We start from the raw sequence: 143772 nt of genomic DNA on the forward strand, positions 1-143772 counted from the left end.
GCCAAACTCCTTCTATGAGGCTACAATCACTTTGATACCCAAGCCACACAAAGATAAGAATAAGAAAGAGAACTACAGACCAATATCTCTCATGAACATTGATGCTAAAATACTCAATAAAATATTGGCTAATCGAATCCAAGAACATATCAGAAAAATCATCCACCATGATCAAGTGGGCTTCATCCCAGGGATGCAAGGATGGTTCAATATACGAAAAACCATCAATGTAATCCACCATATAAACAAACTGAAAAAGAAAAACCACATGATCATCTCACTAGATGCTGAAAAGGCCTTTGACAAAATCCAACATCCCTTCATGACAAAGATCTTGGAGAGAACAGGAATAACAGGAACATATCTAAACATGATAAATGCGATATACACCAAACCAATAGCCAACATCAAACTAAATGGAGAGAAACTCAAAGCATTTCCTCTAAAATCAGGAACAAGACAAGGATGTCCACTCTCTCCATATCTCTTCAATATTGTTCTTGAAGTTCTAGCTAGAGCAATAAGACAAGAAAAGGGGATCAAAGGGATACAAATTGGAAAGGACGAAGTCAAACTTTCACTATTTGCAGATGACATGATAGTCTACATAAGTGACCCGAAAAACTCTACCAGGAAACTCCTACAGCTGATAAACACCTTCAGCAAGGTAGCAGGATACAAAATTAACTTAAATAAATCTGTAGCCCTACTGTATACAGATGATAAACTCAATGAGAAAGAAATCATGGAAACATCACCTTTCACAATATCCACAAGCAACATTAAATATCTGGGGGTAACACTAACCAAAAAAGTGAAAGACCTGTACAATAAGAACTTTGAGACTTTAAAGAAAGAAATTAAAGAAGATACCAGAAAGTGGAAAGATCTCCCGTGCTCTTGGATAGGCAGAATTAACATAGTAAAAATGGCAATTCTACCAAAAGCAATCTACAGATTTAATGCAATCCCCATCAAAATCCCAACACAGTTTTTCACAGACATTGAAAGAACAATACTCAACTTTATATGGAAAAATAAAAAACCTAGGATAGCCAAAACAACTCTTTACAATAAAAGATCCTCTGGAGGCATCACCATCCCTGACTTCAAGGTCTACTATAGAGCCATAGTTCTGAAAACAGCTTGGTATTGGCACAAGAATAGACAGATAGACCAATGGAATCGAATTGAAGACCCAGATATTAACCCACGCACCTACGAACACCTTATTTTTGACAAAGGTGCTAAATCCATACAATGGAAAAAAGATAGCATCTTCAACAAATGGTGCTGGCACAATTGGATTCGAACATGCAGAAAATTGCAGATAGATCCATACTTGTCACCATGCACGAAACTTAAGTGCAAATGGATCAAAGATCTCTCCATAAACCCAGCCACACTGAATCTTTTAGAAGAGAAAGTGGGAACAACCCTTGAACAAATTGGCACAGGAGAACGATTCCTGAACATCACGCCAGAAGCACAGACACTGAGGTCTGCAATTAATAAATGGGACCTCTTGAAACTGAGAAGCTTCTGTAAGGCAAAGGACACAGTCAGTAAGACAAAACGACCACCCACAGAATGGGAAAAAATCTTCACCAGCCCCACATCTGACAGAGGACTGATTTCCAAAATATACAAGGAGCTCAAGAAGCTAGCCACCAAAACACCATACAATGAAATTAAAAAGTGGGGTGCAGAACTAAACAGAGATTTTTCAACAGAGGAATCTGAAATGGCTGAAAGACACTTAAGAAAGTGCTCAAAATCCTTGGCCATCAGAGAAATGCAACTCAAAACAACTCTGAGATACCACCTCACACCTGTCAGAATGGCTAAAATCAAAAATACCAATGACAACCTATGCTGGAGAGGTTGTGGAGAAGAAGGAACACTCCTCCATTGCTGGTGGGAGTGTGAACTTGTAAGACCACTTTGGAAATCAGTATGGCGGTTGCTCAGAAAAATGGGAATCAATCTACCTCAAGATCCAGCCATTCCTCTCTTGGGTATATACCCAAATACTGCTTGTCCATACAACAAGGACATATGTTCAACCATGTTCATAGCAGCATTGTTTGTAATAGCCAGAACCTGGAAACAACCTAGATGCCCCTCAACTGAAGAATGGAAAGAGAAAATGTGGTACATTTATACAATGGAGTACTACTCAGCAGAAAAAAGCAATGGAATCTTGAAATTCGCAGGCAAATGGATGGAACTAGAAGAAACCATCCTGAGTGAGGTAACCCAATCACAAAAAGACAAACATGGTATGTACTCACTCATATATGATTTTTAGACATAGAGCAAAGGTTTACCAGCCTATAATCCTCTTCCCCAAGGAAACTAGAAATCATGAATGACTCTAAGGGATAAATGGACCCCAGGAATGGGAAATGGCATGAACTCCCGAGCTAATTGCGAGCATGAGGGTAGAGAAGTGGGTGTTGCCACAATAAGAGCACAAGATGAAGAGTAGAGGAGAAGAAATGGAGGAGCAGATATATTGAGTTGGGGGAAGAATAGAGGAGAGAGAGCAGGATGAGAGATACCATATCAGAGGGAGTCACTATAGGTCCGAGAAGAGATCTGGAACTAGGAAGATCTCCAGAGACCTATAAGGATGACACGATCTGACAGTCTGGGCAGTGGAGGAGAAGTTGGCCTAGAAACCCTTCCCCTAGAATGAGATTGATGAATACTCTCTATGCTATTCTAGAGTCCTCATCCAGTGGCTGATGAGAGCAGAGACAGACATCCACAGAAATACACTGAGCTGAAATCTGGAACTCAGTTGAAGAGAGGGAGGAATGAAGAACGAAGGGGTCTGTACCTGGTTGGAGAAACCCACAGAAACAGTTGGCCTGAAAAAGGGAAAGCATATCGACCCCAGATGCTCTTTGGGAGGACAGTACAGGACTAATCCAGCCCCCTGATCATGGATGCCAATGGGGAGGCCCCTGCACTCCTGGGAGCCTCTGGAGGTGGACTGGCGTTTTGCCCTGGTGGGTGGGAGGGACTTCGAGAGCCCATCCCACTTGAAGGGATTCACTCTGTCTCTGAACACATGGGGAGGGCCTAGGCCCAGCACAGGAAGATTTGGTGGAATTGGTGGAGCCCTGGTTGGGGGCCCTACCCTGCCTGGGGAGTGGCGGGTGGATGGGGTGGGGGGTAGGTTGGAGGTGGGGGAGAAGGAATGGGGGTGGGGGGAGGGAGAGGGAGAGGGAAAGTACATGTGAAAATATTAATAATCTAATAAAAAAAGATGGCTAATAAAGAAATGACTCTATTTCTACAGCATGGAACTGAGAGCTCTCTAAAAATGAAAAAAAAAAAATTCAGTTTGCACCCTACATCTACTGGTCTATTTTCCTAATGTATTTCTTCATCTAAAAACAAGTATTATTTGAAAATACCTCATTTTTAATGGATGGTAGTGTCTTACTTTATTACAATACTTTGTTTAAAAACACTGTGTTACATGGGGGGAGAGTCTAGGCCCTATCCCAAAAGATATGACAGACTCTGAAGTCCCCTTATGGAAGGCCTGACCCTCCCTGGGGAGCAGAAAGGATATGGGATAGGTAGGGTATTAGATGGGAGGGGAAGCATAGGAGGAGGGGAGGGAGAGGGAACGGGGGTTGACATGTTAAACAATCTTGTTTCTAATTTAAATAAAAAATGGAGGAAAAATAAAAATACTGTGTTAGTTACTTTTGTATTGCTGTGAAGAGATCATAGCTAGGGCTATGAAGAGAATTTGACTGAGGTCTTGAAGTTTCAAAGGTGCATCCATGATCATAATGACAGGAAGAATGGCTACAGGCAGACCTAGTGCTGAAACAGAGTTGAGAGCTAACATTTTGATTTGCAAGTGGGAGGCAGCAAGAGCTAACTGTAAATCTCATAAATTTTTGAAACCTCAGTGCTCACTTAGTGACACATACCTCCTTCAACAAGGCTAACTTTCTAATTCTTTCCAAAGAATTCCAACTGGGGACCAAGCATTCAAAAATAGGAGCCTATAGGAGCCATTCTCATTCAAATCATTCTAACTTGTGGTGTTAGCTTTTCATTTCACAGATAATGTTTTATGGTTTTAGTATTGAAGTATTTATGCATTTTTAGGATTGCTTCCTTACATGAATCCCTAAAGTTACAGATTCTGAGACCAAGACTAATGATATAATGACTAAAGTCATAATTTTTGTAGTTTTGTCCTTTTTTGATTTTACATAGTAATCTTTGTTAGCAGAATAATTAAGCCATCATGTCCATTCAAAATGTGGTTTTTTTATCATTTAGGATCGATAGCATGAACAATAAGTTATCCTTTTGTTATTATTCGTTTGTTTCATTCTAGATCCAGCCCAGAGTCTTGTACTTGTTGGTTAAGCATTCTGCTCCAGCTCTTCAAAGTAGTTATCTGGTTGTTAAACAGATTGTTACATACGTGTTAAACAGCCTTGGGACACTGTAGACTCACATTGTGGGTTTATGCTTTCATCTAGTTATGTTTACCATCCATATTTCCATCATCTCCTTTTCATATATTTACTTTTCTCACTTTTACTTATTTTCTTTTGCATTAGAAATTGATCCAGGATTGGTATGTAAAAGATTGTTTTCAATTTAGATTTTAAAAAAGAAATAAAAAATTGATCCCACAGCCTTTAACAAGCTAAAAAAAAAAAAAGAAAAAAAAAAAGAAAAATAAGTCCATAACTCAATAATTTTAAAAAGTGCTCCCATTATGAAACTGTACTTGCAAAAAGGATAGAACTCATCTCTATAAGCCAGCAAAGTGAATAAGTGAGTAACATTAACAAAGAGGGGACAACATAAAGACATGACCATGAGAAATCAATTATTCTACACTGGCCCACAGGCAATCATGCTCGTGACAAGTGTTCCTGAAATTTCATACATTGAGTAAATTAAATAGGAATCATCATATCATCATGAAGAGAATTTTCCCCATTTTCTGGTTATTGAAATTGATTTTGTTCATGAAATATATTCTGATTATGGGTTTCCTTCTTCAAGTCCCGGTGAATCCTCCCCATCTTGCTTCTTAAGTAAATATAACTCCTTTCTCTCTCTTCTTAAAAGTACTGATAGGAGAAAGATCTGAGTGAATGTCCTCCCTGTCTATAGGCCCAAGGCACCAAATGACATCCTATGACTTTTCCCCACCAACGACAACCAAACTAACCAATCATCAGGTAAAACACCTGGAACCAGGCCATTTGAAAACCCCCTACCATTGGGCCATGTGATCTAAAACACCCACTCCCGACCACAAACTCACACAATACATCATCTCCCCAACCGCTATCAACAACTCCCCCGTGGCATAAGAAGTCTCCAGATGCAAAAGCATTACCTGAACCAAATAGAGGAAAAAATCAAAACCTGTATCTATAATACCCAGAAACCCAGATGGGTAGAAGGCAGTATAAGAATACATTAAAAAGCACAAAGAGCAATGTGGCAACAATGGATCCAATGGGGGTCTGCCACAGCCAGACCTGAACATCCCAATGCAGATGAATCAGAAGAAAATAACCTTAAAAATAACTTCATGAAGAAACAAGTGAGGGAAACACAAACAAAAATTGGAAGAATTCAATAAAAACCTTAAAGAAAGCCAAGAAACAAAATAATCAAACTGGTGAAGGAAAAAATTCAAAACTTCAAAGCTGCAACAGAGGCAATAAAGAAAACACGAGGAGGAGGACTGCTGGAAATGAAAAATCTGGGTATACAAAGAGGAACTACAGATGAAAGCATAACCAAGAGAGTGCAAGAGATGGAAGAGAGGATCTCAGACATTGAAGATACAAGAGAAAAAATAGATTCATTGGTAAAAGAAAACATTGAAGTCAACAAAGTCATAACACAAAATGTCCAGGAAATCTGGGACACTGTGAACAGAACAAACCTAAGAATAACAGGAATAGAAGAAAGAGAAAAATACCAGCTCAAACTCACACAAAATATATTCAACAAAATCATAGAAGAAAACATTTACAGCCTAAAGAAGGACATTCCTATGAAGGTACAAGCAACTTTCAGAACACCAAGTAGAGCCCCCCAAAAAACTTCACTTACCACATAATAATCAAAACATTAAAATACAGAATAAAGAAAGATTATAAACGCGATAAAGGAAAAAGTCCAAGAAACACACAAAGGGAGACCCATCAGAATAGCACTGGACTTCTCAACGAAGCCTGAAAGACAAAAGGTCTTGGACAGATGACATGCAAATACTAAAATCCCAGAGTTACCAGCCCATATTACTATACCCAGCAAAACATTCAACCAACATAAATGACTAAAACAAGATACTACATGACAAAACAAGATTATCAATACCTGTCCACAAATCCATTCCTACAGAATTTACTAGAAGGACAACTACAAATCAAAGAAGGTAGCTGCACTAACAAAAACACAGACAATAGATAAAGGAACTAGAAGAGGTCTCCTGGGTAAACTGGGGCTGGAGACAGGAATGGAGGGACAAGAACCTGAGGGAGTGGGTTTCATGCTATAGGCAGGTTAGAGGTAGGAGGTGGGAAAGATGATGATATTAAAGAGACATCTTTATATGGTGGATATTTTATGGAGAGGGGAAACATGGCACCAGCAAAACACCCAAGAATCCACATGGATAACACCAATTAAGTCTCCTAGCCATATTGGAAATGGTGCCTGAAGTGGCCATCTACTGTAATCAGATTGGTGACTACCCTAATTGTCATCAGAGATTTTCTATCCAATGCAGAGATCCACAGCCAAGCACTGCATTGAGCTCCATGAGTCCTACTGGAAAAAAAAAAAAGGAAGAAGGGATTATACAAGCCAGTGGTGGGGGTCATAAAAGAGAACCCAGGGACATGTGGGAGCTCATGGACTCTGGATCAACAGTTATGGAGTCTCCATAGGATTGATCTAGGCCCTCTGCATATGGGCAACAGTTATAGAGCTTGGTCTGTTTGTAAGGCTCCTGGCAGTGAAATCAGAACCTAATCCTGGTACTTTGCTGTCTTTTGGGATCCTGTTCTTCATGTTGGATTGCCTTACCCAGCCTTGAAGCAAGGAGAGGAGCTCTGCCCTAATTCAATGTGATATGTCATGCCTTGTTCAAACCATTGTGTGGCCTCAATTTTATAAATGGAGGAGGAGAAGGAGTGGAAGGGAAAGGAAGTAGATGGGAAGCAAAGGGGAGCAGGGGGGACTGGGAGGAAAGAGGGAGGGGAAACTGTGGTCACTAAGTAAATGAAAAAAATGCTATGTATGAAAAAATGCTATGTATGTAAAATCAACAACAACAAAAAGAAAGTTGAAAATATGATTAGGGCTAGAGCTGATGGAATATGACAGGAAAGCAGTGTTTTCTGAACAAAAATGTCTAGTCAAAATTTTTACACATATAAAGTTACATTTAAATTGCTATGGAATCTAAAGGCAAATATAAAATTAGGAATCTTCATAAATGAGGAGACTCATAAAATTTCTATTTCCTGCTTTCATTCAATATAACATAGCCATGATAACCATGGAATATGGTATGAAAGCATAAAAAAGGCAAGAAATGATAAAGAGAACTCGTCTATCACACACAGTGAAAATATTACTTCAAGGTAAGTTTGCAATTCAAGATAATTAAGTTGAGTGCTCAATAACATTCAAGGACATGTCAGTGAATCATCTCCCATCCTCTCTATGACATATTTTAAGGACATTATTAAAAGCTTATTTTGAGATAATTTCAAGTGAAGAGGATCTTTGCAAACCCCTCTGCAGGCCTAGACACCAAATTTTCTTCAGCCTTCTTCCTATTTCAATGCTTTATTCGGCCTTACCTTGTTCTTTGTCTTCTGTCTCTCCCATGTTCACATTCCAGGGTTCTTCGCTGTCTTCAAGAGAGTTGAGCAGCTCTGGCTTTGACAGTGTAAGACCTGTGTATTAGAAGAGACATATGACACTTTCTGGACATAATAAAGAAGCACATTAGTTTTGTTTTTTGTTTTGGGTTTGTTTTTGTTTTTTGTTTTTTGTTTTTTGTTTTGGTTTTTCCAGACAGGGTTTCTCTGTGGCTTTTGAGGCTGTCTTGGAACTAGCTCTGGTAGACCTGGCTGGTCTCAAACTCACAGAGATCTGCCTGCCTCTGCCTCCCGAGTGCTGGGATTAAAGGCGTGAGCCACCACTGCCCAGCTGCACATTAGTTTCTAATACACCATGGTACAGATTAAATAAGAAAGCGTTTAAATTTTGAAATTTCCTAATTGTCATCTCCCAATATTTTAAAATATTCAAAAACACTTTTGTTAATATTATATACCTTGTGTTTCTTTTCAAAATACTACTAAATTTACATTCAACTATGATGTGAAACATTAATATGCAAATAAAAATATAATCTATGAAGTGTCTGAAAGGTAAATGTACTATAAATAATTTGAGGACACTTGTCAGCATCAGGAATGTCAATATAATGTCAAGATAAAGTTAATAAATGTTGTATTCTACATGACAAATTCTACATATTGCTTTATTAAATTTGCATGTGGATATAAAGAAAGCAGTGCAGACTCAGCTGTAAACAATACCTGAATGGAGATAATAATAATAAACAAAGAAACATGAAAGAAAAATACCCTCACCCACAGGAACCAGGTTGCTGTAGTTCTCCAACATTACATCACTGTACAAAGCCCTCTGTGCAGAGTCCAGGCATTCCCATTCCTCCTGAGAGAAATCTAAGGCCACATCCTTGAATGTCAATATTCCCTGTCATGAATTACAACATTTTTATTATGTACCTAGGTACAACTATCTTCACTTCAACTAAGGACACATGAGTAAAGAAATTGATGCTTTTATGAAAGCATTATTTTAAAGATATATTCTAAATTACAGTCTATACAATCAAAACTGTAACCTGGAAATATGAAAGGTCAAGTGATGAGACCAAGACAGGTGTTAGATACACTGACTGTATGGAATGTGTGGATGGGAGGCAAATTAACTAATGTGTTTTTCTAGCTAAAATAGGTAGATTATTAAATCTCCTTAAACCAAAAAGGAAACTAATAGTTTTAAATATTTTATATTTACATGGATTTTTATATATTGATACAAATTTATGATTATTGTTTTAATATACTGTATATATGTTTCTAATCTTGTTCAAAGTATTGTACCTATTAAACATATTTAACAATATAATGCAAATTTTTAGCTCTTGAATTTTTTATTACCAACTATTTAAGATAATAAGGAAATGCAGATGAGCTTTTAGTCACCTATTACAATTGAACATGTAATCATAATAGGTATGTTTCAAGGTCAAAGAGATATACTTTAGATACACAGGTCATCTTCAAATATTTCATAGAGCTATAGAATACATTATTTAAGATGTTTTAATAATACAGGCTCTTTCTTTTATGACAATGAGACATTTCTGCTCCTGGCAGCACCAATCTTCTTCAGAGAAGATGATGGCCTATGAAGAAATGTCATACGGAGCTACTTTTTGTGGCAAAAGTCAGCCATGGGCAAGAAAGTGCTCTTGCCTCAACTACTTGAAAAATGCTGTTCATATTGGACAAGCAGGACACAAAAGAGTGACTGCTGAACTTTGCCAAGTTAGGACTGTCCTTCAGAATAACCCTGATTCACAGAAACGTCTGTCAGATATGCTAGGCCTGCAGGCCAAAGGTGGATGCCCCAATGTTGCAGAAAGATCTTGAATGACTATAAAGGCAGCCAGCTGGTTCTGCAGGTAGAACACTGTATACATAATAAACACATCTTTTTTGAGAAAAAAAGTGAATTAGGTACAACCTTTTGAACTCACCAAGATAGAAGTGATATGGAGTATTTTTACCTGAATTTGTCAACTGTTAATGGACTGGACATTCTTGATGTATTTAGTGTCTAGTGTCTGTGTACGTGGTTTATAGTTATTGTACTTACTTTGTATAGTTTTTCTTATATTAATTATAACTATCATTTTTATTTTAGACAAAAAGGGGAAATGTAGTAATATCTTGTTTGTACTCTAACAAATAAAGCTTGCCTGAAGACCAGTGGGTTGAACTATCCACTAGCTAACCATAGAGGTCTGGAAGTCTGTACAGCAAGACAGGAAGTAATGTAGCTGAGCAGAGAGAGGAATATAATGCTGGAGGAAACAAGATCTCAGCTTCTTTTCGGCTGGGAAGTTGTTAAGGTAAAAGAGGTGGCTATGGCTTGCTCCTTTGTCTCTCTAGACTTTCAACATTTACATGATATCTGACTCTGAGATTTTATTATGACCTTATAGAATTTGCATAACAAAAACACAACAATCAAACCTCTTGAATACATTGAAAGTTCTCTTATATTGGAAATGTATAGCACTCAGGGCATACATTAAAACACCAAAAAGAACACGGATATATGACTTAGGGTTGTAACTCAAAAGTTTCAAGAAACAAGTGCAAAAGAAATTTAACTCCAGTTGATAGAGAGAAGTCATGAAAATCAAAGCAAACAATGAAATACATACTAGTAAACAATAAAAAGAGTGAATGAACCTTAGAATAGTTCTTGCAGGCTTGCAGTGTTGACAGAACCTTCCCCCAACTAAATGATAAAATGGAGAGGACTAAAACTGATAGATATCCTGCAAAAAAGAGGGACATAAATAGGTGAAGGCACAAAGGAATTCTACCAGACATCAAAATATAACTATAGGCCATCCTTCCTAAAATATTCAAAATCCTAGAAACAGAAGGAACACTTCCAAACACCTTTTATAAAAACAGTACAACTCTAAAACTAAAAACAGGCACAGACACAGCATCCATGATGAATATAACCTCAACAGTCCTCTATAAAAAACCTGCAAACAAATTAACAAACATACATCAACGATTTATATCTCATAACCAACTGGGCATTATTCCTAAAACACAGAAATGGATCAACATATGCAAGTCAATACATGTAATAAACCACACAGATGGACACAAACACTAAACCAAAAGCAACTGGCAATTTCTTACTAATAAAACTCACAAAGAATATAGGGCAAGAGAGTACTTATTTCAACACTGTAAGTACTATATGTGCACTATCATGTATGTTTCAGCTTTCAGGGAAAACAGTCGTCTTTTCTGTATTAATTTTAAATACTGAGTACAGACGAACATGAGTTGGTGTTATAGGAATACACTCCTTCAAAATGAGGGTTGTGGTAGCTATTCCTCACAGAGCTACTAGGAAAGACTTTGATAACATCATTATATGTGTAAGGCTTTTTACACCTAGAAACACTATAATCTTTTCAGTCTACTTGATTGAGAAAAAACTGCTCATGTGAATCTAACTTGAATAACTAATCCCAATATTGAATTAAATGCTGAGGAAACTCTAATGAATGTATGGAATATTATGTGTCATTCTGATTACACACTGAATGATTTCCTTTACATGTAAATCTCTTTTTCTCAAAAAGGTTATAAAATGCAGGTTAATCCCACTACACCTAAAAAGTACTATGAAACACTGCATATATTGTAGTGTATGTCAGTTTGCAGATATTTCACTTTTATGTGTAAAATAAACCATGATTTAAAACTTCCTGTGAAGGCTTTCTTAGTGAAGCATCTGTTTCTGAAAATGTAAGTGAACTAATGTAAGATTTTTCAAGAGAAGATAGAGGTTTTCATGGGACTATCCATGATGGCTGCTGAATACAATTTACTTACACCTTATTATAATCCATGCTCTTTGTACTCATCCCCACATTTTGGCAACACTCTTAAATGAAAGGTGCCCAGGTCAATACTTACCAATACTCCTGGTAACAATTTCTTGATAGGTTCTGATATGTCTTCCTGTGAAAATGGGTCTTGTGCTTGATGGGAACCTAGAACTGGAAAAAGGGAAAATATATAATTACCTGAATTAGTTCACTTAAGTGAAAATTTTTCAGAAATTTAAGACACACAATTTGATAAATATGTAGTCCCATATGCAAGCTACCATATTAAAAGACTACAGATAATGTAGTCTTTAAAATATCCTTAAGGTAAGTAGACTATATTTCATAACATACATTGAGAATTATAAAAATGGAAAGAATGGCATTATGTGACTTTAGACACTTCAAACAAAACTTTCAGAAGAAAAAGTAAGACTATCAAGTTTGAATGATATGTCTCCATATATTTAGACTTATGAATACTTTATCTTAAGTTGGTAGTCTTTCATGGATAGGATGAAGAGCTATAAAAACTTACTGGAAGAACTATGTCACTATAGACTGGCTTTGAGATTTGAAGTCTCCTACTATCCTCAGTGAGCTCTCTTTGATCATGTTGTGGTTGTAGATGTGAGCTTTCAATGCTTCCCCAGCCCCTAGGCAACTACTACATTTGATTCATCACAATGAATCATTTTTGGTAAGTTGCCTTTAATTTACCAAAGTGTTTTATAACAGCAATGGAAAAGTAATGAATGTTGAGACACTAACCCAATTATTTAAAAAATGCAGACATTATGACACTGCAATACCAAAACAGATATAAGTCATCTCTACAAATCTGTGAAGTGAATAAATTGGTAATTAAGAAAGAATATGCATGGTACCCAGGAGAAGGAAAATGTTACAGGATCTCCTGAGCAAATTGGGAGCATGGGGGCGGAGGGAGGGGGATGGGAGTGAGAGAGGGGGAGAAAGGGAGGGGAGAGGAGGACATGGGGATCAGGAAGGTTGAGTCAGGGGAAGGATAGAGGAAAACAAGATAAGAGATATCATAATAGAGGGAGCCACTATAGGTTTAAAGAGAAATCTGGCATTAGGGAGATTTCCAGAGATCTACGAGGATGACACCAACTGGCAATCTAAGCAATAGTGGAGAGGCTACCTTAAATACCCTTCCTCGATAATGAGATTGATGACTACCTTATATGCCATCCTAGAGCCTTCATCCAGTGGTTGATGGAAGCAGAGGCAGACACCCACAGCTAAACACTGAACTCCTAGAATCCAGTTGGAGAGAGGAACCAGTGATGAGCAAAGGGGTCAAGACCAGGCTGGAGAAACCCACAGAAACAGCTGACCTGAACACTGGGAAGCACAGGGACCCAAGACTGCTGCCTGAGAGGCCAGCATAGGACTGATACAGACCCCTTGAACATGGGTGTCTGTGAGGCGGCCTCGACAATCTATGGGGCCTCTAGTAGTAGACCAGTATTTATCCCTGGCTTAAGAAAGGACTTTGGGCCTGGAGGGTCAGCGTGTGAAGGTGGCAGTAGGAACGGGTCTTCCCACTGTTGCTGTGGGAACCACGGCCGAGCGCTCGAGGTCTGAGGTGGTGGTGGGAAGCCCACCGCACTTTGCTGCGACATCATGGAGGGTGGCGGGGAAAGTGGCAACAAAACCTCCAGAGGGTTAGCTGGCTGCTTCGGAGCAGGAGCGGGCTACTTACATGCTGATTTGGCCAGTGTTCTGCGATACTGATGAGTTCATTTTGCCAACTGGAGCTAACAAGACCCAAGGCCGATTTGAGCTAGGTTTTTTGTTTGTTTGTTTGTTTGTTTGTTTGTTTTACCATTGGAGGATGTTGCATGACAGGGGCTGCATTTGGGGCAATGAATGGTCTTCAGCTAGCATTGAAGGAAACCCAGAGCATGGCCTGGTCCAAACCAAGAAATGTACAGATTTTGAATATGGCGACTAGGCAAGGGGTACTTTGGGCTAATACTCTAGGTTCCTTGGCTTTGCTCTATAGTGCATTTGGTGTTATCATTGAGAAAACACGGGGTGCAAAAGATGACCTCAACACAGTAGCAGCTGGAATCATGACAGGAATGTTGTACAAATGTCCAGGTGGTCTTCGAGGAAGAGCACACGGTGGCCTGGCAGGACTGACACTAACCAGTCTCTATGCACTGTATAGCAACTGGGAGCACTTGAAAGCTTCCCTGCTCCAACAGTCACTCTGAAGACCTTTCCACCTCAGGAATGGGGGACATTTCACAGTCATCCAGACCAATTAATAAGTCAGTCTGGAGTTGCTTTCTCTCTTGTACCTACAATTACTTTGAACAATTGGAGACTCTGATTTGCTGTGATGAAGATGAAGGATGGTTAGCCTGGACTGCAATGCTTGCCCTTAGTGAGTGGAGGCCAAACCCTTTGGTGACTCACTGAGTATGTGTTCTCTTCTCCTTTGGAGATGGTCTTGCACCTGTTTTCCCTCCTGCCTCCAAACTGGAAAACCACTTACTCTCCAAAATCAGGTCATACTTTCAACGCTTTTATCACCATGTTAATCAAAACTAATGTTGCTCTGTATTCCAAATAAAGGGTGAAAATAGAACCAAAAAAAAAAAAGAAAGAAAGGACGTTGGGAGCCCATTCCACATGGAGCAATGGTCTCTCACTCTGGACACATGGGGGAGGGCCTAGGCCCTGCCTGGGATAATATGACAGACTTTGGAGATCCCCCATGGAGGGCCTCACCTTCCCTGGGGAGCAGAGTGAGGATAGGGTGAATGCTTGGGGTGGGGTAGTTGTGCAGTGGGGGGGAGCATGGTAGGGAGAGAGAGCTGGGATTGACATGTGAAGCAAGTTTGTTACTAATTTTTAAAAAAATAAAAAAGAATAAAAGAAAGAAAGAAAGCAATTAATGAAGAAAGAAGGACACCTGAACAACAAGAACCAATTATGACTAACTGGCTCTCACAGAATCAGGTAAACAAATAGAAAGGAGTCTCCAAATTTTCAAAAGTAATGTAAATTCTCTGGGACTCATAATATCATGAGAAATATATTTTCCTCTATTTTCTTATAAAAATAGATTTTTATACAATATACTCTAATTGAGGACTTTATCCATCAACTCCTTCCAGAATCTCCTACTAGATAGTTCCTCCTATCTAAATCCATCCAACTTCTGTCTCTTCTTTGGAAACAAATACATATCTAACTAATAACAATAATAATAATAATAATATAATCAAAGGCAAAGAAATCAGGTAGAAAAGAATAAAAGGAGAAAAGACAAAGAAAAGGAAAATAAGCATATGTAGAAATAAGAAACATACACACATACAAGCATGCTTGCACACACATTTACATACACAGGATTGCAAAAGAATAAATCCATATGTACCCAAATGAATAAATTCTCAAACTAAACATTATTAGACCAAGAATGCACATATAAGCCATTCAGTTGTATTAGTGTTATCCATCAACTGCTGGGCATAGGGGCTGCCTCTAGGAGTAAATTTTATTGCCACTGAAAATTTGTTGGAGAAAAATAATTTTTCAATTTGAATGATAATCAGTTAGAGATAGCATAGGAATGGTTAGGGTAAAAGGCTTTGTTTTGGTTCAGTGTGTACTTCTAGGTTTTTTAGCAAAAATAAGGTGTCATGTGTCATAGGTAAATGGGCTTGTATCAGTCTCTACAATTTGATTTCATTAACCAACATGTCTGATTTTTAGCAATACCATTATTGTACAAAACTTGATTAATATTAAAACTGTACTGTAATTTAAGTTTGTGGATGCTAGTACCTCTAGTAGTTGTTTTATTCTTCAGGATTGTTTAAGCTATAATGAGGCTTTTTATGTTTCCACATGATGCTGAAGACTATCCTTTCAGGATTTGTAAAGAGTTGTGTTAAAATTTTGCTGGATGAGGGCTATTGGGTGGCATACAAGACAGCCATCAATCTCATTATCCGGGGAGGGCATTTAAGGTAGCCTCTCCTCTGTTGCTTAGATTGTTAGCTGGTGTCATCTTTGTAGCTCTCCAGACATTTGCCTAGTGCCTGATTTCTCTGTAAACCTAAAATGTCTCCCTCTATTATGGTATCTCAATTCTTGTTTATCTTCTATTCTTCCCCGACTCAACCTTGATGGAGATTTCTCTGAATCCATACATTGCTTTTGATAGGATGACAATTTTGACTACACCAACTGACCAATCCCTGAGCACTGGGGCTTTTTCCATCTTCTGATACTATTTTAATTCCTTAAAGTTTTCTTTCACTTCTTAAGTTTGAGTTATCCCAAGATACTTTCTGGGGCTATTGGAAAACACATCAATTCCCTAGTTTCTATCAAAGTTCTTTTATCATTTGCATATAAGAGGACTACTCATTTTTGTGAGTTAATTTTGTATCCCACTAACTTTGAAGGAAGGTTTTTTCAGTTGTGGCAGTATTTGAATAGAGTTCTTGGAATTAGCTATGTATAAAATCATAGCATCTTCAGATAGTTTATTCAAATGTATCCTTTCCTATGTCACCACTTGATCTCCTGCACTTGTATTATTGCTGTACTTAAGAGCTCAGGATAGAGGAGAGAGAGCAAGATGAGAGATACCATATCAGAGGGAGCCACTATAAGGTCTGAGAAGAGATCTGGAACCAGGGAGATCTCCAGAGACCTACAAGGATGACACGATCTGACAATCCAGGCAGTGGTGGAGAGGATAACCAAAAAGCCCTTCCCCTAAAATGAGATTGATGACTTCTCTTTATGACATCCTAGAGCCCTCATCAAGTGGCTGATTGAAGCAGAGACAGACATCCACAGATATACACTGAGCTGAAATCTGGAATTTAATTGAAAACAGGGAGGAATGAAGAGCGAAGGGGTCTGTACCAGGTAGAAGAAACCCACAGGAACAGTTGGCCTGAACAAGGGAGAGCACATCGACCCCAGATGCTACCTGGGAGGCCAGTACAAGACTGATCCAAACCCCTGAACATGGATGTCAATAAGGAGGCCTCTGCACTCCAGGGAGCCTCTGGTGGTGGATTAGTATTTTTCCCTGGTGCAAGAAGAGACTTTGAGAGCCCATCCCACGTGAAGGGTTACAGTCTGGCCCTGGACACATGGGGAAGGGCCCAGGACCAGCACAGGAAGATTTTGTGAACTTTGCAGAGCCCCCATTGAGGGCCCTACCCAGCCTGGGGAGTGTTGGGTGGATGGGGTGGGGGGTAAGTTGGGGGTGGGGGAGGAGGAATGGGGGTGAGGGGAGAGAGAGGGAGAGGGGACTTACATGTGAAACAAGCTTGTTCCCTAACTTGAACTAATAAATAATTTTTTTAAAAAAAAGAGCTCAGGAACTGAACAAGGGGGAGCTCATGGACCCCAGACTGATAGCTAGAAAACTAGCATAGTACCAACCTAGACCACCTGATCGTGGGTATCAGTTAGGAGGCCTGGGCAATCTATGGTGCCTCTGGCAGTGGAGAGTATCACTCTATGTGGAGCCCACTCCACATAGAGTGATACTCTCTCAGCTTAATCACATGTGGGAGGACCTAGGCCATGCTCCAAATGTTATGAGGGACTTTGAAGATCCCCCATGGAGGACCTCACCCTCCCTGGGTGATAGGGGATTGGTGAGGGGCAGGAGAGGAGTGGAGAGGGAACTTGGATAGACATGTAAAACAAGCTTGTTTCTAATTTAAATTTTGAAAAGGACAAAAGAGTTGAATACACATGGAGAGATGAAATATCCTTTTATTGGTCCTTATTCTAGTGGAAAGGCTTTGAGTTTCTCTCCATTTTGTTTGATGTGTTCCATGGGCTTGCAGTAAAATGCAACGTTTATTTTGAGGTATGTTCCTTGAATCTCTGGTCTCTTAAGAACATTTGTATCATGAAGGGGTGATGGTTTTTTTTCCAAGGAATTTCTTCATCTACTGAGATGATATCAAGAGGTACAATTTGTGTTTCAGTTTCCATATTAAGTGGATTACATGTATTGATTTGCATTTTGTGAAACATCCTTTCATTTCTTGGGATAAATCTTATGCTAGATGATCTTTTTTTATATATCCTTGGATTCAACTTATAATTATTTTATTAGTGATTTCTGCATCTATGTTCCTAAGTATGTTGGTATATCATTCAGTTTCTTTGGCAGCCTTCATGTGGTTTAGGCATCAAGGGAAATGTCCTCATGAAAAGAATTTGATTATGTTCCTTCTGCTACTATTTTGTAGGATAATTTATGCAGTATTCAAGTTAATTCTAGATCAATTATTAAAAACTAGCAAGTACCACCTCTTGCCATTATTCTGCTAAATGCATAAGGCTTTAAATTTATTCCTCAATTCTTATTGCTTTGCCCACTGATTACTGCACATCTAAGTGTCCATCACAGGACTTGTTTCAGAACTTGACAGCTAGAAGAGAGACCCACAAGTGATCATGCTGCAGACACTAAGAAAATATAGAGTTACACAACAAATCTAACAACCAGGAGTAATTGGGCAGAACTGATTTAACTCACAGGGTGTAAAAAAAGACAGAGAAAATATGGGGAGGAAGGTGAGGAATGTGGGAGGAGCAAGGCAAATGGATAAAATGACCATGTAAGACATTCCAGAAGTATTAATACAAATATTAAAAATAAAATATTATCTGAACACAATTTAGTTTCCAAATGAACTCAAATATACACAAATTTCTCAAAAGTAAACAAGAGGATTCACAACCTTTATGTGGAAATTAACATATTTGAAATTTGATATTCCAGGTTTTGATAGATTTTATTAAAATAATCTAATATCATGTATGACTCTAAATGATTCTTACCCAATTAATAATGAAAATTTTTACAGATGTTGGTAAAAATCACCTTGAAAATTCTGTGGAATCTACGGCAAAGGAAGAAATGTGCAATCTTCCAAATGAGCTGACTTATAAAACTTGTATTTCCTGATCTCATATAATACTACTAAACCATTAGAACCATGTGATACAGACAAGAGAGCAAACAGATATAATGTGGTACAGAAAAATAATCTGAGATACACAAAGAAAGTTTTACATAAATGCTGTTTTTGATATCAATATTGTTGAATGCCTGCTAAATTGAAGGATGCAGCAATGAACCTGTTTCCTTCTACTATATAACATACTTAAGTTCATTATTCAGAATTAATTCTTCAACCATTTCAACTAAAGAGCTTCACAAACATCACTAAATGCATGAATTACCCCTTGGCTTGGGTTCCATCCAATGCCAAAGATTCAGAATTGCTTACCTCGTTCTTTGCCTTCTGATTCTCCTGTGTTCCCATTCCAGAACTCTTTGCTTTGTTCAAGAGAGTTGATCAGCTCTGGTTTTGACACAGACAGACCTATGAATTAGAAGGGAAATATGACCACTTTGTGTATAATAGTGAAAGTATATGTGTTTCTAATGCACCACTGTACTGATGGGGTAGAAGGAAATATAAGATTCCTAATATAATTTAATTGGAATCTCAAATTTGTCAAAAGATTCAAAGGCATTTTTAAATATTATATACCTTGTGTTCCTTTTGAAGTTACTACTGCATCTAATTTAAAGGATGCAATGAGACATTAATAGGCAGATCATAATAGAAGCTATGAAGTGTCTGAAAACTAAAACATTATAAAAGAATGAAGGCTACATGTCATATGCAGGACATATGAATACATTATCTTAAATAAAACAATGTGTTCTGCAGGATGAATCTCTAAAGGTATTTTTATTAAATTAATATGAGAAAGACAAGCAGACCATTCAGACACATCTGTAATACATACGTGAAGGGAACAACTCTGGGAAATAAGGAATCATGAAAGTGAAATACTCTCACCCACAAAAACCAGGTTTCTGTAGTTCTCCAACATGACATCTCTGTACAAAGCCCTCTGTACAGAGGTCAGGCATTCCCACTCCTCCTGAGAGAAGTCTATGGCCACATCCTTGAATGACACAGTGTCCTGTCATGAAAGACAACCATTTTCTCATGTGTCCACATACAAAGTTCTTTATTTGAAATATGGAGACATGAGTTCATCATAAAACATCTTCTGTTTTATGTAAGCATATTCTAAAAATTATAATATACATTCCACTGTGTACTAACAAAAAATGCTCTGAAAATAGGACAGGTCCAGCAATGTAGGACCAACATAGTCTGTAATGGGATTTGTGAGTGAGAGGCAGATTATCTTCATATGCAGTACCAGACACGGTCAGTGTAAATCACAGTCAAGGGCCTATATTCCACAAAGCAAATCATTGCTGTAGGAACATCTGGCTGGAGATTTACAACCTGTGGCAATACAACAATGTCGGGGCACACAGCTGGCAAAGTAAGGCATGCCTACACTAAGAGGTTTCGCAAAAGGAAGATTTGTTATATCCAAGAAAGAAGCACAAATTCTTCCTTCAATGACATCAGTGGGAAGGACCACAAATTCCAACTCAGGTGTGTTGAGCTGGAAGGAGACTGCCTTCCAAATCCTGAGTAACTGCTGGATACACTGTGGGCAGAGGAATAAAAGACACCTGCAAGCAGTACACTGAATAGCTACAAATGGCATGGAAGTGAAAACTCACCTGAAGCCACAGGATCCCATCACTGGTGCAAAAAGACAGAAAGCAAATGAGAAATACATGGCATTACATTACTAACAAAATCATATCAAGAAATGCACGAATGTAATAACGTAAGAACAGAAATTTGATTAAGTTGCAATGGAGGCAGCAATCCCACAATTCTGGTTTCCTACATTTGAGTTGGAGTTACATACTTTACCTTGCACTTCAGCACAGTTTGCTACATGAATCACCACAGGGAAAGAAGGAAGAGCAACCCACCCAGAACATGCCCTGACTGACAGTCTAATGACTTTATTGACTGTATTTTATGTTGTCTTTCTCTTATTCTACTTCTTTAACATATTCACTCTTATTCAGATATATCTTTATTATATTCTTGTATTTTTGATATGGTTAGATTAGGTTGGTGATTTTTCTGTATGTGCTTGTAGCACACTGTTGTCTTTTATTTTTCCAGTATACACCTCATGTCCTTTACTATCAATCCTACACTTTGCCCTCTCCTCCTTTTCATCCTTTTCTTTCTTATTACAGTTGCAGATTTCCATACTTGTCTGATTTCTTTTTTTTAGTTTATCTTTGTTATGCTTTATTTATTATTACTTCTTTTTTGCATTTTTTCTATTATTATTATTATTATTATTATTATTAATTCAAGTTAGGGAACAAGCTTGTTTCACATGTACTTTCCCTCTCCCTCTCCCTCCCTCACCCCCATTCCTTCTCCCCCACCTCCAACCTACCCCCCACCCCATCCACCCACCACTCCCCAGGCAGGGTAGGGCCCCCAACCAGGGCTCCACCAAGTCCATCAAATCTTCCTGTGCTGGGCTTGGGACCCTCCCCATGTGTTCAGAGACAGAGTGCATCCCTTCAAGTGGGATGGGCTCTCGAAGTCCCCCACATACACCAGGGCAAAAAGCCAGTCCACCTCTGGAGACTCCCAGGAGTGCAGGGGCCTCCCATTGGCATCCATGATCAGGGGGCTGGATTAGTCCCATACTGGCCTCCCAAAGAGCATCTGGAGTCGACATGCTTTCCCTTTTTCAGGCCAACTGTTTCTGTGGGTTTCTCCAACCAGGTACAGACCCCTTCGTTCTTCATTCCTCCCTCTCTTCAACTAGGTTCCAGATTTCAGCTCAGTGTATTTCTGTGGATGTCTGTCTCTGCTTCCATCAGCCACTGGATGAGGACTCTAGGATAGCATAGAGAGTAGTCATCACTCTCATTCTAGGGGAAGGGCTTCTGGGCTGTCCTCTCCTCCACTGCCTGGACTGTCAGATCGTGTCATCTTTGTAGGTCTCTGGAGATATTTCTAGATCCAGATCTCTTCTCGGACCTAGATTGGCTCCCTCTGATATGGTATCTCTCATCCTGCTCTCTCTCCTCTATTCTTCCCCCAACTCAATATATCTGCTCCTCCATTTCTTCTCCTCTCCTCTTCTTCTTGTGTTCTTATTGTGGCAGCACCCACTCCCCTACCCTCATGCTCTCAATTAGCTCGGGAGTTTATGCCACTTCCCATTCCTGGGGTCCATTTATCCCTTAGAGTCATTCATGATTTCTAGTTTCTTTGGGGAAGAGGATTATAGGCTGGTAAACCTTTGCTCTATGTCTAAAAATCATATATGAGTGAGTACATACCATGTTTGTCTTTTTGTGATTGGGTTACCTCACTCAGGATGGTTTCTTCTAGTTCCATCCATTTGCCTGCGAATTTCAAGATTCCATTGCATTTTTCTGCTGAGTAGTACTCCATTGTATAAATGTACCACATTTTCTCTTTCCATTCTTCAGTTGAGGGGCATCTAGGTTGCTTCCAGGTTCTGGCTATTACAAACAATGCTGCTATGAACATGATTGAACATATGTCCTTGTTGTATGGACATGCAGTATTTGGGTATATACCCAAGAGAGGAATGGCTGGATCTTGAGGTAGATTGATTCCCATTTTTCTGAGCAACCGCCATACTGATTTCCAAAGTGGTCTTACAAGTTCACACTCCCACCAGCAATGGAGGAGTGTTCCTTCTTCTCCACAACCTCTCCAGCATAGGTTGTCATTGGTATTTTTGATTTTAGCCATTCTGACAGGTGTGAGGTGGTATCTCAGAGTTGTTTTGAGTTGCATTTCTCTGATGGCCAAGGATTTTGAGCACTTTCTTAAGTGTCTTTCAGCCATTTCAGATTCCTCTGTTGAAAAATCTCTGTTTAGTTCTGCACCCCACTTTTTAATTTCATTGTATGGTGTTTTGGTGGCTAGCTTCTTGAGCTCCTTGTATATTTTGGAAATCAGTCCTCTGTCAGATTTGGGGCTGGTGAAGATCTTTTCCCATTCTGAGGGTGGTCGTTTTGTCTTACTGACTTGTGTCCTTTGCCTTACAGAAGCTTCTTAGTTTCAGGAGGTCCCATTTATTAATTGCAGACCTCAGTGTCTGTGCTTCTGGCGTGATATTCAGGAATCGTTCTCCTGTGCCAAATTGTTCAAGGGTTATTCCCACTTTCTCTTCTAGAAGATTCAGTGTGGCTGGGTTTATGGAGAGATCTTTGATCCATTTGCACTTAAGTTTCGTGCATGGTGACAGGTATGGATCAATCTGCAATTTTCTGCATGTCGGAATCCAATTGTGCCAGCACCATTTGTTGAAGATGCTATCTTTTTTCCATTGTGTGGATTTAGCACCTGTGTCAAAAATAAGGTGTTCGTAGGTGAGTGGGTTAATATCTGGGTCTTCAATTCGATTCCATTGGTCTATTTGTCTATTCTTGTGCCAATACCAAGCTGTTTTCAGAACTATGGCTCTATAGTAGAGCTTGAAGTCAGGGATGGTGATGCCTCCAGAAGATCTTTTATTGTAAAGAGTTGTTTTGGCTATCCTGGGTTTTTTATTTTTCCATATAAAGTTGAGTATTGTTCTTTCAATGTCTGTGAAAAACTGTGTTGGGATTTTGATGGGGATTGCGTTAAATCTGTAGATTGCTTTTGGTAGGATTGCCATTTTTACTATGTTAATTCTGCCTATCCAAGAGCACGGGAGATCTTTCCACTTTCTGGTATCTTCTTTAATTTCTTTCTTTAAAGTCTCAAAGTTCTTATTGTACAGGTCTTTCACTTTTTTGGTTAGTGTTACCCCCAGATATTTAATGTTGCTTGTGGATATTGTGAAAGGTGATGTTTCCATGATTTCTTTCTCATTGAGTTTATCATCTGTATACAGTAGGGCTACAGATTTTTTGAGTTAATTTTGTATCCTGCTACCTTGCTGAAGGTGTTTATCAGCTGTAGGAGTTTCCTGGTAGAGTTTTTCGGGTCACTTATGTAGACTATCATGTCATCTGCAAATAGTGAAAGTTTGACTTCGTCCTTTCCAATTTGTATCCCTTTGATCCCCTGTTCTTGTCTTATTGCTCTAGCTAGAACTTCAAGTACAATATTGAAGAGGTATGGAGAGAGTGGACATCCTTGTCTTGTTCCTGATTTTAGAGGAAAAGCTTTGAGTTTCTCTCCATTTAGTTTGATGTTGGCTATTGGTTTGGTGTATATCACGTTTATCATGTTTAGATATGTTCCTGTTATTCCTGTTCTCTCCAAGATCTTTATCATGAAGGGATGTTGGATTTTGTCAAAGGCCTTTTCAGCATCTAGTGAGATGATCATGTGGTTTTTCTTTTTCAGTTTGTTTATATGGTGGATTACATTGATGGTTTTTCGTATATTGAACCATCCTTGCATCCCTGGGATGAAGCCTACTTGATCTGGTGGATGATTTTTCTGATATGTTCTTGGATTCGATTAGCCAATATTTTATTGAGTATTTTAGCATCAATGTTCATGAGGGATATTGGTCTGTAGTTCTCTTTCTTAGTCTTATCTTTGTGTGGCTTGGGTATCAAAGTGATTGTAGCCTCATAGAAAGAGTTTGGCAATATCCCATCTGCTTCTATTGTGTGGAACAGTTTGAGGAGTATTGGTATCAGCTCTTGTTTGAATTTCTGGTAGAATTCTGCAGTGAAGCCATCTGGTCCTGGGCTTTTTTTGGTTGGGAGGCTTTTGATGACTGCTTCTATTTCATTAGGGGTTATGGGTCGATTTAAACTGTTTATCTGATCTTGATTTAATTTTGGTAAGTGATTATCCAGGAAACTGTCCATTTCCATTAGATTTTCAAATTTTGTGGAGTACAGATTTTCAAAGTATGACCTAAAGATTCTCTGGATTTCCACAGTGTCCGTTCTTATATCCCCCTTTTCGTTTCTGATTTTGTTAATTAGTGTGCTCTCTCTCTGCCTTTTGAGTTTGGCTAGAGTTTTGTCTATCTTGTTGATCTTCTCAAAGAACCAACTCTTTGTTTCATTGATTCTTTGTAATGTTTTCCTAGTTTCTACTTTATTGATTTCAGCTCTCAGGTTGATTATTTCCTGGCGTCTACTCCTCCTTGGTGAGTTTGCTTCTTTTTGCTCTAGTGCTTTCAGTTGTTCTGTCAGTTCTCTAATGTGACTTTTCTCTAGTTTCTTCATGTGGGCACTTAGTGCTATGAACTTCCCTCTTAGGACTGCTTTCAGAGTGTCCCATAAGTTTGGGTATGTTGTGTCTGCATTTTCATTAGAATCTAGGAAGTCTTTAATTTGTTTTTTTATTTCTTCCTCAACCCAGGAATGGTGCAATTGGGTGTTATTCATTTTCCAAAAGTTTGCAGGTTTTCTGCCATTTGTATTGTTGCTGAATTCTAGCTTTAATGCATGGTGGTCTGATAAGATACAGGGGGTTATTTCAATTCTTTTGTAACTGTGGAGGTTTGCTTTGTTGCCTACTATGTGGTCAATTTTAGAGAAGGTGCCATGTGGTGCTGAGAAGAAGGTATATTCTTTTGAGTTTGGATGGAATGCTCTATAGATATCCGTTAACCCCAGTTGGGCCATAACTTCTTTCAGGTCTTTTGTTTCTTTGTTAAGTTTTTGTCTGGTGGTCCTGTCTAGTGGCGTAAGGGGGGTGTTGAAGTCTCCTACTATAAGTGTGTGTGGTTTTATGTGTGGTTTGAGCTTTAGTAATGTTTCTTTCACAAATGTGGGTGCCTTCGTATTTGGAGCATAGATGTTCAGGATTGAGATTTCATCTTGATGGACTTTTCCTGTGATGAGTATGAAATGCCCTTCTTCATCTCTTTTGATTGATTTTAGTTTAAAGTCCAATTTGTTAGATATTAGGATTGCTACACCTGCTTGTTTCTTGAGGCCATTTGATTGGAAAATCTTTTCCCATCCTTTTACTCTGAGGTATCGCCTGTCTTTGAAATTGAGGTGTGTTTCTTGTAAACAGCAGAAGGATGGATTCTGTCTTTGTATCCATTCTGTTAGCCTATATCTTTTTATGGGTAAGTTAAGACCATTGATATTTAGGGATATTAATGTCCATTGTTCGTTGGTTCTTGTTTGGTTTGGATTTATTGTTGGTGGTGTCATTGTGTGTGGATTTTGTCCTCCTGCTTCTTTTTGTGTTTGGCAATATTAGATTATCTATTGCCTGTGTTTTTGTGCATGTAGTTATGTTCCTTGGGTTGGAGTTTTCCTACCAGAACCTTGTGTAGTGCTGGATTTGTGGATATGTATTGTTTAAATCTGTTTTTGTCATGGAAAATCTTTTTTTCTCCATCTATAATGATTGAAAGTTTTGCTGGGTACAGAAGTCTGGGTTAACATCCATGCTCTCTTAGTGCTTGTAGTGTATCTATCCAAGACCTTCTGGCTTTCATAGTTTCCATTGAGAAGTCGGGTGTGATTCTGATTGGTTTGCCTTTATATGTTACTTGGCCTTTTTCCTTTGCTGCTCTTAATATTTTTTCTTTATTCTGTAGATTTGGAGTTTTGATTATTATGTGTCGGGGGGACTTCTTTTTGTGGTCCAGTCTGTTTGGTGTCCTATAAGCTTCTTGTACTTTCATAGGCATATCTTTCTGTAGGTTGGGGAAGTTTTCTTCTATGATTTTGTTGAATATGTTTTCTGTACCTTTGAGCAGTGTTTCTTCACCTTCTTCTACACCTATTATTCTTAGGTTTGGTCTTTTCACGGTGTCCCATATTTCCTGGATATTTTGTGTTAGGGATTTGTTGGTCTTGAGGTTTTCTTTGGTTGATGAATGTATATCCTCTAGCGAGTCTTCAATAGCTGAGATTCTCTCTTCTGTCTCTTGGATTCTATTAGTTATACTCACATCTTTAGATCCTGATCGTTTATCCAACCTTTCCATTTCCAGCATCGCTTCATTCTGTGTTTTTTTTTATTGTGTTTATTTCAGCTTTCATGCTTTGAACTGTTTCAAGAGCTTCCTTCACTTGTTTGGTTGTTTTATCTTGGGTTCCTTTAGCTTCTTTAAGAGATTTGTTTATTTCTTGAATTTTTTGGTTTGTCTTTTCCTCCATATCGTGTAATTTTTTGCTTGCTTTTTCTTCTATTTCTTTAAGGGATTTTCTTGTTTCCTCTTTGAAGGTCTCTATCATCTTGCTGAGATAATTTTTGAGGTCCATCTCTTCTTCTTTCACTATGTTGGGCTTTTCAGGTCTTGCTGGAGTGGAGTCCCTAGATTCTGGTGGTGTCATATTGGTCTTTCTGTTGTTGAGCGAGTTCTTATTCTGTCTTCTTCCCATATCTTTTTCCAGTGAGTGCAGGTAGGATCTCTCTATCTCCTCTTATTACTCTGTATTGTGTGTGGATCAGGAATTCAATGTCCGAAGCTCTGGATGGTCTTTACTCTCCTCGTAGCCTCCTCACTCTGAAGGAGTTAGGCCTCCTGGCGGATCGGTCACTGGGAGTGGAATGAAGAATGGCCTGTACCCAGATTCAGGGAGCTCCTCCCTGCCTGGGCGCGTCTGTTTCAAGCAGGGACAAGCCTGGAGGGATCTGGGTGAATGGCGCTTAAGACAAGAATTGGGTAAAAGCAGGGGGTGGCTCACCTGGTCTGAGATGAGTCGATGGAAAGGGAAGGAAGAGTGGCCTGTACCAAGCCAGATTCAGGGAGCTCCTCCCTGCCTGGGCGTGTCTGTTTCAAGCAGGGACAAGCCTGGAGGGATCTGGGTGAATGGCACTTAGGACAAGAATTGGGTAAAAGCAGGGGGTGGCTCACCTGGTCTGCGATGAGTCCCTTGTCTGATTTCTAAACATTGTAGATAATAAGAATACTACTGAAGCTTATTTCAAAATATATTTTTCTCCTTCATTTCCCAGTACTTGGGTAAATATGGACTTCTGAACTCAAATAAATAATATTATTTCCTGATATTACTAGTAAAATTCTTATGACATGACCTACTATCATCATTCCTTTATCAATTCAGTTTCAGAAAACACAACATTAACCTTTTTTTAAGAGTACTTATTTTTTTAATAATTTTTATTTAAATTCAAAACTTTATTTTACATATCAATGACAGTTCCCTCTCCCTGCCATCCTCCCACTACCCCCACCATGGGCCTATCCCAACCACCATCCACTCAGTGTGGGTGAGGCCTCCCATGGGGGGAATCATCAAAGTCTGTCCGATCATTTGGAGCAAGACCAAGGCCCTCTCACCTGTATCTAGGCTGAGAGAGTATCCCTTGATTATTTTTACAGTGGGTACTTCAACACTTGTGATTATTGTATAACTTATTAAATTCTGTGTTCCTGATATGAGATAGCAAATACAAATATGAAAATTAAACAGATGTATATAGGCACAATATAACTATAGAATGTTCAAGTTTTCAGCATTCCCTTCTGAAGAGAAATGGGCTTATTTTTTTAATTATTAAACTGTTGGTGGTGGCTAGGGCTTCTTCTTGCCTAGATCTGTCTCAATTATTGACCCATTTCTATTAATCTATGTATTTCCCCATGGTCTTGGCTTACTGGAGAACACCAGACACATCCTCTCTTCCTGGGCTCACATTGAGACTCCTCTCTTCCTACACTTTCCAGCATTCTCCTCATCTACAGCCCTGCCTATCTTCCTGCCTGACTGCTAGCCGCACAGTGTTTTATTCATCAACCAATAAGAAAAACATATACACAGAAGGACTTCCCCCATCATTCAACAGCCATCCATATACAAAGTGCTTCTTGGGGTTCAGAGGGGCTTTAAGATCCAGGTTGCAGGCGGTGAAATCCTTGTGTAGCCCTTTAATCCTGGGACTCAGGATTAAGAAGTAGATGAATCTCACTGAGTTCAAGGCCATCCAGGGATACATGAGATTGAATCAGTCTAAAAGAGTAACAGAGCTCACACCTTTAATCCAGCATTAGGGAGGTATATAAGACAGGAACAAGGTCTCAGTATCAGACATTCAGAGAAAGGGGCTTATAAGGACGCATATTGTCTTGACAAGCAATTGACCTTAAATTGTTGCTTATATAGGAGGAGTCATCTTCTTCAGTGGAGTAATAGGTCCCTGAGAAAATTTCTGTACTCACATAAAAATAACCATTTTCATTAAACACCCTTGTAAAATTTAGTGGGTCACTAAAAAGAGCCGTGAGCATGTTAAAGATCCTAGTTAAGCAGATGGGTGTCAATGGGATTTTTAAGAATATAAGTCAATAGATTTGAATATGATCATAATAAATTGTGTACATGTGTTACCTTATCCAAAAAACACAAAATTTGTTGAAATCTACAGAAACAGATTGACCAAGCTTGTGGAAACTCAAACTCCAGACTGACACCTGTGGATCCTCCATGGTACTGAACTAAGTCCTCCATATGTGGGAGACAGTTGTGAAGATTGGACCATCTGAAGGGACCCTGGCTGTAGGACCAGGATCTATCCCTGACACATGAGCTATTTTGTGGGAGCCAATGACCTGTGGTGGGATTCTATATTCAGCCTTAATGCAGGGGTGAGGGGCTTGAACCTGCCCCAACTTAATGTGCAAGACTTTGTTGATTCCACATGGGATCTGCTACCCATTGGGAGGAGTGGGTGTGGATGGGTTGGGAGGGAGGCAAGTGCTGTGGGAGAAGGAGTGGGGAGAAAACTGTGGTTAGAATATAAAATGAAATTGAATAAATAATTTTTTACAAAAATAAGGAAATAAAAACAAAATAAAATAAATAATGGGACAAAGAGAACTGTGAAATTCTTTCTCCTGGACTTGACCTAAGAGATGTACACATCAGTTCAGAATACAGTATCTACAGAATGACTCTGCAAGTTCAAGCCAATTAAAATTCCAGTGTGGATGAAGTAGGACCTCATGTGGTCTATACACTGGCTGAGGAGATATTTGAAATAGATTGCTACTGGGAGAGTGAGGGACACATTTGGAGAAAACACAGGCAACAAAAAAAATCTTCAATGTCACAGTCCATGGCCCCATACAAATTTGCCCATCAACAATACTACCTGGACTCACTATGCTATTATTAACAATAGCAATAAGAAGAAGAAAATGGGGAGCTATACTCCTGCCCAAGGTCCCCATCACCCCAGGATCTCGCTGGGTCTGCGGCTGCAGAGAGCGAACCCACCTGCATAGAGTGGACCCGACCAGACAGGAAGGACCCCCATGAGTCTGGAAATACCTTACTCTTCCTTCCCCCCTCTGCTGCCCCAACCTCTCCTGAGTGAGGAGACTACCAGGAGAGGCAAGACCATCCATATCTGCAGACATTGAAGTCTTGGCCCACACACACCACTGGGTGACAAGAGGAGATAGAGAAACCCCACCTGCACTGACTGGAAGAAGGTAAGGGAAGAAGGCAGAATGAGAACACACTCAACAGAAAGACCAATATGACACCACCAGAATCTAGGGACACCACATCAGCAAGATCTGAAAAGCACAACACGGAGGAAGAAGAGACAGACCTAAAAATCTACTTGATGAAGATGTTCAAGACCATTAAAGAGGAAACAAGAAAATCTCTTAAAGAAATAGAAGAAAAAAACAAACAAAAAACTTCAAGAAATAAGTAATTCTCTCTTTAAAACAACCAAACAAGTGAAGGAAGCACTGGAAACAGTTCAAGGCATGAAAGCTGAAATAGAAGCAATAAAGAAAACACAGAATGAGGGGATGCTGGAAATAAAAAGGCTGGATAAAAGATCAGGATCTAACTATGTGAGTATAACCAACAAAATACAAGAGATGGAAAAGAGAATCTGACTTGTTGAAACTCCCTAGAGGATATACAGTCATCGACCAAAGAAAATCTCAAGTCCAACAAATATCTAACACAAAATATCCAGGAAAGATGGGACACCGTGAAAAGGCCAAATCTAAGAATAATAGGTATAGAAGAAGGTGAAGAAATACAGCTCAAAGGTACAGAAAACATATTCAACAGAATCATAGAAGAAAAGGTCCCCAACCTACAGAAGGATATGTCTATGAAAGTACAAGAAGCTTACAGAACACCAAATAGACTGGACCACAAAAAGAACTCCCCTCAACACATAATAATCAAAACACAAAACTTACAGAATAAAGAGAAAATATTAAGAGCAGCAAAGGAAAAAGGCCAAGTTACATATAAAGACAGACCTATCAGAATCACACCTGACTTCTCAATGGAAACTTTGAAAGCCAGAAGGTCCTAGATAGATGTCCTACAAACACTAAGGGAACATGGATGCCAACCCAGACAACTGTACCCAGCAAAGCTTTCAATCACTACAGATTGAAACAAGATATTCCATGAAAAATAAAACAGATTTAAACAATACATATCCACAAATCCAACACTACAGAAAGTCCTAGAGGGAAAACTCCAACCCAACGAAGATAACTACACTCACAAAAACATAGACAATAGATAATCCAACTTTACCAAACAGGAAAAGAAACAGGAGGGCAAAAATTCACACACAGTGACACCACCAACAGTAAATCCAAAACAATCAAGAACCAAAAATCAATGGACATTAATATCCCTCCATGTCAATGGTCTTAACCTGCCTATAAAAAGATACAGGTTAACAGAATGGATACGAAGACAGAATCCATCCTATTGCTGTATACAAGAAACACACCTCAACTTCAGAGACAGGTATTACCTCAGAGTAAAGGGTTGGGAAAAGATTTTCCAATCAAATGGACCCATGAAACAAGCTGGTGTAGCAATCCTAATATCTAACAAATTAAACTTTAAACTAAAATCAATCAAAAGAGATGAAAAAGGGCATTTCATACTCATCACAGGAAAAGTCCATCAAGATGAAGTCCCGATCCTAAACATCTATGCCCCAAATAGGAAGGCACCCAGATTTGTAAAAGAAACATTACTAAAGCTCAAACCACACATAAAACCACACACACTTATAGTAGGAGACTTCAACACCCCTCTTTAACCACTAAACAGGACCACCAGACAGAAACGTAGCAAAGAAACAAAGGATCTAACAGAAGTTATGACTGAATTGGGATTATCAAACATCTATAGAACATTCCATCCAAACACAAAAGAATATACCTTCTTCTCAGCGCCACATGGAACTTTCTCTAAAATTGACCACATACTTGGCAATATAGAAAACTTCCACAGATACAAAGAAATTGAAATAACCCCATGTATCTTATCACACCATCACACTTTTAAGACTAGAGTTCAACAGCAATACAAATTGCGGAAAACCTACAAACTCATGGAAATTGAATAACACCCAATTGCACCATTCCTGGGTTGAGGAAGAAATAAAAAGTGAAATTAAAGACTTCCTAGAATTTAATGAGAATGTAGATACAACATACCCAAACTTAGGGGACACTCTGAAAGCCGTGCTAAGGAGAAAGTTCATAGCACTAAGTGCCCACATGAAGACACTGGAGAATAGTCACACTAGAGAATTGACAGAACAACTGAAAGCTTTGGAGTAAAAAGAAGCAAACTCACCATGGAGGAGTAGACGCCAGGAAATAATCAAATTGAGGGCTGAAATTAATAAACTGCAAACTAGGAAAACATTACAAAGAATCAATGAAACAAAGAGTGGGTTCTTTGAGAAGATCAACAAGATAGAGAAACCTCTATCCAAACTAACCAAAAGGCAGACAGAGAGAGAGCATGCTAATTAACAAAATCAGAAATGAAAGGGTGATATAACAACAGACACTGAGGAAATCCAGAGAATCATCAGGTCATACTTTGAAAACCTGTACTCCACAAAATTCAAGAATCTAAAGGAAATGGACAATTTTCTGGATATATTATACTTACCAAAATTAAACTAAGAACAGATAAGCAGTTTAAATCGAACTATAACCCCTAATGAAATAGAAGCAGTCATCAAGAGCTTTCCAACCAAAAAAAAAGCCCAGGGCCAGATGGCTTCACTGCAGAATTCTACCAGAAATTCAAACAAGAGCTAATACCAGTACTCCTAAAATTGTTCCACACAATAGAAGCAGGAGGGACACTGCCAAACTCTTTTTATGAGGCTACAATTACTTGATACCCAAGCCACAAAAAGATACAACTAAAAAAGAGAGCTACAGACCAATATACCTCATGAACATCAATGCAAAAATACTCAACAAAATATTGGCGAATCGAATCCAAGAACACATCAGAGAAATCATCCACCACAATCAAGTAGGCTTCGTGCCAGGAATGCAAGGATGGTTCAACATACAAAAATCCATCAATGTAATCCACCATATAAACAAACTGAAAAAGAAAAACCACATGATCTTATCACTAGATGCTGAAAAAGCCTTTGACAAAATCCAGCATCCCTTTATGATAAAGATCTTGGAGAGAACAGGAATAACAGGAACATATCTAAATATGATAAAAGCAATATGTAGCAAACCAACAGCCAACATCAAACTAAATGGAGAGAAACTCAAAGTGATTCCTCTAAAATCAGGAACAAGACAAGGCTGTCCACTCTCTCCATACCTCTTCAATATTGTCCTTGATGTTCTAGCTAGAGCAATAAAACAAGAAAAGGAGATCAAAGGGATACAAATTGGAAAAGAAAAAGTCAAACTTTCACTATTTGCAGATGATATGATCGTCTACATAAGTGACCTGAAAAACTCTACCAAGGAACTCCTACAGCTGATAAACACCTTCAGCAAAGTAGCAGGATACAAAATTAACTCAAAAAATCAGTAGCCCTACTATATACAGATTATAAACAGAATGACAAAGAAATCAGAGAAACATCACCCTTTACAATTGCCACAAACAACATAAAATACCTTGGGGTAACACTAACCAAAAAAGTGAAAGACATGTACAGCAAGAACTTTGAATCTTTAAAGAAAGAAATTAAAGATACCAGAAAATGGAAAGATCTCCAATTTATTGTTTTATGGAATTTCTAGTTGTGAAAAATAGTAGAACTCTGTATCTATATTTGTTTCTTGTAACTTTTCTTGGGCTCTTTGCCTTCTCTTTCTTTCTTTTGTCCTATAAACGTAACACATTTTTCCTGAAATCTCCACATATAAATAAGAGGGTCTTTGTGGGAAAAGATGAAGAGAGCCCTAGTTGTGTTTCCACATGAGATGTGATGGTTGATTAACATCGCTCAGCCAACACTTCAAAAATAATTATTGCTAATAACATGAATCCAAAACAACACAATGTTTTCCAACCAATCATGACTACAAAAAAATACTATCTACAAAATTGGGAACCCAAAAGACAAAACAATGATCTCCTTAATGATAGACACTGTCACAGACCACCAAATGCAGATGGATAAAGTCATGACAGGTGTGTGCACAAATAGGCACATCATCACTGCTATTACAGTGAAAGTCAAAGAAACCAAGGGATCTATAATGTGAACAAATCTGTAAACATTATATGTATGGGAAACACTTGTGTGCCATGTTCTAGACGCCCACTATTTCTATAATTAGTTTTTATATCCAGGAAAGTATGGCATTTCCAATAGTACTCTTCATAAATATATGTGGTCTGCTACGAAATACATCCTATTTGGTAGGGTTTGCCTTTTATGAGCCAATGAAATAACAGAGGCTTTAGATGATGGAATCCATGGTATAGATTTCCATTTCCCGTTTATATGAGGAGACAAAACTATCTCTGTATGATTAGTTAACAACAGGATTCTCGATCATTTGTCTTTACGGAAACTTCAGTGATGAACATCACTGGGAATAAAAGTCCTGACACAAAAATGAGCTGGGAAGAACAGAATGGAAGTCTGTGCACACTGTGTAGATGATATGTATGCAAAGACTCAAATATGACTCTCATATAAAGCAAAGACAAGCAAGGGTCACTGGAAATAAATTTCTTGGGCAAGACTATGAAAACCAGATAAGGTGAGAAATGTAAATATATAACCATTGCAGAATAAACTGAGCAGATCTTTGGATCAGAGACATGCTTGCCAGAGACCCAGCCATCTCACTCTTGGCTCTTCGATGAGTATCAGTCTCAGTGAAAATAACTTACTCTAGTAACTCTTAGTAGCTCTCTTGAGGACTTGCTTTAAAAGTATCACCAAACCCCCATTCAGCTGCTACCAGCACACTCACAGTTTGCACAGCTTCATAAAGAGGAGAGAACTCACTCCTGTATTTGTTACAAAACACTCAAGAAAATGGAAGATATGAAAATGTTGAGATTCTCCCTTCTTTAGTTTGGCAGTCTGCTCGGCAGTCAAGATCAGCAGTGAGAGTTTGAGCTATCCTCACCTGCTCCACCCAACTAAAGGAGAGCAGAAACTGGGAAACAAAAGCTGAACTTATTGTCAGTCAGAAACCCTTAAGGCCAATCATGAACCTTGTTTCATAGGTGATGTTAATTAAGATGTTGAGGTTGGACTTAGATTAGCAAGTGTAACTTGTACATGATGCACAACTGAAAACAATTTCATCAAATGACACTGGGATACTAATGACAGCCTGGCTGTGAAATGTTTGGGAAATGGTATTTCTAAGACTGCCTTGGCGTCTACAATTTTGGTGTCCATGTCAACCTGCATGAATTTGTAATTTGGAAATCAGATTGAAGCCCGTGGACTTTTCTCTAAGCAATGTGTTCTAATAAATTCTTATGGAATCTTCTTACATATGGTGATGTATGAGAAACAGACCCAAGCCACCAATAATTTCCATGAGGATTTTACTAACAGGGTCAATATTTTTATTTAAACATAACTGCCAGAGGAGAACAAAGTATGAAATCTGTGGAGATATTAAATCAAGGTGCCCAACTAAACATGAGTAATTCCCAACGTGTTTTCAGGTTTTCACAATATCAGGACAAGCCTGAGACCTGCATGGTGATATATTTATTTGGGTACTTATTTTTTCCTTATTATATTTAACTCAGAAACAAGCTTGTTTTACATGTCAATCCCAGTTCCCTCTCCTTCCCCTCTTCCCCTAAACCCACTATCCCCCTATCCCATCCTCTTTCTGCTCCCTAGGGAGGGTGAGGCCTTCCATGAGGGATCTTACAAGACTGTCATATCATTTGGAGAAGGGTCTATACCTTCCCTCATGTGTCTAGGATTAGAAAGCATCCCTCTGTGTGGGGTGGACTCCCAAAGTCCATTCATGTACTAGGAATAAATACTGATACCCTACCAGAGGCCCCATAAATGAACCAGACCACCAAACTGACATACTCATTCAGGGGGTCTGAAACATTCCTATGTTGGTTTCCCAGCTATCAAACTGGGGTCCATGGAGCAACCCCTTATTCAGGTCAGCTGTTTCTGTGGGTTTCACCAGCCTGGTCTTGACACCTTTGCTCATCACTCCTCCCTCTCCGCTACTGGGTTCCAGGGTTCAGTTCAGTGTTTAGCTGTGGGTGTCTGCTTCTGCTTCCATCAGCTACTGGATGAAGGCTCTAGGATGGCATATAAGGTAGTCAACAAACTCCATGTCGGAGAAAGGCTTTTAAGTTAGCCTCTCAAGTGTTGCTTAGATTGTCAGTTGGAGCCAACCTTGTGGATCTTTGGACATTTCCCTAGTGCCAGATTTCTCTTTAAACCTATATGGGCTCCCTCTATTACAATATGTCTTTTCTTGTTCTCCTCTATTCTTCCCCTGACTCGATCTTCCTACTTGCTCTTGTCCTCCTCTCCCCTACTATTCTCCCCTTCTGTTTCTTCTAACTCCCTCTCCCCTCCCCCCTCGCCACCAAATAGCTTAGGAAAATTTTTAAGTTTATTTATTTATTATGTATACAGTGTTCTGTCCGCATGTTTGCCTGCAGGCCAGAAGAGGGCACCACATCTCAATACAGATGGTTGTGAGCCACCATGGGGTTGCTGGGAATTGAACTCAGGAACTCTGAAAGAGCAGACAGTGCTCTTAACCTCTGAGCCATCTCTCCAACACCAAGCTTAGGAAAATTTGCCTCTTTCCCCTTCTCTGGGGGACCATGAATGTCTCTATTAGGGTCCTCCTTGATTCCTAGCTTCTCTTGCAGTGTGGATTGTAGGCTGGTAATCATTTGCTCTATGTGTAAAATCCATATAGGAGTGAGAAGACACCATTTTTGTCTATTTGTGACTGGTTTGCCTCACTCAATGATTTCTTCTAGTTCGATCCATTTACCTGCAAATTTCAAGATTCCATTGTTTTGTTGTTGTTGTTGTTGTTGTTGTTGTTGTTGTTGTTTTGCCACTGAGTGTACTCCATTGTGTAAATATACCACACTTTCTCCATCCATGCATCAGTTGACCAGCATCTAGATTGCTTCCAGGTTATGGCAATTACAAACAATATTGCTATGAACGTGGATAAACAAATGTCCTTGTTGTATGAATGTTCATCCTTTGGGTATATGCCCAAGAGTGAAATTGCTGGGTCTTGTGGTAGACTGATTCCCATTTTCTTGAGGAGCCTCTATACTGATTTCTAAAGTGGCTGCACGAGTTGGCACTCCCACCAGCAGTGGTCAATTTTAGAGAAGGTTCCATGTGGCACTGAGAAGAAGGTATATTCTTTTGTGTTTGGATGGAATATTCTATAAATGTCTGTTAAACCCAATTGGGTCATAACTTCTATTAGTTCCTTTGTTTCTTTGTTAAGTTTCTGTCTGGTGCAACTGGGGTGTTGAAATCTCCCAATATGTGTGTGTGAGGTTTTATGTGTGATTGAGTTTTAGTAATATTCTTTTACAAATGTGGATGCCTTAGTATTTGGGGCACAGATGTTCAGAATTGAGACTTCATCTTGATGGATTGCTCCTGTGATGAGTGGGAAGTAACCTTCTTCATCTCTTTTGATTCATTTTTAGTTTAAAGTCTAATTTGTTAGATTAATAATTGTTAGCAATCCTAATGGATTGCTACCCCCACTTGTTTCTTGGTTCCATTTGAATGGAAAATCTTTTCCCAACCCTTTACTCTGAGGTACCGTCTGTCTTTGAAGTTGAGGTGTGTTTCTAGGATACAGCAGCAGGATGAATTCTGTCTTTGTATCTATTCTGCTAGTCTGTGTCTTTTTATAGATGAGCTAAAAGCATTAATACTGTGGGATATTAATAACCATTTATTTTCATTCTTGTTTGTTTTGTTGTTGGTAGTAGAATTTTGTGTGGATTTCCATTCCATTTTTCTTTTGGCTGTTGGTAATGTGGGATTATCTATTGCCTATATTTTTCTGGTTGTAGTTAACTTCCTTGGGTTGGAGTTTTCCATCCAGAACTTTATGTAGGGCTGGATTAGTGGATATGAATTGTTTCAATCTGATTTTATTATGGAATATCTTGTTTTCTCCATCTATATTGACTGAAAGCTTTGCTGGGTATGATAGTCTGGAGTGTCATCTGTGGTCTCTTGGTGTCAGTAGAATATTTATCCAGGACCTTCTGGCTTTCAGAGTTTCCATGGAAAAGTCAGGTGTAATTCTGATAGGTTTGCTTCTTTATGTTACCTGACATTTTTCCTTTGCTGTTCTTAATATTCTTTCTTTATTCTGTATGTTTGGGGTTTGATTATTATGTGGCAGGGGGCCTTTTTATGGTCCACTCTATTTACTTGTCTGTAGGCTTCTTGTACTTTCATTGGCATGTCTTTCTTTAGATTGGGAAAGTTTTCATCTATGATTTGTTGAATATGTTTTCTGCACCTTTGAGCTGGGTTTCTTCACCTTCTTCTATACCTATTATTCTTAGCTTTGGTCTTTTCTTGGTGTCCCATATTTCCTGGATATTTTGTGGTAGGGACTTGTTGGATTTAAGATTTTCTTTGGTTGGTGGGTCTATTTCTCCTAGTATATCGTCAATGCCTGAGATTCTCTCTTCCACCTCTTGTATTCTGTTGGTTATGTTTGCATCTGTAGTTCCTGAACATTTACCCAGCTTTTCTCCAGCATCCCAGAGACTAAAGGAGGATCGGATGCGTGTTTCATCAGGCACAAATCAGGGGCCAGGACTCTTGGAGCCAAGAGATGTGTGGTCACCCAATACTAGGATTTTTGACCGGTCCAAAAACTTGAGAGACCACAGTCTCGTTATGAGTAGAGTCCTAACTCATGGAAGCAAGGGCAGAGGTAGGGAGGAAGGGGTGGCGGTGGTGGATGGAAGAATCCAGAGATCCTTAGTTGGAAAAGTGTAGGAGTTGAAGTATACAGGGTACTGGCATATCTCAAGACTGCTGCAGGCAGGAGGAAATGCCTGGAAAACCTGCCGAGATACTTGCACCAAATGTTCTTTTGTTTAAGTTTAAAGGAAGGTACTAGATGGGACACATGAGAGATACATTAACCATCGAGTTTATTCCAGGTGGGAGAACGACAGTGGGAGAGACACGAAGAGGGTAAGAGAGAGATGAGAGAGAGAGAGAAGAGGAGGAGAGTGCAGAGTGTGGGGGGTAACAGCAGAGCAAGAGGAGAAAGCAAAGAGCAAGAGCTTATTTGTTTCCTTTAACTATTGTTTTTTTTCTTCTCGACTTTTAAAAAGGGATTTATTCATTTCTAATTGTTTGTGTTTTCCTGGCTTTCTTTAAGGATTTATTAATTTCCTCATTAAGGATCCCTATCATCTTCATATAGTTGGCTTTAAGGTCTTTTTCTTGTGCTTCAGCTATGTTGGAATATTCCTACCTTCTGTGGTAGGATATTGCCCTGGCTGTTGTTGATTGCGTTCTCATGCTGTCATGTAGGCATCTGGGTTGGGTGTATAGGTCTAAGTTCTGATTTCTGGGTTTATCTTGGTTGGGTGGGATGTTGTTCCTTGGTTTCTGTTCCCTCTCTGGGTTTTCAGAGAGTGTGTTGGCTGACTCCTGCCTGTTCTTCTGGCCTGCTTGGCTGGTATGTTCATGGGGGAAGCTTCTTGTTGGAGACTGGAGGAAGGGGAGGCCTGGGGAGATGGTCTGAGGGGTTCACAGGAGGTGTAGGGGGGTAGGGGAAGCCACTCCTGGTGTTTTGTTCCAGCACTAGGGGTGACCCTGAGAATTGGTTCTGGTGTAACACAGAGAGTGGGAAAGGTCCTGGGGCATCCTTCCTGGTCTTCTGGCAGGATAGCCTCTGGTTGAGCAAGGGGTATTTGCCTGAGCTGGGAAGGGAAGGACAAGTAAGTGTAGTCTGTGGGATCCACAGGAGATGTGGGTAGTGGGGAGGGAAAGCTACAGCCATTCTTCTGTTGCAGTGCTAGGGATGTTCTGGGAATTAGGTCTAGGGTAATAGAGTGGAGGAGGTCTGCAGGCAGCCTAACCGGTCTTCCGGTTTTATATGGTAAAAGACATAAATGTTTGCTAACTGGTTATTTTGAATTGTTTTACAACATGTTTATTTTAGATATTTTTTAACTTAAGGTATGTTTTAAACTTAAGGTAAGCCTGCTCTGGTGGCGCAGGCCGGAAGGATTTGCTGAAGGAGGCAGAGGCAGGAGGGTCTGGAGTTCGAGGCCAGCCTGGACTACACGTTTTAGCTGGGCGGTGGTGGTGCACACCTTTAATCCCAGCACTCGGGAAGCAGAGGCAGGCGGATCTCTGTGAGTTTGAGACCAGCCTGGTCTACAAGAGCTAGTTCCAGGACAGCCTCCAAAGCCACAGAGAAACCCTGTCTTGAAAAACCAAAAAAAAAAAAAAAAAAAAAAAAAAAAAAAAAAAAAAAAAAAAAAAAAACCTTAAGGTAAACCTTTAGATTGCTTAAAAATTTCCATCGTTTGATATTGGAAGAAATGAAAGCTTTATTATTGTTTTGAGAAGGATAAATAATTAAGTGTAGTGTGTATATACTTAAACAAATGTGTGTCATTTTTTTTGAACTGAAAAAATATAAAGATATCGCTGGGCTATTCCAGCCCCCATAGAGTGCAGAGAGTGCAGAGTTGAGCTGCTTTGGCCCCTGCCTTAGGCCCAACTTCCGCCTGCCCACCCTGGCAAATCCCGCCCTGGGGTCGAATCGGACCCTGAGGACCAAGCAACCAGAACCTGCTGACATCTCTGCACCATTCCTGCTCTCACCAACCTGGAGAGCAAGTGCCTCAGACCTGCCTGCACCCACCTTGAGACCCATCAGAGTATCAGAGCCAATTACACACACCTGAAGAGAACACCAGACCCATACACACCAGGAAAGGAAGTGGCACCACCTGTATGTACCCACTGGAAGAAGAGATGGGAAGACGACAATATAAGAACACCTCTAACAAAAGGAAAACCAATATGATACCAGCAGAGTCTAGGGAATCTACACCAGCAAGACATGAACATCCCAACACAGAAGCAGAAGAGAGCAACCTTAAAAACAACTTCATGCAGATGATAGAGACCCTAAGAGAGGAAATGAGAAAATCCTTCAGAGAAATGGAAGAAAAGATGAACTGAAAGATTCAAGAAATCAAGGAAAGCCAATAAAATACAATTAAACAACTGAAGAAAACCGTTCAGGACCTGAAAACTAAATTAGAGACAATAAAGAAAACGCAAACTGAGGGAATGCTGGAAGTGGAAAAGCTGAGTAACCAATCAGGAACCAAGATGCAAGCCTAACCAACAGAATACAAGAGATCGAAGACATAATCTCAGACACTGAAGATAAACTAAAGGAAATAAACTCATCACGCATAGAAAATCTGAAGTTCAACAAATACATAACACAAAATATCCAGGAAATGTGGGACACCGTGAAAAGACCAAACCTAAGGATAATGGTATAGAAAAGGTGAAGAAACCCAACTCAAAGGTGCAGAAGACATATTCAACAAAATCAGAGAAGAAAGAGGCCTACAGAATGCCAAATAGAGTGGACCACAAAAGAAAGCCCCCTCGTTACATAATAATTAAAACACCAAACGTACAGAATAAAGAAAAATATTAAGAGCAGCAAGGAGAAAAGGCAAGTAACATATAAAGGCAAACCTATCAGAATTACACCAGACTTCTCCATGGAAATTCTGAAAGCTAGAAGGAACTGGATAGATATTCTACCAACTCTGAGAGAACATGGATGCCAGCCCAGACTACTATACCCAGCAAAGCTTTCAATCACTATAAATGGAGAAAACAAGATATTCCACGACAAAACCAGATTTAAACAATATGTTACCACTAATCCAGCCCTACAGAAAGTACTGGAAGGAAAACTCCAACCTAAGGAAATTAACTACACTCACATAAACATAGGCAATAAATAATCCCTACTCTACAAAAACACAAAATAAAAGGCAGGGTAAATCCACATACAATACCAGTACCAACAACAAACCAAAAACAAACAAGAATAAACACTGAATGGAACTTAAATTTCCCTCAATATTAATGGTCTTAACTTGCCTATAAAAAGACACAGGCTAACAGATTGGATACGAAGACAGAATCCATCCTTCTGCTGCATACAAGAAACACACCTCAAATTCAAAGACAGACATTACCTCAGAGTAAAGGGTTGGATTAAGATACTCCAATCAAATGGACCAAAGAAACAAGCTGGGGTAGCTATCCTTGTATCTAACAAGATAAACTTCAAACTAAAATCAATCATAAGAGGTGAAGAAGGTCATTTCATATTCATCACAGGAAAAATCCATCAGGAAGACGTCTCAATTCTAAACATCTACGCCCCAAATACAAAGGCACCAACATTCGTAAAAGAAACATTATTAAAACTCAAATCACAAATAAGGCCTCACACAGTTATAGTGGGAGACTTCAACACCCTACCCTCACCACTGGACAGGACCACCAGACAGAAACTTAACAAAGAGACAAAGGAACTAACAGAAGTTAAGACCCAATTGGGATTAACAGACGTTTATAGAACTTTCTATCCAAACACAAAAGAATATACATTCTTTTCAGCATCACATGGAACCTTCTCAAAAATTGACCACATTCTCTGCAACATAGCAAACCTCAACAGGTACAAAAAAATTGGAATAATCCCCTGTGTCTTAAAAGACCACCATGCTTTAAAGATAGAAATCAAAAACAAATCAAAGTGCAAAAAACCTACCAACTCATGGAAATTGAACAAGACGCATTTGCAACATTCCTGGGTCAAGGAAGAAATAAAGAAAGAAATTAAAGACTTCTTAGAATTCAATGAAAATGTTGACACAACATACCCAAACTTATGGGACACTTTGAAAGCAGTACTAAGAGGAGAGTTCAAGGCTCTAAGTGCTCACATGAAGAAACTAGAGAATACCCACACCAGAAAACTCTAAAAAAATGGAAGCAAATTCACCCCGGAGGAGCAGATCCCAGGAAATAATCAAACTGAGGGCAGAAATCAATAAAGTCGAGACAAAGAAAACAATTCAAAGAATCAAGAAAACAAAGAGTTGGTTCTTTGAGAAATTCAACAAAATAGACAACCGTTATCCAAATTAACCAAAAGGCAGAGAGAGATCATGTAAATTAACAAAATCAGAAATGAGATTTTATATATATATCATATGTATATATATGTATATATGTATATGCATATATATATATATATATCCTCTTGTTTTTAACTTCAAATATATTCCTTCAGTGTCTTATCAATAAAAGTAGTAAAATGTTTAGTCAATTTTATACCGTTTTTATGGGGACAGTCTCTTATTTACTGGCAGATCATCTTTAACATTAGCTGTTCAACTAATGATACTGCCAGTAGAAATAAACTGCACACAAGTCAATCATTTTGGTTTAATTCAGTTAGTGCTAGGTTATGAATCCAATGTGTGTGCCACCACCTTATACAAAGAATTATAAGCAGAGAGGGGGAGAGGCAGTCTTTTCCAGAGAAGCACAGAACAATTTGTTTTCCAGTATCAAATGGACAGCCTTAAAACATGTATGCCTGTTACATTGTATGGATTGATCAAGTGTTATTTAGGAATATTTATGTATACACATGTACATATATTCATGAAACAACAATTAGTTTAAAGAAAAAGATGCCATACATTTGAAGGACATGGTTTGTGGGTATATACAAGAGTTTTGAGACAGCAAAGTGAAGATAGAAAAGTTTTAATTTGGAGGGAGCACAGAGATTTTTGCTCTCATAGATAGCACTAGGAGTACCTGATGTTCTGATGGCCATTTCTGGCCTTTACAGTGAATGCATGTAGGTGTTGTTTGTACATACATGCACAGAAAACAGTTATATGCATAAGAAATTGAGGGATGTTAAACATTTTGACATACAAAACTAATCTGTGCTTTATGATTTAACATGGAGCATCTCTGAAGGAAATGTTATCATGATCAGAACATTTAATTCTCCTAAAATGTTTCTACACGAAGGAAAGAAAGGCCAGGTTGTGGTGGTACACACCATTAATCCCAGCATTCTGGAGGAAGAAACTAGGAAACATGAAGGACTCTAAGGGATAAATGGTCCCCAGGTATGGGAAGTGGCATGAACTCCTGAGCTAATTGGGAGCATGAGGGTAGGGGAAAGGGAGCTGCCACAATAAGAGCAAGAGAAGAGGAGTAGAGGAGAGGAAATGGAGGAGCAGAAATATTGAGTTGGGGAAAGAATAGAGGAGAGAGAGCAGGATGAGAGATACCATATCAGAGGGAGCCACTATAGGTCCAAGAAGAGATCTGGAACTAGGGAGATCTCCAGAGACCTACAAGGATGACATGATCTGACAATCCAGGCAATGGTGGAGAGGATAACCAAAAAGCCCTTCCCCTAAAATGAGACTGATGACTTCTCTTTATGACATCCTAGAGCCCTCATTCAGTGGCTGATGGAAGCAGAGACAGACATCCACAGATATACACTGTGCTGAAATCTGGGATTTAGTTGAAAACAGGGAGGAATGAAGAGTGAAGGGGGTCTGTACCAGGTTGGAGAAACCCACAGGAACAGTTGGCCTGAACAAGGGAGAGCACATCGACCCCAGATGCTATCTGGGAGGCCAATACAAGACTGATCCAGACCCCTGAACATGGATGTCAATAAGGAGGCCCCTGCACTCCAGGGAGTCTCTGGTGGTGGATTAGTATTTTTCCCTGGTGCAAGAAGGGACTTTGAGAGCCCATCCCACGTGAAGGGTTACACTCTGGCCCTGGACACATGGGGAAGGGCCCAGGACCGGCATAGGAAGATTTGGTGGACTTTGCATAGCCCCCGTTGAGGACTCTACCCTGCCTGGGGAGTGGTGGATGGATGGAGTGGGGGGTGGGCTGGGAGTGGGGGAGGAGGGATGGGGGTGAGAGGAGGGAGAGGGAGAAGGGACTTACATGTGAAACAAGCTTGTTCCCTAACTGGAACTAATAAATAAATTTAAAAAAAAAAGATTTTATCCAAACTTACCAAACAGCAGAGAGTGAACATGCAAATTAATAAAATCAGGAATGAAAAGGAGGACATAACAACAGACACAGAGGAAATCCAGAGTATTTCATGTCATACTTTGAAAACATATATTCCTCAAAATTCGAAAATTTAAAGGAAATGAACAATTATCAGGACAGATTTCACTTACCAAAATTAAATCAAGAACAGATAAGCAACTTAAATAGACCTATAACCCCTAATGTAATAGAATCAGTCATCAGAAGCCTCCCAACCAAAAAAGCCCAGGGCCAGATGGCTTCACTGCAGAATTCTACCAGAAATTCAAGGTACAGCTAATACCAATTCTTCTCAAAGTATTCCACACAATAGAAGCAGAAGGGTCATTGCCACCTCTTTTTATGAGACTTCAATAACCTTGATACCCAAGCCACACAAAGACACAACTAAGAAAGAGAACTACAGACCGATATCCCTTGTGAACACTGATGCAAAAATTCTCAATAAATACTGGCAAATTGAATCCAAGAACACATCAGACAAATCATCCATCCCGATCAAGTAAGCTTCATCCCAGGGATGCAAGGATGGTTCAACAAACAAAAATCCATCAATGTAATCTACCATATAAACAGACTGAGAAAAAAAAATCACATGATCATCTCACTAGATGCCGAAAAAGCCTTTGACAAAATCCAACATCCCTTCATGTTAAAGGTCCTGGAGAAATCAGGGATAACAGGAACATACCTCAACATAATAAAAGCAATATACAGCAAGCCAACAGCCAACATCAAATTAAATGGAGAGAAACTCGATCCAATTCCTCTAAAATCGGGGACAAGACAACCCTGTCCACTCTCTCCATACCTCTTCAATATTGTCCTTGAAGTCCTAGCTAGAGCAATAAGACAACAAAAGGAGATCAAGGGAATACAAATCGGAAAGGAAGAAGTCAAACTCTCACTATTTGCAGACGATATCATAGTCTACATTAATGGCCCGAAAAACTCTACCAGGGAACTCCTACAGCTGATAAACACCTTCAGCAAAGTGGCAGGATACAAGATTAACTCAAAAAAATCTGTAGCCCTACTATACACCGATAAAACATTGGTGGAGAAAGAAATCAGAGAAACATCACCCTTTACAATTGCCACAAACAACATAAAGTACCTTGGGGTAACACTAACCAAGAATGTGAAAGACCTGTACCATAAGAATTTTGAGCCTCTAAAGAAAGAAATTAAAGAAGATACCAGAAAATGGTAAGATCTCCCATGCTCTTGGATAGGTAGGATCAACATAGTAAAAATGGCAATCTTGCCAAAAGCAATCTACAGATTCAACGCAATACCCATCAAAATCCCAACCCAATTCTTCACAGACCTTGAAAGAACAACTCTCAACTTTATATGGAGAAACAAAAGAACCAGGATAGCCAAAGCATCCCTATACAATAAAGGCACTTCTGGAGGCATCACCATCCCTGACTTCAAGCTCTATTACAGAGCTATAGTCCTGAAAACAGCTTGGTATTGGCACAAAAATAGACAGGTAGACCTATGGAATAGAGTTGAAAACCCTGATATTACCCCACACACCTATGAACTCCTGATTTTTGACAAATAATCCAAATTTATACGCTGGAACAAAGAGAACATCTACAACAAATGGTGCTGGCATAACTGGTTGCAGACATGTAGAAGACTGCAATTAGACCCAAGCCTATCACCTTGCACAAAACTTAAGTCAAAATGGATCAAAGATCTCAACATAAATCCAGCTACACTGAACCTATTAGAAGACAAAGTGGGAAATACCCTTGAATTAATCGGTACAGGTGACTGCTTCCTAAACATTACACCAGTAGCACAGACACTGAGGTCAACAATTAATAAATGGGACCTCCTGAAACTGAGAAGCTTCTGTAAGGCAAAGGAGACAGTAAGCAAGACAAAACGATAGCCCACAGACTGAGAAAAGATATTCACCAACCCCATATCTGACAGAGGGCTGATCTCTAAAATATACAAAGAACTCAAGAAGCTAGTCTCCAAAACACCTAACAATCCAATTAAAAAGTGGGGTACAGAACTAAATAGACAATTCTCAATAGAGGAATCTAAAATGGCTGAAAGACACATGAGAGAGTATTCAACATCCTTAGTCATCAGGGAAATGCAAATCAAAACAACTCTGAGATACCATCTTACTCCTGTCAGAATGGCTAAAATCAAAAATACCAATGACAGTTTATGGTGGAGAGGATTCTGAGAAAGAGGAACACTCCTCCACTGCTGGTGGTAGTGCCAACTTGTACAGCCACTGTGGAAATCAGTATGGTGACTCCTCAAGAAAATGAGAATCAGTCTACCACGAGATCCAGCAATTCCACTCCTAGGCATATACCCCAAAGAAGCACATTCATATAACAAGGACATATGTTCAACCATGTTCATAGCAGCATTATTTGTAATAGCCAGAAACTGGAAGCAGCCTAGATGCCCCTCAACCAAAGAATGGATAGAGAAAATGTGGTACATTTACACAATGGAGTACTACTCAGCAGAAAAAAACAATGGAATCTTGAGATTTGCAGGAAAATGGATAGAACGGGAAGAAACCATTCTGAGCGAGGTAACCCAGTCACAAAAAGACAAACATGATATGTACTCACTCATATGTGGTCCTACTTTAGGATACATAGTAGTGACCATGCTTTATCAGAGCTGTTTTTAATGATGTTGCTCAGAATGGTTTCCTCCCAGATGATGACTGAGAAGCTAATTTAAAAAAAAAAAATGGTGCCGAGTACCACAAGAGTAACAGAACTGTGCTGTTTTCTGGGATTTTGTTTTTTACTTTTTTGTTGTTGTTTGTTTTTTTTTTGTTTTTGTTTTTTGTTTTTTGCTTTTTAAATGGAGAGTGCTGGATGTCTCTACAATTTTGTTAAAATGACTGCAGAACCTCGAAAAGATGCTGCTGCTATTGATGCATAACATATTGCCATTATTGCTCTTTTTATATAAATATATATATGCTAATTGAAACTGAAATATGTGATGAATCCAAGGTGTTGCAGAGAATGCTCACCTGTATATGCAAATTTGATTTCATCTTTAGTAAGTAGTAAAGTTATATGCTTGCCAAAAAGTAAATAAATAAATAAATAAATAAATAAATAAGTGACACACTGGAAGACAGATGTCACACAATTTCAATTTTATGTGTAACCTAGAAATGATGAACTTATGGGATCAGAGAGCAGAATTGTGGCTATTGGGCTTCAATGTGGGTTTTTAACAATGGGAAAACGATTGTTTTAAGGATATAAAACTGCAGTTGGACAAGAGGCATGGACTCTGTGAAGTCTTGAGGTCTACTGAGAGCATGATAAATATAGTTGATAACAATATGCTATATTTTAAAAGTTTTGAAATAGTATACTTGACGTGTTCTCAAAACAAAAATGATGAATATGTGTGATATAACATGTTAATTGGTTTAATTTAGCCATGCCATTGTGAACATACTGTATTGTGTATCATAAATGTGCATGACTTTATTTATGAGCTAAATAAATGAATGAAAAAAAAAAGAAGGGACTTTGAGAGCCCATCCCACGTGAAGGGATGCTCTCATCCGGGACACATGGGGGAGGGCCTAGGCCTGGCCCAGGATGATGTTGTGGAATTTGGGGAGCCCCCATGGAGGGCTCTACCCTCTATGGGGAGTCGGGGAAAAGGGGATGGTGGGGGATTGGGGGGGAGGGGGGAGAGGGAGAAGTGATTGACATGTGAAATTATAATTTGTAAAATTAAATAAAAAAATTTTTAAAGTCCATTTCAAATTAACAAAACAAATTTAACTTCGATGTATCTTTAAATGATGGTAAACATTTAAAGTTATAAAGTCTATTTCAAATTAACAAAATATTTATACCACCCAGTTCATCCTGTAAGCTGTTTACAAAGGTTAAGCTTCTATTACAAAAGGGGACTTTTCTCTACTTCTTTGTCCTTTAGAGGTGTAACTCTAACCTACTAAGTTAGAACCAGTTACAGTCAGGCTGTAAGTCTCTGAGTGATACATCCCTCCACAGTTTCTCAGCTTGGATCCAGCTTCCCACACAGATCCTGCACTAATCTGTAGCCATACAAATTACAGGGATGGGGCCTTGCCTAGCCACCTATGGGCTTAAGGCAGGTAGCTAGGGACAGGTTTTGTCTGCTGAGACATACTAAACAGACAGACAACACTCAAATGCTCAGAGATCTAGAGAACATGGCATTTAAAATGTTGTATTAAAAAGCTTTTTATAACAGAGAGACAGGCCAGCTGCTGGCCCCACCCCATTTCCTCCAAGAAGACTGGTGGGCACTGAAGAAACTCCACCTACAAAAGTGGCAATGCTGGCCACCAGTCTTCCATGTGGCCTGCTAGCAAGTCGCTCTCACTCTCAAGTCATTAACTCAGGTAAAATTTTGCCCTTCTCAAAAACTCTGATATTTTTAACAACTGGTAGCTTTGCCATCTTAAAGCAACAGGCAAAGCTACAACTGTCACAAAACAGATTTCAGGAACAGGTATTTTAAGGTTTGTCTTATAAAGATGGTAATGTAAGGTGTATAAATTAAAATTATGAAGGTCTGAGGATAAAAAGGCTTAAGTGATGACAAATAAACTGAGTTGAGACATTCAAAACATCTGTCAGTTTTTAAAATGTTAATGCTTTCAGCCAAGTCAATTCTAACATAAATATGCTGCTAATGTGTCTAAAATTTATGTTTTTACAAATCTCAAAGGATTCTTGCAAGTTCCAGGGAGCTGAATTGGACCCATCCAAACAGATCAGATTCACTCCAAATAAATATTATTCAACATTTCCCTGGTCCCAGACTCCCTTCCCTCATCTTGAGACCTCTCAGAAACCCCTTCCTCATCTTACAATGCTCCCCTCAAGTACCAGGACCTAAGAAAAAATTTTTTTTCTAAACTTAACTTTGTCCTCTACTCCGCTAACATCTTGCCAGGTCTAAGAGATGCCAGAGAGTTCCATACAGCCTGGATTGCAATGAAGCAAGCAGCTACCCCAGGACCCAGCACCCCAGCTTTCTCAGGTCCCCCAAAGATGGTCAACATCCCCCAGGTTAGCAGGAAGTAGTCTTGAGAACTCAATGCCCTTATTCCCTAACCTGCCATGCCTAACTCCCCACCTTTTTAATAATAATTTGTAAAGGTAGGAATGAAAGGTTCAGGTACTATGCGGGCCTGCCCCTATTACCTAGCAGAAAGCACTGAGGCAGCACTCTAGTCATCCCAGGGTTCCATAAGAGCTAGTCTGCACGCAAGTGCAAAGGACACCTTTAAAAGACAGACCCCAGCCCACTTACGCTCTCATACTCTTTGCTCTCTCCTCTTGCTCTGCTCTTACCCCCCCCCTTCATTCTCTTACACCCTTCCTCCACTCTCTCTTCTCCCTTCTCTCACCCTCTTCATCTCTCATCTCTCCCCCTCTCACTCACCCTCTCCTGCCCTGTAATAAACCCTATGGTTATTGAAAAGAAGGGGGGAGGGCTGGAGAGATGGCTCAGTGGTTAAGAGCACTGATTGTTCTTCCAAAGGTCCTAAGTTCAATTCCCAGCAACCACATGGTGGTTCACAACCATCTGTAATGAGATCTGGTGCCTTCCTCTGGCCCACAGGCAACATTCAGACAGAACACTGTACACATAATAAATAAATAAATCTTTTTAAAAATAGGAAACAAGAATCCTTTCCGAAACCAACCCAGGAACTAGGTGAGTCTCTGCCCTTACCCTACTCCCGCCACCCCCACCCTCCCATCCGCGCCTGCGGGCTTGGGGTAGACACACCCAGGCAGGGAGGAGCTCCCTGCTCCCTGAATCTGCTAGCACCCCACTCTTCCATTCCACCAACCAACCCAGGAACTAGTGAGGAGACTACCAGGAGAGCCAAGACCATCCAGAGTTGTGGACATTGAATTCCTGGCCCCCACACACCACTGGGTCACAAGAGGAGATAGAGAGACCCCACCTACACCCAATAAAAGAAGATACGGGAAGAAGACAGAATAAGATTTCACTCAACAACAGAAAGACCAATATGACACCACCAGAATCTAGGGACTCCACTCCAGCAAGATCTGAAAAGCCCAACACAGAGCATGAAGATGAGATTGACCTCAAAAATTATCTCAGCAAGATGATAGAGACCTTTAAAGAGGAAACAAGAAAATCCCTTTAAGAAATAGAAGAAAAAGCAAGCAAAAAATTACACGAAATGGAGGAAAAGACAAACCAAAAAATTCAAGAAATAAACAAATCTCTTAAAGAATCTAAAGAAACCCAAGAAAAAACATCCAAACAAGTGAAGGAAGCTCTTGAAACAGTTCAAAGCAAGAAAGCTGAAACAAACACAATAAAGAAAACACAAAATGAGGCCATGCTGGAAATGGAAAGGCTGGATAAACAATCAGGAACTAAAGATGTGAGTATAACCAATAGAATTCAAGAGATGGAAGAGAGCATCTCAGCTATTGAAGACTCGCTAGAGGATATACATTCATCAACCAAAGAAAATCTCAAGACCAACAAATCCCTAACACAAAATATCCAGGAAATATGGGACACCATAAAAAGACCAAACCTAAGAATAATAGGTGTAGAAGAAGGTGAAGAAACACTGCTCAAAGGTACAGAAAACATATTCAACAAAATCATAGAAGAAAACTTCCCCAACCTATGGAAGGATATGTCTATGAAAGTACAAGAAGCTTACAGGACACCAAACAGACTTGACCACAAAAAGAAGTCCCCCCCCCATACATAATAATCAAAACACCAAATCTACAGAATAAAGAGAAAATATTAAGAGCAGCAATGAAAAAGGCCAAGTAACATATAAAGGCAAACCAATCAGAATCACACCTGACTTCTCAATGGAAACTCTGAAAGCCAGAAGGTCTGGGATAGATACCCTACAAGCACTAAGGGAGCATGGATGTCAACCCAGACTACTGTACCCAGCAAAACTTTCAATCACTATAGATGGAGACAAAAGCAGATTTAAACAATACATATCCACAAATCCAGCACTACAGAAGGTTCTGGAAGGAAAACTCCAACCCAACGAACATAACTACGCTCACAAAAACACTGGCAATAGATAATCTAATTTTACCAAACACAAAATGAAACAAGAGGGCGAGATCCACATGAAATGACACCACCAACAATAAATCCAAACCAAACAAGAACCAACGAACAATGGACATTAATATCCCTAAATGTCAATGGTCTTCACTTACCCATAAAAAGATATAGGCTAACAGAATGGATACAAAGACAGAATCCATCCTTCTGCTGTTTACAAGAAACACACCTCAATTTCAAAGACAGGCAATACCTCAGAGTAAAAGGATGGGAAAAAATTTTCCAATCAAATGGGCTCAAGAAACAAGCTGGGGTAGCAATCCTAATATCTAACAAAATAGACTTTAAACTGAAAGCAATCAAAAGAGATGAAGAAGAGCATTTCATACTCATCACAGGAAAAGTCCATCAAGATGAAGTCTCAATCCTGAACATCTATGCCCCTAATATGAAAGCACCCACATTTGTAAAAGAAACATTACTAAAGCTCAAACCACACATTAAACCACACACACTTATAGTAGGAGACTTCAACACCCCCCTTACACCACTAGACAGGACCACCAGACAGAAACTTAACAAAGAAACAAAGGTTCTGACAGAAGTTATGACCCAACTGGGTTTAACAGATATCTATAGAACATTCCATCCAAACACAAAAGAATATACCTTTTCTCAGCGCCTAAAATCCTCTTCACCAAATAAACTAGGAAACATGAAGGACTCTAAGGGATAAATGGTCCCCAGGAATGGGAAGTGGCATGAACTCCTGAACTAATTGGGAGCATGAGTGTAGGTGGGGAGGGAGCTGCTACAATAAGAGCAAGAGAAGAGGAGTAGAGGAGAGGAAATGGAGGGGCAGAAACATTGAGTTGGGGCAAGAAGAGAGGAAAGAGAGCAGGATGAGAGATACCATATCAGAGGGAGCCACTATAGGACTGAGAAGAGATCTGGAACCAGGGAGATCTCCAGAGACCTACAAGGATGACACGATCTGACAATCCAGGCAATGGTGGAGAGGATAACCTAAAAGCCCTTCCCCTAAAATGAGATTGATGACTTCTCTTTATGACATCCTAGAGCCCTCATTCAGTGGCTGATGGAAACAGAGACAGACATCCACAGATATACACTGAGCTGAAATCGGGAATTTAGTTGAAGAGAGGGAGGAATGAAAAGTGAAGTGGTCTGTACCAGGTTGGAGAAACCCACAGGAACAGTTGGCCTGAACAAGGGAGAGCACATCGACCCCAGATGCTACCTGGGAAGCCAGTACAAGACTGGTCCAGACCCCTGAACATGGATGTCAATAAGGAGGCCTCTGCACTCCAGGGAGCCTCTGATGGTGGATTAGTATTTTTCCCTGGTGCAAGAAGGGACTTTGAGAGCCCATCCCACGTGAAGGGTTACACTCTGGCCCTGGACACATGGGGAAGGGCCCAGGACCAGCACAGGAAGATTTGGTGGACTTTGCATAGCCCCCGTTGAGGGCTCTACCCTGCCTGGGGGTGGGGGAGGAGGGATGGGGTGAGGGGAGGGAGAGGGAGAAGGGACTTACATGTGAAACAAGCTTGTTCCCTAACTGAACATTACACCAGTAGCACAGACACTGAGATCAACAATTGATAAATGGGACCTCCTAAAACTGAGAAGCTTCTGTAAGGCAAAGGGCACAGTCAGCAAGACAAAGAAAGAGAACTACATACCAATCTCCTTCATGAACATTGATGCAAAAATACTCAATATAAAACTGGCAACCTGAATCCAAGAACATATCAGAAAAATCATACACTATGATCAAGTAGGATTCATCCCAGGGATGCAGGGATGGTTCAAAATAAGAAAATCCATCAGTGCAATCCACCATATAAACAATCTGGAAAAGAAAAACCACATGATCATCTCAAAAGACCCTGAAAAAGCCTTTGACAAAATTCACCACCCCTTCATGATAATGGTCTTGAGAGATCAGGGATAACAGGAACATACCTAAACATAAAGGCAATATACAGCAAACCAACAGCCAACATCAAACTAAGTAAGAGAGAAAATCAACTCGATTCCTCCAAAATCAGGAACAACACAAGGTTGTCCACTCTCTCCATATCTCTTTAATATTGTACTTGAAGTTCTAACTAGAGCAATAAGACAAAAAAGGAGATCAAGGGGATACAAATTAGAAAGGAAGAAGTCAAAATTTCACTATTTACAGATGACATGATAGTTTACATAAATGACCCAAAGAATTCTACCAGGGAACTCCTACAGCTGATAAACACCTTCAGCAACGTGGCAGGATACAAGATTAACTCAAAAAAAAAAAAATCAGTGGTCATAGTATACATAGATAATAAGGGGGCTGAGAAAGAAATCAGAGAAACATCACCCTTTACAATTGCCACAAACAACATAAAACATCTTGGGGTAACTCTAACCAAACAGTGAAAGACATGAATGACAAGAACTTTGAGTCATTAAAGAAGATAACAGAAAATAGAAATATCTCTCATGCTCTTGGATAGGTAAGATCAACAAAGTAAAAATGGCAATCTTGCCAAAATCAATCTACATATTCAATGCAATTCCTATCAAAATCCCAGCACAATTCTTCACAGACCTTAAAAGAGCAATTCTCAACTTTATATGGGAAAAAAAAGAGCCAGGGTAGGCAAAATAACTTCAGAAGGCATCACCATCTCTATAGAGGAATAGAGCTATAGTAATGAAATCTGCTTGGTATTGGCACAAAAATAGACAGATAGACCAATGGAATCGAATTGAAAACCCCAATATTAACCCACACACCTATGAACACCTGATCTTTAACAATGAAGCTAAAACTATACAATGAAAAAAAAGCATCTTCAACAAATGGTGTTGGCATAACTGGATTCAGACATGTAGAAGAAGATTGCAAATAAATCCCTATCTATCACCATGCACAAAACTTAAGTGCAAATGGATCAAAGACCTCAACATAAATTCAGCCACACTGAACCTCTTAGAAGAGAAAGTGGGAGGTACCCTTGAACAAATATGCACAGGAGACCACTTCCTGAACATAACTCCAGTAGCATAGACACTGAGATTGACAATTAATAAATGGGACATCCTGAAACTGAGAAGCTTCTTAAGGCAAAAGACATAGTCAACAATACAAAATGGCAGCCCACAGAATGGGAAAAGATATTCACCAACCCCACATCTGACAGAGGGCTGATTTCCAAACTATACAAACAACTCAAGAAGTTAGTCACCAAAACACCAAATAATTCAACTAAAAAGTGGGGTACAGAACTAAACAGAATTCTCAATTGAGGAATCCAAAATGGCTGAAAGACACTTAAGAAAGTGCTCAAATTCCTTAGCCATCAGGGAAATACAAATCAAAACAACTCTGTGATTCCATCTTATACCTGTCAGAATGGCTAAAATCAAAAACACCAATGACAGTTTATGCTGGAGAGGATGTGGTGATAGGGGAAGGTTTCTCCATTGCTGGTTGGAGTGAAAACTTGTACAACCACTTTGGAAATCAGTACGGTGGTTTTTCAGGAAAATGGGAACCAGTCTACCTCAAGATCCAGCAAATCCATGCTTAGGCATATACCCAAAGGATGCACATTCATTCAAGGACATCTGTTCAACCATGTTCATAGCAACATTATTTGTCAAAGCCAGAACCTGGAAGCAACCTAGATGCCCCTCAACTGAAAATGGATACAGAAAACGTGGTACATTTACACAATGGAGTACTACTGGGCAGAAAAAAAGCAACAGAATCTTGAAATTTGCAGGCAAATGGATGGAACTAGAAGAAACCATCCCAGGTATGGTAACTCAGTCACAGAAATCAAACATGGTATGTACTCACTCATATATGGATTCCAGACATAGTGAAAAGGATTACCAGCCTACAATCCACATCTCCAGAGAAGCTAGAAAACAAGGAGGACCATAAGAGAGACATACACTGTCCCCCAGTGAAGCAGAAAGGGACAAGAGACCCTGAACAAATGGGGAGTGTGGGAGGAGGGAGGAGGGTGGGAAAAGAAAGGATCTGAGAAGAGGAGGGGAGAGAAGGGGGGAGGAGGACATGAGGGATCAGGGAGATTGAGTGGGGAGAGGAATAGAGGAGAGCAAGAAAAGAGACACATCAATAGAGGGAGCCACTATAGGTTTAAAGAGAAATCTGGCACTAGGGAATTGTACAGAGCTCCAAAAGGATGACTCCAACTAGTACCATAAGCAATAGTGGAGAGGCTACCTTAAATGCCCTTCCTCTACAATGAAAATGATGACTATCTTAAATGCCATCCTAGAGCCTTCATCCAGTAGCTGATAGAAGCAGAAACAGAGATCCACAGCCAAGCACTGAGCCAAACTCCTGGAATCCAGTTTCAGAGAAAAAGGAGTGACCAACAAAGGGATCAAGACCACGCTGGGAAAACCCACAGAAACACCTGACCTGAGCAAGTGGGAACTCAGTCTGACATCTGGGGAACCAATATCAGACCAAACTAGGCCCCCTGAAGGTAGGTGTCAGCTAGGAGCACTGGGCAGTCTATGGGGCCTCTGGCAGTGGAACCAGGATGTATCCCTAGTGCATGAATGGACATCAGGAGCCCATTCCCCATGGAGGGTTACTCTCTTAGCCTAGATCCACAGGGGAGGGCCTAGGCCCTTCCCCCAAATGACTTGACATTTTAATGATCCCTCGTGGAAGGCCTCATCCTCCCTGAGGAGTGGATGGGGGATGGGATGGGATGGGATGGGATGGTCGTTGGGTAGTATGGGGGCATGGGAGGGAGAGGGACCTGGGATTGATATGTAAAATAAGATTGTTTCTAATTTAAATAAAAGTTATATTAAAAAACTAGAGGAAACAAGAAAGCAAGTGACAATAAATTTTGGCAAGGAGGAAAGGAAGTTTATTTGGTATTAATGGGAGTGCAAGTGAGTGCAGTCATTATTCAGTGTAGAGGATTCTCAAGGAGAAAAAAAAAAAAAAAAACTTTCTTATGGCCCAGCTATACTTTCCCATGAAAGGGCTCTGCACAGAGAAACTTTCACAACTGTGCTCATTGCTGCTCTACTCAAAACAGTCTCGATGTTCATTAGCAGATGAACAGATAATGAAAGTATGGTACACAGTGGAATCTTAGCTGTAAAAAAACATGAAATTACGAACCAGCACCAACTGCTGCAGCCTCAGCCACAGAAGCCAGTTTGAGCATGCTGGTTGGCACAGGCAATCTTCAGTCCCAACTTGGTGGCTCCTCTCTAATGCCTAAAACAGCTTCAGTGTGAATGAATTCTTGCTCAAAATGAATCTCAGTAACCACCATCCAAGTTTTTTGAAGCCTCAAAGCCTGCCCCCAGTGAAACACTTCCTCCAGCAAAGCCACACCTCCTAATCCTTCCTAAATAGTTCCAACTGTGTACCAAGCATTCAAATGTGCCTATAGGAGCCATTCTCATTTAAGCCACCAAAATTATGGAAGCTGCCACGAAATGCAACTGTGCTCATTAGCAGCTGTCTCCATGACTGGTGTAGCCCTGATATTCTTGGAGTGAACCCTCCACTACTGAAAAACTAATACTGGGTGAAATCTTTAGCACGGTAACTGCCAAGATTGGGAGCATAACTAATGAGCTGGAGAGAGGAGTCAAGGGGGAAAAACTACTCCGTGTTCTTCTATAGGACCAAGTTTGGTTCTCCCAGCATGGTGGCTTACAACCTCCTGTAACTCTAGCTAAGGGGACCCAATACCTTCTTCTGTCCTCCAAGGGCATGTGTACATATATGGCATGCATTCACACATACATGTAAACAAAAACCAGTAATAATAAAAAAAGCTGAGACTAGGAAACCTGGGTGTGAATCCACCAGACAGAAAAACAACTAACCCTCTCCATCAGGAGGCCTACCCCGGGATCACTACAAGTACATAAATGCTGCATTGTGATATCATGGAATCTCTGGTGCCACTAGGCAATAGAAAACTCTTTTAGTGCTAGGGCGGCGTGCAGGCCTCTTGCAGATCATTGTGTTTTATGACTGAACACCAGGTGGCTCTTTTGAGGGCTAATCTTGGTTATCAGCTTGACTGCAATCAATCTGGAATTTGGCCAAGCTACCTAACACTCCAGTGAGTAATTTTCTTGATTAGATTATGTGAGGCAGAAATACCCACCCTAAATCTGGGTGGCACTTTGATGCCAGCCAAAAGGACATGAAAGAAGGAAACTGCTTTTTACCTACTTGCCCTCAGTCCTACAGTCAAGTCCATCTATCCTGTTGATGAGGCTTTACTTCAAAAACATTAGAACCAATGTCTTTTGATTCCAAAAGTAGATGGACCTCTTCAGCTTTCCATGAATCCTCCAGGCTTTCATGGCCTGGTTGAGACTGCTAAAACATCCAGCCTGGAGGACTGAGCAACTACTCGCTTGTTGGACTACTCAGACCCCATCCTGTAAGACAATCTAATAAACCCCCATATATGCGTTCTATCGGTCCTGTTGCTCTAGAGAATACTGACTGATAATGCCATCTACCATATCCTCTTTTTTTCTTGGTTTTTGTTTTGCTTTTGGTTTGGTTTTGGGGTTTTTGGGGGGAGTTTTGTTTTGTTTTGTTTTGGGTTTTTTGTTTGTTTTTGGTTGGTTGGCTGGTTTTGTTTTGTTTTGTTTTTAGAAAGAGTCTCCTGTATCCCGCACTGGCCTCAAACTTGCTACATACCCCAGAATGATCCTGGCCTCCTAATCCTCCTGCCTCCATCTCCCCAATGCTGGGGTCATAAATGTGTGTCAACGTTCATGGTTTCATGCAGTGCTGAGAACTGAACCCAGGGCTTTCAGCATGCTAGGCAAGCACTCTACCAACTGAGCCACTTCCTCAGCCCTTTACACCTATGTCACCCCACATCCATGCAGTCAGCCATTGAAAACAATGGCCCTACATGGTACATGACTGCATAATGCTTATGTATATGCCTATGCACAAGGCTGAAAAATCTTGTCAGAAACAGGTGGGAAAGGGTTACTTCAACAAATGCATAAAGCTTAAGGGGGGCACAAATAAGCCAAGAGAGCAAACTGACACCTCAAAGGAGTCAGGCAAGGAGAAGACTGCCATCTAGCTTTGTCTTGCTGCATTCCACTGTGTTCCTAAGGGACTGATGGGCGGGGCCAAGCCCTCATAACTCTCTCCTGACGTAATACTGACAGCATCCTCCTTTTTCCTTGTCCCCCTTTGCCCACCCATGCCTGTGGTAGGTAGGATAGGCAGTATTGTCAAACAAACATCAGAAAATCACAGACCAGACTACAAATCAAAACAGAGTCACTCGTGTTAAATTCCATATTGCCAGATTGAACCTGAAGCTGTCGTGTGACCTTCCAGGAAACAGGGATGGACAGGCTATCCTCCTCAGATAAGCTAGTGTCCGCTGCTGCAACTATATTCCTCCTACCCTTTTTTGTTTGTTTTGTTTTGTTTTTTTGTTTACTGCCCCCAAATACCCATCAGAGACACAGGCAGACAATGGAGTATCACTCAACTCCTATTAATTTATTTGATTTTAATGTTTTTCATATTCATTTATTTTATGTGCCTGGGTGTTTTATTTGCTTATGTCTGTGTATCATGTGCGTGCCTGGTGCCCAAGGAGCCCAGGTAAGGATGTTTGATTTTCTGGGACTGCATTAACAGAGGGTTGTGAGCCTCCACGTTGGAAACTGAAGCCCAGGTCCTCTGGAAGAGCAGTTGAGGCACCTAACCTCTGAGCTGCCTCTCCAGCCCCTTTGCCTTAACTCTCACACAGAAATGGTATTCTGATGTTAACCAGTTACTTTTTTCTTTTTCTTCTTCTTCTTCTTTTTTTTTTTTTGCAGTTGCCACCACCAACAGTCCCACCAAGTGTCCAACTTTCGTGGGCACTGACCCACAGGTGACTCTATCCTCCTGCTACTATGGGAATCAATTATTGTTAAACTGTGGGTCATGTTAGTTGGACTGTTAGTGGCAGTTTCAGCAATTCTCATAATTCCATTGTTCTTTACACGTGAATAAAATTCCATTGTATATGCATACCTCCTTTTGATTATCCACTCATTTGTTAATGGGCATCTATGCTTTGAGCTGAAATTCACATTTAAGACAAAGCAACATTATTCAGTTTCAAGGATGTCCTTCTATCGAAACAAAACTAAGCCTTCTCCAGTTTCCACCATCTTGCCTAGGCAAGGCAACACAATTCTTCCCTCTCCTCTAGATGGTTGTCACCGGCACACAAATGTGAAGATTCAAACTCCAGCCCTCACATTTGAATTTCAACTGTGAAGTTCACATGGTGTAATATAGATGCATGGATTGAGATTCACTGGACAAGGCTCAATACAGGTTAATATAATTTTATTCTGAGAGAAGGCACTTACACAGGAAACAGATGACCACCCCAAATTCCCGCTCCAAGGATTCACACAGGCTGCTCTCTGCGACCTGACTGGAAGCAAGAGGCACCTGAGCCCCCACCCCAGACCTAAATCCACTCTCCATCATGTCTGAACCTGTAAACACACTCAAATGGGTGGGCTCAGTGCTACAGGTTCGGGCAGGGTGGATATCTCTCTACAGTGTAATTTAAGCCATGCTTAAAACTGAACAAAGTGACATTATTCACATCTGCAAGGAAATGAAACCAGTGTAACCAGTGTAGATATCCACCAGCAAAGCAAAGGACAACAAAAATTAGATAAAGCATGGTGGCAAAAGCCTTTAATTCTAGCACTAAGGAGGTGGAAGCAGCAAGATCTCTGGGACTTCAAGGCCACTCTAGTCTACATAGCAAGTTCCAGGACAACTAGGGCTATATATTGAAACCCTGCATCAAAAAAGAAAATAATAAATAAATAAGTGGTATAAAACCCACAGTGGATTTTACTCAGCTGTAAAAAAAGAGGAAATCCAGCCGGCTGTTGGTGGTGCATGCCTTTAATCCCAGCACTCAGGAGGCAGAGGCAGGCGGATCTGTGTGAGTTCGAGGCCAGCCTGGTCTCCAGAGTGATTGCCAGGATACGCTCCAAAACTACACAGAGAAACCCTGTCTCAAAAAAAAAAAGAAAGAAAGAAAGAAAAAGAAAGAAAGAAAGAAAGAAAGAAAGAAAGAAAGAAAGAAAGAAAGAAAGAAAGAAAGAAAGAGGAAATCCAACCAAAACATGGATGGAGAAAATGTGGTACAATTACACAACGGAGTATTACTCAGTGGGGAAAAAAAAAAATGAAATCTTGAAATTTGCAGACAAATGGTTGGAACTGGAAGAAAACATCCTGAGTGAGGTAACTCAATCACAGAAAGACAATCAGGGTATCCATATATGGATATTAGACATAGAGCAAAGAACTACCAGCCTACAATCCACACCACCAGAGAAACTAGGAAACAAAGAGGACCCCAAGAGAAGAATGCATAGTCCCCCGAAGAAGGGGAGGGGGACAAGAACCCCTGAGCAAATTGGGAGCATGGAGGGAGAGAGGAGGGAGATGGGAAAAGGAGAGGGGGAGAAGGGGGAGAGAAGAACAGGAGGCATCAGGAGGACTAAGACAGGGGACGAATAGAGGAGGGCAAGAAAGGAGACGCCTTGATAGAGGGAGACAGTACATGTTTGGAGAGAGGTCTGGCACTGGGGAAATGTTCAGGGATCCATAGGGATGATCCCAACTTAGAATCTAGGCAGTGGTGGAGAGGCTGCCTTTGATACCCTTCCCCTATAATGAGATTGATGACTACCTTGGTTGCCATTCCTAGAGCCTTCATCCAGTAGCTGATCGAAGCAGAAGCAGGCACCCACAGCTAAACACTGAGCCATACTCCTAAAATCCAGTTGTGGAGAGGGAGAAGGGATGAACAAAGGAGCCAAGACCCTGCTGAAGAAACCCACAGAAACAGTTGACCTGACCTAGTGAGAGTGCGGAGACCCTAGTCAAAAAGCTGGGGAACCAGCATTAAACCGAACCAAGCCCTCTGAATGTGGGTGCCAGCTAGGAGGCCTGGGCAGTCTATGGGACCTCTAACAGTGGAGCCAGTGTTAATCCCTAGAGCACAAATGGACTTTGGGAGCCCATTCCCTATGGAGGGATACTGTTGCAACCCAGATTCATGAAAGAGGTCCTAGGCCCTCCCGTAAATGATGTGATGGACTTTGATGGTCCCCCATGGAGAACCTCACTATCCTTGAGGAGTGGGTGGGGGGTGGGGGTTGGGGGGGCATGGGAGGATGGGAGGGTGAGGGAATTGGGGGATTGGTATGTAAAATAAGAGTGCTTTTAAAAGAAAAAGGAGATCGTAAAATTGTAGAACTTACTATTGCTATAAACAAAATTAAGCAAAGTAAATCAAACTCAGAAAAACAAAATTCAGCTCTCATGAATAGAACCAAACTTATACATGTATGTGTTCATTAGTGAGGCCTGGTGTGGGTAGAGGCTATGAAGCTAGAAAAAAGATCACAACAGGGAAAAAGAAGCATCGGGGAAGGCAACAGGCCACCTATGACTTGACATCAGAAAGATGGCTGTGAGGGTAAGAGGGCACATTTAGGGCTTGGAGCAATGAGAGAAAAGAGGTGAACAGAAACAAATTTTGGTTAAAATGTCATAATGAAACTATGCTAATTTAAATTATGCTAACTAAAATTGTTAAACAAAAAAAAATAATAAATAAAATGTTAAAACTAAGCAAAGCAAGCTGAGGTGTAGCTCTATTAGTAGAGCATTTGCCCATTGATGCACAAAATCCTGAGCCCCGTCCTCAGCACCACATAAACCATGTATGGTGGCACACCCTGCACTTTCAGCACCAGAAAAGTAGAGACAGGAGAATCAGAAGTTCAAAGTTATATTCTGCTATAAGACTCTGCATCAACAAGGTCAGGAAGACATCCTGTCTCAACCTGACCACTACCTAAGACACAAAGGCCATGGGACCAGTCATGTGTCCCATGGGCTTGGAGGGCTCCATCCAGCCTCACAGAGGTACAGTTATCCAGAGTGCCATGAGCAGACTACTCAGGTTCAAACCCCACTTTAGAGCTGATGTGATACCGAAGGCCTGAAATCCTTTCACTTGGGAGGCTGAGAATTAAGGATCACAAGTCCCAGGCCATTGCAGGTTATAGCAAAAGACTCAGTCAAAAGAAAATAAAAAGGGTAGAGCTGGAGAGATGGCTCAGAAGTTAAGAACACTGACTGTTCTTCCAGAAGACCCAAGTTTGATTCCTAGCACCCATGGAGCAGCTCACAACCATCTGTAACTCCAGTCCCACAAGATCTGATGCCATCTCTGGCCTCCATGAGAACCAGGCATACATGTGGTACATAGACATACATGCAAACAAAACACAAATACACAAAATGTTTCTGAAAGAGGGCTGGAAGATGGCTCAGTTGAAATATTTATAAACCTGCAAACCTGGATGGAGTTCCATCCATTCCATGTAAAAAGTATCCAAGCATGATAGATAGCATACTTGTAATCCCAAAAACTTGACTTCAGGCCTCTATCTCAAAAACAAGGAAGGATGCACCTGAGGAATGACACCACACCCAAAGTTATCCTCTGGCCTCCATACATGAATGCACACACATCCATCACACACACAAATTAGTTAAAACTTGTGACATGCCTACAATCCCAGAACCTGAGAAGGTAGGAAGGACTGTTGAGAGTTCAAGGCCAGCATAGGATAAACAGTGAATTCTAGGTCCACACAGGCTATGGAATGAGACCCTGAATCAAAAAAAAGAGAGAGAGATAGATTATAGATCTCAGCCCAGCTACTATGTCATCCATGCAGTTAAATTTCCTCCACCTGTAAAACTGAACACCACCAATGGAAACAGCCCTACTGCCTAGCAACTGAAAAGTGAATAAACAAGAGGTGGTTAGCCTACACAATGGGCTATTGCTGAGCTATAAAACAGATCAAAGCAGTGCCACACAGTGCAGCTCAATGACCTTGGAAAACACTGTGTTCATGAAAGCCAGCCACAAATATCACACACACAATCGCCTACGGTCCCTCCCTCTTGTATTCCCAGCACTTGGGAAACTAAAGCAGGAGGACTAATCCAACTTCCAAGTACAAATTAAAATGAATCCAAACAACTTGGAGATACCATGTGACTATAAAGAAAAGAGAGACAGGTGTTGGTGGCGCACGCCTTTAATCCCAGCAGTCGGGAGGCAGAGGCAGGTGGATCTCTGTGAGTTCGAGGCTAGCCTGGTCTCCAGAGCTAGTGCCAGGATAGGCTCCAAAACTACACAGAGAAACCCAGTCTCGAAAAACCAAAAAAAGGAAAAGAAAAGAAAAAAATCACTTCAGGTGTGTAGTGATATATTATTTATGATTCATTAAAAGAAAGTCAGCCTCAAGCTATAGAGATCAGGAAGTGATAATACACACCTTTAATCCCAGCAGCCAGATGCTAGGAGATGGTGGTACACACCTTTAATCCTAGGACTCAGAATTAAGAGGTAGACAGATCTTTGTGAGCCAAAGGCCACCCAGATCTACACAAGAGTGTATCAGTCTAAAAGAGAATTATCGCTCACACTTTTAATCCCAACACTAGACAGGTATAAAAGACAAAAGCAAGGTCTCAGTATGAGGCGTTCATTCTCCAGCCACGCTAAGGAGAGGTTACAGTCTAAGGCTTGGTGAGAGCTTGTGGAGACCGGATCAGCCCATTCAGCCTGAGGTAGAGGTAAGAAGCTAGTGGCCAGCTGCCTTGCTTTTCTGATATTCAGCTTGAAGTTTGAAGCCCAATACAAGCTCTGGGTCATTTATTTATTAATGTTACACAGATGTGGTTCTGCATGCCCTTAGCAAGAGGGATTAGGAGGTCAAGTTACCCTCAGTTACACAGTGATTCAAAGCCACCATGTGATAAGAATCCTGCCCCACCCAAAAAAAAAAAAAGATAAGATCAGAAATATGTTTCATCAGATCAGAAATACGTTTCATCAGGTAAACGTGCTTGCCTCCAAGCCTGACAACCTGAATTTGACTCTTGGGATCCAAATAGTAAAAAAGGAGAAACAATTTTTGCAAGTTGTCCTTTGACCTCCACACAGCCACCATGGCATGCAAGCAAACACATTCATACACACACACACACACACCACACACACACACACACACACACTACATAATAAAAGTAAAAAATGTATATGCAGAGAAGCACGTGGGGCAGGAGACAATTTGTACATCTATTTTGTGTAGAAATTCCAGATCAGGGAGACCCATGGGGACAGAAAGTTTAGCTCCTGCTTGGGGGGGAGAGGGGGAGGACAGGAGGAATGACGACAAACTGCTAATGGGAACAGGATTTTTTAACTTACATTTTGGTGGTGGTAGTGCTGTGCTATTGTTGAGGAAACAGGGTGTATATAGCCCAGGCTAAACTCAAACTTATGGCTCTCCAGCCTCATCTTCCCCAGTGCTGGGATTACAGAAATGCACCACCAAGTCCCATGGGATTGGGGTTTCTTTGGGGTGATGAAAGTCTCTCAGAACTAGACCACACAACACCGTAAATATGTCAAATGCCAATGGACTGTGAGCTTTGAGGTGGTTAATGGTTAATTTTAAGTTCTGTGAATTTTCCTCTTCAATAAAGAGAAGGAAGAAATGGTTAGAATTGGACAAGGATACTCAACAGCCCTCCCTGCCCTCCCCTGCTCTCCCCATCTTCCCACACAAGGCCCTAGCGCACCCCTTCCTAGCTACCTTGACACCACTTAGAATGTACTGAGCCTTCACCAACCATATGCCCAAACCTGTGCCCACCCAGACGACATCAGCTCTACATGAGCTGCACAACTTCCCTGAAGGTTCCCACCCCATGAACAAGTCCATGACTGGGGTGGGAATGGCATTCCAGTTGCCTAGGGATCCTTCCTGTTTGCCAAAGTAAGGCCACCCTTTCCCCTAAGTGCAATAGTGAGAGTAAAGGAAGAAAAAGATGTGGCTAGTAATGGAGCTCAGTTAATAGAGTGGCTGCATAAAAAAGTGTAATCTGTATTAGAACCTGAGGTAATCCCCCTGCCTCAACTCACTCTTGTAATCTCACCACTTGTAATACCTGGGATTACAAAATGCAGCAACCACAGCTGGCTATATGCATACACCTGCCATACACAAAGCCTTGGGTTCCAACTCCAGCACCCCATAAAAGCCAGGCATGGTGGTACATGCCTATAATCCGAGCACTGGGGAGAGAGAGGCAAGCACAAACAACATTTCAAAGTCATCCTCAGAACATGGGGAATTCAAGACCACCATGGGTTACATGAGACCCTGTTTCCAAGTGTCAGATCCTAATCTGGGCAACCTCTGCTTTACACCTTGGACCCCGATTTCTTCACGGCCAGTTAAATTCAATAGGCACATGAAGGAGCCCAACTCTCACAAACAGATAAAAGATATCCCCACATACTGACACAAAGTCAGTCCTACACCCAGAGGATGGCAGCTGAAACTAGCTGGGACAACCACACAATGCAGAACCACAGTGAGACAGAACGCCATGGTGAGCCAGATATGGTGGAACCTGTATAGCAGTAATCTTAACACTGAGGAAATGGAGCCAGATCAGTCAGGAGTTTGAGGATAGCCTCTACTACATGGTTGATAGGGGAATGTCCTTCTGTATATATGTTTCTCTTATTGGTTGATAAAACACTGGTCGATAGAGGCAGGAAGATAGGTGGGGCTAGGAGACAGGGAGAATTCTGAGAAAGGTAGGTAGAGAAGTGCCGGCAAGAGACAATATGTGGAGACCAGGAAGACAGAACACGCCAGGTGTTTTCTGGTATGTTAAGATCATGTAGAAATATATAGGTTAGTAGTTATGGGTTAATAAGTCAGAGCTAGCCAGTAAGAAGCCCTAGCCATTGGCCAACAATTTTATAATTAATATAGCAATCTGTTTGTTCATTTGGGGCTAAAGTGGCCACAGGACCAGGCTAGAAAGAAAACACCAGTGACACTCTATTCAACTGAAATATATGAACACCATAGCAGGTTGTTTGGACCCACCAAGGCAGGGAGGGCTGTTGAGCTCCAATGAGAACCCAAACATTCCAGATAACTCCAGATCCCAGATGTATGCACAGGTAACAGGTGAATTTATAATCCAACATGGACCACTACACCATCCTGGCCAATTGTGGCCCGTGGCTGACAGGCACAGTGCATAAATAAAGGTAAAAGGAAAACCTTTCTCCCCTAACTAGCCTGAAAGCAAAAATCATCATCTCATCTCTCTAATTTCAGATAGATATATAGACAGACAGACAGACAGACAGACAGACAGACAGAAAGACAGACAGACAAATAGATGTTAGGATATCACTACATGGTTCAAACTGGCCTGAAGTTCAAAATATTCCTGTCTAAAAGCTGAAGTTACAGAAGTGCTTTTCTCCCAGCTGGAAATGGCCTACTGTGGCTCTCTCACTCTACAATACTCTGTTGGTCAAACTGGGGGCCCAAGTGTCAGTCTTCACGGCCAAGGAAGGCCTTGAGTCCCACTTACCTCCAACAGTCTCTACCATCAGTCAATGCACGCCCATCCTGGCTGAAGCATCAACTGCTATTTCAAACACCCAACCCCAACACACTGCCCAAATTCTGACTCTGCTTTACCCGCCTTCCCCTATGAGGGACCAGAGGAGCAGGGTCCCAGAGCCAAGGCAGTTCCTCCCTTCAGAAGTCTTCCTGGTACACACTGCCTCCCTCTGCACCCAGTATCTCTATCGGTAGTCTGCCCACCAGGCACCAGAGATCCAGGAATCCTTTTTGTGGAGATTTATGTGTGCATTGGGGTGGATGGGAATTCAAGAGAGACAGAGACAGAGACAGTGTGTATAGCTGTATGTGCAGGTACATATATGCAAGTGTATATGTATGCACATGTATATTGAAGCCTGAGGTTAAAAGGCGTGTTGTACAAGGGAAGTTTGTATGTATGTCTGCGTATGGGCACACATTGGAAAGTTCACACGCACATCTATGCATGCAGCTGCATGTGGACACCTGAGGTTGATAACAGGAATCATCCTGGATTATTCTTCCAACATATTCAATGAGGCAGGATCTCATAGTCATCTTGCTCTGGGGATCCTGCCCCCACCTCTTGAGGCTAGAATTACAGGCAGGCCAACACACTCAGTCAGCATTTACATGGGTTTCGGGAATCCAAACTATGCTTCCATGCTTATACAAGTGCTTTAAACACTGAGATGTATCCCCAGCCCCTCCATTTTTGAGACAGGGTTTCTCACTGAATCTCAAGCTCTCAGGTTAGACTATCTGGCCAGCAAGTGCCTGGGATCCTCTTGCCTTCATACCCACCATCAGCAATAAGATCACAGGCAAATCCAGCTTTCCACATAGGGATCTGAACTCAGGTCCTCTTGCTTGCACAGCCTCAGAACTCTGAAACTCATCATGAGACTCAAGGTTAATAGGAGCCACCAAAGATGCCAGAGAGGTATCTCCTCTGCCAGTGGTGGGGGGACTCCAACAGTCTCCACCAATTCACTTAGGAATTTAACAGCTAATAATCTGAGAAGAGCTTTGCCTTGTTACTCAGAAGTCAGGCTGTATATTAACTGCATTTTCTTGTACTCTGCTCAGGCATCTGGGACCTCAATTATCACCTGGGGACAGTCCCTCCCTATCAGGGCTAACTTACTGCTAGACAGTAAACAACCTGCTATCCTAGAACACAACTGTCTCACAACTGGGGAAGAGAGGAAACAAGGTCTCTGTGTACGGCCCAGATATTCCCTGAACTCCAGATCTTCGTGCCTTAACCTCCCCAGTGCTAGGATTACAGGTATGTACCGTCAAGCCTATTACTTCTAATTCTCCTACCTCCCCTTTCCAAGAGCTGGGATTATGGCCTTGCAACAACAGGGAATAGCCAATTTCAAATCAGGACTGCCCAGCTTCCATGTCATAGAAGCAGTAGTCCTGACAGAAGAGTCCCCAATGAGGAGACACCACCTCAGCTCTCCTCTTCTGTTAAGCCCACTGTTAACACAGGTGGACTGAACACCAGCCCCATTTTCCACAGGAGGCAGGTAGCGGAGGTCGTGTCTAGAACACAGTCCCACGTTCTCTTGGCTGAAGGCTCCCTCTTAGAGGGTGAAAGGGGATCCAGAAGAGACCCCAGGCTGCCTAGGCCAAGGGAAACAGAGGCTCAAGGCAGGCAGAGGAGGTAAAGAAACTTTAATCACCACCCATCAGTGTGAGCAGCAGGAGTGTCTAAGCCAGAGTGGCCCCATTTCTTGGAACCATCCTGGGGCCGGCCCCTCAGTCCTGGCTATAGCAGTTCTCCATCCAAGCTCCCCACAGACAAGGGGAATATCTGAGGACCCCCAGTCTCTAGGACCACATCTGGAGGAGCTTAAAATCAAAGTTCTCTGTGGCAAAAAGAGCCCAGGTCTCGAGAAGCCAGCAGCTGCCTACATGTCCCACTGTGGCTTTGCCCCGATCTGACTGCACTTGGGGCCAGGTGGTGACCACGTGTCCTCAGATCAGTGAGGTTTTCCTTTCTGACAGCAGCAGAGACTCCTTCACAGCCACCAACAGCCCTGATGGGGGCAGGTAACCCTGACTTCGGAGTCGTAACAATATGAGGAGGGTGGCAGAAACCAGGATAGCACTCAACACCCCTGTGGGGGGGACAGACAGATGATCAGAGAAGTGGGGCAAGGAAGGTAGAAGCTATCAATGCTAATATATTGGCAGCCCTACTGTGTGCCCCCTCCAAACATCCCAAACTCCTCACATGGGAAGGCCTATCTTACCAGCAGCTGCAATAACCCCATAGGCATTTGGGTTTCGGGAAGAGTCCCCAGCAGAAGCAACTGTTGCATTCCTGAGAAAGGTCTCATTCTCCAGGGTCACAGTCTTTGTAGTTGTGGCATTCTCCTCCTGGGAGATCTTGTCAGTTTCTGTGTTGGTGTCTGCAATAAGCCCAGGCATTAGTAGTTGAGAGGCTTAGCAGTGGGGTACATAGGGGTTCCAGGTGCCAACTCTTAGAACTCATCCTGATCTAAGACTGAACAGAGCTGGTGGATACTGAACAGAGCTGGTGGATGATGTCTTGTCCTCCACCACAAGGATGAAGGCCTGGGAGGATGTATGTGTTCACATTCTCAATCTAGTTACACATGGGAAGTTAACAAATGTCCTTCAATAACTGCCAGCCCTCCCCACCCACACAAGTATACCAAGATCCCAGGGCACATACCACAGCTGAGCTCATCACTGGAGTCAGGACAGTCTGAGTGGCCGTCACAGCGCCATGTGTGTGGGATACACATATCACCCACCATGCAACGCAGCTCACCCTCCTGACAGGGCTGGCGACTGCAGTTGCGAAGGTTGTCAGCGTCATCAGGACAACCACTGATGTTGTCACAGGAGCAAGGAAGGGTGGCCAGTGGTTGGCACTGCCCTTTCTGAGCACACCGCTCAATCCCTGAAACATATGGTCAATCAGGTTCCAAACATCCATGCAAGAAAGCCCGGTATAACAGGCAGGGTGGTGCATACCTTTAATCTCAAAACTCAGGAGGGGGAGGAGGGTAGGTCCCTGAGTCTGAGGCCAGTCTAGTCTACATAGTGAGTTCTAAGGCAATCAGGGCTATGTAGAGAAAACCACAAAAGAAAAAAAGGAAGCCAGTACTTCGGTTGCCCAATTCTCTCTAAATCTTAGCTTCTAAAAGCAGCTAGTTGGGCTGGAAGTGGTATCTCACTACTTGAGATACCTGAAGTGGTATCTCACTACCTGAGTGCTGACTCAGGAGGCAGAGCAGGTAGATCTCTTGTAAGCTTGAAGCCAGCCTGGTCTACATAGAGAATTTCAGGCCAGCCAGGAATACATAAAATAAAGTTTCCCCAGGGAGGAGTACATAACTCAGTGAGTAAATGCTTGTGGCACAAGCATGTGGACTGAGTTTGAGCCCCAGTATCCATGGAAACACCAGGTGCAGCACTGCACAAACCCAGTCACAATGTTAAGAGTGCAGAGACAGATTGGTCCTGGGGTGCTCTTGGGCCATCCAGTCTAGCTGAAACTGGAAACCCCAATTTTAGTGAAAGATGGTCTTAAAAAGTAAGGTGGACAGCAACAGAGAAAGACACCCAAGCCAACCTCTAGCCTCCCTGCACACACAACATGCTGGCAAACATACCTGCACACACACGTACCCAGACACACACTAAATAAAATTAAAACAAAAAACAAAAAAACAGCAGACCCTACGTATAAAGGCTTGCCCTACATAAAGTCTCTACCTGTTGCTCTTGTCAATCCCACCTTCCAACATCTAGTCTTCCTACAGTTTCCTCCTTTATTTGCTCAACTTCCCTACACACCTGCCTTAGACTCCAGCTCTTTTGTTTTTTGTTTTTGATTTCAGACAAGGTCTCACTATGTCGCTCTGGATGGCCTGGAACTCTCTGTATAACAATTGGCCTCAAACTTACAGACACCTACCTGCCTCTGCCTCTCACCTCTCTGCCTCTCTCTGCCTCTCTCTGCCTCTCTCTGCCTCTCTCTGCCTCTCTCTGCCTCTCTCTGCCTCTCTCTGCCTCTCTCTGCCTCTCTGCCTCTGCCTCTGCCTCTGCCTCTGCCTCTGCCTCTGCCTGGAGTGCTGAGACTAAAGACAAGCCCAACAGTCTAGACTCCTAGACTCCACCTTGCCCTGCTTTGCCAGCTCCGCTCACCCAGCCCTATAACCACAGCCTTTTCATAATCCCCACCCCCTTAACTTTTCATAATCCCACACCCCAGTTCAAGCTTCCATTCTGAAACCCCTCTCCAGGGACGGCCACTTACTGCACTCCTCCTCATCACTGCCATCAGAGCAGTCTGGGTCCCCATCGCAGCGCCAAGAGAGGGGCACACAGAAGCCACTGGCAATACACTGGAAGTTGTCTGTCCGACAAGAGTCAGCTCTGGGACCTGAGAGATGAAGATAAATGAGGCCTTGGGGGGATGGGGGGATGGGGGAATGGGGGGGCCCTCCCGGGCAGGGGGACATCCTCCAAGAGAATGGGTATGAGCTGCAATCAACTAGAGACAAGCCATGTAGGAGGGTACAGAAACTACATTGGCAGCCACCCTCTGCAGAGCACTATATATGTGTTGTTTGGGCCCTGGAAGTTCATACGTTTCACTAGGTAGTTAAACTGGTGCTACAATCTCCAGTCTATCAAAGCTCTATGAGCACACAGAGCTGGTGACAAGTCAGGACTCAAACCCTGGTCTCACTGACCCTTGAGACTCTACTGGGCTCCAAATGGCCAGTCTACACAGAAGACCCCCAAACTCGTGTTTAAATGGGCTGAGGGAGGAGTCATCCCCCAACATGCTCTGCAAGAGGCTCAGGATCAAGGTCAATGGGACCTATTCTAACCCACCTGCTCAGCAAAGAGGAGACTGAGCCCCTGGGCAGAACACCTGCCCAAAAGCCAGGTATGGTAGTGTACACCTATAATCTCAGCACTCAGGAGTTTGGACACAAGAGAATGCTGAGTTCCAAGTCAGCCAGGACTGCATAGGCAGACTCTGCCTTAAAACAAGTGAGCATGCCTAGTCACCAAGTCCTGTTGTCTCATCACCTAAGTTCTTCCCAGGTTAAAACAGTCTGTGTGACCTAAACATGTCACCTCTTAACCTAGACCCCTAGAACCTAATCTCTACCAGGACAGAGCATCAGAGCCCTCTCAAGTGCCTACTCTTATCACCCACTGGTCCCTGGCACCCAGATTCTCTCACAACCAAATCTAAATCCCTTCCTGCTTCATCACACTCACACTCCCTGCCTTCTCCTCAGTTCATCTGAGAGACTTGGCTCATTTCACCACAGGGCCTTTGCATGTGCCTCCCTCAGCCTAAAGGCCCTTCCCTCCCTTTCTTCCGCTCTATATCCAGGTGAAGGGGGAATATCTAGACCCTTTTGCACATTAGGCAAACATTCTGGCACTGAGTGATACCCCAAATATTCTCTGCCCCATCCTTCTACCCTACACCTGTGATTCTTCTGCGGCCTTCAGATCTCAGCTTACTTCTTGGGCAGTGTCTCATGCATCCCAGGAAGCTCTGCTGCCCACAAATAACAGCCCCTAACTACTAACAGAAGTCCTCCTATTGACTGGAAGGTCAGAGACATGGCCTCATGACCCTGCCCAGGTCAGTGCCTGACAGTGTGTGGACAAGAGGTCATTGAGTCCAGATGAAATATAAGCTTTTCCTAGACTCTAAACAGGGAGGCTAGGGCTATTTGCTGATCTAGAGGGGCAGGCAGTAAAGGGACCTGGTACTTGAACCAGCAAGAAGGAAGGTGGGGGGGGGGCTCTAGAGCTTCCCACCTCACACACAGGGCTTCCAAGACCCATTCCTTCCTCTCCCTGTGGTCAAACACAATTACTCTTGCATACCACACACTTGATGGAGCTGAAGGACCAAGGACAAGCCCTGGCCACCTTCATTTCTGGCCTCAAGCATAGCCTCCTCTCCATACCTAACAACTCACAGTCCTGACAATTCAGACCTCCTCTCCCTGACCTTCTGGATTTCCTTGGAGTGGGCCCAGAGCAGAGCAGCCCCTGCCTCATTAGGCAGTTTATCAGACAGGAATCAGAATGATCCATGATTCCTTCTCTCGGCCTGTTTCCTCATCTGTAAGGTGAACACAAAGGCCAGGCATCACGGTGCTCACCTGTAACTCCTGCTCTTGGAACACTGGGACAAGAGGACTGCTTGGAGCTACAGACCAAGCCAAAAGTGGGATGAAGCTGGTACTCTACAGATCCATAACAGTCTGCTAGATGAAGTGGCCCATACCTATAATCCTTGTGCTGGGGAGACTAAGGCGGGAGGTACAAGCTGCAGTCCAGCCTGTGTCACACAGTGAGACCCTGTCTCAAAAATAAGAGCCAGTGCCTGCCTTTATTCCAGCACTCTGGAGGCAGAGCCAAGCCGATCTCTAGGAGTTAAAGCCCACCCTTGTCTACATGGCGAGTTCCAGGTCAGCCAGAGTTACAAAGTGAGGCCCTATCTCAAAGAAACTCAAAACATAATAAAAACCTAAAACAAAACTACACTATTTTCCTATAGAGTAGCCTATTTTTCTGTAGCGTGTACGGTCCTACAGAACGGACATCCTGTTCTTGCCCAGGGCAGGCACCTAACCACGTATGGGGTTCACAAGTGAAATACACTCCAGGGCCCTTTCTCCCATTCTCTGGGGCAGGAATCCAAGGAGAAACCGAAGCTCTGGATGCTCAAAGGACAGCCACAGAACTTCATGCTCACGGCCGAGGGTTTCACGAAGCTACACACCTGCTGCAGGAAGGTGCATGGTAAGAGGTCAAACAAAATCAGAAACAAAGTTTAAGTCTTCCTGCCCACGCTGGGCTGAAGGACGGCTTGGAGGTGACATGAGGACAGAGAGGGCTGAAGCGGGAAGCTGGACACAGGGCAGCAGAAGACAGGAGACACCCCCGCAGAAGTCCCCTTAGCAGACACATCAGGCAGGGCTGGCTTTCCCCCACGCTAAATCCAATCCCGCGTGCTGGAGGAGTGTCTGAGACGGATGGGTGGCACAACCAATAGTGAGGCGATGCCATGGCGCGGGGGCGGGGCGAAAGAGGTGTGGGGACGGGGGGTCACTCACCCGAGACCTGGACCTGGGTCAGGGCAAGGGCTGGTGCCCGGGTCGGGGTCGGAGTCGGGACAGCCTCTAGACCTAGTCCAAGACCAAACAACAGTCGCAGCGCCAGGCCCAGGGCCGCTGCCCGTTCTGCTCCGCCCCGCGCCATCCAACCGCTAGCCGTACCGCTCCAGCCGCGACTGCACGCAGTCTGAGGGACGCGCTCTGACTCTCGCGCACGCGCACATAAAGGCAGGGGAGTGGCACCTGCGAGCCTCGGTCGTAAGTGCCAGAATACAAGGGAACGAGGAATTTACTGCTCTTTCCCAGCTTTTTTCCCAGTAGTCTGATGGGTTTGGTGACCTGGGCCTGTATTCCTAGCTACTCACTCTACAGGGTGAGGAAGAGGATCACAAGATCAAGGCTAACCTAGGCAATTAGAGGAGACCCTATCTCAGAATAGGACTCACTCAGGAACCAGGGGAATAGCTAAATGGTAGAACACTTGCCTAAGTAATCGGGAGGCTCTAGGTTTAATCCCCAGGAATAAGAGGGAAATAACCTCATCAACTTGAAATAATAAACTTCCAGAGCTATAAATGAACTTATCAATTTCGACCTCGACGTCACATGCAAACTGCTGGAAATATAACTGCCCAATGGTCCCAATGAATATGGCAGCCACACCCTGTGGACACTCCCCCAGCAGGTCCCTCCTCCAGCTGCTTTGGTGTTTTATTATTTAATTATCCACTAGAATGCCAGCTGTAGATGTGTCAGGATGTTGGGTTGCTGATCCCTGGCACATGCAATGAAGGATGGGATGAACGACTGAACATAGTTACTGGCTTCCAACCTGAGCTGTCTCATCCACTTAGATTCCATCCCAACCTGATTCTGTCAAATTCTTAGACTTCAGAGACTTTTTTCTGACATCCTCATCCTTGGGCCGTAGGAGATAGATACAGGATTGGCGGCCTTTGGGTTCTCTCATCCAACTTGCCTACAGTGGGTACGTTAAGTCTGTTTTCCACTATGGCTAGTGATTTGGGGATGGCAGTGCATAACAGCCTGGCCTGAAACTGGTGATCCTCCTGCCTTGGCCTCCTAAGTATTGGGGAAAGTCATGTACCAACACACCCAGCTCAGTGTTTTCTTCTTCATTGTTTCCCACAGTTCTACCTTCAGAATCTGTGACACTACCTCCCAGCAGGGCTGGGGACAAGTCACTGTCCCTCAGAGGGCAAGTTTTCCAAAATGTAGCCTTCAAGTCGAGAATTTCACGCAAAGGTTCTATTTGCAGATGGATGGCCTGTCTCCCTCCTATAAAACATTAAGGTTATAACTGCTTTTGGTGTGTATTGTCTCACCAATTTCTAGAGGCAAAGGAAGTAATAGGCAAACAGGATAAATAGGACTGCCCAGGAAAGGGAGGGGAGCATCATGCTTTTGAGGTTCAGGATCTTGGTGGAGGAGGTATCCTGAGCATTGGGCAGACCCTGGATTTGCACAGAGCCATGCAATGTATTTGCAAACTGCCCAGAGTGCACAGCCAGTTCTCAATGACCCTAAGACAATGCTTAGCTTCAAAGACGGCCTCCCAGAACTGCTTGAGAGGTGAGGCCACCCATGGACACTAACTCCTGTAACCTCAGAACATGGAGGCTGAGGAAGGAGGGCTTCAGTAACTTCAAAGGCAACCTGGGCTACTTAATAAGTTCCAAGTGTGGACTGGAGATGGAGCTCAGTGGTAGAGTGTGCCTCCCATCCCCATCCTATAAACCAGGGGTGAGGACACACACTAGTAATCCTACCATTGGGAGGCAGAGGCAGGAGGATCTGAAGTCCCAAGGTCATCCTCAAACACACAGACAACTTGAGGCCAGCTTGGGCTACGTGAGACCCTGTCTCAAAAAAAAAAAAAAAAAAAAAAAGAAAGAAAGAAAAGAAAAGAAAAACCGGCCAGGCATAGCAACACATACCTTTTAATCCCAGCACTCAAGGCAGAAGCAGGCAGATTGAGGCCAGTGTGGTCTACAGAATGAGGCAGCCAGGGCTACACAGAGAAACTGTCTTGAAAAACTTAAAAGAAAAAAAGACTTCCAAAGCCCTGTCTCGAACCCCCCCCCCAAAAAAAAAAGAAAAAAGAAAACCAATATGAACAGTCCCTGGTACAGGAATGAGCATGAATCATTCAAGACAGTTCTTAGCCCCAGAAAGAATTCAGACCTCTTCCCCACACAACTCCTGCATGGGATTTCGTCAGAGTCATTAAAATGACACAGAAATTTTCAATGCCACATATTGCCTGGGGCCTCTAGGAGCTCTCTGGTTGCCTTCCCAGTGGCCTCTGACACTGGCCACTGTTCCTCTCCCTTTGACCTCCTTTCTGAATCTAGCTTGTCCTTTTCCCCAACCAAGTCCAACATCGTCAGTGAAGCCTGCAGCTGAGGCATCTGCAACTCACTCTGGGACACTGACACCTGGTCAGGGTTGTGACCTTTCTCCCCTTGCTCTCAGCTTCAACATGCTATCCACCCTTTCTTGCGGCGGCAGTGCTGTTTGTTACACCGAGATAGGTTCTCAATCTATAACCCAAGCTGGCCTCAAACTGGCAATCCTCCTGCCTCAGCCTCCTCAGTACTGAGGTTAGTTAAGAGTCATGTACCACTACCCTCAAGTCAGTGTTTTATTCACACATTTTCCATAGATCAGTTACAGGGTCACTGCACAGGACAGCAATGATATTCACCTACTAGCTTACTACGTGCAGAGGTTTTAAGTGTTGATTAACACCACCCACCAAGACCTCATCTTAAAAGGGGGTTGGGGGGGCTGGCAAGATGGCTCACAAGTAAAAGTGCTAGCTTCAAAAGACTGGCATGTGAGTTCCATTCCCAGAACCCAAAAATGACATGCAGTGTGGCTCAAACCTGTAATCCCATCACTCCTATGGCAGGATGAGAGGAACAGAGAGCAGCACCACCCAGAAACTCTTGAGCCAGCTAGCCTGAAGTTCACAGCATGGCAAAAACAAAAGACCCTGCCTCAACAAGGTGGAGGGAGAAACCAATTCCCAAAGTTGTCCTCTCACCGCCATACACCCTGCAGCATGTACTCACACACCCTCACAGACAACAACAGATCCAATCAATACTAAGAAAAGACACACTGGAAGTAATGTGAGCTCTGTATATTTGTTACAAATTAGGTCACACTCTCCCCAGAGGAAATCCAAGGAGGAAAAGCAGTCAGGTGGCCATGAGGACCCGGCAAAGCAGTCTGGAGCAGTGTCACAGGTATGGCTGGTCTTTGGACAGCTCCCACCTCTTCATTGGAGGACCAGGCGTCACTGCTTTCTTCCCAGTGTCAGCCACAGCTGAGCTGCAAGAAAAAGACAAATCCTGTTAGAGCTAGGTCTGCAGAGAATACTGGGGAGGGAACTTTTTGTTTATTGTTTTCCATTTTATTATTTAATGAAAATAATTTTTTCTATACAACATATTCTGATCAGTTTCCTCTCTCATCTCATCTCCTCTCTCAGATTTTCTCTACCTCTCTCACTGATCCAACTCCATGCCTTCTTTCTCTTTATAAAACTGGCAAATAAAAAAAAAAAACTATCAAATCAAAACCAAAAAGAAAAAAAAAAAAAAACATGTACACACAGAAGCACACATAAAACCCAAAATTGGAAACCATAATACATAAACAAAATACCTGTAAGATTAAAAAATGCCCAAACAAAGCACTATGAGAGTTTGTTTCGTGTTGGCCATCTACTGCTGTGCATGGAGACTACCCTTAAGTGATTTTTCCTTTGCAAGCAGCTGTCAACTGGAAACAAGTACTGGGTTAAGAATGGGGCTCATGTCTAGCTCCCCTCTCAGTGCAGGTCCTGTGCATGTTGCCAGCCTCTGTGAGGTCACTGGATGTCAGTCTTGCTGTGTCTGTAAAGCACTGCTTCATTGGTGTCCTGCATACCTACTGGCTCTTTCAATCTTTTAGCCTCTTCCTTCTGCACAGTTCCCTGAGCCCTGGGGAAGGGGTATAATGAAGGCATCCCATATAGAACTGAAAGTTCCACTCTCTGCACTGTCTGGTTGTGGTCTCTGTGTTAGCAATGGGGAAGGACCTTAAATGCTGCAGTTACTTAAACAATCAATCTCTCTCTCTCTCTCTCTCTCTCTCTCTCTCTCTCTCTCTCTCTCTCTCTCTCTCTCTCAAGATAGGGTTTCTCTGTATAACAGCCCTTTCTGTCTTGGAACTCACTCTGAAGACCAGAGTGGCCTCAAACTCTCAGAGATCCACCTGGTACTTGGTCTTTCTAACCCATATTTCCCTCGTTTGTAAAGGTGGTCATGCCCACCCTGCCACTAGCACACCGGTTGGGCTTTCTGGATATGGAGCGCAGAGGGAATGTATCTCAGAATACCCAATCCTGTCCCAATGAAGTCCCTGAGCTGGCAGGGGCCATGAAAAGCTTCAGTCAGCCTGCCCTGACTGCCAGTCCAGAGCCCAGCCTTGAATAGCTGGAATCCTCCACCCCAGTGTGGACAGACTCCAGAGCAGGATGCTGTGTTAGGTCCCAAAGAAGCCTGGGACAACTGGCTAACTGAGGTACCTATAACATATCAAAGCCCACTCTGGAGCCAGGCTCCCTAGGCTCCCCTCCTCTTTCTCACCCACAACCTCTCACCCACCCCACCTCCACCCCACCCCCTACCCCCTAAACTTCTGCCAACCCTGAGTTTCACTGCCCTTCTCCCAGCTTTCCTTCCCAATACAACCCAGCCATTTCCACCAAGCACTCTTTTGGCTCCACTCTCTGGATTTGCCTCCCTCTCCGGCCCAGGTTCCCCCTCTTCTCCACCTCTCTCATTCTCTCCCCTCTCATGGCCCAGTCCATTCTGGCCATGTTCAGTCTATACCTTTCTGGATGCCTCTGGCTGAATTCTCCCTCGTATCTACAAACCTTCTCAACCAAACCTAGGAGCAGTCATGTCTTCATGTTCATTCATTGGGTAACGGTTATCCACTGTTCTTTTTCAGGGAGTAAGTACCGCACAAGCACTCCATAGCAGGTGTACACAGGCACAGTACTAGTGACATAAGGCTAGCCCTTGAGCTGCTGGAGCAGAGTATGAAATGTAAACAGACAATCCCAGCACTTAAGAACAGACCAGAATGGCCAGCCTGGTCTACAAAGTGAGTTCCAGGACAGCCAAGACTGTTACACAGAGAAACCCTGTCTTGGGAAAAAAAAAAAAAAAAAGACCAGACTGGGCTACATAGACCTTTTCTAAAAATATCAGGGAAGAAAAAAGAACTTAAGTGGCATGCACCTATAGTGCCAACTACTTAAAAAGCAAACAACTAGATTAGATACCCTGAGTCCAAGAGTTCAAGGACAGCCAAGGCAAAATAGTAATGTCTATCAGTACTATCCATCTCATAAAAAATATAAAGACAAGGCTGGGCATGGAGAAACATGCTATGATGACTATTGATTGTTGTCAACTTGACTATATCTGGAATTAACTAAAACCCAAGTGAGTGGGCACACCTGTGAGGTTTTTTTTTTTTTTCTTAATTAAATCATTTGAAGCTGGAAGACCCACTTCTAACCTGGATCTTTGAGGTGATAAGATAAACCTTTAATCCAGATCTTTAGAGATGGGACAACCCACCCCACCTCCTGCAGCAGCCTACATAAGGACACGGAAGAAGGAAGCTCTCTCTGCCTACTTTCTCTCTCATTACCAAGTCTGGATTTACAGCCTACTTCAGGATTCCCACCTATACTGAAGACCAGCTGAGATATCCAGCCTCATGGCCTGAACAACTACAGTGTTTATCTAGCATGCCAAAAGCCCTGAGCTCAACTCCCAGCATCACATAAACCAAGTGTGGTAGCACATCCCTGTCAGCATTTGGGAGTTGGAGGTAGGGGAATTATAAATTCAAGTTCTCAGACACATAGTAAATAGAAAGCCAACCTGGACTACATGCAAACTCTCTCTCAAAAAGTAAAAGAAAATAATAAGCAGGCTGATGGCTGGGAGGTGGCTTAGTGGGTAAAAAGTGCTTGCTGTGTAACCCCGACAAACTAAATTTGATCCCTAGGACCTACATAAAAAGCTGTACATGGTGGTATGCATCTGTAACCCCAACACTCCTACAAAGAGATGAGAGGCCGAGCCAGTTCATGGGCCAACTAGCCTTTAGCACAGCAGGAGAAACAAACAAAACCTTGCTTGAACAAGATAAAAGGAGAGAAGCAACTCCCAAAACCTGTCCTCTGACAGCCACACACTCTATAATGTGTACACCATTCACTCCATCTCTCTCTGTCGCCTCTCTTCTTCTCCCCTCTCATACACATAAGACAAACCACACACAAAATAAACATTTTTGGTCTTTTTTTTTTTTTTGTGAGACAGGGTTTTTCTGTGTAACTCTTGCTGTCCTGGAACTCTCTCTGTAGACCAGGCTGGCCTCAAATCCACAGAGCTCTCCATGCCTCTGCCTCCCAAGGACTGGGATTAAAGGCGCACATCGCTACAACTGGCAAACTTTTTTTTTTTTTTTAACATAGGGCTAAAAAGATGGCTCAGCAGTCATCCACCTTACTGTCCTTACAGAAGATTCAAGTTCAGTTCCCATCACACACATGAGGTGACTCACAAGAACCTGTAACTGCAGGGAGATCTGAGGACATATGCCTCCAAGGGCAAATGCACTCATATGCAGACCTACTCACATGTATTAAAAATAATAAAAATAAGTCTTGGAGCTGGAGCATGGGATATTCTTCCAGAAGACACAGGTTTGGTTTTTAGCACTCACTACTGACTGTAATTCCATTCCAGTTCCAAGGGACCAGATACCCTCTTTTGGTCTCTGCAGTTACCAGGCATGCATGAGATGCAAAGATCTATTTGCAGGCAAAACATCCATATACACAAAAGGAAACAGGTTCTTTTAAAGTAATCTTAACTGTTCTTTTTATTTATTTTTTCAAGACGGGGTTTCTCTGTGTAGGCCTGGCTGTTCTGGAACTTGCCCTCTAGACCAGGCTAGCTTCAAACTCAAGAGATCTGCCTGTCTCTGCCTCCCAAGTACTGGAATTAAAGGTGTGGGCCCCCACAAAAAAAAAAAAAACAAAAAAAAAATCTTGAATAAAAAGAAAAGGCTGGGGAGTGTCTTAGGATCTCAATGAAATTGCCTGGATGGCCCAAGCTGTTGACCTGTCTGGGCATCAATTCTCTATTCTACAAGAGTTATCAGGAATCAGCTCATTAAGGAAAAGCTATGTTCACAAGACAAAAGTACAATGCACATACTCTATCTTTAAGTGGCTTTTCTTTGTGACCCCAGAATTAGTATCTCACTCTGTGTATGCATGCTTCTTGGGGGGGGGGGGTCAATGTGGGTGTGCACATGCATGTGGAAGTCAGAGGAAAAACTCAAGCAGCATTCACCTTTTCCTTGAGTCAAGAACTCTTGCTTGGTCTAGAACTCTCCTAGGCTAGGAGGCCAGCAGGCCACCACAATGCTGAGATCACAAATGTAAATCTTGTAATCAGCTTTTTCCCCATAGATTCTGGGGGTCAAAATCAGGTTCTGCAAGAACTTCACCTCAGCATTTTTACAATAACATGTAAGGAGAGTGGGGAAGGGTTCATGTGTGAGTACATATACTTGTGGAATCTAGTACAGGGCACTGAATCCCCTGGAGCTGGAGTTACAGGTTGTAAGCCCATCGACATAAATGCTGAGAACAGAACTGTTCCCCTCAAGAGCATTACAAAATCTTAACCACTGGGTCATCGCTCCAGCCCCTTTTTGTTGGGTCTGTTGGTTTGTTTGCCGTTTGCTTGTTTGAGACAGGGTCCTGGTTGGTCTAGAACTCAGTATGTACACCAGGCTGGCCTCCAAATTGTAGCCATCCTCCAGCTCTGCCTTTTGAGTACTGGGATGTAAGATGTGTACCACTGCATCTGGCCTTAACACTTCATTCTTCATTCAATTTTTTGTTCTATGTGAACATAGAACAAAAAACATGCTATGTGTGTTTGTCTATGTGTATGGGTATGTCTATGTGTATGGGTAATTTGCCTCTGTGTGTGTGTGTGTGTGTGTGTGTGTATCACTTGCATGTTTGGTACCTGTAGAGCCAGAATAGGGCATCAGATCTCCTGGAACTGGAGTTAAAGAAAGTTATGAGCTGCCATGGGAACCCTACCCATGTCCTCTGCAAGATCAACAAGTGCTCTTAAATGCTGCAGTATCGCCAACCCTCACGCCTCATTCTCTAAAACAAAACAAAAATCGATAAATACAGCAGAAGAGGTTGGCTTTATAGACAGGATAGGGCTGAAGGAAGCAGAAGCCAAACAAAAAGACTAGTCAGTGCAAAGTTACCTTCCTTACAAAGGCTAAACCAGATGGGACTTCTGTATCATGCCAGCTAAAACTGGTTTGCCAGGGAACTGGCTATGATCTTTCACCTGATTTCTCAGAAGGCTAGATGAACATCTAAGCTTCCCAAGTGTCTGTTCTGTCTTGGCCTGCTGGATCTAGTGCAGAAACTCATTCCAGACTAGGCCTTCTATGACCTTATGAAATACTATTGTCACTCTCATTCAGTACCTGAGGATAGGAACCAAAGAGGCTTTTTTCTCTTGGGTTCCTTTGGGGTTCTTTTATCATCATCGTTATTTTTTGGATTAATTTACTGGGCTAGGAGCATGCCAGGGCACATGTGTAGAAGTCAGAAGAAAATTTGCAGGCACCAAATCTCTGCTTCCAGCACATGGATCCAGGTGATCAATCTCAAGTCATCAAGTTAGGCAACAAGTGCCTTACCCATTTAGACATCTTACCTGCCCCTAACTATATCACCCAGACTGACAAGAACTTGCAAACTTCCTGCCTCAGTCTGTCTGTACCTCCCCAACACTGGGGTCACAAGCACACTACCGGGCTTGGCTTTTTTTAATGTAGATTCTGAGGATCAAACTCAGGTCTCGGTGCTTACAAGGCAAGGGGCTTACTCCCAAATGCAGGGATCTCATGTTTGTCCAACCACCTAGCTGATAAAATGGGTTTGTGGAAAGCCCCTTTCCACGGCAGGGGAGGGAAGGCCAGGGGCAGAAGGAGTGCTGCAGAGCTGTGGGCAGGGAAGGGGAAGACAGAGGGTCCTCACCTCTCAGCTGTCTTGCCCGACACCAGGGCCTTCTGTGAAGACATAATGACTGAGGGAGGCACAACTTCCCGGCGGCCATCACGAGTGCAGTAGTAATTGTTGGACAGTTTGTGACTGGGGCCCACGGGGAGCTTAGGAGGAGGCTGCGTCCTGAGGAAAAAGATGTTGGCAATGAAACAAACCTTCAGCAGCTCTCATGCCACAGCTCATTTACAAGACTAAGAATCGGGAGCTACAAAGCAGGCTGTAGGCCAGAGGCATGCCATACACTATCACATTATATGCCTGGGTATGGGATGGGAAAGCGAGGAGCAGATACTTATCTCTATGAAAAGGTCTTCAAAACCAGGCTGAGGAAGGATGCTTAAGCCCAGCCACCCTAAGCCTCTACAGAGAACCCTTCCTAAAGCTCCCAAGACAAGGAGAGACCTAGACATGCTCCTATCCCCCACACAATGCCAAGTTTTGCAGTGGCCTTCCCTCCACCTGAAGGTGTTCAGGAAATCAGGCCAGAGTGCCAAGCTGTGACCACCCCTTATCCAGCAATTACAGTCCATAACACTGAGCCACAGCCCCAGATTACTCAACTAAAGTGGTTTCTCCCTGCTTCCACCCCCAAGACCAGGCTATGGAACTTGTGAGTTCCCTATTATCTCAGGAACCCTTTGAAGAGCCCCGCTGGGATAAAGGCTTACTACTCAAAGAACACCTTGCCCTGGGAACCTGTCCAAATCTCTGCACTTCCTGCCACTGTGTGGTCGGCTGCCAAAATTTCCTGTAGAGGGAAGTGGATGGGTTATATGAAACAAACCTCAGTCCAGCCTTGAGTTAAACTTTAGGCTTACCAAGAAATCTAAAGCCTTGAAAGGAAATGCTGAACTTCAAACAAAAGAGGAATTTCCTGGAACAAAGAGTGGATGTTCATAAAAAGTTTGGGATTTTATTTATTTGGCCACATTGTCAAAAAGTATTTTTACCTGGCAATTTTAAGTTCTTAAAAACTTGAAAGTGATTTTAGATTTTAAATAAGAAACATGTCAGTGTACTTGAGAGGTAGAAGCAAGAGAATCAGCTCAATGTGATCTTAGGCAACATGAGCCTATCTCAAAAATAAAAAATGAGGGGTAGCCGGGCGGTGGTGGTGCAAACCTTTAATGGGGGGGGGGGCAAATCTCTGTGAGTTCAAGGCTAGGCCAGCCTGATCTAGAAGAGCTGGTTCCAGGACAGCCTCCAAAGCTACAGAGAAACCCTGTCTCGGAGGAGGAGGAGGAGGAGGAAGAGGAGGAGGAGGAGGAGGAGGAGGAGGAGGAGAAGGAGAAGAAGAAAGAAAAAGAAAAAAAAAAAAACCAAGGGCTTGAGAGTGGCTCGGCTGTTAAGAGTGGGTGCTATACAACTATACAATCTTAAAGAACAGAGTGCAGATCCCAGCATACACATAACAAGCAGGGCATCCCACAAATGACTGTAACTCCAACCTCAGGGACCCAGTGCCTTCTCCTAGCCTCCGCACTCACACAGGCACAACCCCAGACACATAGACACATAAATTCTTGGTTTTTTTTTTTTTTAAGACAGGGTCTCTGGCTCTCCTGGAATTCTATGCTGACAAAGACTGCTAACCTCAAATTCTGAGATCCACTTGCCTGTGTCCCAGATTTAGGATTAAAGACCTGCACCACTATGCCTAGCTTAAAATTTCCTGAAATTAGCCAGGTGTGGTGGTGCATGCCTTTTATGGGGGGGGGGGGCAAATCTCTGTGAGTTCAAGGCTAGGCCAGCCTGATCTAGAAGGCAAACCAAGTTCTAGGATACCCAAGGCTACACAAAGAAACCCCACCACAAAAATAAATAAATAAATAAATAAATAAGAGCTGTTTGTTTTATTTTTGTTTTCAAGACAGGGTTTCTCTGTGTAACAGTCCTAGCTATCCTGGAACTCACTTTGTAGACTGGCTGGCCTCAAACTCAGAGATCCACCTGCCTCTGCCTCCCAAGTGATGGAATTAAAGGCAGTGATGGAATTAAAGGCGTGTGCCACCACCGCACAGCCAAAAACAATCTTAAAAAAAAATCTTTAAATTAAAAAGTGGAAAAGATAAAATGAGAAGATGGCTGGACACTGCATATAGTCTCATTACTCAAAAGACCAAAGGAGGAGAGAAGTACAGAGCTCAAGAGCAGCCTGGCCAAATAACAACTTCCACGACAACCTGAGTTGCACAGTGATACCCTGTCTTTTGAAGAAGACAATGGGGGCTGGAGAGATGGCACAACGGTTGGCACCTGTTCTTTCAGAAGACCCAAGTTCAATTCCCAGCTCACAACCATTCACAACTTCAGTTTCAGGGAGTCCAATGCCTTCTAGCCTCCAGGACATTGCAGGCATCTGGTTCACAGACATACATGCACACAAAACACACACAAAAAAAAATAGTAAAATAAAAAAACTTTCAAAGGAAAGCATAGCAAGATGTGTGCCTGGCACCTGTGGTGTTCAGAAGAAAGCATGAGATCTTCTGGAACTAGAGTTACAAGTGGTTATGGGCTACCACGTGGGAATCAAATCCTGGTTTTCTGTTAGAGCAACAGTGCTCTACCCAGAGAGCCATCTCAACAGCCCCCTGGCCTTATTTCTCCTATGGATATTGTCTGGAAGGGAGAAACATTACAGGGAAGTAAATGCAGCATGCATCTTTTTACTGATTTATTTGATACTTATTTATATTTTTTTTTTTTAATTGAGCCAGGTCTTTATATGTTAGCTGGAGCTAGTCTGTAACTCTGATCTCCTGCCTGCCATGTGTTGGGTTGGCTGGGAATGTGTTACTATACCTGTCCAGAGGGAGGGTCTTACACTGTAGCCAGCAATATGGCTCACTGGGTAAAAGTGCTTGCAACCAAGCCTGACGGCCTAAATTCAATCTCCAGGACCCAAATGGAGGAAAAAAGAACAACTCCCACAAGTTTTTCTCTGACCTACACGCAAACACACACAAACACACACACACACACACACACACACACACACACACACACACACACACACTACAGTAATTTTAAAAAGAAAAAATGACAATTATATCTATAAAAGAACAAACAGTATGTGAAATTTATAATTTGCCTGAAGAACGTATATACTAAGCAATAGCTTTCACTATCTGTACAGAGCAAAGTAAAAAGAACCAGTCTAATATCAATACCCAAATGAGTCAATAGAGGGCGCCCTTACCCTAAAGAAGCTGCTAATTCTTGGCCTGTAATTCCCTAGAGGATCTCATTGCGTTTAAGGCCAACTGGGCTACATAAGTGTATTCCAAGCCAACCAGGACTACAATGTAAGACCCTGCCTCTGGACAGGAATAGTAACACATTCCCAGTCAACCCAGCACATGGCAGGCAGGAGATCAGAGTTAGAGACTAGCTTGGACTAACATATAAAGGCCTATCTCAATAGAGATAGATAGATAGATAGATAGATAGATAGATAGATAGATAGATAGATAGATAGATATTAGGCAGGTAAATAAATAAATAAATAAATAAGCAAGTGAAAAGGTGCATGCTGCATATTCGCTGTAATGTTTCTCCCTTTCAGACAATATCCACAGAAGAAATAAGGCCAGGGGGCTGTTGAGATGGCTCTCTGGGCAGAGTACTGTTGCTCTAACAGAAAACCAGGATTTGATTCCCACATGGCAGCCCATAACCACTTGTAACTCTAGTTCCAGAAGATCTCATGCTCTCTTCTGAACACCACAGGTACCAGGCACACATTTGATACACTCGTACAGGCATAACACTTATACATGCAGATGCAGAAACACACACACATAAAAATAAATCTAAAACTATTTTTAAGAAAAAAAGATGAGTAAGAATTTAAGCTGCAATCCGGCTGATAGTGTTTAACATGCATGACACTGTCCCCAGCAACACATAAACCTGGTATGGTGGTACACTCCTGGAATTCCCGCACTTGAGGCAGAAGCAGGATCATGTGTGTCAGGTCATACTCTGGGCTACATGACAAATTTGGGGCCAGGTTGAGTGCTCCCCTAGGCTTCCACTGAGTTTTCACAGAGGGGCTCACTCTGAACCCAGCCAAGTAAGGTGGGGTTCTGCAAGTGCTAAAGCCACTAACCCCACAAACCAAGACTTTTCTTGTTTACTCTGGCATCCAAAAGTCTGAGCACATGGCAAAGACTCCACAATACATAAATGTAATTAAAAATCAAGACTGGCCTCTTAAGTGACTAAAGTAGTAACAGACTGCCTGGGTCTCATTTTCCCATCATCAGCAGCTCGAGAATGTAATGTTTAAGGTGTAGGGTCACAATGAAGACTGCAAATCTACCAGAGATACCAACAAATAATGCAATTTATGTCCTCACTATTCCAAGGCAATCCAACGAAGTTAAAAGTAAATTTCTGCTCCCACAGCCAGGCCAAGAAGGATCTCTGCCCAATGCTCCAAGGAAAGTTCAGGAATAACAAATCTGAGGTTGTTTTGGGGGTTTTTGTTTTTGCATTTGTTTGTTTTTCAGACAGGGTCTCACTACGTAGCCCTGGCCTTGATTTACTCACCATGTAAATCAAGTCGGCCTTGAGGTCACAGTAATCAGCCTGCCTCTGTCTCCTCAGTGCTGAGATTAAAGGTTGTACCACCATGACCAGCCTCGGAGCTGGGATTGGTGGAAGCACGACAGGATGAAGGGGGGTGGGGCTGGCAGAAAGCAGGGCCTGCTCACCGCTTGGCGATCTCCTGGTAGCGCAGCTGCAGCTTCGCCTGCAGGTCATGCTGTGGGGGGAGGAGGACAGGAGAGGTCAGACCGGTGGGGACCCCAGGACTGGGTTGGTGCACAGGGGTGGCCAGTGGATACGGACACAGATCCCGCAGAGGAAGAAGGCAGCTGGGCGGCCAGTGGCTTACAGAACTTTACTGCTACGTCTTCCGCCTTTCCAGGGCTCGAACGTTAAAAAGCCTCCCCCTTCCTTTCTCCTGCCCCTTTATCTCCCTGGGATGTGGATGAACACACTGGGCATGCTTGCCCTAACATGGAAACGCTCGCTTGCCCCGAACACGCCAGCAGGTGCTTGCTGACCTCCCTTCTTGAACCCTGACTTGCCCATCTCCAGGCTCGCCTCTCTCCCCGACCTTTTCGTTTCCTTCCGAAACCTAAAACCCCGTCCTCGGCTTCCCTAAATAGGAGGAAGGTGCGGCCACAGGATCCAAAGCTAAGATGCGGGGACGAGGAGACGCCGGACCCGGAGGGCAGGGCGGGCAGGAGGCGGCTAAAGCCTGGTGATCCGCAGCCCAGCTACGGGGACAAGGCAATCAATCCCAGGAGAAGCCGGCCTCGAGTCCCGGGCTAGTGGCGCCACAACCGAGGGACCCTGCACTTCCCCACTGATCTACGGAGACTTCGTGAAGCGGGAGAGGATTGGGGGAACACGCACCCCAGACGCCCAGTTGCGCAGCCTCTGGATGGCGCGCGTAGCAGACGCCATTTCTCTTCCGCTCCGAAGGACGCCGGTGACGGCTCTGCCCCCGGGACTGCTGGGTAGCGAGTGCGGTCTCGCGAGAGCAGGGAGTAGGGGGAGGCGGGGTCAAGAGCGCGTTATAAAAGCGCTCGCCTGCTCACGTGACCCCTCTCCGCCAGATCGCCGCCATCATGGACACGAGTCGCGTGCAGCCCATCAAGCTGGCTAGGGTGAGGTGACGGCGGGTGTTGGGAAGGCGGGATGAGAGAGAGAGAGACCGGAAAGCTGGGCCTGTCGGGCGGGTCTAACTGTTGTTCTTTCCTGCAGGTAACCAAGGTGCTGGGCAGGACCGGTTCGCAGGGGCAGTGCACGCAGGTGAGCGGAAGGGGGGAACACCCGGGCCGGCGGCTTGCCGGGGTCTGGGCCCTGCGGAATACTCGGCTTCTTGCTGGGTTTGGAGGCCTCTAGTCCTGACTGCTAGGCTCCCTGCTGCTAGGACGTGGTGGCTGTTCGGGTAAAGCGCGGCGGGATGACCGAGGCGGGGGACAAACACGCCAGGCAGACGCAGCCTAGTGAGGAGTTTTATTAGAAAGGGAAGGGAGGGGGAGGAAAGAGACAGACGACAAGAGGAGAAGAGGGGGACGAGAAAAGTCCTGTCTGCCTTTTAAAGGGATCCTTTGCCCCTGCGTGCAAACCCTGGGCTGACCAGGGTACCGCCTGATGAGTGCATTCTGCCGGGTGACAGGGGCGGGCACCCTCGGTATCTTAGTGCTACTGTCTTTGAAGTTTTATTTTTAAAAAGGTGGGGTGGGCTGGAGCTATATCTCCGTAGTAGACTTAAGCAAGCACCGAACTCAAAAGACTGAAGTTTCACGAGTCTAACGTAGGAAGATCCCTGGGCGTTCCAGAATGAGTGAGATCTGGTTCCGAAAAAAAAAAAAAAATTGGGGCACGGTCGGGAGAGCGCTTGGCAGGCAGGCATGCAGGCAGGGGTTGGGTCCCCTACACCACATAAACCAAGAATGGTGGGGTGTGTCTTCTATATCACTAGGAGGCCAGCCTGGGTTGATGATGCCCTGACTGCTGGGGGGGGGTTGATCTGGTTTATACCCATGTCTCCCATCATAGCTTACTGAAGAGACTGACTTAGCTGGATTCCCTGTTTCTGGGCCAGCCTAGCATAGTAAGTGGGAGGCTCAAAGGTATAATCCTAAACACTGGAGGTGGGAAAGGGATGTGTTGAGACCCTGACTGAGAGACCAAAAATTAGGCATGCTATTGCACACTTGTGATCTTAGCAATTGGTGTAGAGGCAGGCATTCAAGGCCAATCTGAGAAGAGACCTTTAGAGAAGAAAAAGACACATACACCTCTTTGGTGTCCTAGGGTCACTTTTACCCAGGATCACAGCAATCTGGATGTGCAGCTTAAGTTCTGAAGTAAGCCCTTTAATTGTCCCGGGTTCCATTTTATGTGTACTACTTGATAGGGTCCAGAAATTAGAAGAGGGGGTCAAGATTCCCCTTGAAACTGGAGTTATAGGCTGTTAACCAGCTGTGTGGGTACTGAGAAATGAAGCCAGGTCCTCTGAAGGAGCCTCATGTTCATAAAACAGCTGAACCAACTCACTTGCCCCAAACAGATATCTCTACGTGATCTCTAGGTCTGTGTCACCTTTCCACCCCACTAGCAAGTAGCAGCAACTAACTCTTCTAATGGGTCGATAGGTGCGCGTGGAATTTATGGATGATACCAGCCGCTCTATCATTCGAAACGTCAAAGGCCCCGTTCGGGAGGGTGATGTGCTCACCCTGTTGGAGTCAGAAAGAGAGGCTCGGAGATTACGCTGACCTTGCTGCTGGTGGGTACCTGGCACCCCATGGGAAGGACTGCCCCTACCAGAGGGGAAGCAAACTTTGGGGGGGGGGGCATGAGGAAAGGTTCTCTAATGTTTGCCTCTGTTTACAGGGTCCTGGATATCCACCACTTGGCCCATGATGACCTGCAGATATTGAATAAAGCATTTGTATTGTTGTAACTCTTGTCTGGTTGGGTTTTTTTTCCCCCCCTCTGGTATCCAAGGCTGGTCTAGAACTTGGAGTCCTTCTGGATAGAGTTTCTCTGGGCAGTGTCTTTGCTCCAGTGATCAATTACTCTTTGTATGCTGTCCTTCCACAGATGTATCTTGATAAGGTGTGTGTCCTACCACTGCCACCCACAAGATACAAGTTCAGTAGAAATGCTTTATTAGGAAAGATTGTGAATGGGTTGAGTGCATTGCTCAGGCATTTGCACACGGCGCCCTGCTGTGATTTGGGAGCTCAGACATTAGAGGAAAGCAGCTTCTAAGTCCAGGTAGAGTCCCTCATTTGTCACTGCATGGCTTAGCTGGGTGTGCCTGTGGAAGACCCTGGGGGTGACTGGCCCTAGAACAAAGAAGGATTCTGTAGACAGAAGGTAGGCTTTTAACAGGACACATCCCATTCCTGTCGAGCCAGGCTGCCTGGATGGAATCCGCTCAAGACCTCTCAAACTCACAGAGAGGTCAGTCTTCCCAAGTGCTGGGATTAAAGGCATGCACGCCAACACCACTCACCCCCAAGCTTCCATTCCCACTTTACATTTGGGTGAGTGGGGCCAGTTGGATGAATTAGTCACAGAAATGCTAAGAATAAACCTAGCACTTGCTGTTCAATGCTCTACCTATACGGTGTGTTCTTCCTGACAGGGCAAACTTTCACTAAGCTTCCAGGCTTAGAGCTCCTCTCCCTACAGCAAAAGGCTCTTTTTTCCTTTACAAGGAAAACCCTCCCCAAACAGGATGATCCTAACCTAAAGTTGCAATTACCTCTGGTTTTGCTAGTTAGGCATCAAATAGTAGCTTTACAGTAGAATTCAGGCAGAGGTTCTCTATCTTGTTCAGGAAAGGAGGCTTCTGAAGGTCGTTGGCATGTGTCTGTTTCTTAGAGACTACACTTACCTGGGAGCCATGGTGGTCTGAAGTCAGGTGGGCATGGAGCAGTGCCGCAACCTCATCCTGTTGAGCCTCCAGCGCAATGGCCAGGGCACTTGTTCCCTCCTGAGAAATAATAGGATGTTAGGTCCCTGGGGTACAGTGAAACACAATGCTATTACTCAGGCCATTAGTAGTGGCTCACATTGTCTAGGATGGTAAGGTCACAGCCTGGCTGGGCCAACAGCAACTGAACTGTATCAAGGCGTCCATATTCGCTGGCACACATCAGTGCTGTAGCCCCATCTGCATCCTGTACATTGACATCAGCCCCACGTTCCAGCAAGGCAGCCACCATGTCCTGATGGCCATGACTGATGGCCAGCATGAGGGCTGTCTGTCCAGTCTGAAAAATGAAAAGGAAAAGAGGTTCGAGGCTTTGAAAATAGAAAGTGACACTGCCTTACCTACCCATTGTGAGTGGGAGTGTTCTATGCACCTGGCTAGCCTTGGCATTGACATCACCCATGCTGAAAAGTCTCTTGACCACAGCCATGTCTTCCTCCTCCTGCCCTACAGAAGTGAGTGCAGCCAACATGAGTGCAGAATAGCCGGCTCTATTCTGATGATTGACATCACAGACCCCTGGGAAGAAGAAAGAGGTCTGTCACTTCAAGCCTCAAATGCTGGGGAGGGGAGCAATGTCTCCTGCATCACAGATGGTGGGTAAGCATCTGTTGTCAGCCAACTTTTTTCGGGGGGGTGGGTGGAGACAGGGTTTCTTTGTATAGCTTTCCAGGCTGGCCTCAAACTCAAAGAACTCAAAGCCATACATCTGCCTCTGCCTCCTGAGTGCTGGGATTAAAGGCGTGTGCCAACTTTTGAGTCAGCAACTCATAGCCTAGGCTGATCACAGACAAGAATGGACCATGACTTTCTAGTCATGTTTCCATCTCCCCAGCACTGAGACTGCTGGGCAAAAACTCCACCAGCTAAGCTACACCTGAGTCCCTCAGCCAACTGCGTGCATGAGCACACAATGTGTGATTAGCAGCCAATAAGGCCCTGTCTGTCTCAACCACCCACAGCCCCAGAGATAGACACAAGCCGCTTAAATAGGTAAGCCTTTACTCTTCCAATGCAGGTTTTTCCTGTGTCTCTGTCTCTCGTTTTTATTTGCTAATTGTCTCTGCTCAGGTGCATTCAATAGCTATTCACTCACAAATGCTTTATAAGAGTAAGGACACCGCTGGGCGTTAGTGGCACACACCTTTAATCCCAGCACTCAGGAGGCAGAGGCAGTCAAATCTCTGAGTTCGAGGCCAGCCTGGTCTATAGAGCAAGTTCCAGGACAGCCTCCAAAGCAATACAGAGAAACCCTGTCTCAAGAAACCAAAACAAAGCCCGGCGTTGGTGGCACACGCCTTTAATCCCAGCACTCGGGAGGCAGAGACAGGAGGATCTCTGTGAGTTTGAGGCCAGCCTGATCTACAGAGTGAGTGCCAGGATAGCCACTACACAGAGAAACCCTGTCTCAAAAAACTGGGAAAAAAAAGTTTTGTTGTTGTTTTTTTAATTTACTGGCCAGGTGGTGACACACAACTTTCTTTCTAAGCACTCACGAGACAGAGGCTGGCAGGTTCAGTTTGAGGCCAGCCTGGTCTACAGAGCAAGTTACAGAATAGTCAGAGCTATACAGTGAGACTATCTCAAAACAAGATTTATTTATTTATTTATTTGCTTTTTTTTTTTTTTTTTTTTTTTGCTGGGCGTCATGCTGATGTGAAGGTGAAATGTTACTGGCAACTGAGCAAGCAGAAGAGTTAGTATATCCAGGTGTGTGTATTTGCTTCAGTAGGGGTATGATGAACAAGCAGGAGGTAGGTAGGTAAACAATACAACCAACTATTTGGTGGTAGTCAGGAAACTAAGCAGTAACCCCCCTTGAGGATAGACAGTTGAACCCAAGAACTCAGAAACAGACTGGCATGGTGACACATGCCTTTAATTCCAGCAGAAACGGGTGGATCTTTTGTGAGTTCAAGACCAGCCAGAGCTACATAAACCCTGTCTCAAAAAAAAAAAAAAAAAAAAAAAAAAATGCCAGGCCTGGAGAATGAGGTATGCCCAGGGGGGTCTCTGTTATGGTGGGAGGTCAAGGGAGTTGGCTAAGGACAGCTGAAGATACCATGAGGTTAAAAGGGCTTTGCACCCCTGGGACACAGGTAAGAAAGTCAAATTTGAGGCCAGGCAAGAGCTATATAGCAAGGCCTTGTGTCTGGGCGCTCAGCAGGGTTAGAGCACTAACTACCAGCTTGAGGACCCGGATCCCCAGCACACTGGTAAAGTTGAGCACTATGACATGTCTGTAACCCCCAAGGCTGGGGAGATGGAAACAAGTGGGGCTTGCTGGCCAAACAGCTCCAGGTTCAATGGGAAGTTGTTTCAGAAAATAACGTAGACCGTCATAGTGGAACATATCCAGTGTTGATTTCTGGCCAAATGAACAGCAATCCACCCACCTTCTCCCACTCAACATTTTTCTGTGCCCCTCAACGACCCCAGCCTTCGCCCACCCTGGCCCTCTTCTCCACAATCCAATTCCCTGACCTGTATCCAGTAGTAGGCTGGAAATGGCCAGATTCCCATGAGACACGCTGTAATGCAGGGCCGTGTTTCCATTGCCATCAGCCAGGTTCACCACATGAGCCAGCAGCTCAGGCCCCAGGCTCTTCACTCCTCGAAGCACCCCTGCCACAGGCTCAGCCTGAGAGCGCTTTTGACTGGACACTCGAAACCACTCCTGGGCTACAAGGCGTGCTGCGCTCTGGCAGGACAGGGGCAAAGAAGGCATCAATGCTGATAAAAAATGGGAGGGGCCAGAAATGTGTGTGTGTGTGTGTGTGTGTGTGTGTGTGTGTGTGTGTGTGTGTGTGTGTAAGACTCCTCTGGTGATCCTGGCAAGCAAGCAAAGCCAATGCTTTCTAAGTAGAGACAGCTTGCACCACACCCTCTTCAAGAATGAAGTACAACCAATGAGGTCCATAGGCTCAATGAATAAGACTACATCATGGGGAAATAAAGGACAGAGTGAGTGTAGCAGTGCCCACTTTCTCTTCAAGTTTCGTGGAATGGGTCTGTGGCTCTAGTCTTTACTTGGGGCTGTGGGTGGGCAGTCCAAGAAAAGGTCAGAACTGTCCTAGTATCTCTTTGGAGAGCTTAGGATCAAGGAAGGTCTCTAGTGAGGGGATACCAAACTTGGTACTTGTGCTCTAGGAAACCCTGCACTCTTCACTCTTAAAGAGGATGTCAGAGAGGAGAGGTAGGGCCCATACTCACGCCATCTCTGGTGACTCCACGAGGCCTGATCAGCTGCCGATTCAGAGCAATGCAGGCTTCCCTTAAACGAGGGCTCAGTTCACACCTGCCAGGGAGGTCAGTCTAGACTCAGGATCCTGAGCAACGGTGCCCAGGAGAGGGTATCTGCATTGCAGACCTTTGGAGGACGCTCACCTCTCTTCTGTCCCTGCCTTCGGCTCCAGCTGTGCCTCAAGTTCAGACTCCTCCACATCGTGGACGTTAGGGGGCCCAGGAGTTCCAGCTTCAGATCCCCCACTATCATCTCCTGACCCAGAAGAGCTACTCCTGGCGAGTTCGGTGGCACCATCTTCATTGTCACTGTCGCTGGCATCCTCGCTGGAGGAGCTCTCATACCTGGGAATAGGATGGGAGGCATCTGGTGAGCCTCCCCTGAGGGCTCATTCGAGAGGGCTGTGAAGTGGGAGTGGCATTTTAAAGATGAAGAAATCGAGGACTGTCAAAGCCAGACCATGAGCAGAGGGACAGAACTGGAAGTAATAGCCTGTGTCCCTGAAGCTGCTATCGTGGGAAAGGGGGAGAAAGCGCTCACTCTCCGTTGAGGACCCCAACGAACTGCAGGCTCTTGGGTCCCTGACTGGATTGGGCACCCGGAGTACCGTCTTTTTTCTTCATGATGGATTTGAGGATGCCTGGCAGGGAATCACATAAGGGCACTGAGTCTGACTGACTTCAGCAACCTGGCAGGCCAGGGTTCAACCAGGAGTGGAAACTCACCAGCAGGGGCCACCTGGTCTCCAGCCATGGGCCTGGGCTGGTTCTCCACTGGGAGCTCGGTCTGCGTGGTCTTCTCAGTGCAACCCAACTCTGTCTGGATGGCCACCTCTCGAGATTGAGGCCTGGCCACTGCAGCCTCGTAGGCCTCCTCCAGCTCCCTCAATCGGCCCCGCAAGAGTTCGCTCACCCCGCGCTGGTGCTCCAAGCTGGCGTGCAGCATCTCCAGCTCACGCTCTGCAGCCTCGGGCAGCCCCAGCAGCGCCTCGTTCACCCACGTGTCCACCTCAACAGTGTCAGGGACCACCTCCACTCCAGCCTCCCCTGTCTCGGGTACTGCCTGGGCATCCGCCTCTCGGGTCTCGGGCACGACTTCGGTGCCCGCCTCCCGAGTCCGGGGTTCCCCATCGGGTGTCCTGGACGCGGGGCCGAGGACCTGCAGCGCGCCTTCGGGGCGCCTGGCAGCCAACCCGTCGGGATCGTCAGCCCGGGGGCTGGCCCTGGAGCGGACTCCGCGATCGGAGGTGGCCAGACGTTCGGTGAGCCGCCGAAGCTGGGAGAGCTTGTCGGAGCGCGCCTCGGTCTCTACTTCTTGCTCCGGCTGCACGCGCCCGGCCAGTAGCCGCGCCTTCTCGGCGCGCAGCGCGCGCACCTGCTCCTGTAGCTCGGGCAGAGCGCGCGCCTGGTCCTCGAGCTCGCGCAGGCGCCGGAGAGCCGCGGCCATCTGCTCCCGCACCAGCTGCAGCTGGGCAGGGCCCGGGGAAGCGAGGGCGGGGTTGGGGGCGGGGCTGCTGCGGCCGGACCCGCGCGGGCTACGCGTGACCGCGCGGGCCGGGCTGAGCGCGCGCTCCCGGGCCTGCGCCTGCGCCTGCTCCAGCCGTCGGCTGGTCTCCAGGAGCGTGTGCTCCACGCGCGGGTTGCGCGAGAAGGAGCGCGGCGACAGAGGAGGGAGCGAGAGCCCCGGGAACGCCCCGGGAGAGAGTGCGCCCGATGCTCCGCCGTCATCACTGGCCAGGGATTCGCTGGAGGTCCAGGCGCCTGGGCTCCGCGCCCCGGCAAGGCCCGTTCGGGGGGCGCGCGGTCGGCGTGTGTGCGGGGGTCCTGGGGCTCGGCGGGGAGCAGGACCGCGCTCGAGTTCCTCCACATACTTGAGGAAATCCAGGTCCAGGTGGAAGCCATAGGGCGTCTCCACCGAGTAGGGAGAGCTAGGGCTGCGGGCACTCCCGGTGGAGCCGGGGTACAGGTGAGGGCCACCCAGGTCTGTGGTATAACAAGGACGTGGAGAGGGAAGAGGGGTCAAACCAAGAAGCACTCAAAGAGAATGAAGAAATGTGCTCCCGCTCCCTTGCCCCAGTGATGCACCTGTTCAGATGCCATTGCTCATGGCCACACCCGAGGCTTGCAGGCATATCTGCACGCGCATGGGCATGCAATTTATTGAGCACCCACTAGGTGCCAAACACTTACAAACTTGGGACACTGTAGGGAAAAGGGCTATATCCGGGCCCTCTTGTTAGCCATAATTAGACACAATCATTTCAAATGAGTTTCAAGACAAGAATACACTATGAAATGCAGAACCACTGCAGGAGCCAAGTTTGCCTCTCATATCAGGAAAGATTTCCTGTGGCGGACACTTAAAAGATTGAGCCCTTCATAACAAGGAGGAAGCAGCTGTAAGGGCAGAAGGTTCCAAGAAGAAAAATGGCCCGTGGAAGACACTGGAAGGGAGTGGGTACTGAAGAGTGACAGGGGGATGGAAGTCAGGTTCTCCAGGATGGTGAAAGGAGGGAGGGAGAGAAGAGCTAAAGGATGGGCAGAGGGCACACTGTGGGGGTCCTCTAGGCCACCGTGGGGAGTGGAACAAAATTTATGGGGCATGTCATAAGTGGGTTTTAAAGCAATGGCTTTGGGTAATAGGCTTTTGGGAAAGGCCATGTGGCCACTGTGTTAATAACAGGGAACTGCTGAGCTATACCCATAAATACACACAAACACACAATGTGGATCTGGGACCATTTTGTACACTCACCAGGCAGGTTCTGATTCAGGACAAACTTGGCCATGTTTCCTGGAGTAGCCACCAGACAGCCTGAAAAATGTCCCCCAGAGAAGTCAGGGTGTAAATCCAGGCCTGTCCCTTTTGTTTTGAACCTGATGAAACTTTGAGCAAACAGCCCCAAGTGCATCTTTGCACCTCACCCACCCCCAGGCTCTCTCCTCTCTTCAGGAACCTCGCAAATGCTAACGCTACAGATGGAACCCAAGACTTTGTGCATGCTACACAAATGCTCTCCCACTTTTGCTTTGAGACAAGGTCTTGTTATATGGCTAAGGCTGGCCTCAAAATCATAGTCCTGCCTCAGCCTCCCAAGTTCTGTGCCGCCATGTTTAGCTGAAATTTGAAGTGAACCTAGTAGGAACACCCAAGTTGTAACCCTGGAAAGGAGGAAGCGAGAATGACATCAAGCTGAGAAAAGTTAAGAAAGCAGAAGTATTTCAGGCTTAAAATCTCAACACCTTAGGGAGCTGACACTAGAGGGTCACAAGTACCAGCCAAATGTAAGTGCACGCCTTCAATCCCAGCACTTAGCAGGTGGATCTCTGTGAGTTCTAGGCCAGCCTGGTCTGCACAGTGAGTTACAGAATAGGCAGGGCTGCATAACTGTAACCCTATCTTTAAGGGAGGAGAACAAGTACAAGGTTAGCCTAGGCAACATCCTAGACAGATGTCTGTCTAAACAGTTGCTGTCTCAAAAAGTGAAAACAGCTGAGGATATAGTTCAATGGCCAAATGCTTACTTAGGGAGCATTCTCCAGGTAGTAGGTTCAACCCCCAGAAACACACACCAATTTCTTACATTTTCCATAGAGAAACGGTAAGAGGATGTAAGTGGTCATTTGAATTTTAAGCAAGGTTACTTGCAAAACCCTTCTATAAATGATGGGTGGAAGGTGTAAGTCTAGATAGCTCAATGGTACAACTCAGGAAGGCCTGTCTCTCTGGAATGTGTCTAGTACAAGGCTACAAGTCTCTGTTCTTGGCTTTATAATGGAAACACAAGCACCTAAAAAGACAAAGCTATGACTATCCATGAGGAGTTCAGAGAGTGTGACTCTTCAGGAGACACAATGGAGGCTAAGTAGGTGCCGGTCTGGAAGCAGGGATCTGGCTTGGTGGTATAGCACTTGCTAGCATACACAAGGACATTAATTTGATTGGAGCAACACCAAAAAAAAAAATGAATGAATGAATGAATGAATGACTCATGGACTGGAGATGTAGTTCACTTGTTAGAATACTTGTCTAGCACAAATGAAGCCCTGGGTTACTGGCTAGTAGTGCATGCCTGTCACCCCAGCACTCGGGAGATAGAAGCAGGAGGATCAGAAGTTCAGCTCATCCTCAGTTACATAGAGCTTGAGGCCAGCCTGGAATACATGAGACCCTATCTCAGCAAAGGGGGTTGGAGAGATGGCTCAGCAGTTCAGAGCACTTGCTGTTCTTGCAACTGACCCATGTTCAGTCCCCAGCCCTGGAGAGCTCACAACCACCTGTAGTTCCAGTTCCAGGGGATCTAACAGTCTTCTGGCCACTGAGAACATGTGTAAGTACACTCAGGTACTTACACATATAACAAAAAAAAAATGGGTAAAGGAAGAAAGAAAGGGGATGAAGAGTTCAGAGTATTTGTTTCTCTTCCAGAGGACCCAAGTTTGGTTCCCAGCACTCACATGCTGGCTCACAACTTCCTATAACTCCAGTTCCAGTGGATCCAATGCCCTCTTCTATCCTCATTAGGCATCAGGCACATATGTGGACTTACATACATAAACACAGACAAACACTTCTATGCATAAAATAAATTTTTAAGGAAGGGAGCAACAAAAAAGGAAAAAAATCGCAACACTCAGAAGCAGAAGCAAGAGGTATCTGTGAGTTCCAGAACAACTACAGCTACATAGAAAGACCCTGTTGAAAAACAAAAACATATTAAGGTGGGGACAGGGGTGTGGCTTCAAGGCTTGGCACTGGCATAGCATGCATAAGGACCTGGGCTCAATCCTCAATGCCCAGCACCCCCTCCACAACACACACACACATGCAGAAATGATGGGAAGATGGGACTTCAGAGAACCAGAAACTGGCTCAACTTGGCCATCTACTGTATTCTCTCCCTGATTAGCCCCCAAAGAATTTTGCAAAATATATTTATTACTGTTCACATTTTACTGAGCATCTGGATAGATCTCTTTGAGTTCAATGTCAGCTTGGTCTACAGAGCTAGTTTCAGGACAGCCAAGGCTACACAAAGAAACCCTGTCTTTGCAAAAAAAAAAAAATCAAGAAAATATTTTACAGAGCAATTAAATCTATTGCCTATGGGGGGGGCACTTTCAGATTAAGCTCTGTTCACTTCCTGGGGATCCCTTGCTTATAGTGCCCAGCGGAGCCTTTGCCCACGAAATTTTCCAACAGGCAGACCAAACCTTCTGGCTCACCACCACTCTGCTCCAACCAACTAAGAACCCAGCCACTCTTTCCAGGTTCTAGCACTCTGGATGGCCACTGAGTGCCAGACATTACTAGCTGTTCAGCACCCATCAGCGTGCCTAACACATCCCCCTCTCCACTGCTTCAAGCATCCCCTACTGCTCTCTGAGCCCCCTCTCTCCACCCTCCCCTTGTCCAACCCAAGGCTCTGAAGTCTCCATCCCCACCCCAAGCAGCTGTTTCCTGTCCCCTCACACCGGCTGAAAGGGCAGGCCGGCAGGTCACCATGGAGGACAGCCAGTGCCTCTCACGGTTTGTTTTCAGGAAACTGCCAGGGAAGAATTGGGTTTTAGAAAAGGCCTGGACCAGGGCTCAGGGATCTGGAACTGCCTTTCACAAAGCTGGAGTGTGACTCTGTACAGTCTGCCCCCTCCTCCAGTGGCCTGGCCATATCCAAATCCAAAGCTATGGGACAGAGAAATTAGTTGCAGGTTATTTCTAAGACCCACAGCAGCTGGAACAGCCAGACCTTAAGGGGGACATTAGCAGGAAGGTAAATAACAGTAAGATTATTGCTAGTTGTTTTCAATTAGGGGTTTTTTTTTTAAGGTTTTTTAAATTTTGTGTCTGTGTGTGGGTATTTGCCCAGGGAGGCCAAAAGCTATAGATCCCCTGGAACTGGAGTCACAGGTATGAGCTTATCAACTGACAGATGCTGGGATTCAATCAAACCGCAAGAGTAGTACTCGATCTTAACCACTGAGCCATCTCTCCAGCCCACTGGTTTTTTTGTTTGGCTTGGTTTGGTTTTTGACACAGGGTCTCAGGAAGCCCGGGCTGACTTCCGATTCCCTATGTAGTCGAGGGTGACTGTGAACTCGACCCTCCTACTTCTACCTTCTGAGTGCTGGGATGTGCTTTACCACACCTGGATTGTGCAATCCTGGAGATGGGACACAAGGCTTCACGCATGCTAAGCAAACACTCTAGTAACTGAGCCACAGCCCCACTGCTTTCCTTTTTTTCCCTCAGCTGCTTCTAAGTAGTGTGTGCACATCAGCCTGAGCCTTCTGCTCCCCATATTATCACTGACTCCTCTCTACTGTACAGACAGAAAAATAGAGGTGCGGAGAGCAATTAAGCTATATCCCAAAAGACACGTATGGGCAATGGCAGGGTTGGATCCGTGTAGCTTGTTCAGATCCCTGTATTGGTCACTATGCTTGACTGCATTTTTCGTTGTAATATTTATTTGTTTGCTTGTTTGCGCTGGTTTTTCAGGGTGGGGGGTAGGGAGGGCATTCCTGCCTCAACACACATATGAAGGCTGGTGAGAGCCAGTTCTCTTGATCATGTGAGTCCCGAGGGTTGAACTAAAAGTTTCTGACAACCGTCATCTCATCACCCCCATTTCATTTCCTTCCGAGTTTTGTTTGTTTTGGAAGTTTGCGGTTTTTGTGGTTGCCAGAGGTTTTGGACTTTTTCTGTTTTGTTTGTGTTTGAGACAAGGTCTCACTATGCAGCTAGACCTGGCTGGCCTTGAACTCACAGAGCTTGGCCCTGTTTGCTCATTGTTTATGTATTTATTTAAGACACGGCCTTACTATGCACTGCTAGCTGATACGGAACTTGCTATGTAAACCAGGACAGCCTCCAACTAACAGAGATTCTCCTGCCTCGGCTTCTGGAGTGCTGGCAATTTCAGCAATGCACCACCACCACCACCACCACCACCACCACCACGCTGGGGGCCTGCATTTATTCATTTATTCTGACTCCAAATTTTCCTGCTTCAGCCTCCCACATGCCGGGATTTCAGGCATGCACCGCCACACCCAAAGGAATGCCTTTTCTTCCTTTCTCATTGCCTCCCCGACCCCCAACCCCTCCAGCCCTCCTCGAGCTCAAACATGCTAAGTGAGTTCTCTATCACTGAGCTACACCACTGGCCCTTTTCTCTTTACATCTTATTTATTTTATGCAGGAGGTGGGGAATGCAAACATGCCACCGGGTGAAACCGGAGGTCAGAGGGCAACTCTGTGGGGTCACTTCTCTCCTTCCACCATGTAGATCCCTGGGATCCAGATCAGGAATGTCAGGGATGGCATCAGGCACCTTTACTGGTCATTCCATCTTGCTGACCTCTAAACCCCTTTACTAAGTTGCCCATGAAGGCCTTGAACTCACTCTGTAGCTCCCAGGCAGGTCTTCAATCCTCCTAGTGACCTCTCCTGTAACTGGGATTACAGGCGCTTTTGGAAAGATTCCCTTCCCCTCCCCAGAAATGGCAGGGAACCTGGGCCACTTATTGATCACCCTCCTAGCCAACACCAGTCAGCCCAGCATGGGTCTTTGACGGGGTAGTAAGGAGTGTGGTGGGGCAAACCCCACACCTAGGCTGCTCCCCAAGTCAGTGCCTCCTGGAGTGGGGCGTGTAGCTGCCTCCTCTCCCACACTGCCTGGCTGTCAAAGCTAAATCCAGATCCCCTGCCTGAGACCCCCTCATTAGGCCGTCAGAGCTGAAGCCACACGCCCCCACACCCGCCCCTGGGGCTATTTCGGGACGCGGAGTTGAAGGATGGGGGGGCAGAACACGCCGTGCGCACCCGAGGTCCTGAAGAGGGTATGCCTTCCTGACATAAGGCTCTATATGGTGGTACCCCCTTAATGTTGGGACGGGATTCTCAGATTCATGGTGTGTGGGGAGTAGATGAAGGTAGGGCAGGGGGCCCTTGGTTCATCGCACACACCCCTCCCCAAACATACACAACCCAGGTCAGCTTCGAAAAGACAGGGCAGTTTCCTACAGGAAAAGCCGCTGGGCGGTTCCATCCGCTACTATTGTCTATGGGTCCGGGGGGCCATCCGTCCCTCCCTCCAACACCGTTTCCGTATCACCCGCCTCCCTCCACCCACCCTCCTGCAAGATGCCCATCCCGAAAGAGCCAGCCCCAGGTCCCCAAGCCAACACTGGAGAAGGGTTCCTTGGGCACATAGGAGACTACGGTGCGCACAAGCTCCCCGTTGGGTCCTGGGTGGCCGTGTGGCTGTGATCTGCTGGATCTAGGGCTCCCCTCCCAGCTAGGCTCTAACTCACCTGGGGTTCCCATTACAGGACAGGGCACCCACCCCGTCCCAGCGCACACTGCCCATGGAAAGGGGCTGAATGAACCGCGCCCCTCCCAGACACTTGTGTCCTCAGTTTCCCCTCTAAGACCCCATGGGTGTCCCGGCAAGTTAGGACTTTACCTGATTTCGAAGCCCTGGCCGCGCCCGCACCGCACCCGAGCCCGCCCCCTCGAAGCTCGGGACGGGTTATCAAGGCTTTCACCACTAACTGATGGCCATTTCAGCCAACCAGAATTCGAATCTGACAGAACTACCCAATAGTAAGACAAAGTGGGTTGTCTGGGCGGAGTCGGGGGTGGGGACGCGCCCGGGGGCGGGGCCTGTAGTAGCGATCTGGGAAAATGAGAGAAGTGGAGTGGGATGCTGCCCCAGACACAGCTGAATCCTACCTGGTACAGGACTCAAGAAGGTGAGGTTTCATTCACAGGACACTAGTAGGCTACGGAAGGAATCTTGCCCCACCCCCACCCCGAGCCCGCGGGACCTTTGCAAATATTGTGCCACTTTCCAGAAATATTCTCTGCATGTGATACTTTTCCCTACTTTCTGGTGCTCAATCTGTGTCTACCTGTATATCTATCTATCGCTACCTACCTACTTACTAGGGTACTGAGTATTTAATCCAGAATGTATGCATGCTTGACGAGTGCTCTACCACTAAGTTCTATATCCCCAATAAAACAGACATTTATTAAATACCTATAAATAGCAGATACATAGATTATAGGTAGGGAGATGATAGATAGATAGATAGATAGATAGATAGATAGATAGATAGATAGATAGATAGATAGATAGATTTTTCAAAATGTGACAGCAATAACTTAAAAGTATGTTTAAGGCCAGTGAAATGGCTCAGCATATAAATGTGCTTGCTGCCAAACCTATCTGAATTCAATCCCAGGGACCAAGTAATGAAGAGAACCAACACCCACAAGTTGTCGTCAGACCTCCATATTGTGTCACGCATCTATCCACACACATTCGTACACACAGTAAATTAATAAAACTTTTTTGCTTTTTTTTTTTGGAGACAGGGTTTGTCTGTGTAGCTTTTTGTCTGTGTAGCTTTGGAGCCTGTCCCAGAACTCACTCCATATCAGACCTGACAGGCCTCGAACTCAGAGAGATCAGCCTGCCTCTGCCTCCCGAGTGTTGGGATTCCAGCAATAAAACTGAGTCTCTTAGCGGGCAGGATCTCTGCTGCCCTGTGCCTTTCGAGCATGTGAAGGAGCGATGGGTACTCTGTGGAAGGAAGAGAAAGAGACGAAAAATCCTCATTTGCAGTGAATGGGGAATTTAGGATTTAGAGGAAGGATTCTGGAAGGTGGCTTTCAAGGTGACCCTTAAAATGGAGGATACTCCAGGCAAGGATAAGAAGTGTAAAGCTCAAGCCGGGCGTTGGTGGCTCACGCCTTTAATCCCAGCACTGGGGAGGCAGAGGCAGAGGCAGGCTGATGTCTGTGAGTTCGAGGCCAGCCTGGTCTTCAGAGTGAGTGCCAGGACAGCCTCCAAAGCTACACAGAGAAACCCTGTCTCAAAAAAAAAATATATGTATAAAGCTCCCATAGGGACCTTAAACTGGGTATGTCAGCAAAAAATGAGTTGGTGGGAGAGCAGGGGTTTTGTTTGCTCCAGGTTTTAGGCAAGGGATTGGGTTTGTTTCAGCTTGTTGTTGTTAAGCTTTTTTTTTTTTTAAGATTTATGGACTTTATTGTGTATAGTGTTCTGTCTGTATGTATGCCTACAGGCTAGAAGAGGACACCAGATCTCACTACAGATGGTTGTGAGCCACCATGTAGTTGCTGAGAATTGAACTCAGAACCTCTGGTAGAGCAGCCTGTACTTTTAACCACTGAACTATCTCTCCAGCCCCGTTGTAAATCTTTTCTGGGTTTTTGCTTTGTACCTTGACCTGGTTGTTGTCAGAGACGGACGACCTTGAACTTCTGCTCCTTCGGCTTCCACCTCCCAGCTTTTGAAACATGGTCTCACTACAGTTTGACAGATTTAACCCAGCAGTGCCAGCTGTCTGTGTGGTAGTGCAAGCCTGTAATCCCAGCATTCGGGAGGTTGGAGGCAGGAGGAGCAGGAGTTCAAAGGCAGCCTGAGCTGCCTATATGATTCTTCAGTCTTTCCCAGTCTCTTTGTTTTAATTACAACAGCTGTTACAGTGTCACAGTCAGATAGTACAGTAATTATACAATATTGTGGGGGTTGTTGTTGTTGTTTTGGTTGGTTTTGTTTGTTTGTTTGTTTAGTTTTCATTTGGTTTTGGTTTTTCGAGACAGGGTTTCTCAGTAGCTATGGAGCCTGTCCTAGAACTCGAACTGTAGACCAGGCTGGTCTCAAACTCACAGAGATCCACCTGCCTCTGCCTCCCAAGTGCTGGGATTAAAGGTGTGCTCCATCACTGCCCAGCGGTGAGTTGTGTTTTATATGTGCTTAGTGTGACTATGTGCATGGAGGTGATAGTCCATGAAGCTGGGAATGGTGTCAGGTCTTTTATCTTTATGTTTTTGAGATAGAGTTGGCCCATCAATGAAGTTCACCAGTGTGGCTAGGCTGACTGGCTAATGATCTTCAGGAACCGACCTGTCTCTGTCACCCTATTTCTTTCCCCAAGGCTGGGGTTACAACCACTTGCCGCCACACCTGGCTATATTCCCAAATCCTGGTTCTTTCTGTTTACAAAAAGCTTGATCTATTTTCATTGGTTGATCAGCTGAAGAAATATGCTCAGTTTGCCATGGAAATTTTGGAGATATAAAAATATTTTTATTGCACAATAAGTAGAGCATGTGTCTAACATGTACAAAGCCTGGTTCAGTCTCCAAAAATCAAAACCAAAAATGTTTAACTGAAAAGTGAAATGATGCACGACAGAGAGAGAGAGAGACAGACAGAGAGAGAAAGACAGATTAGTAAGACAAAAGTGTAACTAAGGGGGGAGGTTTTAGCTTTCCAACCAGGGCCATTTTGCTACACTAGGAAAACTTTGAAATATTTAAAGATTTTTATTTCCCTACGTGGTGGGAAGGGAACCTAAGGCTTTACTGTGTTCCACAAAGCATTTTTGTGTGGGTTTTTTTTTAGAGACTTGGCCTCACTATGTAGCATAGGATGACTTAAAATGTGTGACAATTCTCCTACCTAAGGCTTGGGAGGGCCTAGCAGTCAGTGTCTTTGATTGTTGTTGACTTGGGAAAGGGTGTGTATCTTAGTCACTGTTCTATTGCTATAAAGGGACACTACAACCAAGGCAATTCTTATCTTTTTTTTTTTTAAAGCATTTAATTGGGGGCTTGATAACAGTTTTAGAGGATTAGTCCATAGTCATGATGGGAAACAGGCATGGCACTGGAACAGAGCTGAGAGCTTTATATTCTAATCCATAGGCAGCAGGAAGAAACAGATAAACACTGGGTCGGGTCAGAGCTTTTGAAACCTCAAAGCCAACCCCTTCCCCCAGTGGCACACCTCCTCCAACAAGCCCACACCCACTAATCCTTCCCTGACAGCTCACCAAATGGGGACTAAGCACATAGATATATAAGCCTATGAGGGCCATTCTCATTCAAACCACCACAGAGTATTTTGGCCATTTAGTGAGTAGAATCCAGAGATGTGGGAAGGCATTCTACATTGCACAAGGCAGCTCTCCCACAACCATGAATAAACTAGCCAGAACGGGAACCATGCTGATTATAAGAAATCCAGCTGTGGGGGCTTTGGAGATGGCGCTGTTGACAAGTGCCTGCTGTGCAAGCAGAAGGACCTGAATTTGGATCTCCACTCCAGGCATTGGATGAGACACATTTGTAATCCAAACACCGGGAACAAGTTTAGCCAAATCAGCGGGCTCCTGATCCAATGAGAGACGCTGTCTCAGAAAATAAGGTGGATAGCAATGAGGAGACACTGGCTGTCTTTCTGCTCTCCCACCAGTTTTGTTTATGTTTTTTTGTTGTTGTTGTTATGAAAGAAACATAGCTATATGGTTGGGGGGAATGTTTGGATTTTTGTTTGGTTTTGTTATCGTTTTGGAGACAGGGTCTTACAATATAGCCCTGGCTGTCCCAGAACTTGCTATATAGACCAGGCAAACTCACAGAGGTCTGCCTGCCTCTGCCTCCCATGTGCTGGGATTGAAGACACACACCACCATTGTTGTAGAATATTACTTTAACTCTGTAAAGATGTGTTACATTTGTTTATGTTGTGGAGTATTACAATTAAAGTGTAAAGGTGTGTTACATTTGTTTATGATTCATTTATTTAATTATGTTAAGATGTGTTGCTGGGGAGCTGCAGAGATGACTCAGAGGTTAAGACCACTGGCTGCTCCTCCAGAGGTCCTGAGTTCAATTCCCAGCAACTACATGGTGGCTCCCAACCATCTATGATGAGATCTTCTATGCCCTCTTCTGGTGTGTATGCATATATGCAGGCAGAACACTGTATACATAATAAATAAATCTTTTTTAAAAATGTGTTGCTATTTTACCTTGCCTACCTAAGACACCTGATGGGTCTAATAAAAAGCTGAACGACCAGTAGCTAGGCAGTAGAGGGACAGGCAGGGCTGGCAGTCAGAGGGAATAAGTAGGGGGAGGAATCCAGGCTAGAGAAAGGGGTTGGAGGGGTATGAGAAGAGAATGCAGGAAAAAGAAGGGAGATGCCCAGGGCCAGCTAGACAGGCAGCCACCAGCCAGAGTAAAGCACACAGAGTGAAGGAAAGGTAAAAAGTCCCGAGGCAAAATGTAGATGAAGAGAAACAGGTTCATTTGAGTTATAAGAGCTAGTGGGACAAGCATAAAATAAGGCCAGATATTTGTAACTAATAAGTTTCCATGTCAGGCGCAAAGCATACCTCAACTTGATATTCCATGCTTTGTTGACACCCATGGGAGGTATGCCCCTTTTTTAACAGAAAGGAAGAGTTGGGGGGGGGGCAGAGGGGAAAAGGGAGAGGAAGGAAGGGAAACCATAGTCAGGATGTAAAACAAATGAAAAATTTAATTTAAAAAAAAGAAGTCTCGGCGTCATGATTTGGGAGCTGGTTGGTGGCCCAAAAGAAAGCCGGTTACATACCATATTGGGTTAAGAAATCTAGCTGTAAAGTAACTATCACTATAGCCACAACCTCGATACTAAACATCACATTGCTAGCTCCATACACCATCTTCCATGTCATCCCAAATGCAGCAGACTCCTCACTCCCCAGGTGACCAGTATTGTGACTTGGAGGTGTTTCAGTTTGTGTTTGCTTATTTTGTTGTTTGATTGAGGTTTAGAGTTGTTTTTTGGTTTTGTTTGTTTCTACCTTTATTTAATTGAAGGAGGGCACAGGCATGCGGCATGCCTGTGGAGATCAGAAGACAAGCTATAGGGATTGCTTCTCTCTTTCTGGCATGTAGGTTCCTGGAATCGAACTCAGAAAATCAAGCTTGTCAGCCAGTGTTTTAACCTGCTAACTCTCCTTCTCCCCGCTGCCCATGTTTTGTTTCTGGGATAAGGTCTCATGTAGCCCAGTCTGGCATCACACCTTAAACTCACCCTCCTGTCTCTGTCTCCGGGATGCTGGGATGGCAGTACCAGAATCATCCTTGTCTACATAATGAGTCAGAAGCTAGCCTAGGATGACGTGAGACCTTGTCTCAAAACACCAACAAACAAAAAATAAAACAATACATATTGTCGTAAATATTCTGTTTGTGTGCATGTGTGTATGTTGTTTTTGTTGTTATATGTATTCTCTCTCTCCATCTTCCTCCCCACCCCCACCTACCACCACTTTCTTTCCTTTTGTGACTGGGTATCGTGTAACTCAGACTGGCCTCAAACTTACAGAGATTTCTTGCTGGTCGTCATTGTTGTCTTTCATGGCCTTTTTGCCTGAGTAGGACTGTCAATTGCTCCTCTGCTTTGCTACCTTGCATAGCACCTCCAGATGCTGTGTGAGCCAGTCCTTCCAGGGCAGTTCCAGCTTGATGGCTGCCTGGACAGGGCAGGCATAATGACATCAGTTGACATGCCAATATGGACAAAGGAAATTCTGCAGGGTCCCACTGCAAGATGAAGAGCTACAAGTGGGCAACGGCTGCTGAGAGAGGAAGAATCCATTTTTCTCAAGGAATGAACTCCCACAGGGGATTTCCAATCCCAAATAGCCAGCCGTGAATGCATATACATACAAATAATGCTAAATAAACTAAGCAGGATGTGTGTGTGTGTGTGTGTGTGTGTGTGTGTGTATAAATATATTACATAGGTATAAATGTATCAGTAATAATTAAAGAAAAGACCATGAATTTAGGAGAGGGAGTGAAAAGAATTTAGGGGTAGGGTGGGTAGAAATGATGTAGAGTGTTTGTGTACAAACTTCTCAAAAATTATTTTTAAAATGGACTACAGACACAGCTGAGCTGGAATGGCACTTGCCTGGCATGTGTGACATCCTGAATTGATTCCCCTGTTCTGTAAAAATTAAAACGATCCCTGCCTAACAGACTTTTGGGAAACAGAACATGGGGAAGGGACTTTGTGTAAGTGGGAAACTGAGGATGTACCTCAACTGGTACAGTGCTGTTTCACGTGCATGGAGCCCTAGCTTTAATCCCCAGCATCGCTCAAAACCTAGTGTGGTGGCACATGCCTTTCACCTCAGCAACTGCAGAGTAGAGACAGGAGAATCAGGAGTTCTAGGTCATCCTTGGCTACACAATGAGTTCAAGGCCAGCCTGGACTACATGTCAAGGGTGAGAGGGTAAGAGTTCCAGGACAGCCATTGCTACATAGAGACCATGCCTGAGAGAGAGAGAGAGAGAGAGAGAGAGAGAGAGAGAGAGAGAGACAGACAGACAGACAGACAGACAGACAGACAGACAGACACAGACACAGAAAGACAGAGAGAGAACACGTTTGCAAGATGGTGCCTCAGGGGTAGGGCACTTACTGCCTGATCTGAAGACCTGAATTTGGTCTCCCAGAACCCACACAGTGGAAGGAGAGAGCTGACTATAACAAGTTGTTCTCTAACCTCCATACATGTGGTGAGGTATGTATGCACGCTCCTACATGCACTCTCTTGCGCACACATACACACATACAGAGAGAAAGAGAGAGAGAATAAATATGATTAAAAACTTTAAAAAGGCCGGGGGGGTGGGGGTGGCACACATCTTTAATCCCAGTACTCGGGAGGCAGAGGCAAGAGGATCTCTGTGAGTTCAAGACCAACCTGGTCTACAAGAGCTAGTTCCAGGACAGCTTCCAAAGCCACAGAGAAACCCTGTCTCGAAAAAAAAAAAAAAAAAAAAAAAAGAACACTTTAAAAAGAAGGTAGAGAAATGACTCCACAGTTAAAAGCACTTACTGCTCTTGTAGAGGAGCAGGTTCCCATTCCCAGCATCCACATGGCAGTTCATTACCATCTGTAACTCCAGTTCCAGGAGATCCCATACCCTCTTCTGACCTCTTCAGGTACCAAGCATGCATGTGGTACATACTTGCAGGAAAAACACATAAAATGAGTAAGTCTAATTTAAAAGCTGAAAAGGTAGCCTTGTGAGAAAGCTGCAATAATCTTAGAGTTCATTAACAACTCCTCCCATCCACCCCATTGCCAACACCCTTCATGTTCACGGTAGCAAATGTGACCCTCTTCTGTTCCAAGCTATGTCAGGCCAACAGTGGAGTCTCCCGTGAGAAGTGGGGTGGGAGAAGCCAACTTCAACCACTCCAGAGTTCACATGAAGCCCTTGGAAGCCACTTTGGGCTCCTTTGCCATTTCAAGGACCTCCTAGATATACAGCAGAGAACCCTCCACCCCGTCTGGAATGCAACAGCCCTGCAGGGGCTGTGACCAACTCTCAACACAAACACCCCCAGCATCTAGGCTGAGGACACAGATGGAGCTTTTAAAAGACATGGCCACCAGTTCAGCCTCCAGGTTCATCCTGCAGCCCCTCCCCTTCCTAGCAGTGGCAGGTGGCCCACATCCAGTTGTTTTCCTCCCCAGAGTGTTCTGGAACATATCCCTCTCCCACTTGTGGGGATGGAGGAACACATCATTTCTGGCACGTGTATCATCCCCATTGCCCTCGTGCTCCCTTGCTTTGAGCAAGTTCAGTTATTGCACACCAAGTTTCCTCACATCTTAATGATTTGGGCAAGGGGGGATGTCCTTGAGTTTGGCAGATATTTCCTAGCCTCACGTGTGCTTTAAATTGGGAGTTAGAGTGACAGTCACACAAAATTTCCACTGAGTCAGTGGGAGCCAGGTTCTTGTCTCGTGAATTCAAAGACTGAAACTCACAACAGGAAGGCTTCAGACAGGCGTTTTATTATAGGTTTAATAAATAGTAGGTGCTTAAGAGAAAGAACTGGAAGGGCAAGGTGGCTCAGCAAGTGAGGGCATTTGCTCCCAAGCCTGGGGACTTGAGTTCAATTCCTGGGACCCACATAGTGAAGAAGAGAACCAGCCTGATTCAGGACCCGAGTTCCATTCTTCAGAATTCCTTTTTTTTTTTTTTTTCTGAATGGATATGGTGGCTTTTTCTGAATGGATATGGTGGTTTCAATCCCAGCACTGGGGAAAACAGACACAGGGAGACCACCAGGGCTCCCTGGCTGGCCAGTCTAGTCAACTTGGCAAGTTTCAGGCCAATGGGAAACCCGGAGTCAAAAAGATGGATGATACCTGAGGAGCAATGTCCAAGGTTGTTCTCTGATCTTCACATACATACACACGCACCCACAACACACCTGCACCTGTACACACACACACACACACACACACACACACACACACACACACACACTAACACACTAAAGAAACAAAGAAATATGCTGGGTGGTGGTAGCACACATCTTTAATCCCAGCACTTAGGAAGCAAAGGTAGGAGGATCTCTGTGAGTTCGAGGCCAGTCTGGTCTATAGAGCAAGTTCCAGGACAGCCAAGACTTTTACACAGAGAAACCCTTCCTGCCCCCCCCAAAAAAAAGAAGAAAAAAGAAAGAAAAAAAGAAATGAGCAAACTATTGAAGGCAAGCAACCAGCCAGACACAGTGTTTTATGCCTGAAATCCCAGTACTCAGGAGGCTGAGACAGGAGGATCTCCATGAGTTTGAAGCAAGTCTGGGCTACATAATGAGCTCCAGACCATCATGTTTTTTTTAATACAATTTATTTGTTTTTATTTCATGTGCGTTCCTGTTTTGCCTGCATGTATGACCATGTGAGGTGTGGGATACCCTGAAACTGGAGTTACATGAGCTGCTATGTGGGTGCTGGGAATTGAACCTGGGTTCTCTAGAAGAGCAGGCCTACTGGTAGTTTTAACTATAATAACCACTTGGTGAAAGATGATTTCTGTCACTTTCTTTTCTGTGAGGTGGCAGTTGCTCTCTTTTTTAATTGGTGTCTATTTTAAGGGCTCATATGTAGAGGCTATGTAAGGGTTCCATTTCTTCTGGAATTTTCGTTCACTTGCTTCACTGTAGGATCTTGCCTGAATCAATTACTCAGACTGGCTTTGTTTGTTGGCTGGTTGGTTTATATCTAGATAGAAGCTCTTAGGCTAAAACCCCATGATTGGGGCCGGGAGGGATTGGAGAGATGGCTCAGTGATGAACAGTACTAGCCACTCTTCCAGAGGACCTTGGTTCAATTTCCAGCACTCAAACGGAAACTCACACTTGTCTGTAGTTCAAGTTCCAGAGGATCCAATGCCCTCTTCTTGGGCACCATGCATGCTATGGTGCTCATACATGCAGGCAAAATATAACATTCATTAGAAAATGAAACGACAAAAAATCAAACCACTAACCACACTACTGTGGTATTTGTAAAGATGTCCCATGATCCTAAACGCAAATTTAAAAAAGCACCTTACAAAGGCTTTCAAACACAGGTTGGTGTCCTCCCAACACTTGGGTGGTGGAGGCAGAGGATCAGAAGTCACAGTCCAGTACATAACAAATGAGCTAGGGTATTTGCCATATGACCACTAGGGGGAGAGAGAGTTCTTTATCACAATGTCAGGCTCCAGAGGGGAGGGGGAATGGGGGGGGAGGATATGCCTCACCAAGGAGAAGCAACATGAGTTCAAACCCTAGGACTCAAATATAGGAAATAAAGACCAACTTCCACAAGCTGTTCTCTGACCTCTACACATGCCCTGTGGCATGCACAGTCCCACACTCAAACATGGGCACACACGTGCACTCAAAATCAATATGTAATTTTTAAAATTTTTATGTAGTGGATTTTCCCTGCTTGTATGTATACATGTGCCATGTATGCGAATAGTGCCCAAGCAGACCAAAAAAGCAGATGTTGTATCCCCTGGAACTGGAGTTACTGATGGTTGTGAGCAACCATGTGGGTGCTGGAAATGAAACACACGTCTTCTGAAAGAATAGCCAGTGCTCCTAACTGCTGAGCCATTTCTCCAGACATAGTACACATGTAAGTAAGAGAAGGAGAGTGAGAGAGAGAGAGAGAGAGAGAGAGAGAGAGAGAGAGAGAGAGAGAGAGAGAGAGAGAGAGAGATTAACATTAGCTTCAATTATATAGAGAAATGTAAGGTCAGCTATGGCTATAGGAGACCTTCTCTCAAAAAGGAAAAACAAAAGAGGCCAGTTACTCAGTGAGCAAAAGCAAGTGCACAAAGGCTTGTTGCTCAAGTCTTAGGACCGCAGATCTCCAGGACCCACATGGTGGAAGGAGGGAGGCAACTTTAGAATGCTGTCCTCTGATTTCTTCATGCTTGGCATGGTGTGCAAGTGCCCACACTTAAACACACTCTCTCTCTCTCTCTCTCCCTCTCTCTCTCATTAATCAATATAATTGAAAAATGCCTGTGTGATAAAAGATAAAGAAGGCAGGAGATGCAGTTTAGTAGCAGAGGACACACCGAGTGTGTGTGTCACACTCTAGGCTCCATCCTTAGTAGTGGAGGAGAAAGTAGGGATGTTGCAGACTAAAGGTAGACTCAGAGCCTAAATGAAAATGTCATAAATGGCCCTGGATTGGTCCAGAGTCTCAATGTCTAGCTCTGTCTGCCTGGTGCTCACTAAGTAGACCAGGCTGGCCCTGGACTTCATAGAGATCTCCCTGCCTCTGCCTCGCAAGTGCTGCAATTAAGGATTAAAGGTGTGTGCCACTACACCCAGCTGGAAAAAAATTTAAATGCTCTAAAGGGCAGAGGAGGGTCTGTTGCTTTGCAATTTCATTTAAAATATTAAAAGGGCAACCAGGCCTAGTTGTTCTTGTCTTTAGTCCCAGCACTCAGGAGGCAGTGGCAGGAAGAGCTCTCTGAGTTCAAAGTCAGCCTGGTCCAGGATTTCTAGGGCTACATAGAGAGACCCTGTCTCAAAATAAATAAAATATTAAAGTGTCTAGTGTCTCAATTAATGGCTACCCTATCCTTCTTGATATCCAGGCGATCAGTATCAAGACAACATCACTTGGAGTGCTCTCTTTCCCTCTCCTCAGGATTCAAATGGTGTTTGTTTTTGAGACAGTTTTTATGTAAACCAGCCTGGAACTATCTATGTAGCCAAAGATGATCTTTTTGGGTTTTGTTTTGTTTTGTTTTGTCTTTATTAATTTATTTTTTACAATCCAATCCCAGTTCCCCCTCCTTCCTCTCCCCACCACCTCCCATCTGCTCCTCAGAGAGGGTAAGGCCTCCCCTAGAAAGTCAACTAAGTCTATCCCATTATCTTGTTGAGGCTGGGACCAAGGCACCTCCCCAATCCCATACCCCTGTATCTACCCCACCCCACACACCCCTGTGTCTAGGCTGGGCAAGGTATCTCTCCATATAGAATGGGCTCCACTAAATCAGTTTGTACATTAGTGTTAGATCTTGGACCCACGGCCAGTGGCCTCATATGTTGTCCAAGCTGCACCATTGTCACCTATATTAAGGGAGTCTAGTTCTGTGTTACGCAGGTTCCCCATTTGTCAGACCTGAGTCAGTGATCTCTCACTAGCTCTGGTCAGTTGATTCTGTGGGTTTCCCCATCATGGTCTTGCCTCCTTTGTTCAGATTATTACTCCTCCCTCACTTCAATTGTACTCCAGGAGCTTGGCCCATTGGTTAGTTGTGGATTTCTGTATCTGCTTCCATCTGTTTCTGGAAGAGGGTTCTAGCTTCTCTGTGGTTGTGGATTATAGGCTGGGTATCTTTTGCTTCATGTCTGGTATCCACTTATGAGTGAGTACAGACTATATTTGTCTTTCTGGATCTGGGTTACCTCACTTAGGATGGCTTTTTCTAGTTCTCTCCACCTGCCTGCGAATTTTAGTATGTCATTGTTCCTTACAGCTGAGGAGTACTCCATTGTGTAAATATACCACATTTTCTTTATCCATTCTTTGGTTAAGGGACATCTAGGTTGTTTCCAAGAACTGGCTATTATGAATGATGTTGCTGTGAACATAGTTGAGCAAATGTCCTTGTGGTGTGAATATGCCTTCTTTGGGAATATGCCCAACAGTGGTATTGCAGGGTCTTGAGACAGGTTGATCCCTAATTTTCTGAGAAATTGCCATACTGATTTCCATAGCAACTGAACAAGCCAAAGATGATCTTTTGTTTTCTTTTTTCTTTTTGGTGTTCCGAGACAGGGTTTGGAGGCTATCCTGGAACTCGATCAGTAGACCTGACTGACCTTGAACTCACAGAGATCCACCTGCCTCTGCCTCTCAAGTGCTGGGATTAAAGGCATGAGCCACCACCGCCTGGCTGCCAAAGATGATCTTGATAGTGTGTGTGTGTGTGTGTATGTGTGTTTATAAATCTGGTGTTGGAGATGGAACCCTGGACTCCATGAATGCTAAGCAAGCACCCTGTCAACTGAACTAGAGCCCTAACCATTATTGGACCCCATATTCCAATCAATCACTGAATCATATACACTTCATTTTCAAAATGTATCCAGCCATGTTTCAGCATCATTGTGGTTTCCATCCTGGGCCAGCCTGGACTAAGGAAGTCATCATCTCTCATCTATGTGTGAGCCCACAGACCAGCTTGAGAGAGTCTATTAATGCCTAGGTCTTGTCAGCTCTTTGCTTAGAGTGCTATACATGACTTACACTTTAATAAAAGGTCAAGTCCTATAGCCAGGTGTGGTGGTGCGTGCCTTTAATCCCAGCACTAGGGAGGCAGTGCTGGATCCACTCAGTGGCAGAGATCCACTCAGGTGGATCTCTGAGTTCAAGGCCAGCCTAGTCTATAAAGTTCCAGTAGAGCCAGGACTACACAGAGAAACCCCATTTTGAAGAAAACAAGAACAAGAAAAACAAAAAGATCAAGTTCTTTCCCAGTGACCTTTAAGGATCTGCCCTTGTCTTCCTGTTTTGACTTTTCCTCTTTCTCTTTAAAAAAGTGTTTTACTCACTTCTTAATTCAGTGTGTGTGTGTGTGTGTGTGTGTGTGTGTATGTGTATGGGTGTGGGTTCAAGTACTATGCCACACAAAAGGCGGACAAAGACCCTACAAAAGTCAGTACTCTCCCTCCACAATACAGGTCCCAAGGGCTGAATTCAGGTCCACAGGCCATCTTGCCCTGTGGCTTTTCTCTCTCCATTGTTACTCACTCCTCTGGGCCTCCTTCCTGTTTACTCGACGATCAAATAAATACATGTCTGCCTCAGGACCTTTGCATTGGCAATTTCCTCTTTCTGGAATATTACTACAGCAGATAATCAACTTGACTCTTTCTTTCACTTCCTGCTCTTCTCACTGAGTCCCTTTCTGAGTGCTCGATTTAAAATGGTTACTATCCCTCCCCCATGCTCTTTTTCTTCTCTGACTGTTTTTTTTCCTCCTTAGATCTACACGCTTTCTCCTTCCCTAACTTGACTTGCTGATTATGTCTTTCCCCTAACAGTAATTAAGATGGTTGCTATATTAGAGATCTTTGCCCCAAGTGCTCAGAACATATAATATGGTGCAGAGCAGGTGCCCCACAAACGTTTGATGAGTGAATAGTTAAACGAGATGGGAGCCGGTGAGAGGGGTCAGTGGGTAAATAAAGGCATCTAACCATCAGTCCTGAGGACCCAAGTTCAATCCACAAGATCCACACGACAGAAAGTGAGAACTGACTCCCACAAGTTCTCCTCTGAATTTACATGCACTGTGCCGCGCCTCCCCCCCCCCGCCCCATTCAATTTGTTAATGAATCAATGAAATAGTCTGAACGGGTGGGGAAGAAAAGCAAGGGAGGGAAAATGTCCTATTCGTTACTTACATATTTGACAGATTCTCTGGACATGGTAATCATGCATCTTCCCCAAAGGCAACTTTGGGCATCTTTGAGCGCAGCGGGCACTTAGCTGTCCTTCCTCCTGGAGTTAGCAAGAGCTGCTCACGGATAAGCCAACAGGGGGCGCTGGAACATGGGTAACAACCTGGAGCACCTTCCACACCTGTGGGAAGGAGTTTTCCTCCCAGGAGAAATGCAACAAAAATCTCGTACAGCAGCTTTGCTTTACTGTCATAAAACAATTTCTGAACTTAAATAATCCACAGAGAGGATTAAGAAACCCTAAAGCACCTGGGCAAGTTGACTCACACCTGTAACCCTACCGCTTCATAGGATTAGCAATCCAAAATTATCCTTGACTGGGACCAGTCTGGACTGCTTGGGACTCTGGTTTGCTTGTTTTAAAATAGAGAGCCATGAGGTGGCTCAAAATGTGAAGATGCTTGCTACCAAGCCTGAACAATTTGGTTTCAAGTTCAGGGACTCACGTAGTTGAAGGAGAAAACTCCTACAGGTTGTCTTCTGACCTCCACACACATGCCATGGCTACACACACACACACACACACACACACACACACACACACACACACACACACACACACACACACGATAAATAAATAAAACATATTATTATGTTGTTTGGGACTGGAGAAACAGTTAAGAGCATTTGCCACTGTGCAGAGGACCCGAGTTTGCCCTCTTCTGACTTCTGTGGATTCCTGAACCTGTGTAGTACACGTATATTCACTCAGACACACATAAGCATATACACGTAAAATAAAAATATCTTTCAAAGAAAGAAGGAGCAGTTATTTGAGTTCTTATATTATTTCTACATTCCAACTTAGTGCTATTATATTGGTTTTTGTTGTTGGGATGTCCAGCGTGCTAGCCAGTAATTAAACCTTTAAAAAAAATTAGTATGTTTATTTTGTGTGTGAATGTGTATATGCAAATGTGAGATTGAGAGAGAGCAAGTGTGCACTGTGGTGCATGTGTGGGCACCAGAGGAGAACTTATGGGAGGAGTCAGTCCTTTCCTTCTGAAATGAAATGGTCAAAGGACCAAATTTGGTAGTAAGAGCCATTACCCAATGAGCCACATTGCCAGTCCCTTCCATCTTACTATTTTTTTTTTTTTTTTTTTTGGTTTTTTGAGACAGGGTTTCTCTGCGTAGCTTTGAAGCCTATCCTGGCACTCGCTCTGGAGACCAGGCTGGCCTGGAACTCACAGAAATCTGCCTGCCTCTGCCTCCCAAGTGCTGGGATTAAAGGCATGCGCCACCAATGCCCGGCTCGATCTTACTTTGGGGGAGAGGGTAAAAACTGAATGAAGGACATACAAAATGACTATTACTTATTTGGAAAGATAATTTGCATTCAGATGAAAATGAAAACTGTGTGAGATGTCACTTTCTACCAATCAGATTGGCAAATGACCAGAAAGTTAATGAAATAACTTGTGAACAATAGCAGGGGGAAATAGTGGACAATTACACAATGTTGACCTATGATAGTCTAGTTCCCATGGAGAGTGGTTTGGCAACATCTACCTGAGCCCTTTGACCCAGCATTCCAGTTTAAAGAGTTTACCCTACAGATAGATTAGGTATAATTGTATACACACAAGTTAATGACCTGAAAGTCCATTCATTCTTTGTTTGAGATTCCAGCATTAAGGAGGCAGAGGCAGGAAGATCTGGAATTTGAGGTTAGCCTAGAATACATAGTGAGAGTCTGTGTCAAAAAACAAAACAAAAAGTAGGACGGTGGAGACGCAGGTTCAAACTCCAGTACTGCAAAACAAACAAAACCCCAAACATTTGTGGCAGTGATATGATAAGTGGAAGATGCCAATTGCCACTCAGCCTGGTGACCTAACTTTAGTCCCCAGGGCTCAAGCAGTAAAAGGAGAGAGAACTGAATCCCAAAAGTTGTCCTTTGGCATCACCATAATGGCTGTGGTGTTGTATTCCCCCATAAATGCCAGATAAAAATTTGAGACCAGGTCCTTATATGTAGCCCTGGCTGTCCTGGAACTCACTATATAAACTATGCTGTCCTGGAACTTACAGAAATCCTCAGACCTCTGCCTCCCAAGTGCTAGGATTAAAGATGTGCACCATTATGCTTTATGGGGAAAACTGGCTTTTTAAAGGCATGAAAGTAGAAGAGAGACAACCTGGAAAGGAGAAGGGGTCAGTGAGAGCCGGGGGGGGGGGCGATGACGATAGAGTAATGGGGTGAACATGATCATACACACATATCAGCACATCATAGTCAAACCCATTTATGGTCTGCCATATAGTAGATCATGTCTCAAACAGAGAGGAGTGAGGAGAGGAAGAGAGGGATTGAGGATGTGTTGCCATGTCTGTAATTCTAGCACTTAAAAGACTGGGGTATAAGGATCATGAGTTCAAAGCCAGCCTGGATTTCATGAGACTTTGTTTCAGAATACTTTAAAAACAGGCTGGAGAGATGGCTCAGTGATTTGTGGCAGGCTTTCTTGGACTACCAGCCCCCCAAAACATGACACAGAAACTTATTACTAATTATGAATGCTCAGCCTTAGTTTAGGCTTGTTTCTAGCTTGATTTCTTCTTAAACTAACCCATTTCTATTAATCTACATGCTGCCCCGAGGCTTGTTTACCTTAGATACATACTATCCATCCTACTTTCCTGCTTCTTCCATGTCTGGCTGGCTGGCCCCTGGCTGACTGGCTGGCTCCCCTTTTCTCTCTGCCTGCCAGCCCTGCCTCCCTCCTCTGCCTAGCTATTGGCCATTCAGTTCTTTATTAGGCCAATCAGGTGCCTCAGCCAGGCAAGGCGAAACAGTAACTCATCTTTACATAGTCAAACAAATGCAGCATAAACAAAAGCAACAAACCTTTACATAACTAAACAAATGCAAACAGCTTTACATAGTTAAACAACTATTCTATTCCACAGCAGTGATGAAGAGCACTGTTGCTCTTCAGAGGACCCGACTTCCTGCATTCACAAGCAGGTGGCTCACAACCACCTGTAACTCCATTTACAAATCCAGTTATAGTTAACTCCAGGCAAATCTCTGATTTTGAGGCCAGCCTTGTCTACAGAGTGAGTTCTAGGACAGCCAGGGCTATACTGAGAAACCCTGTCCCCCCCAAAAAAAAACAAAAATCAAAAACAAAACAAAACTGGTTTTCAATATCAGCAATCTAAAAAAAAAAAAAAAGAAGAAGAAGAAGAAAAAAGAAAAGAAAAAGAACCATTGATGCAGCTGCCAACAAGAATGAATTACAGAATAATCATGCTGAGTGAAAGAAGCCAGCCCCAAACAGAATATATCCTATGTGACTTCATTTTTAGAACATTCTAGAAAATGCAAACTACAGAGATAGAGAGCATACAATCATCTGAAGTTCATAACGGGAGGAGCCAGTGGTACAGGTTCCCAAGCAACAAGAAAAAACTTTTGGGTGTGGTTGATATAGCTATTATCTTAATTATGATAATCATTTCAAAAAGAATACATGTGTCAACACTTATTAAGTTCTAAGCTAGAAATACTCACGGGTTATGGCATGTATATTATGCTTCAATAAAACTGTCATGAAAATTTTCTCTCTATCTGTAAAATGAAAATGTTTACACATGAAAAGTACTATGAAGGACGGCCTGGAGAGATGGCTCCATGGTTAAAAACACTAGCTGCTTTTCCAGAGGACCTTAGTTGATTCTTATCAACTACATAGCAGCTCACAACCACCTATAACTGCAGTCCCAGGAGATCTGACACCTTCTTCTGGATTCTGTGGTGCACATATATACATACAGGCAAAACACCTATACGAGCCAGGCCTGGTAAAGCATGCTTTATTCCCAGTACTCTAGAGGTAGAGGCAGGCAGAGCTCTGTGTATTCAAGACCAGCCTGGGCTGTGTATAGCAAGTTTCAGGTCAGCGAGGGCTATACAGTGAGATCCTGTCTCAAAAACTAAAAAGGAAACCACCTATACACATGAAGTAAATAAAACAATAGCTTAAATGTGATCATGAATAAATCTTTTAAAATTTTAATTTATTTTACGTGTGTCAGTGTTTTGTCTGCATGTATGTCTGTGTACCATATGCATGCCAGGTGCCCATAGATGCCAGATTCCCTGGAACTGGTTGTGAGCTGCCATGTGGGTGCTGCCCACCAAACCTATGTCCTCTGGAAGAGTAGCCCATGCTCTTAACTGCTGTCCCAGCTCTCCAGCTCCAAAAGTAAATCTTTTCTGAAGACAGAATCATGAAACCTCAGATGACCTTGAGCTACTGTGTAGTGAAGGGTAACTTGAACTTCAGCTCTTCCTTTCTCTACCCTCCCATTGCTGGGGATACAGGGATTTGCCACCATGTCTGGTTTTATAAAATGCTGGGAATTAAAACCACGGCTTTGTTCATGCCTGGCAAGAACTCTACCCATTGAGCTACATTTTCAAGCCAAAATATTCTTGCATAATTTTCTATAGACATCAGAAAATCAATTCTTTTCAAGTTATTCATTTTATACACTAGGGTTTTGTGATGTGTAAACCTATTCTTCATACAAGATTTTATCTCACAAAACAATAGACATTATTTTGTTAACCTTTGGGGAGAGCTTTTCAAGCCAGGTTTTCTTTGTGTTGCCCTGTCTGTCCTTGAACTTTTCTGTAGACCAGGCTGGCCTCAAACTCAGATCCACCTGCTTCTGCCTCCTGAATGCTGGGGTTAAAGGCATGTACTAGTTTTAACTTTTTTACCACATGTATTTATTTTGTGTATGACACAGTGTGCATGTGGGAGTCAGTTCCCTGCTTCCACCATGTGGGTCTTGGGGACAAAATTCAGGTCATCATACTTAGCAGCAAGTAACTTTGCTCACTGAGTCGTTTTACCAGACCATAACACTCACAAAAGCAAACTAACTAACAAAACTTCAATGGTTTCTAACTGGCAAGCATGAGGATCAAATCTTGGTTTTTGAAAGCTGTGCAATTCTGGTTAAATGACTGGGTGTGTCAGAAGCTGTTTCTCTGTGTTCTTCACAAAAAGGCAAGTATTCCTCTTTTCCAGAGCCCATCTGAGGTTCGGTTGGAATGGGGAGGTAGATACAGCTCAGTTTGCAGTGAGCTTGCCTAGCATGCATGAAGCCCCAGGTTCCACTCTTAGCACTACATAAAGCAAGAGTGGTGGTGCCTACCTGTAATTCTGGGACTCTGGAGATGGAATAGGGAGGATGGTAAGAGCAAGAGCACCCTTTGGTATGTAACAAATTTGAGTTACTGAATGTGAGTTTATTGGGTTACTTACAGGAGCATGGGTGATCAAAGGAAGCCGCAACACTCAAAAGCCCACCCTGGTGTGAGTAACAACTCACAAAAGCTACACACCTAGAGGTCCCTACAAAGGTTGCAGGCAGTTCTGTTAGTCAAGGAGTCTCTCTTCAGCAACTGTTAGTGTTGTATAGCCTTTCCTATACATAACCTTGTCTGGGAGGGGGGCTTATAGATTTTATAAGTTTCAGGAGCTTCCTGAGACCTGTGAGTTTTGTTTACTTCCTGAGCTTTGTAGTTTATTTTACTTCAGGAATTTAAAAAAGCCTCTTTCCAAGAGGAAACTTTTCAATTCATAGCAAATAGCTATGGTTCATCTGTTTCCCTCAGTCCCTTTAACTAGTTATCTCTCAGGAGTGCAATAGTCTTGGAGGTCTCTGCTCCAGGGAACCTTACTTGGTGGAGTGGATATGTTTTTTTTTCTTTTCTCTTTCTTTCTTTTCTTCTTTTTCTTTTTCTTTTTTTTTTCTTTTTCTTTCTTTCTTTCTTTTTTTTTTTTAATATAAGTTTCTCTGTGTAGCTCTGACTGTCCTGGAACTCTCTATGTAGATCAGGCTGATCTGAGTGCTGGGATTAATGGCATGCACCACCACTCTCCAGATTGCTTTTTCTAGTGAATTTCTTCTGTGATATATCTATCATGCAGGATTCAATTTGTGTGCTTTAAAAAAAAATCACAGCTTGGGGCTAGAGATATAGCTCAATGAGTAAAGTATTTGGTGCACAGGCACAAAGTCTCGAGTTCTAATCCCAATCGGGCTCTGCCGCACCGACCTCTCTTGAGAGCCCTCATCCACTCGCTGACGGAAGCACAGGCAGACACCCACAGTTATACACTGAACTGAACTCTGGAACCCAGTTGCAGAGAGGGAGGAATGAAGATCAAAGGGGTCGGTACCAGGCTGGTGAAACCCACAGAAACAGCTGACCTGAACAAGGGGGAGCACATCGACCCCAGACTGCTGTCTGGGAGGCCAACAGGGGACTGATACAGACCCCTGAACGTGGATGCCAATGAGGAGGACTCGGCACTCTATGGGGCTCCTGGTAGTGGATCAGTATTTTTCCCTGGTGTAAGAAGGGACTTTGAGAGCCCACCCCACATGAAGAAATGTTCTCTGGGCCTGGACACATGGGGGAGGGCCTAGGCCCGGCCCAGGATGATGTGGTGGACTTTGGGGAGCCCCAATGGAGGGCCCTAGCACCCCTGGGGACCGGAGGTGGGATGGGGTAGGGGGCTGGTGGGGGATTGGGGGATGGAGGGAGAGGAAGAAGGGATTGACCTGTGAAGCAAACTTGTTCCTAATTTGAACTAGAATAAATAAATAAATAAATAAATAAATAAAAATTTAAAAAATAAAAGAAATTAACCAACCAAACAAAAAAACAAACAAACAAAACAAAAAAGCTACACCGGAGTTACAGGACTGGGTAAGAAAGTCTGTCTCAAAAAATCAGATGGAGAGTTCCAGGAAGCAATTACCTGTGGCCTCCAAACACACACACACACACACACACACACACACACACACACACACACACACACACACGTGTACTTGTACTCACAGCTACATGAACGTGAGTGAACGCATACACATAACATTTTTTATATTTAAGACAATAAAAGATTCATCACTAATGGTGCCAATGGGAGTTAAGGACCATCATACGCCTCCTAATATCAACCACTCAGAAGGATGTGGTATCATTTCCAAAAAAATTAATCACAAAAACATGCAAGAGAAGAACCATCAAAAATATGTCCAGTGACAGATGGTATCCAAATAACTGGTGTGCATCTGCCAAAACTGTCAATACTTGAAGAACAATGGAGGCACAAAGGGCATGAACGCAGAGTTCAGCTAGTGCTCCATAGGATGGGCTCCCCGTGGGACGAAGCTTACAGTTACAAAGGAAATGACTGGACCATGGGGGAAAATGGAATATGAACTGCAGATTAGATAACAGGACTAGGTCAGGGTTACACTTCCTCATCTGCTGACCGTAGGATAATTATATTAAGAACAGTCCTGTTCTTAGCAAAGACCAAAGGGCAAAAGGTACACACTCTGTGTGTAACATGCCCTCAAGTGGTTTAGAACATATGTAAATGCAACATTGATGGTATCATGATGAGCATGTGCATATGTGAACTTATACTTTGTCTCTCTTCACTTGTGTGGCATATGTGTGTGTCTGGGAGGGTGGGGGTAGGGACTGAAAGCACACACCATTCAGCCTATATCCATATCTCTTTGTATTTTGTGTATGTGTGTGTGTTTGTGTGTGTGTAAATTTGTACAGCCTGAGATGTGTATTTCTCTGTACCTAGAGCTATTTCCATATAAATATGTGTGTATATATTTTTCCATATAAATATGTGTGTAAATATATATTGCTAACATATTTATATATTATATATATAAAATTATAAATAAATTATAAATAAATAAATTATATATATAATTATATATATAAATATGTTAGCAATATATTTATATATAGTTATCCCTATGTATGTGTGTAGGGAAACATATATACACGGTTTTTCATGTATGCCTATGTGTATTTCATTGTTTTGGTTTTGTGATTTTTTTTAAGATTTCTGTTTTTTCGAGGCAGAATCTTGCTATGTAGCTCTGGCTTTCTGGGAACTCACTCTGTAGACTAGGCTGGCCTGGAACCCATAGAGATCTGCATACCTCTGCCTCCCATATGGTGGGATTAGTGGCATGTGCCATCATACCCAGCTTTAAGATTTATTTTTAATTACATGTATGTGTCCGTTGTAGATATGTACACTGGCAAGCATGTGTCTTCAGAGGCCAGAAGAGGGTATCCTATCCCCTATATTTGGAGTTGCAGGCAGTTGTGAGCCACCTAATATGGGTGCTGTGAACCGAACTCAGGTTGCATGCAAGAACAGTGTGTACTTATAACCACTTAGCCACCCCTTCTGCCCTGTTTTGTTTATTTTATTTGAGACAGGATCTCATGTAATCCAAACTGGACTCAAACTTGCTATGTATGGGAGGATGGCCTTGAATTTCTGGTTCTTCTCCTGCCTCTACCTCAGGAGTGCTGGGATTGCAGGCACACTGCCATCCATAACCAGGTTATGTAGTGCTGGTGATCAAACTCTACCCCCTGAGCTACATCCACAGCTGTTTTACACACACCTATGTATTGGTGTGAATGTTACACACACACACACACACACACACACACACACACACACACACATATATATATATATATAATATATATATAATATATCTTTGTAGACCAAACCGACCTTGAACTCATAGAGGTTCTCTTGCATCTGCCTCCTGAGTGCTGAGATTAAAGGCACGTGCCATCATAGCCAGCCCTGATCTTTTTGCCTCCACTCCTGAGTGCTGGGACAGTGGGCACACAATATTGTGCCTGGTTTTATTGCAGACAATCAAACCCAAGACTTTGTGCATGTTATGCAAGCACTCTACTAGCAAAGCCATATCCCCACTCCTGAGTGTAGACACACAACTCAACCTCAGAATTGAGAGATGAGGCCTCTAGGGGATGATTAGGGTTAGATAAAGCATCAGGTAGACTACTCAAGGCTAGATACAGGTGACTGAGAAGTTAGACCAAAGGATATGTACACCTATGTATGCTACCTTCTCTTACACAAACCTTGAGGCAGGCAAGGAAGCTGTGGTCAGAGAAATGCCCTTTATCTTGGACCAGAACCATAAGTCAAAATACATTCTTTTTATAAAAGCCAAAAATGCAGCCTCTGATGTTATTTGTAGTAATGCAAAAATACACATATCCTGAACTGAAAAGAAGTTAAATAAGACATGAAGGATTGAAAAGATGGCTCAGGGGGTAAAGGCATTTGGCACCAAGCCTGACAGCCTGAGTTTGATCACTAAGATCCACACAGTAGGAGAAAATCAACTCCCATAGGTTGTCTTCAGATCTTCACCAGGCTCACATACACACACACACACACACACACACACACACACACACACACACAAATAAATGTAATTTTAAATGTTTTCATTTTATGTATATGGATGATTTGCCTACATGTATGTCTGTACACCAGATTCCTGGCACCCAGGAAGGTCAGAATAAGGTGCTGGAACCCCTGGAATTTTAGTTAAACATGGTTGTGAGACATAAGGGGGTACTGGGAATTGAATCTAGAATATCTGGAAGAGCAGCCAGTGCTCTTAACTGCTGAGCCCTCTCTCCAGGCCCAAATGTAAATTTTTAAAAAGATTTTATTTATTTATTATGTATACAACATTCTGCTTCCATGTATATCTGCACACCAGAAGAGGGCACCAGATCTCATAACGGATGTTTGTGAGCCACCATGTGGTTGCTGGGAATTGAACTCAAGACCTCTGGAAGAGTAGTCAGTGCTCTTAACCTCTGAGCCATCTCTCCAGCCCTCCAAATGTAAATTTAAAAAAAAAATGCGTTGAAGAGCTGGCAATATAGCTTAGCAGTTAAAGGTAATTGCCGCCAAGCTTCAAGACCTGAATTCCATCTCCTTCCACATGGTAGAAAGAGAGAGCCAATACCCACATGTTGTTCTCTGGCCTCCCCTCTTAGAACTCGGCTCACGAGCATTGCCTCCACACTCACAAAGTAAGCATAAACGTTTTTATGAGCCTAAGAGACTGGGGGTGTGGCTCAGTTAGCGGTATATTTGCTCAGCAAGCACAAAGCCCTGGGTTCAGTCCCAGCACTGCATAAAACCAGGTGCAGGATTGCGCACACCAGTCATCCCAGCACCCTGGAGGTGGAAGCAGGAAGATAAGGGGTTAAAGGTCATCCTCAGGTATAAAGCAAATCAAAGGCCAGCCTAGACTACGTGATGACATCCTTTGCTTAAATGCCCTCCCCTGATAATGAGATTGATGACTAATTCATATGCCATCCTAGAGCCTTCATCCAGCAGCTGATGGAAGTAGAAGCAGTCACCCACAGCTACACACTGAACTGAACTGGAATCGGTTGCAGGGAAGGAGGAGTGAAGAGCAAAGGGCTCAAGACCAGGCTGGTGAAACCCACAGAAACAGCTGACCTGAACAAGGGGGTGCTCTTCGTCCCCAGACTGATCACTGGGAAACCAGCATGGAACTAACCCAGATGCCATGAAGGTGGGTGTCAGTGAGGAGGCCTAAGAAATCTATGGGGCCTCTTGCAGTAGATCAGTATTTATCCCTAGCATAGCTATGAACTTTGGGAGCCCATTCCACATAGAGGGATAATCCCTCAGCCTAGACACTTGGGGGTTGGGGGTGGGCCTAGGCCCTATTGCAAAGGATGACAGACTCTGAAGATCCCCCATGGAAGGCCTCACCCTCCCTGGGGAGCAGAAATGGTATGGGATAGGTAGGGTGTTAGTGGGGGCAGGGAAGGAGGGGAGGGAGAGGGAATTTGGAGTGACTCGTAAAACAATCTTATTTCTAATTTAAATAAAAAAAGAGAAAAGAGAATACAGTTAAGGGCTGTAGAGAGGCTCAAAGGTTCAGAGCACCGCCTGCTCTTCCAGATGGTTCACGTTCACTTCCCAGCACCCACGTGACAGTCTGTATCTCCAGCTCCAGGGGACCCATTGCTATCTTCTGGCCTCTGAGGGCACGATGTGCTTGTGCCCACCCAGACATGTGCAGGCTAAATGCTTATGCACATAAAATAAGCAAATAAAAACTTTAAAATAGCCAGGTGGTGGTGGTGCACACCTTTAATCCCAGCACTCAGGGAGGCAGGGGCAGGTGGATCTCTGTGAGTTCAAGACCAGCCTGGTCTATAGAAGCTAGTTCCAGGACAGGCTCCAAAGCCACAGAGAAACCCTGCCTCAAAAAACCAAAATAAATAAATAAATAAATAAATAAATAAATAAATAGCTCATTGTGAGGAGGCTGGAGAGATGGTTCAGTGGTTAAGAGTACTGGCTGATCTTCCTAAGGACCCAAGTTCAAATCCCAGCACCCACATGGCAGCTCTCACAATGGTCTGTAACTCCAGCTCCAAGGGGACCAGACACTTTCACATTGATGCACATAAAATAAATTTACTTTTTAAAAAAGAGTTCATTGTCAGAGCAGAAGAGATGATCATTGGTTAAAAGCACTGGCTGTTCTCACAGAGGCCTCAGGTTTGAATCTCAGCACTCACGTGGCAGCTCACAACTGTTTGTAACTCTAGTTCCAGAGGATCCAACACTCTCTTCTGGCCTCAGTAGACAGACACTGGACATGCACATGGTGCACACACATCCATACAGGCAAACACCCATACACACAAAAATAAACCCATAAAAAAATTTCATTGTGGCAAAAAATGGGTGAGAGGTTTGAGACAAGACCTCATATAGCCCAGGACCTCTTGTAGCCCTGGTTAGCCTAAACTCCACATGTAGCTAAGGATGACCTTTAACTCCTAATGGGTTTGCCTCCACCTCTCAAGTGCTGGGATTTCAGGAGTGCACCACCACACCTACTGGTTTCTTCTTCTTCTTCTTCTTCTTCTTCTTCTTCTTCTTCTTCTTCTTCTTCTTCTTCTTCTTCTTCCTTCTTCTTCTTCTTCTTCTTCTTCTTCTTCTTCTTCTCCTCCTCCTCCTCCTCCTCCTCCTCCTCCTCCTCCTCCTGCTCCTCCTCCTCCTCCTCCTGCTCCTCCTTCTTTCCTTTTTCATGAAGTATTTGGGGTTGAATCCATCATTTTGTGTATACTTGGCAAGCATTCTGCCAATCGAGATAGATCTCCAACCCACCATATAATTATTTATTACCAACCTCATGTCCTAGTTTTGTTTCTGGCTGCTGTGATAAAATATTCTGACAAAAACAGCTTTAAGGGAGAAAGGGCTTACTTAGGTCTGTCACTGAGGGGAAATCAAGGCAGGGATCTGAAGGAGTCAGTCACAGCCACAGTCAAGAGCTCACAGTTCAATGGTCAAGAGAGAGAAAGAGTGAGTGCATAGGGGTGTGGCTTCTCAGTTCCCTTTTTCCACTCATAGTGCCCAACATTCCCTGCCTAGGGACTGAGGCCACCCTCAGTGGGCTGTTTCTTTCCACAGCAGTTAACATAATCAAGACAATCTCCCACAGACAAACATGATCTACATCTAGACAATTTCTCATTGAGACTTTCTTCCCAGAAGACTCTAGACTGTACCAAGTTGATGATGAAAATTAACCCCAGAAAGCCACACACCTCATCATTTCCAAAATATCCTGTTGGTTATCTTATAGAAGGGATTCAATGAGGGTGTAAATATCAGGAAATGAGACCCATTCTTTATCTTTGTTATTTTTGCAGTACTAGGGGTGAAGCCCAGGGTCTTGCACTCACTAGGCAAGTACACTACTCCTGAGCTCCTCCACCCCCAGCTTGAATTATCACTTATCATGACTGCTAGCAGCACAGCTGTGAGTCAAACAGCCAGTCTTGAAATCCTAGCTCTGTCTAGACGACTGTGTGAATTTAAACGGATACACAGCCTCTCTTTCATGCTGTCCTCATCTATAAAGTAGAATAATTACAACAGCTGCCTCCCAGGGAGCTGTTGCTAGGATGAAATGAATATGCAATCACTTGAGTATATGAAGTACACAGCAGGTCTTGGCTGCTGTTTTTATTATAAGCATCCCTTGCACCACAAGATTGGTTCCTTTCTTCCTAACCCTTCCTCCAGAAGTCTCCATGATCAGAGATAGAAAAACAGCATTCATGATACCATGTCTTTCTTGGGGCTGATGCCTTTTGAAGGCAGGAATTATTCTCCTTCATTCTTCTGCTATATTCTAGCAACAAAAACAGTTGTCTGTCTGCTTCCTTTCCTGATAACAGATCAGTCTCTGATCTTTTTTTCTCCCTCCCTCCCTCCCTCCCTCCCTCCCTCCTCCCTCCCCCTCCCTCCCTTCCTTCCTTCCTGTTGGTGTTGGAAACAAAACCTAGGGCCTTGTGCGTGTCAGGAAAGTGCTCTACCTTTGAATTTTATCTCCAAATTTTGTTTTTTTGTCTCACATAGCTCAGACTGGCCTCAAACTGGCTGCATTGCCATGATGACTTTGAACTCTTGATACTCATGCCTACATAACCTAAGTGCCAGGATCACAGGCATGCACCAGCATGCCCAGTTTATGTGGTCCTAGGGATGGAATCCAGGGCTTCATGTATGTTTTTCTATCAACTGAGCCCCATTCTCAGCCTATACATGTGTTGTTATTGTTGCTGTTTTCATTTTTTTGTATTGAAGGGACCAGCTCCCCATTTCAGCAGCCATGGTAGCCCTAACATGTGCTTGCTTGACCTTGCCTTGGTCACTAGGAGGTCAGATGCCTGCCTCGTGGCAAGGAACCAATCAGAAGTTAGCTGATGGTGCTATGCTTTATGGCTCCGGGTGTGCTTTACGGACAAGTGCACAGTAATGACGCACAGAGCATAACAATCACCCTGGGAGGGCCTATGGGCCATAACCACCAGTTGACCAATCAACACAGGGCAGGCCCTCCAAGCCTGGAGGCACACCAATCCTGAGCCTGTGTGTACCCCTAGACACTCCCCTTACACTGCCCTATATGATCTCTATGCAATGGCTTCTTGCTGTCTTTCCTAGCCATCCGCCATGTGGATGGATGGAAGGCTGAGCTAACATGGGGTTAGCTCGTTAAACAACTGCAATAAAGCTTCGTGCTGTTTGCATCAAGCTTTTGACTCCGCCTGGTGATTGGGGTGGCCGAGATCCTGGGCTGAGATCCTGGGGGCCTGAGCCTCCAGGGGTCTTTCAGTATTTGGTGGTACATGTGTTTAAAACATTAATGTTTTGTGTGTGTGTGTGTGTGTGTGTGTGTGTGTGTGTGTGTGTGTGTGTGTGTGTGTCTGTGTCTGTGTCTGTGTCTGTGTCTGTGTGTCTGTGTGTCTGTGTGTCTGTGTGTCTGTGTCCTCTGTGTATGTGCATGTATCTATGTGTGTGTATTCAAGTGTCACAGTGTGTCTATGACCGAAGATAGGGAGTGCACATGCCATTAACCATGTGTGGAGGCCAGAGCTCAACCTTGTGGAATAAGTACAGGGCACTGGGGATCAAAATCAGGTTGCCAGGCTTATGAGGCAAGCACTTTCACCAGCCTGACCTTGAATTCCTGATCCTTGAATTCCTTGAATTTCCATCTCCCAAGACCTGGTTACAGGTTGGACCCCACACCCACTTTGGGTTTTGTATGTGCATGTTTGAATGTGTGTGGATGCACATGTTTGTGTATGGTGAGTGTATGTGTGTGTCGGTTTGTGGAGGACAAAGGAAGCTGTTGGATGTCTATAGCTCTCCACCTTAAATATTGAGGCAGGGTCTCTCAATTGGGCCCAGAGCTAGTCAATTAGGCTAGTCTAGTTAGCTTGCTCTGTGGATCCTCTGTCTCTGCCTCTTGAGGACAGGGTTACAAGCAGGGCACCATGTCAACTCTGCATTTACTTGTGTGCTGGTATCCCAAACTTTGATCCTTACACTTGTGTGACAAGTCCTTTATCCACTGACTCATCTCCTTGGCCCCTGTTTTTTCTTTTTAAAACAGGGTCTCATATGTCAACCAAATTGTCCTTATACCTAAGTAACCTCTGCCAGCTTTGAATTTGTGATCCTCTTGCTTAAGCCTCCTAAAACTTGGGATTATGATGTCTTAGTTTTTTGTTTTTGTTTTTTATGACAAAAGAAATTTAAGGGGGAAGGAATTTACTTCCACTCACAATTTAAGGTTGAAGTCCATCATCTTGGGGGAAGTCACACCGTGAGGCAGTTGGTCATACACTGTCCTCATCAAAGAAGCAAGGAAGCAGAGAGCCAGGATGATGCATGCTAGGGATGTGTCGGGGCTATATATTTTGGATATATATTCCACCTGGCCACAAGTTCTGGAGAGCCCAGAATTTCTATTGTCTTTTAGATATCAGCTGATAGCTGCTGGATGGGCTATCCTTGATGGGGAATGGCTCCTATTCTAAATAACAATAGCCTTGGGCCAGGGCGAGTCTACACCCACCTTGAAAGCTCTTGAGATGTGCTGGTGTGGAGTGTCTGAGGGCTTGAGTATGTGCTGCAAAGGAATGTCTCTAGGATTAAGGGAAATATTTGCTATCAGCCCCTTTATACATAATAGATGTCTTCTGCCATTGCCCCCACCTTTGGATGGTTACTTAAGATCTGACCAGGAGTCTCTGTCTTGTCTTTGGATAGTTAGCTCTCCCTTATCTACACTCCCCTACTCAGGGTCAGATGGGGGGGGTTGTTTGGCTGGTTCTGATCATAGCCCCGAAGACACCAGTCCAGATAAATGGCCCCTGCAACATGGGACTAATGCAGACCAGACCTGACAGGGATGTTTATCATATATATATATATGTACAGGGCATATATATATATATATATATATATATATATATATATATATATCATGTGTATGCCTGATGCCCAGGGAAATCAGAAAAGGGTATCAAATCCCCTGTAATTGGAGTTACAGGTGGTTGTGAGCTGCCATGTAGGTGCTAGGAACTGAACCCTGTTCCTCTGCAGGAGGAAGTGTTCTTAGCTGTTGAGCCATCCCTCCAGCCTTATGAAATTCTCCACTCTTACACAATTCAGGATTCCCTGTCTAGGGGATGTGCCACATTTTTTTTTTGAAGTGCTAGGAACATTATCCCAGGCCTCATACATGTTAGGTAAGGGCACTAACATGAGCTGTATTCAGATCAAAGCCCAGAAACAAAGCTGGGAGTGTATGAAGTCCAGGACATGCACAATGGCATGGCCCTGGCACACTGCCAGCCCATAATGGTGTTTATAGAGTGTCTGCAATGGCTGGGTAAGAGGGCACATTCCAGGAAGAAGTTTTTAGAATAAAAGCCAGAGCCAGCTCCAGGTGCCTCCCTCCCTCCCTTCCCCCCTCCTCCCTCCCTTCCTCCCTCCCCCCTCCCTTTCTCCATTACTTTACTTATATTGTGTACGCACATGCCACAGAAAACGCTGCAGTCAGAGGATAACTTTTGGGAGTCCTTTCTCTCCTTCCAACACGTGGGTTCTAGGGACTAAACTCAGGTCATCAGACTTAGAAGCAAGCATCTTTACCCACTGAACCATAGGACCAGCCCCAATTTTGCTTCTGGAGACAGGTTCTCCTCCTGTAGCTCAAGCAGACTTTGAAATCCTGACCCTCTTGCTACTATCCTCTAAGTGCTGACAGACGTGCACCACCACACCCAGCTTGGTGATTTTTCTCTTTATGGAATAGCTACGTCTTGCACCCAGAGGATGTCTGGAGTGGACAGATGGTGGACATGTGAATTCATTCCTTGCTGAGGGTTTCCTGCCTGTTCTTCCTGTCTGCCTGTCACTGCTGCTGCGATCAGTCACCCTGGCAAACGGCCCAGCTGGTCAAGTGTACAAGTGACTGCATGTCATCAGCCTTGGGGCATGCAGTTTCAGATTCCAGAAGTTTGCTGCTGGCTCCCTGCCCTGCTGACTCAACTTGGGTTTTTTTTTCAGTCAGTCTGCCCTAAGGGTCTTCCTGGCAGGCAGGTTTTCTGTGCCAGGCTCCTCTTCCTAGCAGGCTAGAGGGGAACTAGCAGGGAAGGGGACGCCCAAGCAAACCTCTTGAATGAAAACTTAGCCATGCAGCATAAACAGGGAAAGGTATCAGCCTCAACCAGGTCCTCCTTTGTCTCAACCTTGTCCCCCTCACCCTTGCTCCGTGCTAGGGTTTATCCACAAACTAAGGAACTTGGTGCAGGGTCTAGGCTGTGGGGAACGAGTGCATGAATGGTTGGGTGTGGAAGGGAAGTCTTTATTTGACGTTACCCAAGTTGCTTGCTTTTTACATTTTTTAACATTATGTAATTGTAAGAATCCAACAAGGTCAGAGTCATGATCATGTCTCCTGGAGTTCACATTTCAGGTGGTTGTGAGCTGTCAGACTTGGGTCCTCTGCAAGAGCTGGACGTGGTCTTAATTGCTAAGGCAACTCTCTGGCTCCTCCTTGCTTTTTGTTTTGTTTTGTTTTTTATTTTGTTGTTGTTTTGTGACAAGGTTCTCCTGGCTGGCCTAGAACTTCAAGCCATCTTGTGAAGACCAGGCTAACCTCAAGCTCACAGAGCTCCCTCCAACTGCTTCCGTTTCTAGGGTGTTGAGATTAAAAGTAAGTGCCACTGTGAAATGTTTTTCTGTTTTGTTTTGTTTTGTTTTTTGAAACAAGGTCTTGCGTTGGTGGCACACACCTTTAATCCCAGCACTTGGGAGGCAGAGGCAGGATCTCTGTAAATTCGAGGTCAGCCTGGTCTACAGAGTGAGTTCCAGGATAGACTCCAAAGTTATAGAGAAACCCTGTCTCGAATAACAAAAAACAAAAAAGAAAGAAAGAAACAAGGTCTTGCTGTTTCAGCCTTGATTGGTCTGGAATTTACTGAGCAGGCTAGCTCCTAGCTTGCACTATTTTCCCGACTCTGTCTCCTGAGTGCTGGGATTACAGATGAGTGCCACCGGTTTTGTTGTTACTGTTGTTGTTTGGAGACCTGGTTCAAAGTAGCCCAGACCCTTCAGCTCCATGCCCCAGACCCATGCCTCAGAGCTGGGATGACAGGAGTGGCCTCAAGCACCGTTCCTTTAATGCAGGTAAATTCCAGAAGACCCCTGGCGTTGGTGGGCAGCCAACAGGAAGAGGCCTAGAGTTGTAATCTGTATGATGCATATAAAAGTCCCAGCAATTACAGCACTGACAATTTGACCATTAAGAGAAGACTAATTGAACAAGTGACCCTCACAAAGACGTCTGCAATGACGAATCCTTGAACCGGAAGGAGCGTGGGAGGACAGAAAGGTCTCTGGTGGAAGAGAGAGTTGGGGGGCAGGGGTTCCAGCCTGGTCTGGAGATTGAAGATCTCAGAAAGCCTCCAAGCAAGGTTCTGTAACGCCTGCCACTTGCCATCTGAACTCGGCTGACCAGGGAGAAACCTTTCTGCCACGTAACTCTGCTCCACTCCGCTTCTGACTTGGGAAGGGGTCAGTCAAGAAAGCATCCATGTCCTTATTGACCTACACGCCCTTTCCTCCACTGATCCGGGCAGGGAGCGGGATGCGGGGCTAGGGCTGGGAATTTCCGGGCTTAAGAGAGGACTATGCAGTGCAGGGACAGTCACGTCCCTCTTGGGGTCGCGGGGGAAGGCCAAGCAGGCATCTCCAAGGATTCTTCACTCCAACACGCACGCAGGCACATATATGCTCGCACACGCACAAACACCTCGTAACTACCAGGCCTGCGGCACCCAGCACCCCGACACTTGGCCGCTCGCCCCGCCCTCGGCACTCCCCGGGCCCCGCCTCCGAGGCTCTCCCTCCCACTCTCACACTGCTTTATAAAATGGGGCGTTGGGTGCAACCGGGAAAAGCTGTTCGGCTGGGAACTCCAGGCCTTCTCTTCTTCATCGGAGCAAGTCTAAGCCGGCAGCCACAGAACTCCAGCTAGTGAGTCTCGAACCCCTGCATTCCTGAGTCCTAGCGTCGCCGCACCCAAGACCACCCCCCGGGAATCATGCGCTGCGCTCCGACCGCAAGCGCAGCCCTGGTGCTGTGTGCAGCTACCGCTGGGCTGCTGAGCGTGCAGGGCCGCCCTGCACAACCCGAGCCGCCGCGCTTCGCGTCCTGGGACGAGATGAACTTGCTGGCTCATGGACTGCTGCAACTGGGCCACGGGCTGCGCGAACATGTGGAGCGCACCCGTGGGCAGCTAGGCGCACTGGAACGCCGCTTGGCTGCGTGCGGTAATGCTTGTCAGGGACTCCAGGGCAAAGATGTACCTTCCAAAGACCCAGAAGGCAGAGTCCCTGACAGCGAGGCGGCTCCTGAGACTCTGCAGAGTTTGCAGGTAGGCGCACCCATTCCTTTTGGGTCCCCTACAGATGTGCATTTGTGTGCACAGGACCGGGGCGGGGAGGGGCCTCAAAGAACCAACAAGTAAAAGGATGGAAGGGAAGGTGAGTAAGGGGAGGTTGCAGACATAAAGCCAGGTCTTCACCAGTCTTGCCTGTCTCCAGACACAGCTCAAGGCTCAGAACAGCAAGATCCAGCAACTGTTTCAGAAGGTGGCCCAGCAGCAGAAACACCTAGCGAAGCAGAATCTGAGAATACAAAATCTTCAAAGCCAGGTACTCACCCCCGGGCTTGGCCCAAGCCGGAGACAGGGAAGATGAAATGGGACCAGTAGAATGTGGCTAACAGCAAGAGACCTGACTACCCCTTTCCTGTCCTGTCTCAGATTGACCTCCTGGCCCCCACACACCTAGACAATGCGGTGGCCAAGACATCGAGAGGAAAGAGGCTTCCCAAGATGACCCAGCTCAATGGCCTGACTCCCAATGCCACCGGCTTGCACAGTGAGTGTCTCTGGGCTTTGATGTCATCCCACAACTGTCAAACCCTCTACCTGCCATTCCCACTCTTACCCTCTTGTCTGGTTCACATTAATAAGAAAGGAAGAGATGCAACTTGAATGCCTATGGGCTCACTAAGCCCTGTCAAGGGGTTTAGATGTACCACCCTCCCCAATTCAGATCCTGCTTGGCCAGGCCACCCCACCCTTCTTTCCCAGCAAGACTCTCCCCAAAATCTTATTAGCCACTAACCAGAACAAGTGGAGGGAGACAGACTGTAAGGAGCTGAAGTTTCAGGGGTGCTTGGAGATGGTGGTGTAGCTTAGGGACATCATCCTAAAGGGCCCAAATGTGTGTGTGTGTGTGTGTGTGTGTGTGTGTGTGTGTGTGTGTGTGTGTTGTGTTTCCAGGGAACACCAGGGTAAGGACACGTCCCACCCCAGCTCCCAGAGGAGATACATAGTCTTCCATCTTACAAATCCTTTGTACCTCTTCTGGCCTCCATCCAATCACATACACACATATACCCTGCAGTTTTTGTAATCACAATTTCTAGGTCCTATACTGTGCATGTCCAATACTTAGTTTCCAATTGCTGGGGGGGGGGGATGCTCCCAGTTCCAATCCTGAGTTCACAGCCATTCTCTCACCCTGCTTGACATATGTGGCTGTCCACAGCCAACTGGGTGAAAGTTTGGATATCCCCCTTCACACCCTAGGGCTAGTTGCTGGCTTCCGGCTAGATAGCCTTTAGACTTGTTCCCTTCCCTGGCTTTTACCCAGACATGTACCTGGCATCGTGAGAGTCATGGGAGAGCTTTCCAGGGTCAGCAGGCATGGGTTCTGGCTGGGTGATGGAGTGGGAGAGAAAAGCAGAAGGGGTGGTTTTGTGGGTTTGGGACTCCAAGACTCAGCCTAGCCAAGTAGGGGAAAGTTCAGAGCTGGAAAGACAAACAGCTGGCCCTTAATGGAGACCACATGGATGGCTTGGCAATGTGCCTGTCCCCATTGGATGAGAGGAAAGCAGGGGAAAGGGAGCTGCCCAAGAGATTGGAAAGTGGCCTTCCCATCTTTCTGGGCCTGCCCCCACTCCTGGCAGTGTGGCCTGTGCTAGCTTGGCAGAGAATTCCCTCATGCCCCTCCTCCCAGTGACCTTTCTCCTACTTTCCCTGGCTGGGCTGGGGGCGGTTCTTCCTGAGTTTAGAGGCTTTGTCAAGGCCAAGTTCCTTCTCTCCTCCTCTCTTCATTCCTTCTCTCTTCATCTCTGCCCCACTTCTCATAGCAGAGACAGTCATATGCCACCGCACCCCCTAGCCTCAGTGCCCCCCTGTCTCATCTACGCACTGTCAGCATCTCCTACTAACTAAACCCTTTTGCTCAGTCAGCTCTGCTCTTGCCTTACTCCCATCAGTTATTTTAAGTCGTTATTGAAACACACTGGCTGTGGATTCAGGTTCCTACTATAGACAAAGTTCCTCCTTGTCCCTAACCTTAGGAGACCCCTATTCAATGAGAGGAGTAGGGACACACTAACCAGATGACATCTCCCCAGTGGGCAGATGTCTGTGTTCACTTTGGGGAGTCTAAGTGGGTTTGAGAAAGTGGAAGCATCCTTTTAGATGCTCAGACCTGGAGAAAGGAAAAGGAAAAGGGAATCCCTGGCATCAGGACCATGTGCCAAATCCCAATGGCAGGAAAGTGTGATACAAGGAAGAAAGGCTTCGTGACCAGAAAGAGTGGACAAGCAGTGTGAGAAGAGGGAGGATTGGCCAAGGGGCTGGTCCTCAGTGTGCCTTGTAGACCATACTGGAGAATGCAACAAGGAGCCAGGAACAAGTTCAGGCGGATGGCCCTGGGCACATCCCCTACCACCCAGCCCTCATGCACACCTGTCTCCTGGAATCTCTGGGGGCATCTCTCCTGCTTCAGTCACACCTTTGTCTACTTTCAGGACCTCCCAGAGACTGCCAGGAACTCTTCCAAGAAGGGGAGCGGCACAGTGGACTTTTCCAGATCCAGCCTCAGGGATCCGCTCCATTTTTGGTCAACTGTGAGATGACATCAGGTAGGATGTGCTGACCTACCAAACAGCCTACTTGTCACGCACAGCCTTGGTGTCATGACATCCAGCTATGTGTAACTCAGTGATTAAAGCACTGGGTCCCTTCCACAGCAAACACACACACACACACACACACACACACACACACACACACACACTATATGCAGCCTGTAGGGTGTAGCCTGAAGTCTATATTTTAGGATGAATATATATATATATATATATATATATATATGCGTCTCTCAAGTTCAGTGATGGTTTTCTGTGGTTAAGGTCTGCAGTCTTTCAGGCCTAGTGATCTACAGAGTGAGCTCAAGGCCAGCCTGGGTGACTTAGTATAACTAATAGTGTCACAAAATAATGAAATACAAATGAGCTGGGGTCATAGCTCAGTGGGAGAATGCTTACCTAAGATGTTCAAGACCCTAAATTCAGTCCCCAGAACCACAGCTGGATATGGTCATGCCTGTCTGCTATTTATAATTCCAATACTTGGGAGGTTGAGGCAGGAGGATTGTTGAAAGTTGAGGACAGCCTTGTCTCAATTAAATAAACATGGGCTGGAACTATATCTCAGCTGGTAAAGTGCTTCCCTGGAATGTTTGAAGCCATGGGTCTCACCTCCAACACTGTATAAACTGGGCATGGTAGTAAAAGTCTGCCATCCCAACACTTGGGAGCTGGAAGCAGAAGAGTTAGGATTTTGAGATCATCCATGGTTATGTAGTGAGTTCAAGGACAGCTTGGGCTATAGGAAAAGTTCAAGGTCATCCTTGCCTACAAAAGCATGGTCTAGGACTGGAGAGATGGCTCAGGGGTTAAGAGCACTACTTGCTCTTCCAGAGGTCCTGAGTTCAATTCCCGGCAACCACATGGTAGCTCACAACCAACTGTAATGAAATCTGGTGCCTTCTCCTGGCCTGCAGGGACACGTGCAGGCAGAACACTGTATAAGGTAGAGAGGTAGAAACTATTTCAATAATTAACAAAATACATCTGCAACTGGTTCCTGCAAGTTCTTGGGACAGAAATCTATCTGATCCCACCCTGTGAGAGAGAAGTGATGAGTGTGTTGCTCTTCCTGGGGTTGTGTGGGAGCAGGCTTGGGAACTGGGTAGGACTGCCAGCTGCCCTGTGAAGAGGGACTTGTGGTGATGATTTGTCTTCCTGGGCAGATGGAGGTTGGACAGTGATTCAGAGACGCCTAAACGGCTCTGTGGACTTCAATCAGTCCTGGGAAGCATACAAGGATGGCTTCGGAGATCCCCAAGGTCAGTGCTTCTCAGGAGGCCATAATCGGGGAAGGAGGAAGCGGAGAGGAGCCGGGCCCGCCTTATGGGATGACTTCTCTTGATGCAGGCGAGTTCTGGCTGGGCCTGGAGAAGATGCACAGCATCACGGGAGACCGAGGCAGCCAGCTGGCTGTGCAGCTCCAGGACTGGGATGGCAATGCCAAATTGCTCCAGTTTCCCATCCACCTGGGGGGCGAGGACACAGCATACAGCCTGCAGCTCACAGAGCCCACAGCCAGTGAGCTGGGTGCCACCAATGTCTCCCCCAGTGGCCTTTCCTTGCCCTTTTCTACCTGGGACCAGGACCACGACCTCCGAGGGGACCTCAACTGTGCCAAGAGTCTCTCTGGTAAGCAGGTTTTACTCCCACTGTAGCCCACATTCAGCCCCAAAGTGCATCCATGCCCTGCCCCCCTTTTCTCCTTGCCTGCTGTGTGCCCTCGGTCCAGGCATTGAATTAACCTCTTCTGTTTTCAGTTTTCCTGTCTTTTAAGTGGTCACAATCATGGTACCCACTTCATAGGGTTGTTTTGAAAATTCAATGAGAACAGTTGCAGGGGGCTAGCTGGCGTTGGGAAAAGCCAAGACAAACCTTTGTCTTGTTCTTTTTGAAATCTGAGGTACAGGATCTTGTACACATTAGCCAAGCATTCTGCCACCGAGCTATACCCCAGCCCCTGCTGTTCCTGTTTTAGTTGTCTGACACAGGGTCTCATATAGCTCTGGCTGGCCTTGAACTTGTTGTATAGCCAAAGGTGACCTTAAAGGGTCAGCCTCTAACTCCCGAGTGCTGGGGTAGCTAGCATGTGCCAACATGTTCCTTCCTGTGGTGCTGGAGATCATGCATGTTGGGCAAGCACTGTAACAACTGAGCTATAGCAACAGCCCCTCCTTGTGTTTCAGTTATACAGACAGGATCAAACTATGTGAAGCAGGGTAGCCTCAAACTTCCTGTCACCCTGCCTCAGCCTCCTGAGTGTTGTGATTACAATGTTGCACCAGCAATCCCTGCTGTACAGTGTAGCCCAGTTGGTAGAGAGCATATCTAGCATGAAGGCCTAAGTTCCATCCCCAACACCATATAAACCATGCAGGGTGGCACACAGTGGTAATTGCAGCACTCAGGAAGTGGAGGCAGGAGGAGCAGAAGTTTAAGGTTATCGTTGGCTACATTAGAGAGTTTGAGGCTAGCCTGACTACGGGCTTGTGAATTGGCTCAGCCAGGAAAGGTGTTTGCTTCCAGGCCTGGTGACTTAAGTTTGATCTCCGAGACCTACATGGTGGAAGGAGAGAACCGACTCCCACAAGTTGTCCTCTGACCCTCGCGCCACTGTGGCACGTGAACACCCACACACATATACTCAGGCACACAAAATAAATGCAATCAATTCTAAAGGTGTAAAATCCAAAGTTCACCCTGTTGCCAATTATATCCTCTCTCGGTATGGAAACAGGAGACCTTGACCATACATGTCTTCTGTTCTCTAACCCTGTAGGTGGCTGGTGGTTCGGCACCTGCAGCCACTCCAACCTCAATGGACAGTATTTCCACTCCATACCACGGCAACGGCAGCAACGTAAAAAGGGCATCTTCTGGAAAACGTGGAAGGGCCGCTATTACCCACTTCAGGCTACCACCCTGCTGATCCAGCCCATGGAGGCTACAGCAGCCTCTTAGCCTCCTCTCTGGAGTCTGGTCCCAGACTGAAGAGGACAGTGACTTTGGTTGTGGCCTTATGATAGGGTCACTCTCTGCTGAGGACAGGAGCTCCAAGTGGGGTTACCTGGAGTCTCGTGGACAGAGAAGAAGCCCATTACTGGAGCAACTGGAGGACCCCTTTTCTGTGTTGGGGGTCTGCAGATATTGTCTGGACTATTCAGAACAACAAGAAACAAATGGCCCAGACCCGGGAAGCATGAGCTCAAGGGGCATTGAGTCTCACTTCTTGCCTGTCAGAGAAGTCGGGAATGCAGAGGGACCA

At 44.1% G+C, this 143772-nt stretch overlaps 5 protein-coding genes and 1 pseudogene across 8 annotated transcripts in view; 3 read left to right on the forward strand and 3 right to left on the reverse strand.

Moving 5' to 3' along the window:
• Positions 1–13429: 13429 nt before the first annotated feature.
• LOC100758295 lies at positions 13430–14025 on the forward strand (annotated as a pseudogene).
• Positions 14026–69559: 55534 nt separating this feature from the next.
• On the reverse strand, positions 69560–75241 carry Cd320 (CD320 molecule). The gene is made up of 5 exons (XM_027418026.2): positions 75039–75241; positions 72197–72322; positions 70604–70834; positions 70158–70316; positions 69560–70022 (listed from the first exon to the last, which is right to left on the reverse strand). The coding sequence occupies exons 1-5, from the start codon at positions 75181–75183 to the stop codon at positions 69880–69882; spliced, it is 804 nt and encodes a 267-aa protein (XP_027273827.1). The 5' UTR covers positions 75184–75241; the 3' UTR covers positions 69560–69879.
• Positions 75242–78192: 2951 nt separating this feature from the next.
• On the reverse strand, positions 78193–89774 carry Ndufa7 (NADH:ubiquinone oxidoreductase subunit A7). The gene is made up of 4 exons (XM_027418030.2): positions 89683–89774; positions 88974–89023; positions 84226–84375; positions 78193–78398 (listed from the first exon to the last, which is right to left on the reverse strand). The coding sequence occupies exons 1-4, from the start codon at positions 89731–89733 to the stop codon at positions 78308–78310; spliced, it is 342 nt and encodes a 113-aa protein (XP_027273831.1). The 5' UTR covers positions 89734–89774; the 3' UTR covers positions 78193–78307.
• A 20-nt stretch (positions 89775–89794) lies between these two features.
• On the forward strand, positions 89795–91744 carry Rps28 (ribosomal protein S28). The gene is made up of 4 exons (XM_027418031.2): positions 89795–89936; positions 90034–90081; positions 91434–91567; positions 91675–91744. The coding sequence occupies exons 1-3, from the start codon at positions 89898–89900 to the stop codon at positions 91554–91556; spliced, it is 210 nt and encodes a 69-aa protein (XP_027273832.1). The 5' UTR covers positions 89795–89897; the 3' UTR covers positions 91557–91567; positions 91675–91744.
• Positions 91745–91929: 185 nt separating this feature from the next.
• Positions 91930–118857, reverse strand: Kank3 (KN motif and ankyrin repeat domains 3). 2 transcript variants are annotated; one of them, XM_035445397.1, is made up of 11 exons: positions 118651–118857; positions 98784–98843; positions 96755–98011; positions 96570–96669; positions 96173–96373; positions 95999–96083; positions 95270–95486; positions 93159–93304; positions 92865–93065; positions 92687–92785; positions 91930–92132 (listed from the first exon to the last, which is right to left on the reverse strand). In XM_035445397.1, the coding sequence occupies exons 1-11, from the start codon at positions 118685–118687 to the stop codon at positions 92091–92093; spliced, it is 2445 nt and encodes an 814-aa protein (XP_035301288.1). In that variant the 5' UTR covers positions 118688–118857; the 3' UTR covers positions 91930–92090. The 2 variants fall into 2 exon arrangements, with proteins under 2 accessions (XP_035301288.1, XP_027273829.1); XM_027418028.2 differs by lacking the exon at positions 118651–118857 and adding an exon at positions 104497–104549.
• A 16715-nt stretch (positions 118858–135572) lies between these two features.
• Positions 135573–143772, forward strand: part of Angptl4 (angiopoietin like 4) — an 8384-nt gene continuing 184 nt past the window's right edge. Inside the window, exons 1-9 of one of the 3 annotated variants that reach the window (XM_027418029.2) lie at positions 135587–135707; positions 136101–136209; positions 136683–137931; positions 138101–138211; positions 138322–138439; positions 140388–140501; positions 141674–141769; positions 141858–142139; positions 143287–143772. The exon at positions 143287–143772 is cut by the window's right edge and continues 184 nt beyond it. In XM_027418029.2, coding sequence (XP_027273830.1) covers positions 137599–137931; positions 138101–138211; positions 138322–138439; positions 140388–140501; positions 141674–141769; positions 141858–142139; positions 143287–143468 — 1236 coding nt within the window. In that variant the 5' untranslated portion in view covers positions 135587–135707; positions 136101–136209; positions 136683–137598 and the 3' untranslated portion in view covers positions 143469–143772. Of the gene's footprint in view, positions 135708–136100; positions 136210–136391; positions 137932–138100; positions 138212–138321; positions 138440–140387; positions 140502–141673; positions 141770–141857; positions 142140–143286 lie in introns of those variants that run through there. The other 2 variants (XM_035445655.1, XM_035445656.1) reach the window with 2 other exon arrangements.

The sequence above is a fragment of the Cricetulus griseus genome, chromosome 5, assembly GCF_003668045.3.
Source record: "Cricetulus griseus strain 17A/GY chromosome 5, alternate assembly CriGri-PICRH-1.0, whole genome shotgun sequence".
NCBI classification, from domain to species: domain Eukaryota; kingdom Metazoa; phylum Chordata; class Mammalia; order Rodentia; family Cricetidae; genus Cricetulus; species Cricetulus griseus.

Coding starts and splice junctions, on each gene's coding strand:
- Cd320 (XM_027418026.2), bottom strand. CDS start 75,183: ATGGCGCGGGGCGGAGCAGAACGGGCAGCGGCCCTGGGCCTGGCGCTG. Junction 72,323..75,038: donor GACCCAGGTCCAGGTCTCGG/GTGAGTGACCCC, acceptor TTCATCTCTCAG/GTCCCAGAGCTGACTCTTGT. Junction 70,317..70,603: donor CAGTGATGAGCTCAGCTGTG/GTATGTGCCCTG, acceptor GGCTTATTGCAG/ACACCAACACAGAAACTGAC.
- Ndufa7 (XM_027418030.2), bottom strand. CDS start 89,733: ATGGCGTCTGCTACGCGCGCCATCCAGAGGCTGCGCAACTGGGCGTCT. Junction 89,024..89,682: donor TGCGCAACTGGGCGTCTGGG/GTGCGTGTTCCC, acceptor CTCCCCCCACAG/CATGACCTGCAGGCGAAGCT. Junction 78,399..84,225: donor TCGGGCAAGACAGCTGAGAG/GTGAGGACCCTC, acceptor TTTTTCTTGCAG/CTCAGCTGTGGCTGACACTG.
- Rps28 (XM_027418031.2), top strand. CDS start 89,898: ATGGACACGAGTCGCGTGCAGCCCATCAAGCTGGCTAGG. Junction 89,937..90,033: donor AGCCCATCAAGCTGGCTAGG/GTGAGGTGACGG, acceptor TCTTTCCTGCAG/GTAACCAAGGTGCTGGGCAG. Junction 90,082..91,433: donor CGCAGGGGCAGTGCACGCAG/GTGAGCGGAAGG, acceptor ATGGGTCGATAG/GTGCGCGTGGAATTTATGGA.
- Kank3 (XM_035445397.1), bottom strand. CDS start 118,687: ATGCATGATTACCATGTCCAGAGAATCTGTCAAATAT. Junction 96,374..96,569: donor GTTGGGGTCCTCAACGGAGA/GTGAGCGCTTTC, acceptor TCCTATTCCCAG/GTATGAGAGCTCCTCCAGCG. Junction 93,305..95,269: donor CAGCCTACTACTGGATACAG/GTCAGGGAATTG, acceptor TCTTCTTCCCAG/GGGTCTGTGATGTCAATCAT.